Source organism: Tympanuchus pallidicinctus, unplaced genomic scaffold (genome assembly GCF_026119805.1).
Source record: "Tympanuchus pallidicinctus isolate F22 unplaced genomic scaffold, pur_lepc_1.0 scaffold4, whole genome shotgun sequence".
In the NCBI taxonomy this organism is placed as follows: Eukaryota; Metazoa; Chordata; class Aves; order Galliformes; family Phasianidae; genus Tympanuchus; species Tympanuchus pallidicinctus.
This window is the reverse complement of record NW_026294758.1, coordinates 40,549,978-40,685,137: the sequence shown is the minus strand read 5'-3', so window position 1 is coordinate 40,685,137 and position 135,160 is coordinate 40,549,978. Positions and strand designations below refer to the sequence as shown.

Sequence of the window (135,160 nt, the reverse complement as noted above, 5' to 3'; positions counted from 1 at the left end):
GAGTTAGATTTCTTCAATAGTGCTTACTAAATTATAATAATAAGATATTTTCAATATGGCTTGGGGAATTAGTGATTGCAAATATATGTACTGTTCATAATGACTGGAGACTTACTGCTTAATATTTTGTTTGAAAGAAAACTGTGATGTGAGGGCTCTAACCATCCTGCAGACAGCTGCTGTCTTCTGCCCTAGAGTCTGACTGCTTATAAAGAAATGATTTTATAATTTAAAAAATGTAGGGCAATCAGCTATTGCAGAGGTGAATAAATGCAGGTATAGTTCAGAATAATCTCAACTTTATTTATTAACTAACCTCTAACCCTCATACTTTTCATAAGAGATGCTGTGAACAAATATTACTATCCATTGTACGAAACTACACTGTAGATTGGGGGTATTCCAGGTATGAGGGCACTCCAGCATTTTCAGATGTAGCTATTGCACTTTACCTTAAATTATTATTAACTTCTATTCCAACAAAAACCACATTTATTTCAAAAATGAAAAGAAATGCATATTTTGCATATTCACAGCTTCCCAGCTTTACTTTGAACTAAGGCTCCAGTTTAGGATAACATCAGTACAGAAAGAAGTATGTAATTGGCACACCAAGTGGTTTGTACACTGCCCGTATCAAAAAGATGACTAGAAGTGTGCACAAATAGGCCTGTTATCCTGGAGTATGAAATGATGGTTTTAAAATCTTGGAATGCTTCCTTCCTTTGCTGGCAGGAAGTTGTTGGGTTTCTAGACTTCTCTTTCAATTAGCATTTTAGTTTAACTAGTGGAACACAATAGTGTGTTGAACATGATGTGGATTCTTCATAGATAGGTGTTGGTATGTGAGGTGCATCATTCTCTGAGTTAAACTTTAGGAATATTTAAGAAAGGATGTTTAGATCTGTCATGGCGAACGCTTGCCAAGTTCACAATCATTCAGTAAATAGCGTGTAAGGAATTGCTCTGTTTTGCATCTCATTTGAAGTCTGTATACTGAGTATTTGTGGAAAGCATGTAACACTTGGAACATTAAATTGCCTTCAGAATAAATACTGTTTGCCTTTTCATGCTTCATGTTTGTGGAGAGAAGTACAGCTGCCACTATAATGCTTTGAAGAAGAACAGTCTGTGATGAGGTTAATTTATCTCAGAAAGGTAAGAGCAGTTTTGAATCTTAGAGGAAGAGAGACACTGCATTAAGTACAAAACCTCCTGCTGTTTTTGTTTTTGGTTTTTGTTTTTTTTTACAATCTAAGTAGAACAAATACTTGATTCACTTGCAAGCATGTGAATAATGCAGACATGTAGCAAGAAACACCTGAAAACAAGTGGCCTCTATTTCCACAAATTCAGAAAACTGGTTCTGAGTGAGTATGTCTGGGAGAACGAAGAGCATGTCTTCTATATTCATTATCTTAGATTATGTTTCCACCTTAGGGAAATAATTGCTATAAATAGCTTTCTACCTACACCGCTCCTTGTTTGGTTTTATGACTGTTTCTCTCACTCCACAGAATGAATCTTAGAGCGGCTTAGGTTGGAAGAGACCTTAAAGATTGTCTAGTTCCAATCCCCCTCCCTTACTTGAAATATTTCTGGATTCCCATAAGCCAGTGTTGGACTTGAAACCATTAAGTAAGTAGAAAATATATCTATAATTCAAGATACTGTTTATTCAGAGTTAGTATTTCTAGTTGGCAAGATGTCACAAACAGATGGATTGTTCTGTCACTCAACATGCTTTGTCTGAAGATTACTGACTTTGTTTCCTCTGGAAAGAAGGGGAACGTGATTGTAATTGTAATACTGCATTTCTCTGATAAATTCAGAGATCCTTGCTCATTTTAACCGAATATGACAGAAACAAGAGGCTTAGAGATAATTTCCTACACACTGTAAAAAATTCTCGAGGATCCATGCCTAAGAGACAAGCTGCCACATGAAACTTTTTATTAAAAACCAGAAACCTACTGAGGGAGGAAACTAAAGAGATGCTCAAGTTCTTGATGGGCTCTAATTAATTGCAGCTCATACCAGCCACAGCATCTGAAACCAGTTGCACATGGACCAATGCTGTAGGAAGAAATTGTGCAGGCTAGTGTTCCAGGGATGACAGAATTACTACTTCATAAAATGTGGAAACTTGCTGTTTTCTCCAAACTTATAATGCATCATTAAGCATCTTCAGCACCTTTCCCAAAAAGGGGCAGTTGAAAGTCTCAGATCACCATGCACCCTTTTGGCTGTCAAACACAGTGCCACCTGAGAAAGGTGGAAATCTGGATGAGTTGACTTCTGTGCCAGCAGACTCAGGAATGATAAAAAAAAAAGTGTTTGCAAACTCCCAGCATATAGCAAAGAACTAAGTAGAAGTTTGTCAGGAGCAAATTGTGTCTTCATAATTTAGTTTTCTTCAGCAAGGGGAATATCTGCAGTCCCTGTGGCTATAGAAGAGATGGTATTGTGTTAGGTTTCTGAGACTGATGAGATTTCTTGCACTGCTTGACAGGACATTATTATAAAAGTGCTAGAAAACCTGAGTTTAATAAAAATTCTATGAATGAGTGTGAAATTGCTTGGATCACTGCTTCTGGGCTGTTCTCAGTGGTCTATTACCAAACTAGAAAAAGGTGTGAAGTGGAGTTCAGCAGGATCTCCTAGGTCAACTTTCATTTAGTTGTTCAGTGCTATGCCCAGGGAAGGTATCAATAAAGTAAAGTCAGGGAAGGTCCACAAATATCTTGAAAAACAGATCTAAAGTCCAAAGGCAGCTTGCTGTATCGTAGAAAATAGAACAAAATTGAGTGACAGCAAAGTATTATATAGGCATCTATTTTTGTTTATATACAGGTGCTGGACAAAAAAAAATTGTTGCAAACGTATCCCGAGATGAGGGTTTTAACTAATTTCTCTGAGAGAGAAATATCAGCTGTAAATAAGAGCATCTGTGCTCTCCATAGAGACTGGACTTTGTAATTTGTCAGTGCCTCTGCTCATTTCCCGTAAGCACAGCCATTGCTAGAGACCTCAGTGTGCCTGAACTCTCTTTTGCAGGAGAGTTCTCCTTTACAGTCCATATAAATCATGATGGAAATCAGTTAGCAGTAATGCTAATTGAGCTGACCATGGAGGGATAAAGGTGGAACCCAGAGGAAACTCTGTTGCTGTGTATCCCATAGAGCACATATTTAATTACCTTCCTCACCCAAGTTCTGTCTGGCCCGCTTTCTGATTACTGCTTCTGTCGTCTCCAATGTCCAGCAAGTTGCTTAGAAAGGCACGGTCCTGATGGGAATTGTTAGTTTAAGTAAAGCAAAGACCTACAGAGAGGGAACCCAGACTTAAAACACACAAAAAATATTGCATCTGCTTGTCCATACAAATCTTGCAAGCAAACCGTGTATTTTAAGGCTGAAGTTGCTATTTGTCAAATGTGCAAATGACATATAATGTATTTCTCTTAATAAGTTCAAGAAGACACTGACAGACATAGCATCAGACCCTATAGTATCTGGATGCAATCTGAACTTTAGCATTAACAAGCAGTTTGTCCCTGAGCACTTTTTTTTTCTAAGCTGCCAGGACTTACTCATGTTGAGAAGCTTTTGTCTACTTCAGGAGACATGACACAGGCCTTCATTCAGTATTCTATTTCAGGGCTCTTGAATGTTTCCTGGCACCTAGATCATGGTTTAGTTTGGAAAATGTGCCCCACATGCTGTGTGTAATGGCTTCTTATTGACTGTAGAATCGCAGAGCCACAGGACATTCTGAGTGGGAAGGGACCTGTAAGGATGATGGAGTCCAGCTCCTGGCTCTGCAGCATGACTCACTGGACTGCCAACGTAGAAGCTAGATTGTATCTGTCATGGTATCACATAGGTTATTTGGTTCAATCTCTGACATACCAGCATTTGTCTTTCTGAAGCACTCCTTGTCAGCTTCTAAAGTGTCAAAATCCTGACTCCTCTTTTAAATGTGTAACCTACTTCTCTGCATTGTTTTTAGAATTCTAAAACAAGCCTTGAAATCTGCAGTTTGTTTTACATAACTTAGTAACTAGTCATATATCTTCTTTGTATGATAAAATTCTTTGCATTCTTTAGTTGTTGTGTCTACTTCTGCCATGGTCAGAAATCGTGTTGAGAAATAATCCCAATTACCTTTGTAAAGTTTCCAAAGGTGTTGCTCCACCTCTTATCCGTAGCACCTTACAAAACACTGAGATACTGTGGCTCTGTCTGTCTTTCAGTTATCGTAAATAGCTTTGGTTTTGCCAGGATTCTTACCTCAATGCCAAAGTAAACATAGTGCCTTTAATTTTGTTGGATGGATTCTGTTAATTCAGTTAGTTATGTGATTTTTTTTTTTCTTGTGTGACACAGATTACATGAAACACTCTTACAGTTACAAAGTGATCAGCTTAATACATGCTAGAGAAGAAGAAAAATATCTGCAGCTTATAATAGCAAAAATATATATATAAATCTGATAAGTTGTATTAGTTCTCATGTTCAATATAACCTTTGTATCAGCAGGAAGGCTGGAGAATTCAGAGAACTTAGTGAGCCTGGAAGTTCTTTTTGAATTACTTTTATGGGATTGTATTGAATGGATCCTGAACAATGGATCCAGGGTCCTGAACAAACAGGTAACAGGATTTGTGTTGTACCATCCCAGCCTGCACAGTGTTCCACAGAGGAGTGGTGTGGTCCTACTGACCACAGTGTCTGGGCAATCTTTACTATTTGCTCTGTGATTTCCTTTGCTAAGAAGAGAGGAGTTGACCAAAATAATTTTTTTAAATAGTCATAGAAAAATAGAGCTAGAAAGGTTCTTCAGAAGGTGTCTAAGTCTCTACCAACATTTGGATAAAGAAAAAACTGCAATACAGACAGAGCATAGCAAACTGTTGATAAAAGAATGTAATCAGTAGATATTCAAGGACAGAATGAAAAAAAATGTGTAAAGAAAAGATAGACATTTCATGTAAAAAGATAAAAGTCATTCTAAAACATCTGTAGTGAGACAGTGCTTTCTGAACAACGTAAGACAGGCTGAACTTTATGCAGCAAACTTAATGACTGCTTTGGAAAGAAGTTCAGGACTGGAGGACTGCTATCTCTGTGCTAAAACTGTGTTTTAGTATTTCAGTAATTGTTAACAAAACTATCTTGATTTGTGTAAGGCAGTTGGATAGGGTGATATGAGGTGAAGTAATTAAATATGAATTTTAAGGCTATATCTCCTGGCATCAAGCTGGCTTTCGTGACATTGTGCTATTATCTCCATCTCATTTCTCTGGCACAACACAGTATCTGATTGGCCTCATCACTGCTGAACTGAAAAAAAAATAAAAATCCTGTATATGTGTTTCAGCCCTTTTCTCCTTCTATTCTATCCCAAGCTGTTATTTCATATAATCTCCTATGTCATTTTCTGCTAAATGTGCCTTGTGATCCCAGATCTCCATTATTTCTGGCATGGATATGGAATGAGGTCATCTCCACTCAGTTTGTTTGAGTTGTGCAGCTGTGTGGAGAAAACAAATGTGCTAATCTGAAGGGTGGGAGGAGACAGTGTGAGGAGGAGAAACCCAGAGCTGCAGGGAGCCAGTCTGGGTGCTCCTGTGTTCTGGGTCATAGACAGTCTTATTCCACAGGAGAGCCTTTGCAGGCAGTCTCCACATTGCCTGGTAGCTTTTCTGTCAGTGAGCTCCCAGAGGTCTCCAGGACGTGCCTGGGTGAGAAGAAACTGTGTAAAGGATATGTATTGTTTTTGCTCAGAAGTAATATCGATTATTGACATTAATGGCTGCTTGAAAAAAATCACTTAAAAGCTGGAATGCAAAGCAAGTACTTCGCTAGAAGTCTTCAGGAAAAAAAGGGAGGGCTCTGGAGGAAGGGACTGTCAGCTCATGGAAGATGTTTCACTGACAATGTGAAACTGCTAAGTGGCTTATGAAAGAGTGGAAAGGAGGCCGTGAATAATAGCCTTACTGGTAGGCAAGAGGGAACAAGTCATAAGCAGATAGCTGGCTTGGGACAGACTGTGAGGGCAAAAAAGCTCAGAGGAAAAATGGGAATTGTGAGAGGACTGCAGAGAATGGAACATGACCTACTTTGTAGTAGAAACCATCCAGCACTGCAATGCGATTTTCCACATAAGCATGTTGGATAAGCATGCCTACAGGGATGTGATCTGCTTAACTGACTGTGCAGAGAGCAGTGATCACAGGGTCCTGAACAAACAGATAACAGGATTTGTGTTGTACCATCCCAGCCTGCACAGTGTTCCACAGAGGAGTGGTGTGGTCCTACTGACCACAGTGTCTGGGCAATCTTTACTATTTGCTCTGTGATTTCCTTTGCTAAGAAGAGAGGAGTTGACCAAAATAATTTTTTTAAGTAGTCATAGAAAAATAGAGCTAGAAAGGTTCTTCAGAAGGTATCTAAGTCTCTACCAACTGAAAAGCAGCCTGGAAGATACTTTTCTAGCCTGTTCTTCAGAACTTCAAGGGCTCCAACTGTCCACAATTGGTTCACATCAGCAGAAGGGAGCACTGGACAAAGAGGCTGCATTTGTTTCACTATCAGCACATTTGTACTGCATGTTTAGTTTCCACAGGGAAAGGCCTCTCTGCTGGTCCTGCTCATGCACTCCTGGTTGTACCAGAACTTTGAAAGTACAGAAACACCCTGATTACTGTACCAGCTAATTTGCCTCCTCTGTAATTATAGTAAAATACATAAGTCAGGCAAAGTCTGAGAAGATTCCAATTTAGTCCCAAACTCTCTATCTTTTTTCCTGGAATTCTTGAAGCTGCAGTCTTATAAAGAACTGTTGAACTGAAAGTAGTGTACCACCCTTGTGAGGCAAAAAAAAAAAAAAAAAAAAAAAAAAAGTCCTGCCTCTGCTGGCATGATAGAGAGTTCCAGTGCCTTGAAAGCAAATGATCAATGGGATTGGTCTGCCACATTCATCTGTGTGTTTGTGGGAATCCTTTCAGCTGCTGTTGTATGCCTATCCCACACCTCCAGGGTCTTGCTGATTAATTACCACCTGATGAGGCTCTGGCTCACTACTATACGTCTTTAGGGAAATCTCCATGAAATTCAGTGATGCTGTTCGGTGTATCAGAAATCAGTGGGTCAGATATGAAGACAAGGCAGACAGCCTCCAGGTGTACGACTGTGAATTTTTCATTCATTTTGAAGGAACAAAATAGTTTTGTTGCTCCTTTAACCTGTAGGAAAGTGAGACTTCTAGTACTGGATCACACACAAACATGGATGGAATGTTTCAGACTCTCAGTCCCTCATACCAGAGCACTCTGAATGTTTCTGTTCATTACACTGAATCAAGGGCTACACCCTTGAGCTAGAAGGCATCAGGGATGTTTCTGTGGTTACAAATACCACTATCTATGCACAGAATTAGGGCAGATCATCAAGGATTTTGAGCGACCTTCCCTTCAGTTATTCAGAAGGACAAGGCTCTTGTCTCCTGGCTTCAGAACTGCAGCACGGTGTCAACTTCCAGACACTACAGGCTTCTCATGAAGCTGCAGGGATGTGACCTTGTCAAAATGAGGCTTGCGTATCACAGGTTCATAGATTATAATTACAGAAGCCTGTACCCAGTTTCCACCACAGGGTGTCTTCACTCAGCTGAGATCATGGGCAGCAGAGGGGGAGAGCAGCATATCTCCACAGGCACAAGTGAGAGGAACAGAGTTAATGACACAGAACAATGCCTCAGAGCACAGAGTGTGAGGCACCCAGCGATGGGGCGGCTACATCTGCCGTCTGTCAAACAAATGCGCGCTTTTGACTTCATGCTCTGTGTTCCTTTCCTGTCATTTCTTAAATTGTGATGGACAGCACTGTGTGTTTTTGCAGAGGGAAAGGGATGATTAGTCTGGGAAGAGAAAAAGCTTACTATGCGTTTTGCCAATACCAGTTTTTGCTTGTCTGCACAAAGAAAGAAATGCTGTGCAGAGCAAAGCATACAGAAAAGGGAAGAAAAAAGACAGTTTCATAACTGATGTTGTTGAGAGTGTTTATGGTGATTTGCAGAGATCATGGCACCCAACAGCCTAGTCCTCTGGCCTCGTTTTTCTGTGCTTTTTCCTCTAATCTTAACACGTTGTTCTGCTGCTACCCTGATGTGTGGTTTTCTGGTTTGATATTTCTTTGAATTACTTCAATTTTCCAAACTCTTTTTCTCTCTGCAGCAAATAAAACTGCCATGTCCTGGCTTTCGAGACAGTGCCTATGCCAGCAGTTAGTGAGACTTTAATTCTTTGCCTGTGCAACAACTGTCAGTGACTGCAGCAACAAAAAATATTACAGAGCAGGTCCAAGGAGTGATCTGCCTCTGCCTAAAGGAGCTGGACTTGTCTGTAAAACCAGAGAGGTGTAGTAAGCCTTACAAATTCAAAATACAGATGAGTGGATGAGACATTGCTTTCTAAATACTCCTCAGTATCTGAGTAAGAAAAGGCATGTGTTAGCTGATAAAGAAAGTGAAACATATTTGTATCATGTAACGTAGGTAGTTCCATTTTTCTCATGTCACAGGGATGTCTTTTTTTCTTTTTTCACGAAGCTGGGAGGCTGGGAGGAGTGGCTGATATATGGAATGGCTGTGCTGCCATTGAACAGACCGATGATGTTTAACAAGAGCAAGTGTAGAGTCCTGCACCTGGGAAGGAATTACCACATGCATCAGTACAGGTTAGGGACTGACCTACTGGAAAAGAGCTCTACGGAGAAGGACTTGGGGTCCAGATTGGCCGTGAGTCAGCAGTGTTCCTTTGTGGCCAAGAAGGCCAAAGATATCATGGAGTCCATTACAGAGTGTGAGGTTTGTGGGTCCAGAGCGATGATCTTCCCTTTCTCCTCTGCCCTAGTGAGGGCACATCTGCAATACTGTGTTCAGTTCTGGGCTCCTCATTTCAAAAAGGACAGGGAACTACTAGAGAGAGTCTAGTGGAGGGCAACAAAGGTGATTAAAGGCCTGGACCATCTCCTGTATGATGAAAGGCTGAGAGGGGATATCATCACTGTTTATAAATAAAGTGCAGGAACCAGGTTGATAGAGAGAGGCTCTTCTCGGAGGTGAACAGCAGTAGAACAGGGAGCAACACGTAGAAAATATAACACAGGAGGATCCACATGAATGTGAGGAGGATCTTTACTGTCAGAGTGATGGAGCACTGGAACAGGCTGCCCAGGGAGGTTGTGAAGTCTCCTCCTCTGGAGATATTGAAGACCTGCCTGGACATCTACCTGTGCTACCTGCTGTAGGGAACCTGATTTAGCAGAGGGTTAGACTCAGTGATCTCTAGAGGTCCTTTCCAACCCCCACAGTTTTGTGAGTCTGTAATTCTGTGAAAGCAGGCTGTGGAGCTGTAATGATTTCCGTTCCTGACTAAACAAATGGCAGATGACCAGAGGACAGTTAATGCTGTCCATTATTGTGTCTTTGCCTTTATTTTAGAACAAATGTAAATTTATCCACACTAGATTTACTATCAACCCCGTGACTGTCATTTGGATGCCACTGTTCTTTAAATAGTAAGATAGATGGGAAAAGATGCAATGTCTGACAGACTTTTTAATTCTGTCCAAACCATCCAAATATCCTGTCATTTGAGTCTCTGTTGTTTTCACATGAAACTTATCAGCACCAAATAGGATTTGCAGAAAGAATTTCTTCTTCTTATACCTCGATCAGTGAAGCAATTAAGTGAAGCAATTGACAAAAATAATTTTTCTGTCATGGTCAGGTTGGTATGGAATGCAAATGACTCAGCTGGCAGTATTAGTTCATGAAAACCATAGATCTAACAATACAATTATCATTACAAGACATTGGTGGTAATGTCCTGGTTTGGATGTGTAAGAAAGATCTTACTGGGCCTGCTTCTAGATAAAGAATGATAGACTGCTAAGATATGGTTTGTGAGGTCAGCTGGATCCAGCAATAATTTCTGGGGTACCACTTTGTTTTTTTAGAGATTGTTGTGATTTCTAATGGTTGGGGATGTATGGTTTTAAGCATTACTAGTGTTCTCTTCTTCATCACTCAGAGGTACTGCATCAGATATACAATTAGAGGAGTCATGGGAAAGAACCTGGCAATTCTCTTAAGATCTGCAGAGGAAAGCTGGGAAGTAGAAGTCTGTTAATTGGCGCTAAATTTGGTGTGTTTCTACTGTTGTCAGAAGCAGTTTTGTTGGGAAGGATTTATATAAGTCCAGATTTATGATGCAAACTCATGAGGACATTACTGTGTGATTGCTAGGGAGAACACTTCTTGCAAGGATCATCCTGTTCTGAATCAGCATTGGGGTGAGAGCTCAAGCTGCGATAAGCATCTTTTGAGACTAATCCTTTTGTCACTAGAAATCTGTAAGAAAACCAAGAATAATGACAGATAACCACACATTTCTGTGGAATCAGTGGAGAGAGAGAGAGCTCATCTGTTTTGTCCCTCAAAATGTGCTTCGCTGTGCTTTAGTCAGAAAACTGAGAATTAATCCAGTAGGCAGCCAGCCAAGTAAGGAAAGCAAATAAAACCCTGGGAACTGTTGAAGTCAGGTGTCTTGCAGTTCTGTCTCTTGCACACCGAACAGCAGACACTTGTCAGGTCTCTGATTCTCTCTTGCATGGTTTCTTTGTGTCTAACTATGCAGAAAGTGATTCACTTTGTTTTAAGCAGAAGCATGTGATGCTAACTCAGATGACTGTTCTCATGAAGCTCATGGTACATGAATTATCTTCAAGACCTTCGCCTTTCTCTCTGATCTTAGTGAAAACAACCAGTGAGTAAAATGTAAAATTGTGTGGAGGGGCACAGGCATCCCACCTTTCCTTATGAAATCATATGAGTATTTTCGAAGAAATGGAGAAGACAGAGAGATCTGTGTAATATGTTTGCTATTGATCTGGTATTGCTTTGACTGCATCAGAATTCATACTTTCAGAATATTTCCTCATTACACCTTGCAAGACAGAAATAATTTGTCTAAGCTGAACAGTTGGCTTTTTTTTTTTTTCCTGCAACCCTATAATGAATTTGAACTCCATGTACTATCTTCCCAGCCTCTTGCTTCATTAAGCACTGCACAAATTTTACTCGTGTGTGCTCTTAATCTTTTGTGTTCACTAGTAGATAGACTCGAAACTGTTTCTGAAATTAGCAGCTCAACAACACCTGACTTCTTTAAGGTGCAGCATGGCTCCTTTAGAGTCACTCATGGTAAATTACTACATCTCCCACTGTGAAGCTGACGGAGATTTTGCTGACCATACCTGTAGAGACTGAGCTGTGGGAAAGTCTAGCTGGATTTACTCAGGCTGTACTGTAACATTGAAGAGAATGCAAGCTTCAGAAGGAGTAATGCACAGTATTAAAAGGGGGGTAAAGAATTACAGTGATGAAGAAACAAAATGAGATGCTGTGTTACTCAGATGTTCCTGTCTCTGTTATATTTCCTACCTGCTTTTACGTTCTCCCCCTCACCTCTTATCTCTGTAACCGCAGGGTGATCATCCCTCATGTGGCAGAGCTGTGCTGTCTGCAGCTTTGACTCTAAGGATTTAGAGAGCCTGATCACTGAGTTCTCCTTTCTGAACATTTTGCCATTGTTCTTCATACAGAGGCACTGAAGGTAAAGTGAATAGATGCTTCTTCAGAGTTACTGAAGGAAAATTTATTTCACTAAGATTCCCAGTATTGCCCTTGGCACAGAAAGCATCCTACATTTGGGGAACACATAATACTTTTCCATCTTCAAGTTCTGATCATCCCTTACTCAGAAGAGGCTTCCTTCAGACACAGTGACATAAAAAGAAGCAGTTATGCAAATACACAACATAGTTTTTTAATAAGCATACTGGGGACAAGAGATAACCATTTGTCATGAGTTCTCACCAGCTGCTGTGAAAAGAAAGCTGAAAAGCATAATAGAGTATGTGGTATCTGATTAAAGAGAGCTTGTAGAAGGAATGCTATATTCAAGAGATACCACTTATCTCAAATGCTGTCACTTAGCGTATATTGCATTGAAAAATCAACGCTGCTTTTGAGCAGCATTTTATTTTTAAAGTGTAAAAGCTATTACAGCCTAATAACACAAACAGGAAATACATGCTCTGCTACATTTCCACCCTACATTAGCTACAGTGCCTCACTTAACAGAGTTTGAGGGCTGAAAGATGTTACTGGAGCCAGTCAGTGCAAAGATTTCATCTCCCATATGTGTAGGTATCTCTTCTTGCTGTAGCTCAGAGGAAGGTGCTGCCTTATGCCAGAGGAGACTCCTGCACTAAAGCAAGTTCTTACTAGCTTACAAAGATGAGTTTTTTGCAGGAGTTTGAGTACAACAAAAAAGTAATCAAGCATTTCACTGGCTGGAGCATAAACGCAGAAGAGGAGCTGTAACCTCAAGAACTCAGTACTCACAGGCTAAAAAAAATAGCATAACAAAAGCAAGACATTTACACCAGGAAAATATTTAGATCTTCAGCAGTCTGATGGATTTAATACACACTAAGCAACATACAGAAAATGGAGATAGAGTTGTGTACCTGTAAATTAAAAGGACATTGCTATCTGAAGTTTACTCCCAGTTAAGGACATTAAATGCAATAAATCACAGAAATTTTTTAATACCTGATTCTGATTAAAAAATATATATATATATATATATTTCACTGTTGAAAATACTTTGAATAGCTGAGATTCTTAGGCATTAGTTATGTTTGCAAATTTGATACCATGAAACAGATGGCATTTATCATATACCACTGAAAACACCTCTCCATCAGTGTGTGGAGTACCTTCCTAGCAAATAAATTCACACACCCAGGTGGTGGCTTCTACTTGCATAAGATTTCAGTTCAAAATCACTCACTTGATTTTTTCTAATTCTATTTATTCAGGCTTTTCAGGACACAAATAAAGGCAGAAGTTCTTGAGGCAAATTCTGCCCACTGTAAATGAAAATTCAGGGGAAAAAAAAAAAAAAAAAGTGGAGATGTGGCTAGAAAAATAACTTGTCCTAAGTTAACTTGGATTTTCTGGTTGCTAGTTCATTCAAACTACCTGCATTTTAACTGTCATTAAGAAGGATGCTAACTTATGGAAAGAGATTCACTAAGGACTCTCCCATTTGTATTTCCCTCTAAGTTCCAAATGATGATGTATTTCCCCGTCCTTTCTTCTGAAAGACTGCAAAGCCTTTTTCACTCTGCTGCTGACTCATTGGCTGTCATCAGGGAAAAGGCTATGTGGCCTGCATGCACCTCCAGATGCAACTGACCTGGACAAACCACTGCTTGCATCCTGCTGGTCAGTTGTGCATTGCATTGAGAGTTCATGCATCTGCTGATGATGGGCAGATGAACGTTTTCACTCAGGGCCTGCCTTCTTCTGAGGGCTCTTCCACCAGCTGTTTCTGAGGAAACAATGGAATGCAATTGTGTGTAGAACGAAAACAACTGCAGTCTTCCCAGGTATGTTGTGGGGCTGAGGAAATTCAGCCTACATGGCTCCAGTTGAGAAGCCACTTTCTGTGTGGCTAACGAAGACCAGCAGATTCATCACTGTCATGGTTTTATGATTTTTGGTTATCTGTATTCCACATCATAACATCATATAGTGCACTGGGAGTTAAAGTGTCAGTGCTCCAATTCCGGGTACCTGTTTGGAAGAGAAGAAGAACTACATTCCCCAGGGGGCTTTGTGGTCAGAGATGAGACCCTGGCAAGGTCACCTGATGCTCTCTTTGTTAGGCTCTCCTCCATGCTGCTCAACCTGTGCATCTCACCTCAGCTTTATGGTGAGGCCTATCCATCTTTTGGACACTCTCTCTCATTATATTTGATTTATTAGCTTCAATTACAATTATATTGTATTATAGTGTGTTATCTTGCATTCCGATACTGTATTTAGTAAATTAGTTTGTTTCTCCTCAGATTGTTGCCTCAGATTGTTTTAATTATTTTGGGGTCCCCTGTTTCCCTTTTCTGGTGGCGTGAATTTGTGAAATCCCTCCGCACTGCTAGTCAAGAGCTGGGCTGAACCAGACCATAAGCCATTGACCATCACTTAAGCCTGAGAAAGATATGCTTTCCACAGTGGCAATTTGGAGAAAGCCGGAATTTTGTGTAGGGACTTGCTCTTTATTGGCAGAGGTAGTCAGTGCTCTCTGCTAGTTCCCCGTTGCTGCCCTTATTGTGTGACATTCAGCCCAGAGGATGATGCTTTGGTTGCAAGGTTGCCAGCAGGGATTTTGGCTGGTGAGTAGAACAGCTGCCATAATGCTAAGGTAAGTATAAATTTGGAACAAGAACACATTGACTCCCTGCTTACTCTGTGTGTCTCTGCTATACATTGCTCTCTCCTGCATTAGGGGTTTTATTGTTGTCTCCTTGACAGCATGGATGGTTGCCTGTAAGTGTCCTCAAACACACCTGCTGCTGGACACTTTGGTATTGATGCAATTCCAAAAAAATGAGGGCTTTGGCAGCCATGTGTTGCCATTTATTAATCCAGATGAGACTGCTTGTGTGCACTGAGGACATGACCTTGTGCTGCAATCCACCTGCCTCTTTTGGCACTTCCTAGGAGCAATGCTTCTCTGGGAGATGAGTGTGCCAAGCTCTTCCTGATGCTGTTTGTGGTAGAACTGATGGCTGCTAGATATCTTTTTTGACCATTGCCACAGCCCTCTTCTTATTAGTCCTGCATCTTGAATTTTGTGTCTACAGCTGCTTCAGCCAATTTACAACAGATACCAGGGCACATTATGCCAATATATTTTTTTTCTATTTCCCTTCTGTAAGCCAGGACTGATGAGTTCACCAAGGCAGGTTAAATAATGAGTGCATGTAAATTAGTATCACCTTCCTCCTGGCACCCAGACTTTGGCACAAACCCATTGTGAAATGGATGAGGACATGAATAGAGTGATACTAATGTAAATTTCTCCCTTTTCCTTCCATGACACCAGGTGATGATTACAGAGCTAACCCTCGTCTCTGTACTTTCACTTGCTTACTTGTACCAAGGACAGCTAAAAGTAGCATGAATCATGCTGTCAGGTGGGCAAATTGGCCTTGTCTGAAGGACAGCAGTGCCTGGAGTGCACCTGGAGTGTTGTGTTGGCATCAATCCCCTACTCTGCTCTTTCCTACAGAAAGCAAGGCTACACTTCTCCTTGGTGTCCAATAGATTACATAAACACAGGTGGCCTGAGATATAATTAAACTGGAAAAGTTTGAAACTCTGAGGTTTAAATAAAACAAATGTTCAAGCTGAGAATCAGTTGCACTAAAGCTTTTTCACTCCCATTTGTCCAGGGCTCAGGGTTTAGCTCTTGGTGAGAGTCCTTCCCACTACCTGAATCTTAAAACAAGACCTCATGCTCTGGGCATTGCCTGCCTTTAATCATGGAGTACCCTTTTATGACAGCCTTTATTTCAAGGTCTGGGCAGTGTGGGGAGTGGAGATGGCAGAGGTGTGGAGAGGCCTAGAGCAGTAGAACAGTAGAAATGGTGCTGAAGACAGGGAAGATTTGGCCTCACTGTCTTGCCTTTACCAGGACAACAACCTAAGAGGTTTTTTCTTATTTTCTCCAATGAGAGTTTACTGATGCTTCTGATAGAGCCAGAAACACTGAACCCTGGATGAATACAAGTTTTCCAATACCAAAACTAACTCTTCTGAAGAATCTTGCATGTTGTGAGGTCCATAAGCTCATCAGAGTAAGTTCTGGCCGGCAACATCTCCTCACTGTAAAGGATCATGCTGCAATCCCTGAGACAAGAAAATGCAGAAGCCAAATTAGCGAGAGTTGGTCATTGCCATGGGAGCCCAAATCTAGCCTTGCAGTATGGCATGGTATCTAGGCAAGTAAATGAGAAGTGATGACACACGTAGGTATAGATGTTCATAGGGAGCTAGAAAATTCTTGAGCAATTTTCCTTTTCCCTCAACCTAGTTAGTAACCAAGAGTATGAGATAAGCATGTGAGGTCTGTGTTTTTTGCTGTCACCAAACTGATTACTGTTCTGTCATTTTACAATACAGTTATACCAGTCTGCAGGGAGACAGGAAGGAAAGCAGTCTAACAAGAGTAATTCTAGAAATGAATTATAACTGATAACTTTCTTATCAGTTTTCCTTGTACTTCCCCTCCCTGCCCACCCGTCCTGTTCTCTGCTCTGTTCCTGAACTAAATGTTCAGTGCTTGGCCTGCTGTCCCTGGCAATGCACCTCAAACTGCAAGACAGACCTCTTCCAAGGCTCAGACCCAGCTCTGCTGCAGGGACTCACCCATTAGTGAGGAACAAGCGTGTCCCATTTTTGTACATCTAATGCAGCTGTCTGGGGAAAGCTGTAGTGGAAGGCTTTTGTTTGCACACACTTACACACATCATTGCCTGTAGACTGGTGAAACATGGCTGCAGGTACTCCAGAGATCTGGAGTTAACTCTGGCTCATTCAAAGATTCTTCCCAGTCTGTCACTGAAATGCCTAACTTGGTGCCATGTAGCATTTGTATTTGAGGCTTCAGAGAGAATTGCTGTAGGTTTAAGGCCTAAGCACTGGCACCTCAAGGCCCCCAAAAAACCCTTGCCCACAAAAAGTGAATGTCATACAAAACAATGATAATGAAATTTGCCTAAACAGGAGATGACAGAATGATTCGAACATCCTGTAGAGCGATAATCTGTATCTGTGTGTCCTCTACAAGTGTTTGGCACAAATATTTATTTCTCTGAAAGAGGCGCTGACAGAATTCCCTTTTAAACAGAAGCTCTGAAGCCTTCCCAGAGAAGGGATCAAATACTCAGTTTTAACATCACAGCACTTTTCTCCCTGTCAGTGACCCCTCCAAAAAGTCCTTATCAATGAAACAGCAATAGTGAGTGCGCAGAGGTTTGTTTTTACCAGGCAGTGTGGATGAGGCAGTGAAGTACTTGCCTGCAGCAGAGGAAACATAAGGCAAGGAGACTTTCCATCATTCTCCTGGAGAGGACTGAGGAGGTGATTAAACATGTTTTTCTTCCTCCTTACACCATCAAGGCCTGCTGTGGTATGGAGGATTTCAAATCTGCTGCCTCCTTTAAGGAGTAGTGACAGCTGAGGCAGGAATCAGATGCTGGCACGGTTTGAGCATACCGCAGCTTTGTTTTCTTGTAGGATGTTTCACTTTCTTGTTTTTGTTTTTGGTTTTTTTTTCCCCATTTGGCAGGCATGAATATCTCAGGACACTGTTCTCAATGCGTACTGTACTTGTAAACTTCTTGTGCTTTTCCAATCAGGATTTTTAAACTTTTGGTTAAAGATGAATTAAAAACCTCTATGAGCCCTGGAACTTTCAGGACAGTAAGTAATAAGGTCTCTTTGGTCAAATAAAATTGCAGAGTGCCCTGCATAGCTTGTGGTGTCCTCTTTGCTGGAAAGTCAGCTTGATTATGGGAAATTATTAACATTACTGATTTTCTTTTGTTGTTATCTATTGAAGGCTATTTTGTTTAAAAGCATCATTCATCCAGCCACAAACTAAAAAAAAAAAAAAAAAAAAAAAAAACCAAATATCCTAGTTTGCAAGCATGTAAGACTGAGCAGTAAACAACAAGGTGTAAAACTAAAGAGCTGCTTTTAAAAGAACCTGCGAGGAAACGTCAGTGAAGAAATGCAGGGAAACTCAGCCCCAGTGCGGCTACAGGACAACAGACAACCTTCAGGAAGTTGTTGTCTGGTAGATTCATACTGGATTGTTAGTGAAAAATTCTCATTTAACTAGATTTTAAGCTCACTCAAACACAAATGTCCTTCTTGCTCTGTGTACGCACAGCAAGTAGGACAGTGACATGGCAAGAGGCAACTGAGAGGGGCTTTAACACTTACAATTAATAGTAGCCACACAGATCCTCATTCAGCAAGCAGTTAAAAAACTATTTTCACAGCCATGCTGGGTCCAAGAAAATTAAGACAGAAAATACTGAGCAAAGTGACAGGCTGTCAAATGTTTTTATATTATTATTTATTGTTGTTATTGTTATTCACACTTAAACAACTTAATTACTTAAAGTGATTTAGATGAAAAGCTGTATCAATATCATAAGTTTCACATATTTATGTGGAAAAAGTGTACACAACACAGTGAAACATTCTGTAGATGCAGTGAAGTAGGACCGTTGATAAAAGGGATTATTTCCCAGAGCCTATGTACAAATAAATATAACTTTCATACTATGTACAAACTTATAATCACGGAGAATACAATGATTCAGAAATAAGCGAATTTCATATAGTGAGTAATGATCCATACACATAAACATAAGAGAAAAACTGGAATTTTCTGGGGCTTGCTTGGACCATCTTCCATGGTGGTATTTTTTTATGTTTGAAACGAGTAAGATGGGGGATATCAGGTTTTTATCACAATAAGGTGAAAATGAGAGATGGAAAAGTATGAAAACTACAAATTGAAACAATCAAGCTAAAAAATCTGTATTACAAAAATAGCATTTGATTGTCAGTTATAGCATGCTACAGTTACTTTCACATGACAACACAGAGGCCTGATCTTGCCACCTCTAATGACAGAAATAATTCCCACTCACGGGAATCAATTCCCCAGAGTCAGGACTGCAAAATTAGGACTGCGTAACAGAGATCTTGGTAATGGAAATGAACACAAAGCCAAACAAATTCCTTTTGACACTACCTGATTTTGACAGGGGATTAAAAGAAGTGTTTGATTGGTGTTGGATAGCCCGACCATAAAATACTTACCTTTTTTTTTTCTTCTAGAAAAGATGTGACAGGAATTACCTGGATTATATGCACTTTCTAAATTATGGGGGCCTTCCTTTACAGTGGTCTTGGTGAGACAATGTGTTGGAGTAACAGGAGGATTTAATTGCGTCCTTGGGCCTGACTCTGCGAGCATTGTATTCCTTCTTCTGGGGTGAACACGCATGGCAGGACTGAGCTCCTGCTGCAAAGGCAGTGTGCAGCATTTTGTACAGTCTCACAGGGAATCTCAAGAGTATGAGCAAACGCCCTCTGACTTACTCACAGCTCCACTAAGGCAAAACCAGATCCTGCTTTACTGTACATTTGTTTGATGGTATTTTACATCATACCTTAAACAAAGATGCGAAATGGATTCTTCACTTTAAAATTCGTTATCCCCTTATTTAGAAACCCAAAGCTAGTCTTCTGGGCTCTTATGGCTTCTCTTTGCGTTAAGACAACTATGTGACATAAAATAAAAGTAAAAAAAATGTAGTAAAGTGCAAGATCTTTAAAAACGCATACAATTTTCACCGTTTAGGTTGGTTTTGTGTTTGATGAGGGGTGAATTTGCAATTAATCTACATGAATGTAAAGTTCACTTACCATTTTCTACTGACATCATTTCTTACTCAGTCTTGTCTTTGGCCACTTATGGCTCATTTGGGAATGAGTGCCCAGCTGCGCATCTCTTCTACACGTGCTGTAAATGGTTACATGGCTTCTAGGCTGGGGCTGACTCATATCTGGCTGACCAGGAACAAGGGCTCAGGTGACTACATGGCTTCTGGAGAAGAGATGGCTTATGTCCAGCCAGGCTGGCTCACCGGCGTGAGAAAGCATGAGCTGCCTGCACAAATCCAGGTGATGCCTGGATGAAATGAAAACCCACATCCACGAGCAACAGACAAGAGCCTGTGCCCTGTCCCTGACAATTAGCAACGCACAGCGGGTCCACATTACTCGTCTGGACTATGGGACTGTGATCCATATATGACTTCTTTATCTGATGGTGCAATAACTTCAGACTGGAAGTTAATCTACCCAGCCCAAAAAGAAATGACTAATATCTCAATAATGATATCCTCATGAATAGCAAGAGATTCAAGAAGTAATCTTGGCATCACCCAGGAGTGAAGCCCATATCCGCTGGACTCTGCTCCACACATCTCAGTGCAGACTATCACATTCGGAAACGTGGAAATCGCCTTCTGCTGATGTATCTTCTGCTACAATTTGATGCAAGAAGTGCATCAAACTTTTCAGGAAAACAAGAATAACCTGCTCAGAGGAACTAACCATGCCTCTTTCTCAGTTAGTTGTGTCATTGTTATTTAGAAGAGGTATATAATGGTTTCCAAGAACAAAGGGAACGCCTTTTTTTCTCCTTTAATACAGCTCCCAGGACAAATCAGTGTGTTGTAGGATGCATTTATGAAATGCAGGATCCTAGGATAAAAACCTGTCTGTAACTGGCAGAAATCGTCTGGATTTCAATGGGCTGATTGTTGGCCAAGGGATTATTTCTTTGTTATAGGTTAAATAAACCCCTTTGATACAGACTCATATTTGATTCAGAACACAAATTATATGGATCCTAAGATGCTATCTTCAGGAATTACTACTGAGAGGAGAATCATTAAAAAAATGTATTTCTGCTCTTTCCCAAAATATGTAAAGAAATGAAAGACAACCAGAGAAATAATCCCTTAAAAAACGCCCAAAAGGTACAAATATTTCTAAGTATCTATTTCTTATAGTACTTGGATTAACCACACATTTAATCTACCTCTTTATGGACCTTCATATCCACACACAATGGTACCATGAGTGACAATTATCGTAAACTACTTCAGAGTAGCATAAATGGAAATCACACGGCAGGTTCATTGCCAGTACAAACATCAAATGACAGTTAGATAAGTTTCTTTGTCACTCACTGTGCTTCATGTTTCATGAGGATTACTCAGACACCAGCATCTACTGAATAAATAGGCATAGGCATACAGGCACTGAGAGCCTGTCTGCACTACACAAAAGCACTACCTATCAGTAAAACTGACAACTAAAAAATGCCCAGGCATTTGCTGAAAGACTTTTCCATGCCTATATGTAGCTCTTAAGACACCATCTTCAGGTAACATTTCTTACCACACTTCTATAGTATCTACCCTAATGGTTCTAGAACAGTATCTTCTGCCAATGGAAGCTGGCTTTTTTTTTTTCTTTTTTTTTTTTTCTTTTTCTGCAGGTGTATGTAAAACAGCACATTCTCACAGGACTTTAATGGCATTTTGCATTCTCTTCTTTAATTCCAATGAAGTCAGTGCTAAAAATGCACACAACAGGTTATAATCGGATTCGTGACCTTACTTGAATGTTACTGGAAATCCCTTCCAAAAATAATGTCCAACACCAACTGTGTGCAAGTGTAATGATGGCATGGAGAATTGACTACTCAACCTGAAGCCTTATTGGGTATGCTTACCTTACTGTGCTGCCAATGTGGGGCTGGCCAGAAAACACTAAGAAATAACAAGATTTTTATTTTAATGCCAATTTTGATATTGATAATACTTTTATGCCTCAAAAGATTTTCAACATTGGCTGAATAAGCTCAGGCATATGAGTGCATGATCATCAGACTTCCATGTGTAGTAATGCAATGCAGGATTCAGGCAGTCTGAGGAACCAGTTCTCTAATAAAGTCTTTCAAGACCTTTTTCTGATTGAAAACAGCAATTTGATTTCTAGGTGTACAACGCTGAGAAATGTTCACACATCCAAGAGTGAAATGGTTATGGACAGTGGGAAACACCTTCTGTTGGGAAAACAGTGATGCCCGAGAGAAAAGGGAGAAGTTAAACTATCTGCTCTCACTATGAAACACGGGTGTCCTAGCAACTGGCATGCTCTGGGCATACAGTGACTGCTACAGCAGCTCTCAGCTTCTTGTTCAGCTCCTCACTTCCATAGCTTACAAATTCCTCCTGTATGGGAAGAGGGGTCTCCCTTCTCACTCTGTTTACCCTACCAGAACAGCTACTGCTTTATAACCAAAGATCACACAGTTATCCTGCAAGTTTGTTCCAGCAATTATACAAGTGTCTTTCAGAGCCAGACTCTCATGGAAGCATTGCAGACCTGAAATCCCCTCTATCCCTGGAGCTGAGCTGCCATGGCAGCAGTTATCCTGCTGCTTGAATAACGACCAGCCCAGCAGATGCAAGGCAGTGAGAGCTGTGAGCTGTCTCCTTCCCAAGGGGAAGAAAATTACTTCCAATACCTTCCAAGATAAATGTGTTGATAGGGGCAAGCAGACAAAGACAGTGTCCTCCAGGAAAGAAATAGGTCAGTTATTTTAACAGTGCATGAATGCCATTATAGAACAGCAGCCTTAGCCACACACAGTTATACCTCCAGTCTGTAATCATGCCATCTTTGGAATTATATGCTCGCAGTGCACAGGGCTTTCAAACCTTACTCCTTACTCCCTGCCTGCCCTTAGTGGGGCAGCACTCCGCTGTTGCTGCCTGAGTTTTGCAGAGCACATCAGTGTGCTCGTACAGCTCCCAGTAGGGGTTTTTCCTTTTCATTCCATGGATTACACTGCAATGCCCGTGTATGTGCAGAAGAAAAAAACAAACAAACAAAAAAACACAACAGAGTAATACACGGAACATAGATCAGACTCTTGGTCTTTCTTTGTTTCTTGCTTTAAAATGTAAACCACTGAATCTGAGTATTCTGTATATTGTAAGTGGCCACGTACACTGCACAGACCCATCTCAATCCTGCACACCCTCTCATAGGTCATACTGCCTTACTCTGCTCACCTGGTAAAGAATCACTTGCGTCACACAAAAGGCTGCCTTGAGCACGGTCATCAGAAACAGAAAGCATTTTGTGGTTCTCCTGGGGCAGGCTATACTGCAGTCAGCTTTGCTTCTTGGGACACTGGCTCCATTTGAGCTCAGAATTTGGGTCACAGATTTGCTTTTGCAGAACTGCTGCTCTTTTCAGCAGAGGACACTGTAAGGATGTCTGCACCAATCTTTCCCTTGCGTACACACATACACAGAAACAAATGTTAAGAGGACCGTAGCACTACGGTTAATATAGGTGAGGATTCTGGAGCAACATAGGATTTTAAATATAGTTCTTTGCTCCCAATGAGAGAAAAGCTTGCACCAAAGTGCACTAAGAAGCAAGAGATGTTGCAAGTGTATGCTAAAGATCCAATGCTGCTTCTGAATGCAATTCTTTAACTAGGACTTAATATCTTAGAATAAGACATGAGGAACAGACATTGTAATTCCTAGTTTTCTTGCTTTTGCTCAATAGTATTTCACTTTTTTTTCATAATATCTCACAATATTAATATTTCAATAGTTTTTAATGTGTATTTCTTACTGTTTTCTCCACCATTGTGTTCTCTCAAGTCCTTACTCTTGGACTTACTCAAGCCAGCTACTGTTATATACAAACACATGTAATAGGAATACAGTAACAACAAGGGGATGAGTGAAAAGCAAACAGCAAGGAAAACAGGCAGGAAAGCATGATGACAGCATCAGAAAAACAGACGAGACAAAATGTGCTGAGCCTTCTGTTACACAGCTGCGAGCATTACAATGTCATTGTGAGCACAATACGAATACAGAACAATGCTGAAACAGGTCACAGATATATACTGAAATTTCATGAACTCTAACTGCAAAGGAAGCCTTGAAGAAGCAAACGCTGATTATCTGAAATAATTTCTTAACACCTGTTCCAGTTCTCCCATTTTTTAATCATCCAGGAAACATGAACACTGCATAGCTTTCTCTCTCCCTATTGTTATTATGATTATATATTTTGTTCTAGCTTTGGACATTCTCCTCTCCTCTCAGGATTTCAGTAAAAGAATGTTGCATTTTCACTCCTTCCCAGGCTTCTTTGGACATTCACACTTTCAGCAATAATGAAGAATTTTCATGTAGGTTTCCTGCAGTTCCACTACATTTAAACTATTTTTTCATACCTAGTATAAGGATTTTATGAGCAAAATGAACTGCCTCAGCTCTGTACAGCAGCTGAGTATTTCTTCCAACAATGACTATCTGTAGCTGTGAAGGTCTTTATACTTCAAGTAATGGAAAAAGATAGCTTGTAAAGCATATATCCACCTCAGCAAGTAGGCTGCCATTTTATAACTATATTTTCTGTATGAAATACTACGCATAAGCAAATTAGCCTTTTACTTCTGGCAACAAAGGCAAACTCATCATGGTAACAGCATCTGAAAGCCATTGGTACTGTTGGTAGTATTGCTGCATTAGAAAAAAATGCTGTGTTCACATATCAGTTGTATCATCTCTTTGCATGCTGCATTGGTATCAGAGAAAACAACAAATCCCCAGACAGAAATCCCCGGACAGGCCTTGCCTGTGAGTAGAGTGAAAATCTGCATCAGTCACATATTGGCCAGCAAACACAGTCCCTTCAGCGCTAGCACTGGGGTTTCAGCAGTCTGAAGAGCTTTGCAAGATGTAATAAATCATCACTGACATCCTGCTGATGGCCGTTGTAGTCCCGTGATGCAGAGGATCAAATCACTGGTAACTCCCTGGCTCTGCTGAAATCACAACATGTTAGTCCACTTCAATGAAGAGACATGCAAGATCTTCCCTTCCTGCAACTCATGCACTCAGCAAACGCTTTCCACTCAGCAGCATCAGGAGATCAACAGATAAATCCCATACCATGATGTGTGGGAGGTGGTGCCTCCCCAAAGTCAGAATTAGCATTCCCCTTTAGAAGATTATAGCTTAAAGAAATGAGCACTCCGTATATCTGTGTGTTCTATGACAGAGAGAAAGAAGTCTGTGGACGTGTACCATAGGCATTAGAGAAAGAGTAGCTTTCACCCTCTCAGTGCGTGTGCAGCATCCCCAGTGCTGAGTGGCGAGGTTGCTCTGCAGCCAGCGAAGAACACCTCGGCACAGCTCCACGTGCGAGCGCACTGCTTTGCAGCAATCAGTCTTTACTCCAAGTTCCTCTCTTTCTATCATTTTCTTTCTTTCTCTCTTTTAAAACTGAAGGGTAGGAGGCTTACAGTTTTTTCCATCACGGCTTTTTTTTTTTTTTTTTTTTTTTTTTTCCTTTTTTTTTTTTTTTTTCCATTTCATTTTGATATATATATACTGAATAAATAAACATCTATAACTTTGTTTCTCAAGAATCAGCACTTTCCACTAGATGGAGACAGGACACTGGATCACTTTGTCCTCCAGGAGGACGCTGACAATCAGGAACACAAAATAAAGCCCAAACATGAGAAAGCCCAGGAACTTGTTCATCCTCCACTTGCAGAAAGCGATGGAGAGGATGACAAAGAGCAGCATGATGAAGAGGAGGACGATCGCACAGAACAGACCATTGCTGCTGACAGTCACCGGAGAAAAGTTGTTAATCACAGCATACAGGAGCCATGGGAGAGGAAGGCTGTAAAAAGAAAAAAAAATAATAATATGAAGAAAAATAGAGAAATTGGAAAAACAGCAGAGATCTAGAAAAGGGAAAGTTTCTGGAGGTACTTCAAAATTCAACCAGAAGCTTCATAAAATGAGACATGAAATTTTCTAATGTGTGCATATATCTGATTTAACAACATGCTTGTGGTAGCACGGGATTCAGGCTCTCCACTCTCCTTCCACCATGACATTGGTGGATGGTATTTCCCCTAGCTGACAGAAATCATTGAACGTGTGCCTGTGAGCAGGAAGACTCTTTTGTTTGCTTAGGACTTTGCACCATCTGCACAAGAACGTACTTCCAGTGCCTTTTCAAGAGCCCACCAGCAAAAGCGTGACTCACCTGATGTGTCCTTCCCATAAAGAACCAGCACTCCACAAAGCATTATCCAAAAAATTCATCCCTTCAAAGTCATGAAGTCATTTACTATAAAACCTGCACAAAAATGTGAACTTCTACTGAACCTTAGCTTAATTTCTATTTCTGTGTTTACTGTCATTACATTTCTCATCTTTGATGCCACAGAATGAGGCAACATCCCTCAGGAAGATGCCAAGCTGAAATAAATATTTAAGCCCCTGATCAGAGCTTAGCAGGCTTAGGATGCATGAAGAGAGCTGTCAGAAGCTCACAACATTCAAGCTTTGAATAAGCAGCTCAAGAGATAATAATTCTCTACAGCCTCAATGCTAACTAAACCAAACTGCAGCTACACTGTGCCATTTTATTTGTTCAGGGGCTAAGTCTACCAGACTGTGCTAGAGGACAACAACATTTCTGCTGCTAGGGAGACTAAAATATATATTACAGCAATAAAGTACTGCCAAAGAGAAAAGTTCTGCCATGCACCCTACACGCTCTAGATTGAAAGACTCCATAATGCATAAGGTTTTCAAAAGTCTTGCAGGTCTGTTGCTAAAATATTCAAACCCTTCCTAAAAATTTCAAACCCCTCCTGCTTCTGGATTAAGAGAAAAAAAAGATGGCCCATTTTTTATGCAGCATCCAAAGGTACCGCATTAGCTAAGAAATAGAGTAAAAAAGCTGTTTCCTTAAACTTTGGGATCTCATTTAGTACCAGCGCAGCTGCTGGTACATTTTTAGCAGCTCACACTTGTACTGTTCTTCTGACTGGACTCTAACTACAAAGAGGCCTGCTCTTGTGCAAAAAACAGCCAAAGGTAGAAAAACAGAGCATGGACATGATTCTCAATGCCTCTACCTATGCTGAAGATGGGAAGGAATAAAGACAGTTCTGTTTTTCCATCTCATGCACAATTTTGAAATACCGAGGCACAAATTATAACATGGGATGGACCAGGACTAGCTTGATTTCAGTGGATCAAACAGGACCTTGAATCCCAACTGCATGCCTTACATCCCTTCCCTAGGGCTGCTGTGAAACAGTAAACAGAGCATTTCCACAGAATTCTACATTGCTTCACATTGTTAGACCTATACAAAAACACCTGTGCGTTAAAGAGAAATTTTGCAATTGCTTTTAACTTGGAATTTGTCAGATATATTAAAATAACAATAAAAAATAAAGAACAACAGCTCATGAAAGCTACACAAGACACTGATGTCAACTTGTTTTTAACAATGCACTGAATACTGTAAAGGCAATGAATTATTTGTTGATCAGTGGTTATAAAGAAAGCCCTAGTAAAGTTCAATGCATAATAGCTCAAAAGAAAAAATATTAAAAAATTCAAATTTTTTTCAAAATTAAAAAATATCAAAAAATAATAGCTGACAAAAGCATAAACATATTCAAAAATTTCTTCTTGGAACAAAGCCTTTGAATTACTACAAGTGCAATTTACCTGCCTAGGAGGTTCTGCAATGAGTAAAAGAGTAAATCAGGCAACAAGTCTGTAGCAAGCCCATCATTCAAATGTCTATAGACTTCTGAACGCATAAAATTGTAACATCCATTGCTTATTTTCATCACTTTCTTTTTCAAACCTTTTCAAATCAAAAGCAGAAAACTGTTGGCAACGCCTTCACAAATCTAAGGCAACAATGCTAAGAACAAAAAAGTTTTTAAAACACAGCTTTCATGCTATAGGACTTACCCCACTGTGATGTCAAATATGTTGCTTCCAACAGAACTGGATACAGCCATGTCCCCCAGACCTTTGCGTGCTACAATAACACTGGTAATAAGGTCAGGAATGGATGTGCCAGCAGCTAAAATAGTCAGGCCCATGATTTCTTCACTAATACCAATGGTTTCTCCAACCTAAAAAGGTTTGAGCAAAAACAGAAAAAAAAACACACATGAGTTGCAGTCCTGTGGTGGAGACATGTTTTCTGCTATAAAGCTGCTTAATAAGGAATATTATCCTGGAGTTTCCTGTTTGTCTTTGAGAATACAATCAGGATTGGAGAATTACTGTTTTCACAGAAAATCAGTAGGCATTGACAAGTAGCTGCTGATGTTACCAGAGTGATCAAATCCTGTGGTCAGGACAATCACAGCTCTCTCAACTATTTTCCATTTACTGAGTACTGTTTTACTTCATCCACTGTTGCAGCTCCTGAAACAGAGGATTTCTCAGCATGAGAGGCACAATGGACCCTGATTCTGAATGGTTTATCAGAGCGCAGAACACAATGCAGAACCTGTATTTTGCACAAGCATCACCCTCTTACCTGATGTGCCCACCAGACCATCAAGTAAGAAAAAAATGCAATCCAACTGATTGAACCAAAAAACGTGATAGGAAAAAATTTTCTTGACCTCTGCAAAAGAAACAAAGACAAACAGTGAACACCTATGTTGAAGGCTGTTTTGCAGAATTCTTATTTATTCTCTAAGTGATCTCTTACTTCTTCTGATCACCTGTTCTATCTTTTCTGATCAGCATCATATCATCAAGATGAAAGTTAAGAGTGTTAAGAAATGATTTTCCTCACTGCTGTGTGTTTACCCGTGCCTCATTCTTGTACTGGCTTCTGCTATAAAGTAGTCTATGACAAGATTCATCTCTGAACAACAGCTTTCATAACAAATGGCAGGTTTTCTGTTGTCTATTTCTGTCATGTGCTGTTACACTACAACTTGCCAGTGTTGAGCTGAATGGAGATTTAGAATCTAAATTTATTAGTAACTTCACGCCTATTGGGAAAGAACGTTTTCAAGCATACAAGTATGCATACATTTCATTCACATATTAACAGCTTTCTGCAACATCACTTGCAGTCACTGTAACAGATGTTGTCATATGGTAGTTAGAAAAATATGTATCCAAAATTTATTGGGATATTAACACTTCTTGGGAAAACAGCCCATTTTTTCAATTAGAACAGAAAATACATTAAGAATACATTTGCAGCGCTTAGCTTTGTGGAGAAGTTTGTTGTAAAACATTATAAAACGCTCCCCCTGAGGTCCCTCACTGAATTCCATGATCTGTATCACACCAGAGAAACCTTATTTTCATTTTCTGTGTTTCCTTTGCTAATATCAAGCTTTGAATAAATAGTATAATTGCAGCCAACTAATAGGCTATATTCAGATAAATGATTTATTTTGGTTTTTGTTCTTTCCAGTCTTTTGCATCATTCATTTCCCACTGGCTTGCTAGATTTATGTAATGAAAAGTGATAACTACTATAAGAAGTAAACATGACTGTAGTTAAGCATATCATTGTATAAATCAAATTACTGTTTAAAATGAAATCTACACCGTGAATAAATGCTACCAATCTTGAAAGAAACCAACTCTTTATGGACATTCACCAGCTGAAGAAAGATCTTTACTGCAGAAGACCTCTGACGTGCTGTTAGCAGACTGCTACAGATTTACCTCAATAACTAGGGACTGCCAGACAAGGCCAATTATACCAACCTGACCACCTGTATGAGCTGCTTTTAGACCTATGCAACCTCCTCCCATTTTGCTCTCATTCCACTTCCTGCTGTGCATATGGGCCTTTATGGAAGTGCACCTTGCCTGCAGCTCTCTGCACTGAGAGATGTTCCCCTGCAGCACCACCAGGCCCTGATGCGCCCTATGGGCTCTTCCTGGCTGTTCTGGGATCAGACAGGACTGAAAAATTTTCCATCAACACAACTTCTGCGGGGAAAATGTGCTGTGAATCTCTGGCAGCTCAACTCTCTCAAACTGTGACAAAGCAAGGGATGCAATACACACCCAATGACAAAGGACAAGTAAGACATCTAGATCAGCTTTACAGCAGGTGCTCTTATGGGCTGTACTGTAAAGAACACTTCCTCACTCTCTGCAGTACTTCTCATAAAGCTAAATGTCCTCCTTAAAAGTGGGCTGCAAACACTGATTGGCACATCCAAAACAATCCTGTAATTGAATATTCACAGCAACATTAATGATGAAAATTTAACAATGCTTCCCAGAAACATGCAGAAATACATAAACAAGAAACTGAACTTCAGCTAGAGTAAGAAAATCATTCCAGCAAACTGTTTAAATTAACTGTTTAAATAAGGGATAAATAACCACAACAGCACCTGAAAACTTATTTTTAATATATATTTCCCTATTGTCACAAGCACCTTTTCTAATCCAAACAGCTTTGGTTGACTTGCTTCTTAACTCTTTATGGAGCAAACAGAGTGACTTTTTTGAAACAGAATTCTGAACTTCTATTAATTTAGAAAATCTGGAAATGAACTAAATTCCAATGTTTAAACTGACTCAGAAATCATATGCCCTTTTGATTCTAAAAATCAAATTTTTAAATGCACTGGGAGACTAAGAACCTTGGTCTGAGATTTATATTTAAAGGAAAAAGAGGATGGCCAAAAAGCAGCAATCTTACACCAGAAAAAGAAGAATCAAGTCCAGAAGGGATAAATAAATCTAAACAGCATTTTCATTTTTTAAATTTAAAGGCTAGTAGATCTATTTTCAGCACTGCTAGCAGTTAAGTCTTTCAACTTGCAACATTTTTTTATCTTCCATGTAAAAATGGGAATTTTTTTGCAGTATATGTGGTGAATGAGTAGGCAACCTTCTTGCAGCTGGTCACAAAATCTAAACAAGAGAACATCATAGCAGGGGAAATTCAGTGATCAATATACAGCACTCCAGAAATAAGCACACACACTGGCTTATGCAAATCCAATACAGCAGTAGCTGTACTGGCCAGTAATAGCTACTGGCCTAATGAGAGTATGGGATTATATATACCAAGCTCTTGCAAAATAACTGGGCATTGCAAGAATCACGTCTGCATAACGTGGAAAACTGGCTGCCTAAAGATTATCAGCCACTAACTTTGCAGCCTGTGTATTCCCAGTCTCAATCTTCCTCCAGTAAAATTAACTGATGGGCAGATGTTCAAGATTATGAGCATTTTGATAGACTTAGCAGTTTCATTACCTACTTTAAAAAGATGGATGTTTGAACTCAAAAGGGATAAAATTTGAAACCTGTGCATCCTTTAAGTAATGAAAACAAGGATGGATGCCATAAATGCTACTACATGATTAAAAAGAAGAAATAAGAATGCAACCTTCCTTTTTTTTTTTTTTTTTTTTTTTTTTAATGATAGATTTTTCTTCCAGAGTAAAGTAACAACCAAACTTGTTTTGTAACTACTGACAGTGTTCTTTTGAGATATATCTCTTTGTATATATCTCTTTGATATATCTCTTTACAATATACAGGGCTGCTAATTCCAAGTATTTTCCTAAAAGAATTAGTCAGAGAAAACAGAGAGGAACACTTTTATCCACTTTTTTCTGGTAGCATTGTGATGGTTGCCTTACAAAGAGAGAGAATCCTGATTATTACCAATTGGTTTTGTTGTGGTCATGGTAACAGACAAAGGAGAAGAGCCATGGTTGATTCAGTTTATATGCTATTTTCTTTTAACAAAAGAGAAAGAACTTCATAGCTTTGCTGTAAATTGGTTGGTTTGGTACTTTTCCTGTCTATAGTAACCTAAAGGACATTTTTCTTGTTATACTTCTGTATTGAATTCATGTTAGTCTCTGAAAAACAGGTTCTGAAAACAAGTGGAATGATGAAAGAATGATAAAAAGTGAAGATTTTTCATCTAAGAGTTTGATCCTAAAAGACAGTGAGTCCTTAGTAATTTGCAAAGTATCTGTCTTCATTTTAGACTACATTATTACTGATATCTTTACTTTAACCTGAATGAACTATGTGTTTACCTCAAGCATAAATTTATCCGTATTCAAGCTTTGATTTTCCTTCCATACTTGACAGTGCTTAAATCTGATTACTCAGAACCTGTTCCTGTAACTGGATCTGTAAAGGAACATCTTGTCCTTGTCCCCTTGGTAACAGTACATCTCTGTGTGGCAACGAGAGTTCATGTAAATTCTTGGCTGGTGATGGGAATTTGCAGAGATGAACCATATGGGTCAAGTGACAAGAGAACTGGACTACTGATAGCCTGTAACAGAATCATAGAATCACAGAATGGCTTGGGTTGGAAGGGACCTCAAGGATCCCACAGGCAGGGCCATTCTAACCTCCAGATCTGGCACTAGATAAGGTTGCTCAGGGTTCCATCTAACCTGGCCTTGAACATCTCCAGGGACAGAGCACCCACTCACAGAATCACAGAATCACAGAATGGCCAAGGTTGGAAGGGACCTCGAGGATCATGAATCTCCAACCCCTCTGCCACATGGGGGGCAGACTGCTGGGCAGACTGTTCCAGCACCTCACCACTCACTCTGTAAAGAACTTTCCTCCTGGCAGTCCCCCTGAAAGTTGATCTCCCTCCCATTTATAATCCTCTTTTAAATACTGAAAGGCTGCAATAAGGTTTCCTCACATCCTTCTCCAGGCTGAACAAGCCAAACTCCCTCATCTTGTTTTCATAAAGGAGGTGCTTCCAGACCTCTGATCATCTTCATGGCTCTCCTCTGGACCCTCTCCAACATCTCCACATCTTTCTTGTATTGGGAGCCCCAGATCTGGACACAGATCTGTGGGTCCAGATGGGGCCTCACGAGGGCAGAGCGGAGAGGGACAATCACCTCCCTGCCCCTGCTGGACACCCCACTTCTGGTACAGCCCAGGATACCATTGGTTTTCTGAACTGCAAGAGCACACTGCTGGCTCATGAAGGGGTAGCTAGCTCAGTATGAATATAACAAATGAGATGCTGTTCAATATCCACCACTGGACCTGTGGATCACCTTGGTCACGTCATCATCCTTTCAATGTTTTGATAGCCCTAACTGTACAAGCACTACACATACATTTAAGCAGGTCAGTTGAGGAGTTAGTTGAACTATTACATAATCCACTCTAGGTATATATATACATCTGCACATCTGCATGACAGAGCATAACAGGGCAGTGAGGATTTTGCAGACTTCATAACAGGAGTTCTTGGTAAATGAAACAATTTTTCTACAGATTCTGGATCTTAAGGAGAAAAGTACAGCTTGATTTAATACTAGTAAATGCAATCAACCCTTCTTCACCAAGTGGAGATAAAATATATTTTAACAAAGAAACTCTACGAGGAAAGAACTCACTTTTGAAAAGTGGACACCCACAGAGGATGTGCAAGGCTCCATATGGTCTCTCAAAGCAGTGTTTAGCAGACTAGTGCTCATTTTGTACAACCACATGCTAATTTGAGCATTCTGATGTAGAATTTGGATTTCTGACTAAAATAACCACACTTGCAAATTGAGCCCATGACAGTAGACCTACCTACAAAATCTATTTAAATATTGTTTTAGTGTTTTAACTTTGCCCCACAGGTTTCATGAAAACTTGTTTTCTGATGCACATGCTGAGCTGTGAAATTGTGTTTCCTTTTTGTTAGGAAGGGAGGAGAGGGGATGGCACACAGGCATCTGTGAGAATATTTTAGAGACAAACACTCTAATGAAGCATCCTTGTAAAGTTAGACAGCTGGGCACAGAGAGTTTATGCAACCATCTGGTTAATTCTTTGACAGTAATGTTCAAAGAATGCGGCTTTTTACTGAAGTAGCCTGCTACCTCTTTTGCTATTACAAAATGTAATTACAATCCACATTTGTCTTGCTTCTGTATAAAAGCCTGCACTTTTCATTGAATTAATTTTTAAAATGTTGTTGCTCACTGACATAGCTGGCATATAAACTGTACTTAATTTTTATGTTACAGGAGGTTATTTTAGTTGCGGAATGTCTGCTCTGCTGTGAGCAGTACAAGTGTGAATACTCACACATTACACACAAGTTGCACAAAAGTTCATAAGATATTTGCTTTCCAAAACTATTGTTGTAACAACTATCCTGATTTGTACTGTATAGAATAATAAATATGTCCACGTGTTCAAAGGGAAGAAACAAAATTCAAATAAAAGGTGGACATAAGGAAAGAAAGAAACAATCTAGAAATTCATGTAGTATGTTTTTCTGTGTTACCAAACAAAAATACTTTGCCAGAGTTATTTGAAAACTTGAAGAAAATAAAGCTTGAAGGCTGGAAGGGAAAAGGTCGCTTTGTATCCTTTGAGAAACTTTTATCTAAAAACAAATCAGACGTCCTCTTTTAGCTTTTTTTCTTGTACTGAATTGAAGTATTCGAGTGTGTGGGATGGCAAATATGATAAGGAAGAAAAAAGAATTCAGGGTGTTGATTTATAACCTTTTATGCTGTGTATCATTCTCTTGCAGCGCTTTAAAATCTATTTTTGATCCAGAAAGGAAGGGAGATTAAATCACTACAAAAAGACTTTTCCATCTATTTTTTTTCCTTTTCTTCTACTTTCTATGAGTCTTGGTATTATATGGATAGGAGAATGTAAGAGTGGTAAGACTTGTCAACTAGTAATTTTAAGTCTATTTCTATTAGGAAGCAGTCTCACATGACTTTAAGTCAGGTTGGGGATAAAACTAATAAGTGTTTTAAACATGGAAAGACTTTGGATCTTGTTCTAGATCGAAAATTAAAAGATGAGTAGAACACAGAGGTCTAGCATACATTTAGGAGAAATGCATATTTTGATATGAGAACTACAGAACTAAAATCTTTCCGGTGTCACTCTTTAGGACACTGAAGATAGACAGAATTCGTCAGTACTGATGTAATCTTCAGCAGAGATCTAGAAATGCATATGTGAAGGCCCTGAAGAAATTTTCAGAGCTTTCATTCTTTTTCATAAAATATCAATGATAAGAATAGCAATTTTTATGGAGCTATTACCAACCAGTTGCCCGTAAGCACTGATACGTAGATCTGAAGATTAATGATGTTGCCTCCTCAAAGAAATGTATAATAAGCCATCATTTTTATTAAAAACAAACAAACAAACAAACAAAAACGTCCTCACTTTCTTTCTGGAGTCCAGTTTCTTTCTGGAGACATTCACGCATTCAGCTTGAGAACCCCCAGCTATGCAGTACGCCCCAACTTGTAACAGCAGGTACTCACAGGATTTCTGACATCCGGGAGTGAAACCCACAAAGGGAAAACAATAGGCAGTACAAGAAGGTAGGTGAGCTGCTTGCGTGGGGTGTCAGGCCAGGCCAGGCTGAGTGGCTGGTCCTCGTCCTCTTCATTCTGTACAAAAAAATGCAGGGCGCAGATTATGTAAATAGCTAAATAAGGCTAAGGACTGCTTAAAGAGAGTCCATAGGATTGCACAGTATTTCAGTAAGAACCCATGGGAGCTGAAAACATCAAATCAGCACTACTCTTAACAACATCAGGTAGGACATAGTAGTTTTGGCCAGACTATATGGTACCCTCCAGAATAGGCTGCCCAAGGATGTCAAATTGTGGCTCAGCTGAAAGCGATGCTGGTCCCTTGGGATCCATGCAGTACTGTTGCACCTTCTCCCTGAAAGGGAATTTTACTCTTCCTGTGCCTCTGAAACACCTCTGTGATCCCACAGGATTCCTCTGGGATGTGGGCTTGTCTAACCAAGGATTAAAACTGGTCTGCACAGTCCCAAGCCTGGCCACATAGATTGATATATACATTAATATATGTGTCGTGGTATACAATCACAGATATACAAATAAATGCAAAGATATATGCATTATAAGCATGCAAATTAACTATATATATGTGCATATATATATATATGCATATATATTGCTTTTTAAGGTGCTATGAGCTCTTTCCCTAGTGTGCCTCTGCCAACAAAATAGAGTCCTTTAGACTGCCACAGAAAGAAAGCAAAGAAAGAATGATTGAGCCTTTTGGGTTTATGAAAAAAAATAATCTTTCAGCTTTTATCACAGGTAGACAAAATCTCCAGAATTGCACATGGATCTGTATTATTCCACAGAACAAGGCAGGAGGAAAAAAACATGGCCTAAACGGTTCTTTCAGACAGGTGCGCAGGTTCTGCTTAGACTGTGGAAACATTTTCTAAGAGTGTTCCATGACAACTAAAGAAGTCTGAAAAAGAGTAGCTTGAGGAATGAGCAAGAAGTTAAGAGATGTGCACACCTACAAGACTATAATCTTACTGGAGTCACAGAGCCATAATGGCTGGCTTCCATGGCTGGAGTGCTGTAAATTATTCAACAACTAACTGCTGAATACTCTTCAGCTCCTCAGTCGTTTTTTCATAGAGCAGTATGACTCTGTGACAGACCTGACACTGACAGACTGAGGTAAGCTCCTGTTTTTCTCTTGACACATCAACGGACTGCAGCTACTTTGTAGATTATGTACTGATATCAACAGAAGACTGTTTTGTTAACACCTACATTTTGTGAAACTTGATTTATGTGATTGTAAGACAACAGTAAAGTGACTAGGTTATAATTGCTATTGTCATCAAAAGATTAGAAAAAAACATGCAGACAAAATGTATGACGGTCCACATGGCACTAAAATGGCTCCTGAGCAGCTTAAGAGGCTAGCCTTTGCCTCCAGCTTTTAGCTTTTCACGAAAGCCAGCAGATGACTTTTACCTCACAGCCATAACTTACTGAATTCCGACCTCTGGAGGACTGTGTAAGTGCAAGAGTTTATAGGTTTACTACTCCATAAATTAAGCCATTCTTTTTCCATCCTGGTACATGCTGCTGAGATGGGAAAATCAAACTGAGCTAGATGCTCAGCATTAAATTTGATGACTGAAGTAAAATTTCGGCTTAAAAGGACCAACAAAGTGTTGCCTAGGTAACCTTTTCTGAGTGGCATGTATATAATGCAGTGAGCCGACTCAGCAGGAATAAAGCTCCATAACCAATTGCTTTATAAAAGAGTACTGAATGACAAAATACTTTCTGAATCGTTGTATTTATAAATTAGCCGTGATTAACAAGTATATTTAATCATAACAGTATCTTTACATTAGTTGGAGTTTGCACACAAGTCTGCACAATGTTCATGCAATGGTACTTCAGCACTTGTCCCACACAACGGTAATACAAACGACAGTCACAAAGCAGCACAAAGAATTATGTCTGGAGGTCTGTCAGATGTGTCCTAGGAAACCTTGCTCCATCTGTTTAAGACCCTTCACTTCCAGGTTGTACTCTTCCATTTTCCCAACGCAACTCAAAATCTAAGTCCAAATTCAAACTCAGAGTGGAGGAGGGCAAAAACATTTTCCCTGTTACTGTAACTGCAAGACATGTTACTGGTGTTAGAGACTGCATCTCCACTTCCTATTCCATAAAGCAGAGTCAACAATTCACAGAATCATAGAATCACAGAATTGATCAGGTTGGAAAAGATCTTAAAGATCATCAAGTCCAATCACAGCCTAACCATACTACCCTAACTCTAACAATCCTTTGCTAAATCACACAACCCTCCACTAAATTTGGTTTTCAAATGCTGATCTTCCAAAAATCAGTGGAATTATGTCAAACACAGATGAAAATATAGCTTGTATGGACTTCAAAACAATGCTGAGCCATCCAATGAAGCTGAAGAAATGTAAGAGAAATAATTTTCACAGCTACAAAGCTGTGCAAATGTGGATGTCTCTGGACTACGCAGCAGTGATACAGAATGACTTAGAATGGATTTATGGTAGAGATTGCTTGCACTACCTGTGGATTCAGTCTGTCGATAATATACATGAATATACTGAATATGCATAGACACAGTTTGCAGGAACTAATACTGAAACCACATTTTTATCACTTTTAGATGATATAAGAAAAACTCAACACTTAGAACATTATGTATCCCTTCTTCGATGCTAAGAGGACAAACATAATGATAATATGATATACATGGTGGAATCCAGCTATCTACATAATGGATATGCTGTCATTTTGGATGCCTTCTAGCATTCCACTTTACCTCCAGATGCTCAGTCAGAAGCTTAGAATATTCTGCTAGTTTACAACGTACCTGACACTGCTTTACAAGAATCTCTATTTGTCCAGGCCAGGTGATGTCTCTCAGGTGGTGTTAGCCATTTCTATGTAGGCAAACAAACCCTATCCTAAAACTCACTCCTTTGGTATTAATACTGCAGCTAAATAGGTTTAAAGATACTGCAGTGACTATGTGGGAAAATTGTATTAGTTGACCTTATGAACTGTGAAATTATTCAACTGGGTAGTCAAAGTTTCATTTTAACCGAAATGTAACTGCTGTCACAAAAGAACACAGATCATATTATAGTGAACTAAAACCTGAAGTACAATGAACAATCACAGTTCTCCCACTTTTCCAAGTTCATTCTGGTATCTGTAAGGATGGTCTGGAATATGCAAACAAACATGCAGTTTTACCCTTACATTTAAATATATGAATTTATTTGCATTACAAATTACAAGAATTCTAAGCGTTCTAGGTAGTCATTAAACATATTAATTCTTGCAGAAACAACTGGCAATAGTTTTAGTTTCTCTTCATCAGTATGATCACCTGAAACCCTTTCTCCAAGCTACACTTAATGGTTGATCTCTGGTAGATAGTATGTGCTGTGGAGGAAACAGAAGATAAAGTAATGCAACATTTCTGTTTTTTTGATGATATGTAACAGCAACTGGACTATGAGGACAGAAATCGCCAAGAGCCCATCGTGGTCAGCACCTTGCTTCTGGCAATAGCCACACATGGGCACTCAAAGAAGAAGTACTGGATTGTGTGGTATATCTTCATCTGCCACAAATTAAAAGCCTAGCCAAAAACTGCATCTGATCGTCATTTACAATAGTTACTAGTGTGCTTCCATGAAATTCTCATTAGCTGTCATAATTCTTTCCAGCTTCTGTTTATTGTATCCTAGTTTTTTCCTGCTGAGCTTGGGACTTCGTCACGTGTACAATTCTGTGCTTAATATTATATGCATACTCATGCCTAGATGGGATGGATATGGTACCCTAGTAAGAATTAATCAGTAATTACCAAATTAATTATCTAATGGGCAAACACTCCCCTTGCATATCCTACTACGGTTAGTGGAGCACATCTGTAAATAACCAAAAAATAAAGTTCTGACTCCCTGTTTTGAAGAAATGAAGCAAGAAGTGTGATTCTGTTAAATGTTATCTTTCAGTACCTGTAACAAACATTCTTTTAACATTTCCTTCTAAATGAACACGCACATATTCATGATCTTATTCTTGCTGCTTCAGTTTTAATTCTAACTCATAATAAACAGTGAAAAAGGCACCAAATCTCCTGAGCTTCCATCTTTCACACTTTCTTCAACCAACAACATAATCTAAAACTTGTTTGTAATCCCACAGATGAAATCTTATAGGTTCACTCAGGACTGATCTTATGACTTCTGCCAATCCCCCCAAAAATCTTTCCAAAGATAGGAAGATACGTTTCACTTTAAACAAGCAACACAGACATACGGAGACCTTTCACCAATAGCTATTTTGTTTGTAAACAACAGCTTGTAAGCAACCTCCAACTACTGAAGTCACAGTGTAAGGCACTGCTTCCTGCAAACATCAGAAAGTTGCTTTCTTGGATGCTCACACTCAAAATTAATCATCTTACTAAAAATAGTTGCTTATCTGGAACAACACCAAACTGCATTTTTATACATATTTTTAACTGGTTGTAGTAAAACATGGAAAACGAGTAAAACGAACCACCTCAAACTTATCTGAAATCCTAGATCTGCTGCTGTTTATCAGTTAGCCCATATGATACAAAAGATAGAGCATGTGAATTACAGACACAATATTCTGGGGGTTAGTTTGTTAAACCAACTCGGCTGAAGAGCTTAGCCGTAAATTCTCCTGGTTGTACATTTACTGCACATTTTGATATCTGATATCATTAAAACAAATAGCATCAGGAATGCAGCAGAAAGGAGACAAAGATTTCAACTTCCTTGGGCAAGTATAGGTGCAGTACCACCCAAACAAATGCAATTTATGTATTTGCCTGATAGCGATGTACTGTTGAACTACACCTTCTCTTGAGAGTGAGGAGTTCTGTACAATCAAACTCCTTACAGTTAGCAAATCAATAAACAATTATGTAGTCTCAAAATGTTTCAGGTGCAGTACTGACTTTCAGTACGAAAGCTGATGTTTTTTTGGTTTTTTTTTTTTTTTTTGTTTGTTTGTTTGGAATAGAAATTCTCATATTCATTTATTTCACCAGAAATGCAGAGGATAAAGGTTACTGGAGCCCTACTGTGAATTTTGCAACAGCCCTATGTCTCTGCTTCAAGCTTGCAGTGTTTTATTTGGATTGTGCATTTATTTTCTATTACATCTTGTTTGGAAAAACATATGAAGGAAAGTAAGATTCTAAGGTGGTATGGTCACATGCAATTTCTAATGAGTAGGTATGTCAAAAAACAATGGCTTTCATTTCACATTCTAGAGGAAAATTCAAGAAGAGAGTAAAATATGCTTTTAAAATATGCTCAGCTTTTAAAATATGTTTAGAATATATGGACTGACATCCTAGTGCAGTCAATTTTTATTAATCATTTCTGCACCGTGAACTGATGGAAAATAACCACACTTCAAGAGAAGCCTGTGGGAATGAACAAGGCACAAGTAGGTATTTGCTCCAGATTGTGTTATTGCAGCCTTTGCCCTCTCGGGCTCTGGTCCAGATAGCTTAAAGCACAATTCCCAGAGCTTATATGCAGTCTTCTATGCCCAGGTAACTACTGAAACTCTTTGGGAAAATGGAAAAGAAATAGACTATAATAGTCAAAAGCCAGCCCACCAGCTGAAGTAACAGCTATAATGCTATGGAGACACAGTTGAAGAATAAGCTTTTGTGTCGCTCCATTTTCCACTGCCCTAGTTTTCAGATAAGTCAAAATGGCATATAGCAGAAAAAAAAAAAAAAAAAAAAAAAGTGTAATATCCAACTACGTAGGCTTAGGAAATTAAAGAACAATCCATTTTGATGGCAGTGTAATGCAATGTTACAAAGAGTTTTATTGGCAAACAAGATGCTGGCATTTATTTTAGTCTGAATGCAGAAAAGAATTTCTGCACTAGAAAAACATATTTTTAATGATGATAAAAATGCCAGGCATGCTGGAATATATCACTGTCTTCCAACAAATGCTGCTCTCATCTTCTTTACCATCTCTCAGCTAAAAGGAAACGCTTAATATAGCCCAAGAACGATATCCTATGACAGAGAAGGCAATGCCACTTGGATTCAAATCATCTTAATTTGATGAGGTGTCCATGTTAGGGGAGAGTTGCCTCCTTCAGGGACTTTGTCCTGAAATACACCACACTGTGCTGCTGCTCTTTGATGGGGAAAGCAAAGCACACCTTACCATCCAGTTTCTCAGGTAGGTGTCATGGTTGGCATGTAAACATTTTCCAGTGGAGTTACCATGGAAACGGGTAAAAGTGTGCACAAATGTATGTGTGTGTTCATGTGTGTGTATGCACGTGGGTGGGAGGAAGAGGTGTTATCTCCAGCCAGGGAGCTATTTTTAGGAAAGCCACTGGCTAAAACAACTATGATTGAGCACACTTAATCAAATGCTTGTTAAGAAGGTGACAGTGGGTGGAGGGGAGGCAATTGGACTTCTCATTAGGATCACTTCTCTGAAGGACACCCTATAAAACATTTAACGAGACACTGCCAGTGTCCTTTTAGTCTTCTGTCATTTCATCACACACACTCAGTACTGCTCTATGAAGTTTCATATAACAGAGTTTTCTCCTTTGTGGCAACTGATAAAGGTTAAAAGGAGGAGTGCAGCAAGTAGAAAAAAATCCCCAAGGAAGATGGAATATCCAGCAGGAGGAAAGGCAATTTCTGGCAGCAAATGAAGCAGGAATGTACTGCAGATTTTACGATGGAAGGAGGTATTGTTCCCTGATGGGCTGGGAAAGAGACCACAAACTTCTGTCCCTCCTGCCCCCTGGTGTGATCCTGGTTTTATCAAAGTATAGGAGACCGGCTGTTGCTTTCAATGGGAGTGATATTTCATGAGTATGGTTGTCTGGACAAATGATTGAATGCCTGGGGACATTTTCTGAAAAGCCATTCTAAACTCCTGAAAGAAGCTGCAAAACAGAGTTCTCCTTGTTGAGCAAAAGCTTATGCTAGCAAGATCAGAAACGAATTTCCTGGAATCAGTGGATTTGGGCTGTGTTTGTTTGCAAGAGAGAAAAAGGATGATAACCATAACAGAACTTGACAGTAAGGGATAAATTATTAGAACCCTATATAAACCTTTTAGATCCCTCAGTACAAACATGTTTCAGGAATACTCAATGACATACTGTGTGGAAACACCCATAGCGTAGCCCACAGTTTTCAGGACAGTATTTTTTCCCCCGACACATATTTGCAGACTGGTTCTTCTAGAAGGACAGCACATCTAATCTCTTTAGTTCTAAATGAACATCTCTGGAACATGGAGTTACTAATGTTTTCAGTGATTCAGAAGCCTGTCTAAACAAACAAACACTTATGAACCATGTATTTGGGTATACACAAAAAGCAGACTGCAGAGAAGTAAATCTTATATTGCATTTCCAAATTCTGAAACCACAGAATTTCTTTTGCTTCAAAAAATTCATGCCATCAGAATTAATTGTACTACCAAACCAGAAGAAAATGACATTCTCAGGGTAAAATAGTGAATGTTTGTACAAAAAGATCAAAATTCAAGAGTATTTGTTAGTCAAGACTGAGCTGTAATAAGCTAGTTCTTGAGGAAGACAGAAAATAAACTATTGTCAGGGTCTAGCTGGCACACTATCCCATGCCTTCAGTATTATTTCCCTGATAAAAGGTGCTTTCAGCATTAATACCATTGTCTTTGAAGATATGCCACTTCCTAGGGTTACGCAGTTTCTGCATAAAGTTTGGAAAAGGTAGAAAAAAGTCCCAGCAGTGTAATGACCCATTTCCCCTCCTTTAATTCTAATCTTCATCAAATAACAAGGTCTTTTGAATGCTGCTTTATGTGATTCCGTTGTTGTCTATAACTCTATAACTCTATAACCAGTACTAATCCTTTTAGACTCTATGAGGTCAATATACTAAATAGAAAGAAGGGGAAGAGTACCGAGTTTGTACTTTTTTTTTTTTTTTTTTCCTACCTGCTTCCTGAAGTGATGAACACCTATAAAAGCAGCCAGAGGATGAAATGTATCAGGAACATTCAGACTTCACATTTCACCAAGCTTTGGTTGAATGTTCTTCCTCTACAGGAAGCACACTTCCTTTAGATGTCAGTGGAAGTAGATGAGGATCTTGTTTTTCTTTGCTTTGTGTCTCCTGACCTTTACTTTTGTATTGTCTTTTTTTTTTTCTTTTTCTTTTCTCTCTCCCTTTCTGTTCTTAAACTGCTTGCTTAAGATCCGCTGCATTTTATTAACTTCAAGTATCTCAATGATTCATAAGTGGTTCATAAGTTTGTTTAGACAGACTTCTGAAACACTGAAAACATTAGTGACGCCATGTTCCAGAGTTGTTCATTTAGAAATAAAGAAATTAGATATACTGTTCATCGAAAAAAAGCAAGTGTTAGCTTCAGGGTGAAGCCACATTCCTGGCGTACCAGGAAACTGTGCACAAAAACCTAGGCAATGAATTGAGGAAAGCTCTCTGTACAGGAGGGATTAGCCAGGGAGCCTCTCAGTGAAGCAGGGACCTAAGTATCACAGAGATCAATATTTGTTTGTTACACACATAGCATGAATGAGTAGACTATTTTTATTACAACTTTTTCAGAATTCCATTGCATATACTCAAATTATAAAATAAGTTCCAACATATCAGTTAGAGAAGCAGACTGAGATAGAAGCAACTGTCAGGTTATCACTGGAAGAGGACAAAATTAGAAAGGCCACTTGGGAGGGATCCAGCATGAGCCATCTCAGAATGTTATTAGGAGACTGCTATTTTCTTCTGCAATAGCAGATACTTTAAATCCTTTCTTTCAGATTGATGGAGCTAAAAATGCAGAATCACTCCTCCATCAGTTACAAGCTTCACCACTTGCTCCATCTTGTCATTTTAACAGTGATAAACAATGTATCCCACCTCTGATACAGCACAGTGCATTTTCAGAGCAACCTAATACTTACTTGCTGAAATTAACAAAAAAATTCAAAAGCCTCCCTCATCAAAATTTTAAAATATCTAAATGGAGATGGGAGGAAAAGGAAGAAAGCATTGCTGAGTAATGTACTCCTACAATAATTTTCCCTCCTTATCCTGAAGTTGTTTGAGATTGAAAACTTTATCTTGAAGGACAAGGCTGCCTGACCTTGCTGATTTCTGAACAAGCTCAGGAACCACTTCATTACAATGCCAAACGATAGCATAAGGACACTGCTGTGAAATATGATTGCTTAAGATTACTCTTCCTTCTTTGTTTTCACTGAGCGGTTTCAGTACAAAAAATGTGGCAGAGCAAGATCAATTTCCTTGTTAAGCTACTGAGCACTCTTAGAGTCTATCAGAGTTACCATATATCGCACAGACTATTTTTCCAAACAGGTTACACCAGGCTATGCTATCCTTTACTGGCATTTGTGAACAGAACTTGGAAAACCACACTGCTTTAGATTTTATTATGTATTTTGCTGAAGTTAAATGACCTAATTTACCCTAAAATGATGACTGTTAATGAGGAATATAAGTGGACTGCTGAGATTCTTTATGCCACAGATTTTACCCAACTCTTTTACTTATGAGTAATGTTCTATTAGAATAATACGGATCTTTTAAGCGGTATGTCAGTCTGTACACCTTGTATCAACAAAAATGTAATTTAATGTTCTACTAAGTTCTATCTATGGCAGACTCATTATCATTACTCAATTACTCAGGAAATAAAAAACCATCCATCTCTATGGACAGATCCTGGTTCTCCATTTCTGTTCTCAAAGACCAAAATTATCTTCAAACAGTAAAGAATTAAAAAGCCTTCTTGCCTGATGCAGTGCACTAACCCCTCTTGTTGGCCATAGCCATCATGTCATTACTCCACCTCTAGCTTTGTAAAGAAAACACTTTTCAAGAAGACTCATTCTTTTTTTTTCAGCGTCTTGCAGACAGAGGCACAAAGGTGGACACCATGGATGTGGATAACATAATCCAGATATATTTATGTTCCAGTTAAATTATACCATTTGTAAAGGATAACAGTGTTTAGAAAGTTGCCAACAGAAATAAACAAACACTGTTATTTGGACATCATTTTTCTTTTTTTTTTTTTTTTCCCTATGTCTTGCAGAACCTTTCTAGGAAAGAATTTTATCCACAGTGATATTCTAGCCATGAACAAGGCAGAATGATCTCTAATTTGGACAAAAATTTTTGTCAAACATAAAGCAAGAGAAAACAGCTAAAATATTGAATCCTAAGCCTTGCACGATCCAAAACAAAACAGAGGCCTTGCATTTTTTGCAAGATTTTTCTGTTTGTAAATGCAAGACAGTTCACTTCATTAGTATTATGGGGAAGATCATACTATGGCATAAACCTCTTTTCAGCACCTTTAAAGCAACTTTCTTATGTCAGTACATATAAACAAAATCATTATACCAAATTCTATGTCACAGACTATTTTTAATAAGACTTTCTTTCTCTGTATAGGTTTGGCTGGTTCAGCCTAAAAGCAGTGTTCAAGTTTAGCAAAATCAATTCACCACTTTTTTCTACTTGTTTCCCTACTTGGGTTGTAGGTCAGACTAGTGACATTTTAAAAAATTAAGTCATTATGAAAGACCACGGGAAGGCCTATTTTGTCAGTCAGCTACACCTGAAAATTAAATCTGACTTTAGAGAGAAACCAGCTCATTCATACAGCCATTTCAGTCACAGTGTGAGTTACACAGAATTGCAGAGTTACTTATAAATTTACATGCTAAAAGAACTCAATTTAAATGTTTCATTTCTTCCTACCTAGATTTTAACCATATACAAGAAGAGTCACAGAAACACTACGATACCATATTAAAACTTAATTTTGTATGCCTCAAGATAACAGAAGGCAGAGTGGAAAAGTTTGCACACTTGCATTCAGCTCCTAGTTTTCACCTACTTTTGAAGTATCCTATGAAGCACAGTGTGACAAGCTCCCTTCGTAAGAGAACAGGTTCTGTGCAATATCATGATAATCAGACAAGCTATTTCCACTCGCTATGATGTGAACATGCTATCTGATGAGCACAAACACATTTCCTAAAAGAATACATTTTAGACTGCTATCTTATCTGACATGGAAGGGCACTGGGCACAAGAGATACATGTGCAAACAGACTTCAGTTCTTACATATAGCAAACCACAATGTAATATATTGTGTTCAGTAATAAATGAAGGTTATATTTATCGTAGACTTCCTATTTGCAACTTTTTGCTCCTAAGAGGCATCTTTTCAGTGAAAAGCAGAATCAAGCATGCAATATATTTACTGATATAAAAACAAAAATCAGAATTAAAAAAGCACCAACCTCCTCATCAACATTATGGGCAATTCCATTCTGCACTGGTCCTGAATCGCTTGGTGGTGTTACTGCAACTTCCACTTTTGCACCTTTCTCTGTGGTATTATCAGTAAATAAGAGCAAGAAAACAACACAGTATTAAAAACCAAATCTATTAGTGAAACTGCAGTCACGTATTTAGCCTGTTGAAATCATCAAATACTGATGGTGGACAAACCTTAAAAAGAGAGAGACCAAAATCCTGGCTTTTGTTTGACTACACTTTGAATCAATTTCTTGTAAGTAGCAAACTTGTGTTTGAAGAAGCCATCGTAGTGGGAACTGTGTTCTAGAAAAATGTACATTCTTTGCAATACTGCACGCTCCTTATGCTAAACTGAGCATAACATTTCAGGTAACTACAATATATAATGTTCTACACATTGAAGAATGCAAGTAAGGGGTTGCTTTCAAGAAGAAATAACTTCTGTAACACACTAACCTCTGCAGTTTCGAAAGTTACTTCCAAACTGTAATAAAGTTCCTTCTTCTTCAAAAATACAGGATAAGAATGAATGGATGACCTTTAAAACAGAATCCTATTGCCCTTGTGCAAAACTGTACAAGGGATTAAAGGAATAAAACTGGGCCTTCAGTTTCTGACAGAACATTTATTCAAATTTTTTCTGACTTAGTCTATCTTGGAATTCTCCAAACAGCTATCACCGCTTTCGGTATGTGCCAGATGAAAATGTCAATGGCCAAAAATCCCTTGGACAATTTGAAGTAATGGGGAATAGCAATAAGAAATGTCTTATACAAGTTCATCGTGCATTATGGTATGCTCTTATGAACGTAAGTAAATACAGCTGTCAAGTTACATTACTGCTACCCAGAGATTCCTCTAAATTAAAAATCCGAGATCACAGCCAAAGCTGAGTGCCAAGACTATCTTTAATTATTTCAGTATTTCTTAACCCCACACTCAGCATTATGGTTTATCAACTGTGTCCCATTCAGTTGCTCGACTGAGGAAGTAAATTTTGTCTAAACATAGCACGAGGTCAGGAAAAGTATCATTTGAGAAAATGATTCAGCTTTTATCAGACACATTTGCATACGGTTTTCTAATGCAGAGAATATGCCATGGTAGACAAAGGATAATATGGATTTCCTTTTGGTATAGGAACTTTTGAAGTAGAAGACAAATTCTTGCCCTCAGTGAAAAGCCACTGTGAGCTAATTCTGTACAATTAATACAGATGGGCTTAAATGACTTTCAACAACTAGCAGACTCACAAATAAAATCTTAAATAGGAAGGTTGTTTCTCTTTGAGGCAGGGGGTGTACTACATAGAACACATATAATCCTAGAGCAGTGGTTCTTGTTCTACAGAGACTATACCCATCACTCTGTAACGTAGAAGCTACTTGTGTGAAATTCCTGACAGGTTTCACTTACTCTCTAGAAAACTTTTAGAGCTCCATAAAATTAGAACTGGTGAACATTGTTTCCTCTGAATAGGTAAAATATGCATGTATGGCTGGATTCAGTACATGGAACAACAGGGCAAAGCACCACTAAGAAACGAGCTGGTAATGCTATAAATCACCTGAGACTACCTCAGTTATCTGTTCGGATTGTGGGGATGGTGTTTATTTTGCAGAACTGATTAACAAAACTTTTCCTTTAACAACACTGCACTGGGGCTGAGCTAACTGTAATTGTGTTGCTGTCCTCTACTTGTGCAAGTGGTTCAGTATCGCAGACATGGAGAAACCACAGAGCTTAGTCATACTGGTCAATACTCTCTTTAGACCTATGGGTTGAACAAGCAGATTACAGAGAACAACAACAGCAGCAATCTGCCCCTGCATCAACCTTTCACAACTCAATAAACTCACTGAATTTTGACAGGTAAGTTTTGCATCTTTATTTCTGCAAGTTCCTCACTTGTCCAAAATCATTGTACTGCATTTATCTCTTCAGTCCTCCTAGGAGGCTTTCTACCTGCAAATCAGACCTTCTCATCTTGCACTTAACTCCTGTACTATCTTCAGATTTCATTCTCTTTTCTATAGGAAATCAGAATATGTTTAGCAAGACAGTAAAAACGAAGCAATAGAGGAATTAACCTCTAAGGATTTACAAGCAAAATGAAACAGTGAAAAACAGTCTCAAGAACACACAACAGATCTGCATGGCTGCACTCACCATGATTAGCAGCTCCATTCTGCCTTTCACTGTCTTCTACCTGGCACTTCTTTTTGGCGATCTTATGCAGAATTGAGGCCCTCTCCTTGAATTTTCCTAAAAGAAAGCATTATTATTATTCAGATGCAGATATTTTGAGAGGCAAAGTTTGTTTGTCATAGCTTAGGATCCAAAAATCACTGCTAATAATCCATTTCCATCCCTCCCCAAAAGCAAACTCTATTAAACACTATCTGATGTTCTTACTAACGCTTTTTTGTTTGTTGTTTTTTTTTCTTCCCGTTTTGCGAACTCTGCAAGAAGTAGAACAAAAAATGGAATCCAACGTTTCTTCTGAAGCAGTCAGTAAAGTTCCACCTAAAAAACTACTGATGTAGGATCTGAGGCTAAAGAGAAGATGAATACAGATGAATATGGATATTACGAACAAATACACACAGTTTCAGGTCTCAGCTAGTAGCACAGTACAACAGAATTTATGATGAGCCCATACACCACATTATTGTGGGTGTGGTCAATCTTGTCACTTTGCACTCAGTATGCCCCCATAAATTCTACTGATACTTCAGATAGGAATGATGAAATCTTCAGAACAAATTATTTCCATGCCAGCTTCTCAAAGGAAAACTTCCATCTCACCATGTTGTCTCCCATGAGGTTAACTATACAGCTGCCTTCAGGACAACTCATCTCCTCCTAAGAGAAAGTCCCAAGTCCTATTGCTCTTCACTGATCAGTGTTTCCAAATGATACATTCATACTAGGCAATGTCAAAGTAGGCAAACTTAAGCAAAACAAATTCACTCCTTTCTCCAGTTTAGTTGATTTGGCTATGTAAGAGCTCTTTGGATAGCTTATCATAGCACATGTGTTGTAGACAGATGCTGTATGCCCTTCTCTATTGCATCCTCATTGGTTTTGCTTTGTAGGACTTCTTTTCTCTTTTTTAAAGTATAAGTTGTTGACTAAAGTATATAGCATTATTAGATAGAGGTTTTGCAGTTTTTAGCTATTCATCTCCAGTTTAAAATTCCACTGAAAATAGTTGAAACACTGAAAATCAACACTAAAAGTTGAAACACTAAAATCAACAAAAAACACTGAAATAAAAAAGACAGCAGGCTTAAGGTCAAAATATATTTCAGTGGAATCACATAATTGATTAGCAATGCAAAATACTACTGGTCATGGATGAACACAGGTAGCTGGATAACAGAAACAGATCACTGTTTCCAGGTTAAAATAAAAGACATACAAGAAACAATCGTTGGTTAAGAAAGAAATCCTCTCTTCCCTTCTCACAAATCAAAGATTATCAGAAACTACACCATCACAAGAAATAGGTTCAAATGCATGTATTAAAGCCTTTATATGTGCAGAAACTTATGCACAGTACATAGGGACTAGCAGTTACCATTCACTTGGAAGTGGAATTCTCACATCAATAACAAATCACTTGGAAAGAATTAAAACATCACCAAGTCCTAACAAGCAGTATTATCCTTCCAGCAGCCCCTATCTTTTCATTAGCATATCATGCTCAGTGTAGGTAACTAAACAGTGGGGAGGAAATGATTAAAAGACATAAAATCAAGTACCGAAAGCTCCTGAACTGAAGCTTCATTGCTGTAAAAAAAGTACCACCAGTCTGTCTGAAGACAGAGCAAAGTAAAAGAACACAGGCCTATGACTCCCCTTTCCATTTGCCTTCCCTTTTTGTCTATAAGTTTCAAACAAACCAAATCAGACCTTGTTCAGCAAAGGGGAAGGACAGACCCACATGGACAGAGAACCACCCCAGGAAATTTCAGAAAGCCCCACAAATTTTGACTTAGGCACAGATCTTGCATGTCTTTTTTCTCTCAACTCCTGGTGTCATTAAAATAACCCACAGGAATTCAATGCTATCATTATTGTTCTAGGAGAAGCTAGAAGTGTGTATTTCCTATATGCTGTAGGTTTTTATACCCAAGCATAGTTTTCACAGCAATTGGTTTCACGAGTGTTTAGATTGATGAAAATATTTGACAGCACAGACCTGAAATATGATATTCGTTCCAGAAAATACTTATTTAATCTAGATTTGCTGAGCTCTGACAAATGTTGCAGTTCATTTTAGTTTAGAAAGAATAGCTCTGAAAGAACAAGAGATCAAGGCCAGATGATTAGCAAAGAAGGTAGCTTAAAACTAAATTGGTTATATTTGAATATATGCAAACAAATCAGTATTGTGTAATACATACACCTTGATCTGCATGAGTAACTCCAGCTGGCATCAGAAGGAAGAGATTTTCTTGCTGATCATGAATATATTAAAAAAATGCAATCCTTGGACTACAATCTAAATTACAGACTACAGATTCCTTGCATGAGAAGCCTCTGATTTTACAGAAAAGTAATTTATCTTCAGAAATTCACTTGTCTAAAAATTTAAGACTTTACAATTTGTCTACTTCTCAGTCTCAGATCAAACACAATCTACTACATCTATGCACAACCAGCACCACAGCTAAGCTTTCATGTATCAGAAGACACCAAATCTGTGGCTGCTGAGCAGTCAGAACTGTGCATTCCAGTCCTGCTGGTGCCCAGTTGTGGAACACATCTGAGGGGTGGCAATTGATCAGTTGTGGAAATTCATCTCATGTGATTTCAGCTTGAACTGTAAATTGCTGCAGAAGTGCCACCTGAAAATAGATGTAGTTTTGTCAAGTCCTAGGCTGTTGGTTGAGGTTACTTGACAGCACAGGACTACTGCAAGGGTTTTTTCCCATCCGGTAGGGTCTATCACTTCTTTAAGTTGGGCAATTGATTAATCAGCAATTAATATAAATTTCTGACCAAACAGAAGCAAATAAAATGGAGATCAGTTTCAAAAACATGGAGCCCAGAGGCCCTCTGGCTGTATCTGCTATTGCCACCTGCCACTTTTGCCTACAAAAATAGATGTGCCTGTGCTTCTCCACCAGAGGACGAAAAATCTGCTGCCTCTCTCCACTCAGGGCTTGGAGGTCCCGGGGTAAGGTTGTATGACATTAGAAAAAACTAGAAATCTGCAACTGGTTTTACATGTTTCTGTGGCTAACTTATTGCAGAAGATGTATAAAAACCTAATTCAAGGAGAAAAAAAAAAGAAAAAAAAGCGTGAAAGGGATGATGAAAATAAGTGTGATGTGAAGTGTGTAGGGATTATACTTCTGAATATTCAAATAGAGAACTGAAAATATAACGCACGTTGATCTAATTGCAACTTCTAAGGTATTCTGTTCATTATTGCTTTATGAAAGACATGAAAATGATGGTGACAGTTGTGTTTAAGCTAAATTGTATCATAGGCTCTTGTCAGTGTTAATACTTCTTCAGACAAAGAGCTTCCTTCCTTCTTTTTGTTACTGGAAGATTTTTGCTACTGGATTTTAGCTACTGCTACAGCATGCTCTTTGATTGTTTATTCATGAGGAGGGCTTTCTGAGGTGACATTGAATATTAATAGCATTACTTCAGTGTAGGCACAGTAATAATAAGTACATATATTATACATAGCATACTTGCAAGGATATTTTCCCACAAGTAACTATATTTAACTAACATAATAGGATTTATAAAAAACCGAAGACAACTTATGCAGAAATTGCTTTTGAAATGGCAGGCTTAGTACTACGGAATAAAATATTAGAACTTTAACACATCCAACTCTGAGGCTAGAACAAGAAATGACATTCACAGCTCAACTGGAGATGAGACATACTGCAAAAGCTTTATTTCTGGTGGCTCTATCTTAATTGATTCTGCTGACTACTCATTTCAGACACTTTAGGGTCCTTCAGAAGTGTTCTTACACAACACAGAGACTGATGTTTGCCAGGTAAAATCTCCTGTCAAGAATTATCTCTTATATTGGAACCAACCCTGTGAATCAGACAGTGAATCTGTGCAATTAAGGGTGGTGCTACTGGGCTGCCCTACAAGTTGATGGTCATGCCTGCTCCAGAAGAAACCAGCATTTGTCAATGATAGAAGGAACCATCTTTCGTAGATGGCCCCAGAATAATATGGACTTATTTGAGCAGCAGCAGTACATACAGAAAATGAGAAGCAGTCAAAAGTTACCAATCGCAACCAAGAGTAAGTCTGTAATGAAGGTTTTCTATAAACCTTTTTAATATCAAGATCAACCTAAACTATAATCTAAACTTGAATATGACTGTGTTTATAAATACAGAGAAAATAAGCTCTTCACCTTTTATGTTCAGCATTAAAAATAAGTAGGGATAGTTAGTTAACCTTTCAACAGATCTCAACCTTATTTCTCTCCTCAGATAGGCCACTAACTACTTATCTGAGCACTCACAACATCTGCCAGGCATCCTAGTCAAAGAGTTGGACAACAGCCTCGATCTTATAGAACTCAGGACTCAGGCCTGGAAAATTTTGAATTACAGAAATGCTGATGAATTCGGACTGAAAATGTGGGAGAAACTAAGGAACTGCACTCCTGAATAAATATAGTAAACTGTAATGCTTTTTATTAGCCGAAGAACTCCCCAAGATTTCAGTGAGCCCTGATTTAGACCCTAATTACTTCCTTCCTGTATTGTTAGAATCAGGATTTTAAGTTGAATACCTTCTGCGTTGCAATTAAGCATGCAATTAGTTTTCCACAAATACTCATGCCTACTTTTTAGAATTCATTCATTACTTTTGAGTAATACAGTAAACTGAAGTCAGTACATAATTTTTCTCAAGCCAAGAGGTTTAGCCAAGTGATTTCAATATCCATAAACAATCTTCCTAAATGCACTGTAAAATATTACAAAATGAGCATTTATAATTCATACTATACTGCAATATGTAACTTATCAGTGTGGTTTTGCATGTACATTCTTTTTTAGCTGTATTTCCTTATCTGAAAGTAGCAAAACTGAAAAGTTGAAAACAAAAACCAGAAAAAAAGAACCAAAGCTTATTGCACTGTCAATGAGGTCATGCAAAAAGGAATCATTCAAAAATGGAGAAACTGAAAACAGAACAATGAAAAATGAAATAAAAAGTAAACACAGAAAAGCCTTCGAAAGAAGCTGATACAAACAATTCTAAAGTATTTCTTACCTTCTTCAGTCATTGTGTCATAATATTTTAGGTTTCCATATGATCCAAGCTCTACAACATCACAGTAAAAGACACAAAGATAAGGAACCAGCAGACAGTCAAGAAATGTACATGTTTTTGCATGTGCTTCATATCAACAGTGATTAATGAGAAAAATTCTGCAGGACAGTGACACATAGATTACAGAAATGGAAGTGCCTTTCCTCCCCCCTGAAATTTCACTTTTAGGTGAATGAAATGAAATTTCCATTTTAGAAGAGCAACTTGTGAGAGCGTGTTAGAAGAAGCGCAGAAATCTACAATTCAACCTTGTCAAGGTGATTACCAACTTGTCCCTATATTATTATTGTCCCTACATATTATATTATTGTCCCTATACTATATTATTGTCCCTATATATTACCAAGGTGTCCCTATATTTGGGAGTACATAATAATCCTTGACAGGACTAGATCAGCAGGATCTTTGAAAACTAAACTATTTAACAGGTCTCAGGCCGTACACACAAATACTTACATGTCCAAAACATACAAAAAACATAATGTCAGAAGTTGTGTGTAATACCATCTCACACACACTGTTCTGACTTGATGGCTTGTTACAAAGGGGTTGCTTAACTTGACCATTCTTGTCATTCGTGAAGTCAGAAAAGATGTATTTACTCACTTTACTGGGGATTATGAGACCTAAATTCATTAAACCATTAACTCGATTTTAATAGAATGAATTATTATACACTCTCAGGGCAGAGCAAAAGCAATGCAGAGAGCTCTAGATCTTTAGGGCTGTGTTTATTTTTCTGTGTGATACAGTCTTTTTTTTTTTTTTTTTAATTACAGATTTTGCTTTACACCTCATTTCTGAGTGAAAATGTCATTTTTTTCTTTAAGTTTTGCATACATATAAATTCAACAGTTAGTATTGGTGTCAACTTTCTGCAAAAAGGACAGGAATAATAAGCACAAAGAAAAATTTTTAAGCAATCTGTTGAGGAATTTATGGATGATTTCGGTTGCTAATTTCATGAAAAATTTTACAATTTAGATTCTGAACATCCAACCTTTTGATAGAGTGTAATCATACAAAATGGATACTAAACAGCTCAATAGCGAAGTTTTCTTTGGAAACACTCCCTCTTCATGTTTATGAAACTGCTTAAGAAATTAACTACAAAATGCTGGCCATTTATTTTGCTTTTAGCTGATGCATCTCACGATCTCTCAGTATTTTTCCACATAAGTGAATTCACTGGAGGTCTGGCCATTACTTCTTAACTGTAAAATAACGTGATGATGCATAAGGTTGATACTTTGAAAGACCCTAATTTTTAATCTATTCTTGGATACCTAAATTTTCCAAAAAAACATTTAACTCAGTGCAAAGACAAAAGCTGTGTAACTGGATAATACAGTGCTACATTTTTAAATGAACTGTGATTTATTGTAAGGATTGCTTCATGGACATACTTTAATAAAACCAATTACAAATATTGGCACACTCCTGCTTGTACAATGCTGTCTGTTATCTGCACATAAGTATGACCACTGAATTTACTTTAAGTCTTTGTTAAGGGAAAAAAAAAGTCATTAAATAAATAATTTAATATACTGTTTTATAATAGTATACAATACATACATTGCTTTGTAACACTGTTCTTATTCTTGAAACACATTCTTTGTAACTACAATTACATAAAGGAATCAATTCTCCAATCGTCTTGATTTTAGCCCTAAAGATTTGAGTTCTTTACCCTGGGAGAGCTCCCAATATCTTCAATATGGACTTTCCTGCACAGAACATTTGGGACCACGTGTGCTGTTTAATTGAGGCTCCATGTCCACTGACTGCAGGGACAGCACTTCTGTTTAAACTTATTTTCATTGATCTTTGCCCTGTCATGTCTGTGATCAGGCTTGCTAAGACCTTGGGTAAGGTGTCTGCTGGGGAAGAATGAGAGTGGAAGACAGATGCCAAAAGGAGCCTAAGAGTAATCAGAGAAATGGGAGTACATGCAGGAGACAACACTGCCAGAGAGAGAGCGCAGAAACTCATGGAGAAATGAAAAGTAAGAATGCAGATGACGGACAAAGTTGAGAAGAAAGTTGTACCATGGTAACAAACTGAAGAACAAACAGAAAGAGAATGCGAGGCCTCTGATTTCATGGCTGAAGCAGAAGAGGTTTCAGACAATGGTGACAATAACAGTGATTTGTGCTACACTTTCAGAAGGAATAAAAGCAGCAGAAGAAGGGCAGGGCACCTGAGACACTTGCAATCTGGTTTAGATCAGTCTGATTCCCATCTGAATTGAGAAATACAAGGCAAATAAGAAAGTAAAACAGAGACTCTGACGTTACAAAACCAAAGAAAAGGAATAGAGAGGCATGAGTACATGATGCTGACAATAATTATGTTCCAGGCAATACTCAACACAACAAGGATTAAACTAGGCTAATTCTTGCAGTTATGAAAATTATTTCCAGGAAAAATTTAATCTTGCTGGTGAGATTATGCTCTTTAGAGCTTTTTAGTCCTGTGTGCAGAAAAGAACGTTTTATATGATCAATGGTCCACTGACTGCAATGCACACAGTAATGATGCTGCAAACTGTAGCTGCATATTTGCATGAATTATTTTCTGGATTTCAAGACTGCTTGAAATCCACAGAATCAGTGCTGCTTAACAACACCAGACATCTGCCTTTACAAGTCAGCCTCTAACGTATCAGCTACTGCTATAAAGCAAATTTCGCTGCTGTAATAAGATTCTGTTCAGTATGGCTGTAAGTAAGCTCAAACTCAATTGAAGTACTTTAAAAATACTGGAAGTGGGAAAGTTTTCTGCTTTTAAAGTAAACTTATTTTAAATGGTCCTGAAAATCTGAAATGTCAAGATAAAAAGTGCTTGAAAAGATAAATCCAACATTACTACAATTGGAGAAGTCCAGCTTCATGAACATGCTATGTAGTTCCCATAGGGAGAGCACAGCAGAAAGACTGGCTGCCAGCCAGTACAAGCATTCCCGCTGGCTGCATAAAACGAAAAGGATGCAGGGATGCAGATTAACAACTGATTCTCAACATTGACAGAATCAATGAATTAATTCATTCCTTTCTGCATATTTTTACACTGGGAGAAAACAGGAGGCTTCTAGTAATCCTGTTTGACATTCCTGTGTCAACGCTTACTATGACAACACTTACCTTATTACCTATTGTTCCCTATTGAATATAGTACAACTACTACTAAGTGGTTCTACTGTAGTTGCCACACAGTACCAAAGTAAACAGAAGAATATTGTTACTCAGCGGTAGCACACTGCTTGCAATTCCAAACAATATACCTAATTATTTTCAATGCTCATAAGTACCATCTGTGGTGAAATACTTATTTCTGCTACTGTAGTGCAGTGCCACGGGCTCCCATGGAAGGAAAACCAGTGTTCCAGATCTCTTTGATCTCCTGCCACAAAAATCTCAGATATTGCAGGTGTCCCTAGTTATATCTGAAATCAGCCCCGCCTAGAGATTCTAAGAATACTCAGAGAACACACAGCTACTCTAAAGATAGCAACCTATAGGTGTGTACCTCTTCATGAAAAATATGAATTCAGATTCTCAGAACAAAGTAACGCATTGTGAGTTTCTTAACCAAGCGTAAGACTTGCACTTCCCATAAAAATACACATTTGCATAAAGATTCATTTCACACATCTTCAAGGTAATTACAATGATTCAAAATTGACATTTCTTTTATTCTAAGCAGAAGTGCTAAGGGGAAAGCACTGATGATAATCCCCTCAATGTTTAGTACAGTTTCACTGTTGTATCTGGCTTTTCAAAACATAAAGGCATCAAGGCTTAATACTTAATCGACATCAGTGGCAACTTTGTCTGACAGGGAACTGTTAGGCTTCAGGAACAAACACATGAAAAGCACAGATCTTTTCAGTTGTTTCAAACACAAACTCATAAATTCAATAGGCTGAATACAAAAGATAGAGTGAGAAGTGAAATGAGAGAGTAAGGGCTCAAAGCTGATGACATCAAGAACGAGCTTGCGGCCAAGAACTGCAACTTAAAAACAGGCAAATGATTATCTAAAATATTGTAAACACAAAGCCTAACCAAGTATTGGAGGCAGAAGTACATTTTTGTGCAAGAGTTGCACATCTGCCTCTGAAGATGAGCCAGTAAGTTCACGAGAGCCCACCTGAGGATGTAACAAGGACTTCACTTTGGTCATCCACCCTTACCCTCATTCTTCTGTGTTCTACTGTGTACAAGTGGGCATATGGAAAAGGGAAATTGTATATGAACTCAATATGCCACTAGTCGGACCAGGCCAGATTTTCATCCTATGTACTCAAAATATACTCATTAGGATAAAGGGGTGATGTCTGCACCAAAAAAAAAATATAAAAAAATAAAAAAACAATAAAAAAAATCAATATTTACTCATCTCTTTCATTGAGACAAATCTCATGTGGGATTGTCTTCTCTTTCTGAGTGGGACAGAATGAGCAAGAAAGAAAACCACAGAACCAGCGTCCCAGCAAGAGAGACTACAGAGGATTCACAACTAGTGACTACTGCTCCCTGCACTCTCAGCACTGCAGGTTCTGAATACTACAGACTGACGGGCTTCATGGTCTATAAGCAGATGGTTTTTGTTTAATTTCATGTTTAGAAGCGATTTTAAGGTTGTCTTTTTTGCCTGCTTTACTGTTCTTTATGAAGTCTTCAACATTTAACATGATGATTTTTTCCTTAGTTACATTCTGGATGGCTTTTTGTGAACAGCCATCTTAGAAATTTCCTTTTGGAAGGATAGTTAAGCCTTTCTTAAACCCTTTAAACCTCTCTAATAAGACTTCTGATTTGTGCCTACTGTTGCCACGTTTTACAGCATCTTCTTTTATTACATACTTTTTTTCAAAGAAAGCTGAGGAGTTAGGCCAGAGGGCTAAGAGAAATTCACGTTATTACATCAAGGAGGTTGTCTTTTCCTGACCTTTTCTATTGCTTTTCCTAGCTGTCATGGACCTGAAAATTCAATCTAGGAAATTCAATTAGATAACCAGAGCCAGCTCTAAACATAAAAAGGCCACTTCTGAAGTTTTGCTAAATACATTGCAATGGCTATGCAATCTAAATTTAAATCAATATCTCATTTTTTTCATCAGTGATATTGGACTAGGAACAAAGGAGTCCTGATACTAGAAGCATGTAAAGCATCTAGCCGAGATTAATGTTACATGTTTATAAAGACAATTTAAGGTAAAATACAACAATCCACCAATTACATGGTATAACACATTGCGATTTTTGAAAAGGAAGATTTCCTTTAAAAAAAACTACTTTAACTGAATCTCAATTTTAATTTGACTCCAATCTTTTATGTACTACATAAACCTCTTAGCTTCCTTACTGGCTACTTTATCTTCTATATAGGATAGACTGGAACTGCTGTAGGTGTTAGCATGTATTGCCACTAGAGAAAGCAGATGTTATAAATGGTTAAAAAATATTTCCTACTGCCTCCAGATAATCTAAACTATGCCATTTATAATTCAGTGCTATAGCCTACGTTTTCACTTGTAGACTTTCAAGCTGGAAGTTCTTGCAAAAAGAGGGCATGCCGTTGAGATGGTGTAATGTTAAATATAAATGGATCTCTTCTGGATCTGAGTAATACAGTAAATAATAATAATTGCACACATTTTAGAATTATATCTAATAGTTGTTTTATTAACACTCCTAAGCAAATAAATATTTTAAATGAAGATGATAAGGCAAAATCTTATGTTGATACCTCTAGCTGATGTTCGGTTTCTTGAGTAGTAGACATCATACTGCGTAATAACAAAATAATGTAACACTGTCTCTAGCCTCTATAAAGAAATGTGATCAACCTTCATCTTGTCTTCTGATTACAAGTCTCTATTCCTGTTTTTTCTCCTTACGTGTCCTTACCTTGTTTTTTACTGTAGGTGATTTTGTCCTGAAAATAATCTTGTTAGAGATGTCTGGTTTTATTACAATTAGTTTACTGCAATTGTATGTAATTGCAATGTGAGTAGAAACATAAATAAAAATGTATACAATCTTATCAGTAGAGCTCTGGGCAGCTCAGAAGCATGGCCAAAAGCAAAATCTGTCTGTTACTTTGCTCCTAGTGCAGCATTTAAAATGAAGGCTGAAATCCCAGAGCTCTTAACACACCACACTATCCAGCAGATCTTATGGTGCCAGAAAGAAGTTTGTCAGAGGACCAAAGGAGTTTTAACTGACAGAAGTTAAAATGAGAAAATATTTTTGAAGAGGTGATCAGTGGCTTCTAATTAACATTTAAAAGTAACAGAAAGTTATTTCAATGACTATTGTGTGTCAGAAAGTGCTTCTGATACTTTTAGGTGAGGGTTGTTTTTTTTTTTTTTTAATTTAAGAAAGGCATCAAGTGGCTTGCTCCTGATGGCTTTGTTTCCTTTCCAATCTTCTTTCTTTCATTCATGTGTTGCCTTTGTGGCATCTGCCAACAAACTCAATGAAGACAGGTGCCATACCTTCTGGAGAACATAGTAACGATCTAAGGACAACCAGTACACTGACAGAGCTGCCCCTGCCTGGGCCAAATATAACTGCCCAATATTTCCTTTGAAAGAATTTTCTAATATAATATTGATTCAAATGCACTTCTCAAATGCAAACATGAAGACTTGCTCATGAAGACTAATAATATTGGTGGTTTTGCCACTGATTCTAAAGGTGAGAGGGTTTTATCTCTTGTCTTTGAGACGTGGTGTGCTGGACACATTTGACTCCAGCTGCAATGAATTGTGCTTCTGGTTTTCACGTTTTCAGATGAGGTGAATAATGCATGGGCAGTGTACACTTCTCTCACAGTCTCGTTAAAAAATCCAGATCTTTTTTTGTTGTTGTTGTTGAGGATGTAGTAATCTACCATAAGCTAACTGAAGTAAAGGAAAACTTCCACCTTCCCACTAAAGAGAAATTCCCTTTTAACTACTATTACACCCTGATCTATATAGGCTTATAAATGAATACAAATTCATGTTCTTTGTTGTTAATATTTTTAACAAGAAAATTCAGATTCAGGAAGAAACTTAAAATGAAGCTAATGCTATTAAGCATGGAATTGCATAGACAGGACAGCTGTACCCTGCCCAGGGATAATGCCTGCACTTAAATATTCATGCCTTCTTTTCACGCTCTGTAGGGACTCCCATGAAGAATATGCTTTCTGAAGAACAGAGCCTCACTGGAAAACACCATGGGATGTGAGACAAGAATTTTGCTTGCAGCAAGCAGCTTGAGTGGGTTCTAGTTAAAAGAATAAAACATGACATATAGAAATAAGTTGTTGAGAAATCTAGCATTTACCACAAAACAAGGGATATATTTCAAATCAAAAATAAATTATAAGAAGGCACTAGAAAACTTCCATTATTCAGACTTTGCTACCATCACAGAAGAATATGGATTTTAAATGTGACCTATGCTTCTTATGTCAGAAAGTCAGGACGTTTAATACCTTTACCTGTGGGAATGGTAAATTAATAAAAGTAGGGAAAAGAGAGCTATCAGAAAGGAAAGACATTTTCATCTAAAGTAAAATCTTGTGATTTCCAAGGGGAAACAGCTACTTTCAACATTCTGACAAGGGATTAACAAGGCTATCTAATATACCATATATCGCACCTTTGTTTATTGACATAGACCTGCCCTTAGCTATCCATAATTCATGATTTCAGCTTTACCTATGTGGTTACTTGCACTAGCTGTATGGGGAGTTTTACCTATAGCTTTTGATATCAGTTTGATGATGGAAATATCTGTAAAAATACTAATCTCGTCTACATTTACCATGTAACCTCATCACGTACCTAAATTTCTATGGTCTCTGTCATAGCTGAAAAGTAAAGAAAAAGGAAAGAAGGCCTCACTAGGGAGAGATGTTTCTCTAATGGCTGTGCCAAGAACCATATCACTGAAAGCCAAGCTAGCAATGTGCTAGCAACAAAGAAGACTAATATTATGCTGGGCTGCATTTGTTTGAGAACCACAGAAGGACGAGGGAAGGACCTTTCCCCTCCACTCAGCACTGGTGAGGTGCATCTGTGCACAGGGTCCCAAGCTGGGTTCCCCAATGCAGAAGGGTGACTAGAGTGAGTCCACTAATTGTCTGCAGAGATGATGAAGTACTTTGATGCCTAGCCTGGAGGTGGCAAGTCTCAGAGATCTTATCCATAAACCTAAGTACTAGGTGGGAGGGAAAGAATGGAGCAGGAGAGTCTTCTTGGAAGAACCCACTGACAGAGAAAGAGTGAACTGGCACAAAATAAACATGAGAAAATTCCATTTGAACGCAAGATTTGGTGGTGGTCAAACACTGCAATATGTAACCCAGAATGAATGTGGGGTATCCATCTGTGCAGACAGTCCTTTACAGGACTCAGTCCTGGGCAATCCTATCTAAGCAGAGTAGTGGTGAATTAAAGAACTTCCCTCCAATCAAAATGAAATCTAAAAAAAGATTTTTTGAAAGATATCTGCACAAAGGGCATTGGTATCTGCCTGTGTAAGATATTAAACTCTACTCCGAAGGTGAGCCTCATTGCCCTATACATTGTTTTCCTTTTTTCAAATCAGACTGAGGTTCCACAAGATGAGATAAACTCAACTCTAACTAAGTACTATCAATTTGTGTGTGAGCCTGGCTGAGAGCCCCCATCTTCTTTGGCAGAAATCCCTTGCAAACACTTCACTCTTCAGCAGAAGGGGAAGCCAGAAAGCTCATGTTTTTCTGCTCAGAAGGCTGTTTTTCTATGGCATGCTATAGGAAGCAAGAACTTTTCCAAGCTGGGTGAGAACAAGTGCGCAGGAAGGATACTGAGCTCCTTTTGAAGCCCACAGCTATGACTAAAGGACACTCAAGAACGATGAAGGATCTAAACTAGAGAATCATACATGGTAATTTTTGTTAATTTTGCCCATATTTGCACTTTTTTTTTAATGTTATCTAAAGTGCTGTTGAGGTTAGAAGCCACAAAAAAATAATTCTTTCATTTTTGCCATAGTGCTGAGAAATGCGCTGCAATCCTGCAACATTTACATGCTAGAACTGAGGAGACTGGAAGTACTCAGGTTACTTCAAAAAGTTGAGAAGAGCCCACAAGCAGGTGGAAAATGTGCTGCCTGGCCTTTTTTCTTCTGAAGACATAACAAATAAACAGCTTTAGCTATTAAAGTGACATACCCAGTTGGGTACCAAGAACAATGGAAGAACTACAGCACAAGGTTTTTGCAAAAGGAGACAAATCTGGAATTCTACTGGGTGATAGTCAAGTGAAAAGCTACCCAACCTCTGACAACCTGTGACATTTTCCATCATGTCTCAGAAAAGAACACAGATAACAGAAGCAAATTAAGCAAAATAGCTTAAGGTGAAAGGAAAAGCTGAGAAATTATTAAGACCACTATTTAGGAACACAACAGGATATAGAGCGTAATTAGTAATAATTCACTACTGCATCAAAAATTCTGATAATTGTTTTCATTATTTTCCTGAGAAGCATGAATTCAGGTTGCTGCTTTTCCTTTGTCAGAGCAGAAAGTGACAGTAGACTGTTTTTCTGCATTCACTGACGGAATTGACAGAAATGTCAGATTTATGTAACAGAAGGTTACTTCCCTCACCAGAAACTTGCATCATATTTATGTTTAAAAAAGCAAAGCATATAAGACAAACAAGAACTTTTCTGCAGAAGTACATCCTGTAGTTTTCCATTTTGGAATTATGTCCAAAGAAAGGAATAGGAGAGAATTGCCAAAGTTATGTATCTATGACTGGGGACTGAGCTATGGCAGAGATTTATATCACACTCATTTTCATACAGAGAATGTAACTTGCATATGAGTTATATCCTTGTCACACAATAGCAAGGGAGTCAGTATCTAGCTAAATCCTCCCTTGCCAAGGAAGACATTTTGTTGGTCTGTGGCAGCCTATCAGAAGACTGAAAAGTGGCATGGTAAGCTTGTCACTTGCTAACTCAGTGCAAGAAAAGCAACATAGCCTCAGGCTGCAGCTGCTTTCTGAATCCCCACTTCACCAGCTGTACGCTCCCTTTTTAACAGACCACCTATAGCAGCTTCCAAGGTCCTGAAGGTATAGGTCTTTAAAGCAACAGCAATAAGAACCAGTGGTTCCACAAATGCAGAGAGATCCCTGTCTTCCCTCTAACCTTTCTGTGTTGAGCAAGTTGTGTAGGATACAGACTGTAGGGAAATGTAGGGAGATAGTAGGCTTTCTATTCATAGTAGAATAACATGGTAGACACTTCACAGAAAAATCATAGAATCATAGAATGGTTTGGGTTGGAATGGACCATAAAAACCCTCAGTCTCAACCCCACTGCTGTGGGCAGAGCTGCCACCCATCAGATCAGGCTACCCACGGCACCATCCAACCTGGTCTTGAATGTCTTCATGAATGAGACACACACAGCTTCTCTGGGCAGCCTTTGCCAGTGCCTCACTACTCTCTGAATAAAAGATTCCCTCCTAATATCAAACTTAAATCTCCTCTCTTTTAATTTAATCCACAAGAATCCCAAAGTTCTCTGTAGGGCTACTCTCAATGAGTTCTTCCCCAAAACTGCACACAAGTCCATGATTTTCCCATCACAAGTGCAGCACCTTGCACTTGGCCTTCTTGAACCTCATTTGCTTCATGTGGGCCCAAATCTCAAGTTTGTCAAGGCTCCTTTGGATGGCATCCTTTCCTTTTGTCATATCAAATGCACTGCTTAGCTTGGTATCATCTTTCTGATTGTGCACTCTTCTATCTAAGTCATTGATAAATATGTTGAAGAGCACTGGTCCCAAGACTAATCCCTTGGGGCACTGCTCTGCACCTTGACATAGAGCCACTGACCATAAAATACTTTCCAGGATTTTCCTCCATGCAAAACTAAAGCTGTCTCCCAATAAAAAAAAAAAAAAAAAATTGAAAAAAAAAGAAAAAAAAAGTTGTTAGTAAATCCTACCCGTACATAACCCAAGAAACCAATCATAACCCATCTCAATACCAAGACTCAGACAGAGGTACCTCCACAAATGATAAAGGAATGTTACAGTTTATGTTTGAGTTGCTTGGGTTTTGGATTGGGGTTTGATCAGAACAGCTGATCTGATGATGCAGTCCTTATTCAAATGAGTAATGCTGTTATGAACAGTCCAGGTTGCTACTGGGTGAATAAACGACTGCCAGAGCAGCACTTAAGCAGAAACAAATTTGGCACAGGATTTCCTGGGGATTATTGACTGGCTGGGAGTAGATGATAGCCTGATGCAAAGGCAATCATTAATCTTAATCTCCAGGAAATGATCTCTACCAAGGTCATTATACCTTTAACAAGACAAAAGCAAACAGAAATGAATGTCACATGGATATTTATATTTGTAATGAACAATGAGGTTTAAAGCTGATATATAGCTAACGAATAACCTACCCATGCACCTGTTAAAGAACCTGATCTCTTATCTTCTTAGAAGCTTTAAACTGAGACCAAGGAGAAGCCTCTCTTGTCTTAGGTTGTTATATCTGCAGCATGTCTGCACATCTGCCTGAATGCAATGTTCCAAATATCCAGTGACTCCCACTGATCTCAGATCTTATTCATCTGTTAGAGGTGGGCTGAATAATTTGCAATTCTCTGCTCTCCAAGTTTTAATATTGGCTTCAACAAGACATGCACAAGTCATGGTAAAAGCACACCTGATGGAAACAGGGTGAAAAACTAGTCCACAAGTGTAGAATTTTATATCCTGATCACTGTTCATCTGTATCTTATAGAAAGTAAAAACTTCTTAAACTCATTTATCTATCTTTTAATATTCTCCAGCTTACAACCATTTTCCAGAGGCTCTCTGCTAAAGCAGAATTTGGTTGTGAATATACAAATGAATTACTCAGAAGTAAAGAGCATGAATTGGTTTTCTATATTACATCACATGATAATGTAAAAATAACACTGTGTAGGCCAAGCTGACCTTAAATAATCATGTCATCTGTTTATACATCCTATAACACGCTACCACTAAGAGGGCTTAGAAGGTACTTCTGCTCTGTCAGCCTTACCAAGCCCATAGAAGCCAAAATGACAAAGCATTTTCTCCTTGTAGTTATTAAAGAGAAAGTAACAATTAATTTTATTAATGACTGAAAGGAAAGCTGGATATTCCAGCAGCATGGTGACAAGAAGTTTTAGCTCTGATGGCAACATTAGACCTAGAGGTTGTGAAGGGTGAAACATGTTGGTGACAGACTTCACAAAAGCTTTTCTGGAGACTAAATATCTGGTTTGTTTGGCTGGACCTGCTGAAGTGCTGCCAGTGTCCACTTGGAAAGTGCTTCTATTAAAGCAAACAGCAGGACAGAAGGAACGCAATTACTGAGGAAGCCATCCTAATGGAAAAGAGTGAAAGGAAGCAGGTGCAGATGAGAGAAAATAGTATGAGGAAAATAAGAGAAAAAAGAAAGGACGCAAATGGTAGCAAAATGGAGAAAGAGAAAGCAAGGAAGAAGAAGAGAGTAATAATGAATGACAGAAGAAATGAGACAGGAAGGATGATAGGAGAATGCCCAAATGCTGTGATTGCTGGTGTGCTCACATATGTGCTTTCATTTAGAACTTTCATACTTTCTTCCTCTGAGAATGGCATTTCAAAACATTTTCATATACTTCTCTTTGTTTCAGATCCAAAACAGGTATTTCATCCACCAATTTAGTCAAGGCCTTATACAGTGGTCTCCCTCAATTCTTTCATCATGCAGTCAGTACTGACATTTGGGACTGCCCAGACCCAGGAACAGAACCTTTCACTTGATCTTGTTGAATGTCATGAATTTTGCATAGGCCCACCTACGAAGCCTGTCAAGGCCGCTCTATATCACATCCCTTCCTTCTATTGTATCAACAGCACCAGCCTTGGTGTCATCTGCAAGCTTGCTGAGTGTGTACTCAATCCCTCTGTCTATACCAGTAATGAAAATATTAGAGAGCACCAGGCCCAAGATTGACCCTTGAAGACATCACTTGTCACCTGCACATTGAATCATTGACAGCAACTCTTCAGACACAGCCAATTCCTTATCCACTGAATAGTTCATCCATCAAATTCAAAGTCTCTCCTGTTCAGAGATAAGAATGCTGTGTGGAACCATATTAAAAGCTTTGGATGAGTCAAAGTAGATAACATCAGTTACTCTTTACTTGACCACGAGTACTGTCACTCTGCTGTAGAACACCAGCCAGTTGGTCAGGCATGATTTGCTCTTCATGAAGACCTATTGGCTGTCCATAATCATTCCCTGACTTATATCACCTTGACACAGTTTCTTGGAGGATCTCCACCATGATCTTAATGAGCATAGAGGTGAGCTGAAACCTGACTGGTGTCTTCCAAACCACCTGCAAAACTAAACATTTTGAAAGCCAGGCCTCCCCACAAAAGAAGTGGTGCCTCAGAAAGCGTTAATGAACATAAGGTCTGGCAGAATACAACAGTTAATACATCTGGACATAAAACAGTTAATATATCAATACAACAGTTAATATGTTAATACAACAGTTAATATATCTGGACATAAAAAAAATAAAACCAAAAGGTAAAAAAAATAAAACCAAAGCTGCAAATGCAAAAGTGTTTACTGAATTGCACACTGGGCTTTCATTAACTCAAATTTAATTTTGTGTACTGGGTGAATATTTGAAAGTTTAGTTCCTTTGATGTCAATACCACATCCAATGTCTGCACCGCATTTTCCATGTTTCCATACTTCTTGGACATTTTCTGATAATTGTACATAACAACACCATGATTACTGCAAATGTTTTTATTATTTTGTTTTATTTTGTAAATTCAAACTCATCATGTCAGTTTTAGTGAAAGATACAGGTTTCATATCAGTGCCCAGTACTCATATAAGGACCACCAACTTTACATTCTGATTTTTGAAGAACGTGAGCTCTAAGACAAATTTCAGAGTTTGGACACACGTTAAAAAAAAAAAAAAAAAGCTATTGTGAGCAAGCAAACCACGACTATATTTTTTCTGTAAGTCAAATTTATCCTTTGCAGTCATTTCTATCAATCCATATTGATCTCAAAAGTTTTACTGACACAATGAGTAGTTGCACAGAGTTACTTGATATACTTAATTACAGTAATTGGTTTTCAAAAAACTCAGGACAGATTTCACGTCTTGAAAACCTTTTTTCCTGTGCTGTCCCAAACAGGGAAGACTGTACACTGCGTGGTACAGTGCTGCTAGAGGGGAAAAGCACTGGAATAAAATCTGAATGCTAAACAACCTATGTTTAGGGGAACAACCTTAAACAGTGGAGAAATACATATTAGGTGAGAACTGATTTTAAACGTGGAACCTTTGTTAAGTCCAAATTGAACTCCAGTAAGCATTTCCAGTTTTCAGCCTAGGTCCTCAATCTGTCTCTGCTAAAAGGTTCTTCCCAGCCCACTTCTATTCTATCTGTTGGAAATGATTTGATGATTTCTGTTCATCGTTTTTGTCACCACTTAGTGCTACTTAACATATCTGGCATATCTTCAACCCAGAAGCATTGCTTTCAGGGAAAAGAGGAGTGAGAGGGACTGTCAGAATTTTTTTTCTTTTGCATGTTCTGAGTGGATGTCTGTTCTCATAGCAGAAGACAAAGCTCGACTAACAGATGGGTAAAGAAGAGATTTGAAAGGAAAGTTTGCAGCAGTAAGAAAACCAACTCACCTGCTACAGTGATGGAAATAAAGGAAGCTAAATGTTTATCTACAATAAATTACATAGTCCTTTTTCAGCATTTATGAGAACAGAGCATAGTCTGTTGATGGCTCCGCCCTAACACGCAACAGGCTTTGGCAGCAAACAGCACAAACCAAAGCAAAAACATTTTCTTGTGGCAATGGATCATAATCAGAGTGAAAATAATGGTGTAGAGAATGCACGAGCTAAAATTGCCCTTGTATTGACAATATGAACATCAGCTTCATCTGTTGGAGAGGGAAATGGAAAAGTATATTTGCCTTGTCCTGACATGAAAAGCAGCTTAAAAAGCTGTATGTAATGTTGAAATGAGAAACATAAATGGAACCTAAATGAAAGAAAATGCTGTATGTACTTCATGATTGGCAGCATTCGGAATTTATAACTGTCAGTAACATGCCTATTTAGTACCTCATACAATTTTTGCAATTGCTATTTCTCAAGACAGTTGTTACTCCAGCAAGAAGTGTTATAGACACATATATACATATACATCTAATGTATGTCTGGCCTTGAATTTGTTTGGAAGTCTACCAAAAGTGCAGATTCAAATCACCCCAAAACTGCAAAGCAATTATAGTTTTCCTGACACCTTCTGATACCAAAGCAATCATGGTTTCCCTGCTAGCTTCTCACAGATCAAAAATTACACCAAACTTGGACAAAGCAAGCAAATTGATAACATGCGTGTTACATTGAGGGATGTTTGGCTCATTTTCTTTAATTTCACTGTTAATGTACCCAAAGTCAGACCAGTAGAGACTCATCCCTTTCTATAATTCCAGGACATATTACTCATTGGTTTGGCCTTTTTCTCTTTTTTATTATTTTTATTTAATTTTAACCTGATATAATAAGATCAAGAGTGGGAAAAAAACAAAAGCAAACAAAAAACTCTACAGAAGTACAAGATGATTGAAGTTTTGTGACTTTCAAGTTGCTGCTGAAAACAGAGGTGTAAGAAAGCAGTAATCATGATAGGTATCAATCAAGAGATCAGTTTTAGTTACCACTGCAATGAACAAATTTCCTAAGTTGCAAGTTTTGGTGGAAGTAAGCATTCAAATACAAAACAGAAAATTTACACACATTCAGAAAATATGGGTGAAAAGCAAAAAAAAAAAAAAAAAGAAAAAGAAAAAAGTGGAAAATAGCTTAACAAGGAGAAAAAAAAGAAAATTAATAGGCATACCTTCTGCAAGTGGGTCAAGTGTGTGAATCATGAGCTGGAAGATGCTGTTCCTCATCAGACTGTTGTGGAGAGATGCAGAGCTTCCTCCCCGCTGGAGCCGTGGCTTGGTCTAAGTTGAGAAATAAGGGACAGAAGTTATGTTCTGTTTGAAGTTATGTTTCATATAGAAGTTGGCCTGAAACACTATGAATTAAACTCACATCTTGCCATATAGTGAAACATTTTCCAACATTATGTGCAGCATATTATATTAGACCACACACTCTATTAAACATTGTCATATATATAGCCAATTTATCTGGAGGAGACAGTTCATCAAATAAATTGTTAATCTCACAAGGCTTAGGAAAAGAGAGGTGAAAAAAAATCCTTCCCTGTGAAAATTCTTCAAACATTAAGAAAATCATCGCCTTACAATGTCATCCACAGGAATTAATAATTTACTTCTCTGCAGAACCTTGTGGTCAAGTCTCAAAAGTAAATTTTAATTTTAAATGCCTCTAGTGCATTGCAAATACGCAGTCTTGATACCATTTTTTTGAGTGTAACATCCTGAAGTTCAGTCAAAAGTATGCCTCACTTTGGTTCAGTTCAGTAAATAATGATTACATAAACAGATTGTTAGAGTGGTAAGGCAGTGAATGCACCACACAGCCTATATTCAAGCATCTTTTGCATAATTTTAAGGAACTTATAAACATATAGGTTCTTTTCCCCAAGGTTCTTTTCCCCAAGCCATTGTCTTATACCAAAAATGATGCATTTAGCATACCATGTTGACTAAGACTGCTTTGTGGAGAGCAGTTTTCTCGTTCAGATAAAGACAATAATCAGAACCAATGGACTGCTGGATTAGAAAGTCCAGGAACCCAATTACAGGAAGAAAAAAACTCAAACTTGACTAAAATAAGGCAGTGTTTGTTTTGTAATAAAAGCAGAATATGTGCATTAATCTTTGGTATCCTACAAATTCTAAATGCAAAATGATAGAAAATGAACACGGGAATTCAGTTTTATAACAGGAAATTAAATATTTAAATTTTACATTTGCATAGGAGGGGAGAAAGAAAGCCCAATGATACACACAAATGCTGATGTGTGCCAAAATAAAGAAATGTTTGCCTTACCACTCTCTTGAGAAATAAATGCTCATGCAACTACTAATTGCTGCCTACCGTCAGTGTTTGGTCATCCTTGTCGCCAGAAGTAGGTGACTGCATGAATGGGAGAAAGAACAGAAAGAAGTGTCAGATGGAGCATGCATAAAGTGGAAAGGCAGTACAACAGCACAGGTGTCTGATTATCTGCACTCTGTTGTGGTAGGTTTTTTTGAATTAAAGCAGGTAAATCACAGTCAATTCACAGTGCAGCGCTGCAGGAGTCTTTTGTTCTTGCCAGCTGCTTGTTTAGGAGCTACCACAGTTTCAAGGCTGGCACACAGCAGCTGTGCTGCCAATGATGGTGTTCATTTCATACAAAATACACAGGGAGGCAAACTCCCAGTGTACCAACCGCTATGAAAGAGTGAGGAATAAAAAACTAAATGTGGTAAGACACTTGAAGCTGACCAAGGAACTGTTCAATAAAACCTAGAGAAGGAATAGCATTACACTGGTGTTTTGCAGGAAGGGATTGCACGAGGAAGTGAAAGCTTGATCTCTAACTCCCTGCAAATGGCCATGTATGCTAAGCTGGCAGCAACAGTTAAGGGGAAACAAGATAGCACACAGTGCTCTACCATGAAGGCAAAGGAGACAGTGGCTGATTTTAAGGGCAGCGAATGCTGCTAGGTAAATGCTGTATCCTGGTGATGATTTGTGATTCCTACATCTCATCCCTCATATAATAGTAGCAAAACACAGACATACTTGTATTAAAAACACATAGATCTAATTTGCAGGCCTGAGTTTTGGTTGCACCTTTAATGAAATTAACACTTGCATTTAATGGGGACCCAGAACTTTTTTCACCAAGTTAACTTTCAGCAATGTACTGTGACAAAGCAATGCATTAAGGAACTCCAGTTGTTAAGTACTAACTAAAAAAGGACGTAATGCCAAATCCAGCTGTCTCACAGTCATCCCTATCTGATCATAGCTCCTTCCCCAGAAGCTGACATGTAAGTCATTTCCTCCATACCAAGATTCATGGTTGGTGCATCACAGAGAAAACAAATTATGTTGCAACAGTTCTGCGTTACATTTCCCTGTGCAGTGAAACTCTCTTTTTGACACATATAAATTTTAACTGGCAGAACATGCCTTCTGAGTTAGTGAATTAACCCTGAAGGTTGGTGGAAGACAAGCAATTATGTGCAAACACTGAAAACAGAACAGGTCTCTTCTGCTCCATAATGAGGGAAAGAATAACTGAACCCTTTGTGTCAAAAACATTTCACCAGCTGTCAATATTAACTTGTACACAATGAACCACAGAAAAGAGATCTCTGTTCTGATAAAGGAACTATCTGTCACCTCTGAAATTAGACTGCCTTTCTCTGAGAAATAGTGAGAAAAAAAAGATATGTTTTATGCATCTACTGATGACAATCATCAGGGAAAAAACTTTTAATGGAGTGGAAAGAAAAGGAAAGAAGAAGTGCAAAATCTGTGCTCTAAAATGTCAACAAAAGAATTAAGGCACAATTTTTTGACATAATGCATATATGTATTTTGACAAATACACATACTCCTTCAGAAATAAATTGATATGTGTTGCTTGGTTAAACTTTGAGGGACCTCTATGGGAGGAAAACATATTCTTGCAGTGAAATTAACAAAAGCAAAAATATTTGGACACAGGAAATTTTGGAGATGACAGTGGAGGCACTGGCACAGCCCAGAGAAGCTGTGGGTGCCCCATACCCAGAGACACTAAAAGCCAGGTTGTATGGGGTCCTGGGCAGCCTGAGATGGTGGGGCTCAGCCCTGCCCATGGCAGGGGGATGGTACTGGGTAGTCTTTAAGGTGCCTTCCAAACCAAGCCATTCTGTAATTCTATGGAGTTTGTTTCTTGATTGTAATAGTGAAAGATACAAGAATATTATGTATTATCATGCATTTCAGATTATGCCTGAAAAGGGCTGAAGAGTGCCACTATCTTTAAGGCCAACAGACACTGAGAATGGTCTCAAAAATCCTACAGATTTTTGATAGAATATAGGTAGATAGATAGATAGATAGATAGATAGATAGATAGATAGATAGATAAATAGATAGAAGACTAAGCTTGAGATGAAAGTACTCCTGAAGAAAAGCACTGAATTTACAAGGAACACTGCCACTTACTTGAAATGAAACTGGCTGAAGCTGCGTAAGTGTATAAAATCTAAATGCTAATTTGTAACACATAATTTAATTTGTATAAGACAATTATGTTATAAAGAAAAAGAATAACAAATTACTTTTTGCCTATCTGTTAAGGAAATAAACTAGAAGTGAAAAATATATCTGAAACAATTTAATTCGCTCTCACAGTACATAGCGGGTTACAATACCGTGAAACAAATCTTTTAAATTGTTTTTTTCCACATGATTAGTAATGTAATTGTATTTGAGCTTAACTTGCCAGTCAAGTTACACCCTGGAAGAAATGTTCAAGACTAGAATAAAAACAGCTTTAAGGCAGAAATTTCTCCACATTTTTAAAAATGAAATGTAAATAATGCTTGAAATTTCAGTAGCACTAAGTGCTTGTCAAGTTTGGATTATCTCCTGGATTAGTAAAAACAACTTAAAATAGAGTTAACTATTTCATTAAGTGGTGAAAAATTAATTTGTGGTGTGTTTACATGAATTTTTGATGACATTCTTTCTCTACTAGGAGGAAGCAAATGAAATTGTTTTCACATTGATAACAGTGAATTTTGCATTTACAAAATCAGTGCTATGTAATTTGGATATCAGACACCGCATGACTAATTATTTTAAAGCATCATTTTTCTTTTGCAGAAACATGTATCAGACATTTTATTCAACTTTTTCATTTAAGGTCACACTGAAAAAGCTGGTCCAAGGTTGAATTTCTTAACCTTTTATATTCTTATACCGAAAGTGAAAAATACATGTTTTTAATATATTGGATCATATCTCTTTAAAGACACATCTTCAGTGAAGGTAAGTTTGCTCTTAAATCTTGGCATCTACTGCACTTAGGATAAGGAAGCAATGGAAATTGAATGTCATCTGTCCATTATGTGTTTTCCTGATCAGATTAGTAGCAGAAAAATTCACAAATTCATGTTACAATTTCTGCAGAATTGTCCATTTATTATAGCGATGTAAAATGAAAACAATTTATTTTATCATGGCTTTTTTTGGAAAAGTATTTGAGGCACAACTCTGTGCCATGCTTGTATGAGAATTATAGAAAGATTAATCATGAGACAGTTTAATATTTTCTTAGAGAATTTACCAAAACATTTGTGGGTTCTCCTATATGCCATAGCAGCACATAAGATTTTGCCCATTCTCCTATCTAAGACATCACTGATTCCTCATTCCACCTGTGCTAACAGGCTTAAAACATTTTATCTCAGAAAGAACACACACACAAAGAAACCTGCTAAGAAAAAATGATCTTTGGTTTCTTTTCACATACCTCTTTTTCTCATTGATACAGGTCTATTAGAGATTAACCCGGCATCTTCTTTGCCAATGTCTTTATCTTCTGACCTCTAAACAGTTAAATACTATTGCTCAAAAGTGCTACAAATATATTTAATGCACTACAACATTCAACAGTATTTGATATGACAGTGCTCAGTACAGACACCATATGTGATCACTGTTCAAGTAACTGTTGAATAACTGTTGGAATGACAATACATCATCACACAATGGTGATATCAAAGAAATTGGTTCAGATTTAATTAATAATAGGTTATATTTCTGCAGAAATATAGGATAACATCCTTCCCACAGCTAGAGAGAATGTAGCTCTAATTGAGATCCCATCTCAGCATTGAAGTCCATGTAATTCTTCACAGTCCTCTTAACAGCAGCAAGCATAAGGAAGACATTTTTGCTTTTCTTCTAACAAGGTCATTTCTTTTCCATGAGTTGTATGACGATCTCCAATTTATGAAAGAAAGAGCTCATTACACTTAAACAAGGTACTTCTCCCTGAAAATTTTCAGGGCCAATGTTTTAAAAAATGGTAAAGAACATCTATACCTCTGTAAGACAAATGCAACTCTAGAAATATTACCTAAGGGTTAAGAGGATGATTATATTACAGGATCTATCAGACGGTTCTGTCTGATCTTGGAAAGTGTTTAATGTTTGGCAATGGTCTGGGAATTCATGTTATTGAAAAACAGGTCCCTAATTCTGCAAGAGATGATGCTTTATTATGTGGCAAGTGTCCTCCCACTTTCCTTTAAAATAAAGGGCTACTGAACACTTCCTAATAAAAAAAGGCTAGTGACTTCTAACTATATTAGACTGTATGACCGGGTATTGCAAAATCTGAGAAATGACTACTTGCAGCTTTAGGGGTTCCTGCACTCCTTAAATAGTCGCCATTTCACAGGTCCAATAGTCTGAGACAGTCAGCAAACCCTGCTCCTATTATGGGAAAGCATGCATTTGACTTCAGCTCCACCAGCATCAGAAAACAGTGTCAAAAAACAGCAGGTAAACATAAACAGATTTCAGTACCCAACTACGGTGTGGGTTGACATCTCTTTCCTGTTTGTTAAATATTTTCTCACAATAATAATTAAAAAAGCTATTTCTATTTATTTATCTAGTAATTTTTATCAGCTTTTATGGGAATAGTGAAAGTCCATGACGCTCAGTGGCTGCCAAATACAATATAGTTTCTCTTATTACTGTAGAATATGGGTTCAAATAGAGTTTGGTAAAATGACTCAAACATGTACTACAGTGAAGGACATCTGCTGATCTCTCTTACATCTGTTCTCAAAAGCAGTATCTGAACTCTGCGATTTTGTACATATCAGTGAGGCACTGCTTGACAGTCCTAAAAAAAATCACAGGTAGTAGCTTTCTTTGTGTGAACAGGGCTCTCTAATCTTTGCAAGACACTTCTAAGGTTTATGGATGTCTCTAGTTTTATTTGCTAGGCTGAAATGCAAAGAAATTAAATGCATTTCACAGGTAGACACTGAAGTCAATCTAGTTGACTTAACAGGGCCTGGATCCTTTTTAAATATCTGTATCTACAGAGTGCTATCAATGTACCTGAAACAGAGACGTTATACATTTATTGGTAAATATGTTAAGATAGGCTAATGCATTAAGTAGAATCCAAAGAAAAAAACTCAGATAGATTAAACCTAATGAGCTTTTTGAAGGAAAACAAAATAACGAAGAAAGTTATAATTTTATCTAATTGTCTTACTAAGTAAATCTTTGAGTTTTATTCAATTAGAATCTCTTAGTCCTCCTTCCTATGTAAATCCCAACACAATTTGATGTTATAACCTTTGTCTCGGAACAGAGTGCCCAGAGAGGTAGTGGATTCTCTGTCCTTGGAGAAATTTAAGGTCAGGTTGGGCAGGACTCTGAGCAACCTGACTGAGTTGTAGGTGTCCATCCCTGTTCATTGCAGGGGAGTTGGAATAGATGGCTATTAAGGGTCCCTTTCAACTCAAACAAGTCTATGATTCTATGGTTCTACTCAATAGGTAGGATTTATTTGGTTAGCAGGAAACTGAAAACTGCAACTACCAGTAGTCTGAGTAATCTTAAACCAAAATTCTTCTAGACATCCATAGAAATAAACAGACACCATGATTCGTGGAAGCTCTGTAAGGCATTGCAATGGTGCCAGTATAGCTTACTCACTAAAGGTGATACATCTCCTTACCCCACTCTTTTTCTCTCTTATGTAGAAAGGTTGTGAGTGACTAAAAGTGCATATTTCCATATTTAATTATGGTAAACTGATGATGGAGATTTTAGCTTACATAGTACTGCTTAGTAGATCATTACCTGAATGCAGCCTGTGACTCAAACTGTATAAATAACCTCAGATCTTATTTAAACAAAGTACACTGTAGAAAAAAAATTTTCACTATGCCTGACTTCCTCCTTTTACCATTTTATTTCCAAAAACAAAATAGTTGCATATTGTTGAGTAAGATAATTATGATTCACAAGAATCATATCAAAAATTAAATTGAGGTTGTAAGCTTGCTGTTTTCCTTTTAATTAAAATGAAACATTTATTAACTTATGCTTGAACTTTAACAGAAATTGAGCTGGAGCATCAAACTGAAATACCTGGATACTTTTACAACTGCTTTTATACGAACAAGTATTGTGAAAGGCATAGCTCTGAGCAAACCAGAATAGTTGTCTTTATTCAGTTGCCTTTTTTTATGTCGTTCTTTCTGTTCATACAATTGCATAATGTGCCTGCATATAGTGAATTCTCATACATGTTCAGAAGAGTTGCTCCTTAGCTGATTCACCACAAATGATGGGTTAAGCAACCAGCTGTAAAATTACATATTAATGCTAGGCCAGCTGATTTTAATCCAGATTTTTATGTGTAGTATTATGTGAAGAAACATATGCTCTTATATGTATATACGTATATGACTCTTATGGTCAGCCAGCAGGATCAATCACGTGTTATGTGCCAGAAAGTCAGAGTCTGCCCTATGTCTCTTACCTTCTCTGAACTTACTTAAAAGCAGGTACCTCTGGCTTAGGATGGCAATGTAATAGCTCAAGATTAAAGTCTTGATGAGTTTTTAATCATCTTAGTGTCAGAAGTAATCATGCAGGTTTAAGTTGTCCTCTTATCCTCGTTTCAACATTTGGCAATGAAGTCACCTTTTCCTATTTTTTTTTTTTTAATTATATAAATTACTACGATAGTTCTGTAACTTCAGGGGAGACAAAATAATCTTTTGGAAAAAGAAACAAAACTAACATAAGGTACCCACAGCTGCCCCTGGGCACTCATGCATGCAAAACATTTGTTCACAAGTGACAGTTTAAGTAAATGAACATGGCTTTATATAGCAAGCTTTAAAATATCTGAACTTAAAATTCTTAATATGCTAGGATTTCATTAATAATATTATATGGAAGCATTAGTGAATGTTCTGAGATTAAATTCACAAAACTCACAGAATGCCGGAATCCACAGAATAAACTGCAGGTTTTGGTCGAGGAGATGGGAGGGTTTTCAGCCAAACTCCAACCATGCTATAAAAGCTACCGACCGCTTTTCATTCCTTACAATTCAATCAAACCTGCATGGCTTAGCAAGAAGACAGCAGAAAAACATTTCCTAGGGCTCCTGATTACCCAAATATACAAAGGATATGCTACAGACTGTGGGTGTTTTAGAGTTTGCTCTAAAAATAGACACAATAATTCTCAGAGAGGAAAGTGTCTGACAGACTTCAGTGCATGTTGCTGCTATGATGATTTGCAGCAACCAAACAAATCTCACTGCTGTGAGTGGGCAATGCAGAGGGCTCACCATAAGGATGGCAGGGCTGCAACTTCACTGCCTCTCCTACTGACACCCTGGAGACCCTGCAGGAATGACAACCCAGCCTGCGGAAGGAAAATGCTGAGTCAGTACATCCTCAGCTTCCCTGGTCGTGCCCCCTTCCTGCCAGCTTTGCTCACTTCTCTCTTTTATTTCACAGCCACCATGATCCCTCAGGGGACTCTTCGTCACTAGGATCTCAGCCGAATTCATTATCAGCTGGCAGGAGTGCAAGCCACATCCAGCTTTCAGAGCAGTGACTGCAGGAGGAATGTACCCAAATGTGAGATGGGCAAATAAAATGATGAGGGATACTGAGTAAGCCAGCTGAGCTGTTTGCTGTACTGCTAGGAAGGGACAGAGAGCAAAAGGCAAAGCGCTGGCACTTCAGAAGAAAAAAAGGAAAAGTTTGTGCTGTTTTCTGTGGGACTGCCTGTTCCATGAAACATTAATGACATTTTTCAAGTATCATACAGCACACATTTTAAAAAAGAGAGAGCATAGAGGAAGAAAAGCAGCTCGGAAGATCCTTAAGATATCAACATTTCAAATGAAAGGGCTTCCAAAAGTAAAATTCTCATTCAGTAGGAGCACATCACCAGTTCTGATCTGCAGGACCCTGGATATCAGTCTTACATGAGACTAACGGGCAAAATCCAACAGATGGTTTTGCTTCTGCTCCTCCATTTCCCCATCTGTAAGTTAGAGACAGCAACAATGTCGGTAAGGACCTTGTTCTGATGAAAAGGTCTGACTGCTTTAGGGGCAGCTTGCTAGGAAGGATGCCCTCTCTTCATCAGTTTGCTGTGCTTTTTATCCCTGCCTTCAGGTTTTGCATCTTCTGCCGAGCACAATATGTTCCCATGTAATATGCCACAAAGCATCACTTTTCTGACAGCAGCATCTACAATAGGTGTACGTAAAACATCAAAATGTACCTCTACAAATGCTATATTACCTAACAAGCACCTTTTATTTTTGCACTACTTGGTTCGAAAGTTTGGAGATTACAGGCTTAAGGTTCTATACATCAATCGATGTAATCAAAGTACATAAAATATTTGTACTTTTCTTCAACATTGTAAGAGGAAAGCAGATGAAATAAAGTTTATTTAATTCACTCACTAGTTGAAGTTTATTGCACTTTCTCAGTTTTAAAATAGGAAACTAGGTGTTAAATTTGAGATATAATGAAAAATTGCAGACAGTAAAACTTTAATTTTGCATCTTTGACTCAGCAGCATTTCAGGCTCTTTGTCTTTAATTGATATTGAATGCATTCTGCCTCCAAATTTGTCCTTCAGAAAATCATTTTCATGTACTTTCACCACTGTCGACTAAGTATTTTCTATCACATGAAACATGCTAATGCCATCCAAGGATTTCTCTTGTACTTGGGGAAGGTCTAAGAAACGGTAAGGAGAAAGATTTTGACAGGAAATAGAAATTTTACCCAATAGTTTGAAGGTAAGACATCACCACTGCACCATTGGCAAGTCTGATAAAACTGTGGACAGAAATGCAAATCTAAAATTCCTAATATGACCTACAGCTAAAAATTCACACCAGTTCTTGTTTTCTTCACGCTAAATGAAGAAAAATGGAAGACATCAACTTCTGTCTTATCTGGATTCCTTCTACCTTCTAACTACATTTTCTAAAGTGCTTCTGCTTTGCATTAAAATGAAATCAGGAATATCTGTGTAAACTTGGCTTCTGGAGACTATAGACATGCTATGGAGAATGAGCAGCATGCACGAGCCAACTTACTTACAACCTCTTTGGAAGTGAAACTGAGGCAGAAAATAACTGAATATACTGTTTCTAAATTCAGGGCTACAATGTTAAAAAAAAAAAAAAAAACATTTTGTCTGGTAGCGTTTTGCACACCTCAGTCGGGAATTTTTGTGTAGAGTGATGCAGCAAAGGACAGAAAACAAATCTCTTTGTGCTCATCTTCCCTCATCAATCTGCTACACCACACTGCTTGTTACACTATTGATTTGTCTCTGCAGCTATGAAGCAGATACCTGCAGGCAACCCACTGACACAAAACCAAGGAGCAGAGGCTCTGTTGGTTTCCTCTGTTAACTAAAACTTTTAGTTCTCCTAAACCAAAATTTCTAAAATTTAAGGTAGCCCTGCAGCTCTGAGCACAGCTCCTGTTGTGAATTTAGGAATACCATAAGTCTTTAGAGGAGTTAGGGAAGACTGAATCACGGCAAGGAACTGCAGGAGAGCAGAGGTATAAGAAGGCTCCTGAGGAGGTTTGTGGCGAAGTAGTGAGGGTGATACCCATGCAAGTAGCAGACCCAGTTCAGGCTGAGACTTGTCTTCGACTTTTCTTTCCCACTTTCAGAATCAAGACAAAAGCATTTCTTTACCTCTAAGCTGCAAGGTGAGCTTCATTGCAAATCATGCAATTTCTCACAGACTTTTGTTTTGGACACTATCCAAACTTACAGTCTACAAGGTGTTCCAATTAGAGAAGCTCCAGACAACCTATCCATCTTTTATGTAATCCAATCCTATCACTCATAGTCTTAGAATCTGTTTTCTCTAGGCACTGCAGGAATCTGTGTGCTTTCTCCCAGCTGTAAGCCTCCTTTTAGTCAGTTGCTCCACAAACACTCAGTCTCTGATTTTTTTCTCTCTTTTTTTTTTTTTTTTTTGACTTTCCAGAACCTGTCCTTTGTCATCTCCTGGATTTTTTGCTGCCTGTTGTCCTCCTGTCTCTTCAGGAAGTGCAACACTCAGCACCCATGGAAACCTGGACCACCATACACACCTTTCCTCCTGGGGCTGGAAAACCCTTTTATCTGAGAGAGACATTCCTATTGTTTCAGCTATCTGCCTCCAGAATAAGAACAACCATGTTTATCCAAATTTACCAATGAGAAGGCTGTTACACTCCACCAATTTCCATCCTGTCTAAGTCTGCACAGGCTGTTTTCAGAATAAGAAATGGAAGGATTAAAGAAACCTTTAACACAAAAAAAGCCCTTGCACTAAGTGCAGTCACCACAGAGAAGAAGAACTGGACTTGTGAAATTTTCTGGGAGTGAATTACATTAAAATAAAAATGAATGCTTTTGTTTCCTCCATAGAAGTATGCAAAGTATTTACCAATTATTTTAATATCTCCTTCCAGATACTGTGACTAGGTTTCAGGTTGGCATGTATTTGGCTTTAATGACATCTCAATGTAAATCTCTGTTTCCAAGTAATGCTGTCCCAATATACAATAATCTTGTTTGTTCCAAGATTAAAGGATACATCTCTAATACAATCAAATTAACCATATAATGGAAACTGTAAGATAAGTAGTAAGAAATCATCATATTCTATGTAGCTGTAATTAGTCTGGAAGTAATCCATAAAATGATTTTTGATTTTAAAGGAAATTCCACTGCCATGGATTTACACGTTTCTCTTTCTACATGACTGCAATCATTCTGCCAGCATGTAAAAACTCCAACAAGCAATGAACCCACGCCCAAGAGAACAAATTCACTTGAACTTTGGGAAATCACAGTTTTTGTCAAGCTGAACTGTCAGGAACATAGCTCCTTCATGTTGGAGGCTGTGAGGCATCAAATCAAGATTTGATGAAAAGCAACCACTTTTTTATACGGTGTTTCTGTATGTGATGTTTTATGCTAACTTTTGTGCAAGGAAGGAAGGAAGGAAGGAAGGAAAGGAAGGAAGGAAAGGAAGGGAAGGAAGGAAGGGAAGGAAGGGAAGGGAAGGAAGGGAAGGGAGGGAGGGAGGAAGGAAAGGAGGGAGGGAGGGAGGTTGGGAGGGAGGGAGGGAGGGAGGGAGGGAGGGAGGGAGGGAGGGAGGAAGGAAGGAAGGAAGGAAGGAAGGAAGGAAGGAAGGAAGGAAGGAAGGAAGGAAGGAAGGAAGGAAGGAAGGAAGGAAGGAAGGAAGGAAGGAAGGAAGGAAGGAAGGAAGGAAGGAAGGAAGGAAGGAAGGAAGGAAGGAAGGAAGGAAGGAAGGAAGGAAGGAAGGAAGGAAGGAAGGAAGGAAGGAAGGAAGGAAGGAAGGAAGGAAGGAAGGAAGGAAGGAAGTTAAATCAAGATCTTAAAACAAATGAAAACATAACAAAGGGAACATTGGTATGGAAAATGTCAAACAAATCTGTCTCCAAGTCTGATTTCACACACCATGGGGTTAGATTAAAATAAAGGAAATAAGAAGAGGATACAGTTGAGACTGCAGTAGAAGAGGTGATATTTATTCCATAGCACTTTTAAGTGAGGTGTCAGTCAGAACTAGTTACACATAAAGCAAAATGCACTGAAAAATGTGCTCTACAAGATAGATGAACACTTTCTACCCTCAGGGGCCTAGCAACAGATCATGCTGCATTTGCATCTGGAAGAATGCTAAAGCACTAGCTATCGTATGCTACTAAATAAAAACTCTCTGGATGTTACTGACTGCTGATTAAACTGTTGTTTTATTTACATTCATCTTTACAAGGTGCTCCTATTTCACATCTTCTCCCAGACCTTCGCAAGGTCTTTGTCAGTCACACGGGCCGGCTCTCTCCACCCTGCTGGTTGTTAAGAATTTGCTGGCTCATCCTGGAGCCTGAGCCAGCAGGTAACAGATGGAAAAACTTTGAGACCTTGACATAATTTAAAGTCACATATCCCATCTGTGCAGTACTGCAACAACCAGAGCTGAGAAAACAGAAGACTCTAGATCTAGCTGCTTTCTCTGATGAGCCAGATCAGACTAATGTATGGGTCAGAAGTCAACCACATTATCAAGTTCAACTGCTAGAATATTTTTGGAAAAATTAACTTCTAGAGTTGGTTATTTATGATAGCCAACTCTGACAGAAATAACACACACAAAAAATGAATACCCAATGAAAATGGCTTTCATAGTGGTATGGTGGCCTATGGTGAGCTGTCTCTCTGATTTTCCCAGCAAAGTAATGTCCAGCCATTTCGTCACCCACACACAGTGCCAGGCAGGCACACTGGGGCTCAGCCACCCTCTGCACTCCTGGCCTCTGCCGCTGCCATCAAAGGCAAATAGAGACAGTGTTATAAACCAGTCCCTGAGTTCATTACTGGAAGGCAAAGAAGGAACTGTAACACGATGCTAACCCTTCATGTCTCACTTCAGGCTGAAAGCTTGTTCGGGTTGGTGACAAACATGAGCTGCTCCAATCTGCTGAATTAATAGTGCCATCTGTGAAACAAGGACTGTAGAATCAATCTGAGTGACAGCAGATTTCAGTGCATTAACAAAATTTACAGCCACATCGTCAATGCCTAGCGTCCTCCTGGGCACAGCCACAGAAAAGCAACATACAGATTTGTGTGGATTTGTCAGAGGTGTTGCAAAGCCTTTGGAAAAAATGCTCTCCAGGTTCTACATGTCTGTAGGAGAATCCCGTATATAAATTTTCAAAAGGAATAAGGTTACATAACATGACTGTACAAGTCTTATTTACAATTATGTTAATATGTAAAAGGATCATCCTCTAGTTTAGACCACTGAGAATGACCCGAAATGCTGGATGAGAACAAGTCAAGAGTCAAAAGAAAACTAAAATAATACAAAAATGCTCCACAGGAAGCACAGAATGTACACATTTCTGCAAGCAGAGGGAAAACAAGTGTCCTATCCACAGAGGCAGATGTGCATTTTTTATATATCCTGCTATTAAATAAGGACATGCTCTGCTAACAGCCAGAAAATTCTATTTTAAAAAGTTTTTACTTTCTGCTCAAGAATAAATGGACACAGCTGTACATTGAATTCTAATCATTATTTTTGGGGGGGAAGTCAACAAATTTTTATGTTATAGCTGTTTGAAACATGGGATGGAAATCTTCCAGAAAAATGTTGACATGTTGGCTTAATCTTTCCAACCATGACTAAGCAGGGTGAATTAATCCTGGCATTTACAACTACTATTTTTTTGTCTGAAAATGCTAGTGATGGTGAAATAATTGTGGAGCAAGCTAACTATGCCTTCCTCAACTATGAAAAAATAGCCAAGAAATGGACCATCATAGCTCTCCATTAAGAAAGTGCTGTGAAAACGCTAATGAACAGAAATACATTGCACCCTCTGTATCTAAACACAGCACAATAAATCAATAGCACAAACAGCCATAAGTAGTAATGTCCCAAACAAAAAAAGCCCACTCACTTGCACTGCAAGAGGAAACCTGCCATTCTGCCAAAATTAGCTGGGTTATATACAGGGTTGTAAAAGATTCTGATGTGGCAATTTGGATTCCACTTACATACAATTTATTTAGACAGAAATATTTATTTATTATTAACACTACCCTATGATTTTACTATAATAATACACTGCTTGCTACTGAATTGAAATAGAATATTTTAAAGCCCTTGCAACATCTTTTTATTATCAATTTTCATTTAATTCATCCTACTGGAAATTGCTGTACAGCTTTGTTTAATTATTCCAGGCATTTTATTTCCCATAATCTTAACATCCAAACAGAAAGGAGGAATTAGCCTTGTCTTTGCTTTATTTTATGCCATCTAGAAACTCAAAGCCCATAGTGATATGTGTGTGACCACCTTCTATAGAAAAATATATTCTCTTTTTCTTAAATCATATGTTATCTTCTTATACATGATCACAGAATCACAGAATCCCAAGAATTGGAATGGACCTTTAAGGGTCATGTACTTGAGCTTCCATGAAATGAACAGGGCATACACAGCTACATCAGGTTGCCCAGGGCCTGATCCAGCCTCAGCTTGAAAGTCTCCAGGTATGGAACATCAACCACGTCCCTAGGCAAGCTGTTCCAGTGCTTCACAATATCATTATACAGCATATTCTTTTACATCATATCTAATGTGTTTTGTATTGCCTCTTGGAAGAAAATTCTCCCCTAATCATCTGTCTTCCTGCTAGGACCAGCAACAATTTTCAGGACTGTTTTTTTTTAAAAAAGAAATCAAAACAACAAAGGCAGTTGGTACCAGACCAACTTTATAGCTGCTGCTTCTTACATTCCTCTCAGTGAAAGCTTTAAGAAGCAGGTTACTCACTTTTGTGAGGAATTCTGAACAACAACAGAGAACTTTTCCTACGCCTTTAAAAAATCTTTTCTAGCTAATTACAGTTTCAGGACCTTAAGCAGAAATGATCCTACTCCACCTATTTAATGATAGAGGTTTCAAAGTCCTCTGCAGAAAAGATTCAATGCAGCTTGCTTTCAGTCTTGTCTTCAACATTCTCAAAAAAAAGACTGTTTGATTTTCTATTCTTTTTTTTTTCTTCTCAGTATTTTCTGAATTAGAATTTCTCTTTTGGTTTGATGTGGTTGTTTACTTTCTTTTGATAATGTCTACTAGCATATTCACTTTTTGTCTTGAGTTTTTCTCCAGAACTGCCTGTAAGGGCTATAAGCATTGTAAGGGACTTAAGGACTAAAAGTTACATACTTGCAATGTGAGAAACAATCCTTGCAATGGTGAGAAACATCTGACAGAATTTTTAATATTAAATGGAAAATTCAATGCAAATTTCACATATTCACAGAGATCAACTGAAGTATTAAAAAGAAAAAAAAAACATGCCCCGATAGTAATTAATTCATTTACTGCAGATTAAACAGATTCATTTTTGATTAAATGTCATGGAGAGATGCAATTATGATTCTTGCCTGTTCAATCCAAATGTACACATTCGTTCTACTCAAGCGAGAAAAGTTTGCAGCAATATTCAATAATATTCCCTTCACTGGACTACACAACTGAGGGCAAGAAACATCAGGAGGAAAAGTCTGTGGAAATATCCAAATGACAGCTATTTGTCAGTGTTAAAACAAATAAACAAACAAAAAAACACAACAAAGCTTTTCAACTGGAGAGTTCTAGACCTAAGGACTCATCAAGTTGTGTATTTTTTTCGTAAGTAACCCTTCATTACATCTTTTCAAATAACTCCACAGATGGTTGGTTTCAGGGAACAGCTATAGTAGTTCTAATCAGAAATGCAGATAAAAGGCAAATCTCCCATCAGCATTAATTTTCAACAATGGATGAGGAGATATAAAGACACATAATGATCAGCTCAAGGAGCTCAGCTCCTCAGGTCAAGGAGACTTAGTCTAACATGGTAAAGGTCATCACCAAGGGGCAAAACAAACAGCCAGGATAGAAGACATTGTGTTACCCAAAGACATCTTCATCCAGAAATTCAGAGAGAGGCAGACCAGTTTGATCTCTGGGAAAGCCATAGCAAACTACTAAGAGGTTGCCTCGTCATGGATTCATGACCACTCTTGAGGGACTTTTTATCATTTCCAATTTAGCTGAACAGCCCAACACCTGAGAACAAACTCCTGAGCTGTACCTGCTCTAAGTGCAAGGACTACTTTTTATCTTCAATGCTATCCATGATCAAGGATTTTAAATATAGAGATTTGATTAACATCTAGCACAAACAATCCATCTGCATTTTGATTAGCTACAGCATGAATGCAGTAGGACAAATATCCTTGGGAAGAGACTGAATGGAGTGGGACATGATAGTTTTATAGAGTATTTGGCTCCCCTTGCAAATTTCTTGCACTTTCCAGTTCTCTGTAGTGTTTTTGCAAGTCCAAGATGGTGATCATGCAGATCCTTAATGTTCAACAGCATAAAATCAGACAATTCATTGAGGGTCTCATGGAAGTAAGAGTTTTTGGGACTGAGCTCATGATTTCTAAAAGCAAATACATTGGGATTTTGTAAGCTCATAAAGGCTTGTGAAACTAATAATCCTTAAAGCTTATTAAGCTATTAAGGTAACCAAATAAAGCATCTGCATTTTGATCTGTCTCCGGTTTAAATACTCAGCACGCAGCTTTCTTGGTGATACAAAGAAGGAAGAAGAAATCACTCTCCATAAGGCAATTTTCAGTATTTCAGTTTCAGTTAGGAGAGGGTATAAATCCCATGACCTTCTTCCACTTTTTCAAGATCTTTTATCAGTGCTATGCTTTCAGTGTCTTAAAAGTCTTCTACATCTTCTACATTCAAATGATTTCTCATTACTTAAGAAAAATTATAAAATGCATAGGTTCTTACAACCTACATATATTTTTACTTATTTGCAAAGCCATACATGCAGCAAAATCTATCAGGGCAGGGCTTATTTCTTAGGTTGTCACATTACTCCCAACGTCAGTACAGTTTCATTTATTACTTGTTATTATTGGGTAATGGTTAATATTGGGTAGGTGATCTCCACAAGCACTTGTTTGTTTTTCAATTTTATCACTTTTACTTGGAATCTGCTGCTCTGATAGTAACAAGTAAGTTTGTGATCTAAAAAATCTTGAAATAGCTGTAACGAAATGTGAGCAAAAAATTAATAGATCACAGAGTCACAGCATGGTTGAGGTAGAAAGGAACCTCTGGGTCCATCTGCTCCAATCCCATTGCTCAAGCAGGACACTCAGAGCAGGCCACCCAGGCCCAGGTGCAAGCAGCTTTTGGAGATCTCCACGGAAGAGACTCCATAGTCTCACTGGGCAGCCTGCATCAGTGCTCTGTCACCTGCACAGCACAGAAGTGTTTTCTGGTGCTCAGACAGCATCTCCTGCGTTTGGTCACTGCGCACCACTGGAAATAGCACGGATCTATCCTCTCTGCACCCTCCTTTCAGGTATTTATTCCTGATCAGATCTCTCATGAGACTGCTCCAGGCTGAGCGGCCCCAGGTCTCCCAGACTTGCCTCAGAAGAGAGGTGCTCCAGTACCTTGAGAATCTTTCCAGACCTTCATTTGTAATGCAAGGCCCAAAACTGGACAGAGCACGCCAGGTGTAGCTGCACCAATGCTGAGTAGAGGATAGGGATCACCTCTCTTAACCTTCTGCTCATACTTGGCCTAATGTATCCAAGAATACTGTTAGCCTTCTTAAGCAGCAAGGACACACTGCTGATTTGCAGCCAACACAGTGTCCACCAGGATTCCCAGGTGCTTTTCTGCAAGGCTGCTTTCCAGCTGAGTGGCCTCCAGCACATACTGGTGCTTGGGATTGTTTCTCCCCAGGTGTAGGCCTTTGCACTTCCAATTCATTGATGAGGCAACAGCATTTGCCACTTCATCTAATGCCAGCTGGAGAAATACACTTAGTGTTTACCACATCCAAAAATGTACTACTCCAGAGCTGCAGAGACGTTACCTTCATGTCTTCCTGGTAAATGTGGTTTAACTGAAGCCAATCAATCACAACATAATGTATGATTTCTCCCTTAACTGCAAAGATAGACATGGCACTACAACAGTAAAGTCAACCTTCTGCCTGAGGCCAATACAAGGACACAGCTCATCTACACTAATGCTAATTTTCTTATTTTTCAACTTTTTTTTTTTTTTTCTACATGCCTGGTGATATTTAATTACCACGCATATCAAATGAATATATGTGTAAGGACATCTTGTATTATAAGACTGAAAAGTTTATTTGGAGGATGAATTGAGAGGACGGAGAAATATTGCCTTCACCGTGTTGACTATTTCTACTCTCTCAGTATAGTGCTCATCATGACAGTAACTGGATACTGTTAAAAATGACCAAGTGTGGCAAGTTTTTATTTCTAAGAATATATAAGTATTTGTTAGGGGTATATTTAGGGGCTTTCCACATTTTTTTCCCACTTTATTTAGACGTACATCTTCCAAATTCAATCCCAGTAACACAAAATTACTAATAAGATTTTTACAGTGTAAGCTAAAAAAATGTATCCTTATCCCAACACCAAGCCCTAGCTTTGTTCATTTAGATGGCTTGCTGAAGGAAAGATTATAACATGAAATGTAAGTAATTTCATTTACTCTAAGTTTCATACTAATAAGTATAACTGTGCAATTACCTTACAAAGGGTTTTCCAAAAAGTAAAAGTAGACTGAAAACCACTAGGCCTGCTATGTAAGTGTTTAAAACAAACTTCAACTGACTTTAATACCTGTAATTCTCTCTGTCCATCAAAGAAAATCAGTTTACCATTGAAATATCTCTGGCTGAGAGGCAGCTACAATTCACTGCAAAACTACACAGTAATTTTAGACAGGGAGAGGCCAAGTAAAAACTTGGGAAAACTGGGTGATAGGGGCTATGTGGTCTGTATTAAATATTTACTTAACAATGTATTATTTTTCTTCATTTATTTTAGTAGTGTTGCTGCATACCTGCTGTATTGGACAGGTCAAGTATATCCTGTCATACTTATCTCACAGCACTCTTCATCCAGAATCTTTTTCTGAGTAATATCCAAAAGCAGCTCCTTCTTCAGATATTTTATTATTAGATGACTTTTTGTTTAAATCCCAGACAGACTAAGCCATATCTCAGTGACAGACCAACACTTCCCCCCTGTGATTAGAGAAGTTTCTTTCTTTCCTTGCTCTGCACTGCTTCCTCACAGCTGTACCATCCCAACGTATGTCCAAAGGCAGGGGTTACATCTCTCCTGGGGAATTTTTATTCTTACATCTTATCCTGGGGAATCTCTGAGAAATTATTTTCTCCAATTCCATGTGTTTGCATCACAAAACGATTATACAAGACAGCAGGTTAGACTATGTATTAAAAATTTGGTTAGGCTCTTGTACTGCAGACGACTAAAAATCACTGAAGCGAGCACAAGAGCAGTGCACTGGGTAACTAGCACTGAAAAGGAATAGCAGCAAAAAGACTGTCCCTCCAGTCCTGGGAAGGATACAGAGAAACACTGATGAAATTTTACTTCCATCTCTTCAGAATTTGCAGTATCAGACAAGTCAGTCAATAAATTCTAAATCATTTTGCATAAATATTTTTGCTTCAAGCAGTACAAAATTAGTTGCAGACATAAGTTGTATTAAATGGAAAATTGTGAGGCTACCCAAATCACCCTTATGAGAAGTGTTTTACAGTCAGCTTAGAGCAGCTGTGCTATCACTGTGCAAACGGAAAAGATAAGCAGGATCTGATATTTGATCAGACTAATTTCTGACATCTCATTCTTCTCTATGAGCATCTGAAATACAGCTGTGACAACTCTCCCCGGGAGAAGAGAGGGAACAAGACCTTGATAGTGTTCCCACTACAAGAACAAGCATTTGATTCATCCCTGGACACTTCCTGCTTGCATCACAGTACCTTTCTGGGTATGCTGTCAATTTTCTCTTAAAAGCCTCAAAATCTTCCTTTAGTGGAAGACCATCTGTTACAGACTCACAGATCTAGATCTCTACCATGACGGAATACAGGTAGCCTAATCCTAGCTCAACTGTAAGAAAGGTCCCCTCAATAAATCTACATATTTGTTTCATGTTTTTCAGGTTTATTTAGATGTCTGAAAATTGGACACTCAGATGAATTCCACCTCAGAAATATGGCTCCAGATTTCCTATGTGATTGTTAGGAATACAGTTTGCCTCAGTACTCCGTATCCTACTAAAATTTTCTTTAGCAAGGGTTTACTTACTTGCCAATGTATATACTTTGTTCAAAACTGTTTCTGAGTGAAGGCTCAGTTCCAGATTTATAACACAGGGGGGTCAAAGCAAAGCCTTACGGAGACTGCAAGGTGCACAGCAAGAAGCAGTTCCTACCAGTTCATACATTTGCAAGCAGCAGTTCCTACCAGTTCATACATCTGCTCATACAAACAGTTCTACAGGACAGAATCTTTGACATTCTTAGTGTCCATTTTCTTTCAGCTAGTTAGGTGATCTGAGTGATGAGCTAAAGGGAGGAGCTAAAGATTACACAAGACCAAAGAAGGAAGATAAATTCCTGAGTCCACTTTTCCTTTTTCCTGATAGAAAAGGGAACTATATGCTTTATAATAACGCTGAATTTTTGGTTTAAACACCAATATAGACCACACTTCTCCTCTAGACTTTGATCATGGAAGAGGTTGCCAGAGACTTCATTTATAAAGTTAAGGATAGGAAATAATCTTGCAAGCTCTGAAATCTCCTATCTTTAGATTTGGAAGTGGACACTTAATGGGGAATTTGCAGACTAATTAATTCTTTAAAAAAAATTATAAAAGATTAAAGGTACAATTATATTGTTATGTGTACTAACGCTTACATTTCTATATAATGATTTAATCAGAAGAAGCTGATCTAACTCCTTCTTTATTTTCCAGTAAGGCAAGTTAAATATTGTTTTGAAGATTCTAGTCCCTTCAAGGATAACAGCAACTTAAAGTAGGAGAATCTTGTCTTTATTGAGAGCTTTATTGTTTATCAAGACAGATAAGTTTTGGATGACCCTGGCAACCCCAGCAGAGATTGAGAAAGAAAGAGTGCAGATGCTTGCACGCAATTCTTATGAAATATCCAGCAAAAGCCGGTAAAATATTAAGGTTGAGGAAATAATGCTAATGTGGCTTGAAGCTAAGAACAAATCCACTTTCTGCAGATTCTGCTTTTTTGTTTCTGCCTATGTTTGCTCTGCTCTAGTTGCTGAAAACTGCAGAGTCTATTCTGAAATTGAAAATCTGAATTGTATCTTTCATCCGACTAAAATGTGTGTGCTTAAGAATCTTCATGAAGCAGTTCCTTAGTCCTGTGCATTTTGATTAGCCACACAAAATACAAAAGAGTAAGAGCAACATGCCAGGACTTAAATTTACATTTTCTATGATCTTCTCCCTTCCAAGAAAGTACATTTACAACAAGCCTCACAGTTTTAAAATCCTACAAATAAGCACTATTTCCTCCAACCAAAAAGTTTTGACTTTCGAGGTTAAGATATACTCCTGGTTTCCTCTTTGATGTATTGCATCTCTGTTCATTTCTCCATCTGCAAAAGTAAGATAATGATGCAGACTTTCTGTAAAGTTCTTTGACAGTCACACATGGGAAATTCAAAGAATGAACTAAATATATGGCTCAATCATGCAACACCTTCAGTATTCCCTTGTCAACTGATATTTCTATTTCCATCTGTTTCTAGTTAAATCCCATGCATTTTGGGCAGTATTTTTTGTCAGTGATGAAAACAAACACCTGAAGAGCTACTTCTTCTAGCAGATGCTCAAAATGCTTTTTATTGTAGAAATGCACATACGAATTCAAACGTAGGATTCAAAGTACATCTTAGTCTGACCCTAATGCCCAAATAATAGAAATATCCATCTACCAATTGCAGCAGGTGCCCAATTTTGAGTTGATATTGCTCTGTAACCTTTTGAGAGTCCTGTGGAAAAGCACAAGCCTGCCTTTGGCTGCGTACTTGCGAGTGCTGTCTCAGTCATCTTGTAATGAAACAAAAATTAATTCCAAATTAAATCTTGCCAATAAAGTATAACAATGAGTTCTGAATTTTAATAGCTTATGAGGACTGATTAGCATTTTATAAGTTTGTATATTCAGATTTAGCATAAGTCTCACATCAATTCCTTTAAAATTCTTGATCTTAGTTGCTTATGCTATTAATAGTTATCAGTGAAATTACACCAGAGTAAATATCCTGGCTTAGCTCATCTACCACAATTATTGGAACTGTGTAGCATCCTCTGATTTCCTCTGATTGCTCTTATTTAAGGTACCTTGAGTCACTGCAATAATAGCGTAATCAACACAAAAGCAGTTTTGTGTGGACCCATCTTTTTTCAGAGGATGAGGTTTGCAGTAGGAATGTGAATGCTGCATTGACCTTGGCACAGATGGCATAAATTAGCTGTAAATTTATGGGCCAACCATTAAAAGAGCAGGTTCTACTGATTTCAGTCAAAGATCAGCTCTGCTATTCCTTAAGTTAAATACTTCCCCTAGATCTGATATTGTTCAGATCTTTTTATGATTATTATTAAACATTTAAAATGCATGTACATTGCCAAAGACACTTTTTGCTCTACAGAAAATGGGTATACTGACAGATGTATATGTAGTGCATCTTCTGATTGTGGTGCTCAGATTTATTCATACAAGGAGGCTCAAAAATATGGTTCCAGAAAAAAAGCGAAACCTGAATGTAGGCACGCCTCAAATTTTTTTTAATTCCTATCAAATCAACAGGGAAGGATTCATTCAAAAAAGTCACCTTCTTGTCATTTTTGTGTAGCCTACTCACCCACTGTTTTTTTCTCCTTGTTTTCAGTCCCACTTGGTGGAATTTTAATTGATGCAATGGTTTCCATATTCAAATGAGAAATAATGGGGACTGAGGGTCATTGATTTTTTTTTAATTGTTTTGTTTCTGTATATATATATATTGTCTCCTCAACTAATATAAAGCTGGGTGGTTTCCAGCCTTTTCACCTGTCTCCTACCATCTGGTGATTTGCTGAATGTAATAAAAAACACTGAGGCTTAAATACTACAGTTAGCAATAGCGGTCATTTAACTGAGGAGCTCTTTGTACAAACGAGGCACTGGAAATCAGCCCATGTCCTTCTCTGCATGTGTCATAGTATAGCTCTTACTGTGCAGATAAGGCAGCCAGCCTGACAACACTGACTGCAGTCTGTTCTCACTTGATGAAAACAGTGCAGATGTTCCCCACTGGACATGAAAAGGTCAAAGAAAGAATTTCAACTTTAAAAAGGCATACTCAAGTGTTTTTTTTTTTACTTTATTTATTTTGTGACATAAAGAAAAAGGGAATGAATGAGTTAACAGATGGATTAAGGTTTTGTTTTGTTTCTTTTTTCCTTCTCATTTTTAAAGTTCCTGAAGTATTTCACAGGATCTAATTTACAACCTCATATAAAATGCCTGTGAATTAATATATAAGAAATATACATTACCAACAGCAGAAGACAATGAAAAAAATATGCCATTCTTTGCAAGTCATCTGCCTTTATTCACTTACTGGGACAGAAATCTGTAAATCAGAGCATATTGTCCCTTTTTCACTTCCTAAGCATTTTTACTTCCTTCCCTTCAGTACTGATCAAGATAAACATGATGGCTGTTCAAATCTGTGAACTCAATATTGTTTTGCTAATACATGATTCAAATTTAAGAAGATAGTAGAATACCATGATTTCTGGTGAGTTTTTCATCAGTGGATGAATTTCCTTGCTTTTACCATCTTATTCTTAAAACAAGGACATCCATCAATCCTCAGAAGTTGCCTTTTCTACAGTAACAGTATCACCAAAACTACATTGTTCTGTACATAATATAGCATGTGTATTTTGAATGCTTATCTGCAACTTTGACTGTATACAGGAGGGCATTTTATAAAGACATTCTATTACCTCCATGACATTGGAATTTCACAAAACCTAGAGAATCAAATTTCAGTAAGCAACAGTTTTCCACAGCTTCTTCTGGCAGCAAAGAGCTTATCAGTAAGAAATGCTGGAAAAAGTGAAAGGTCATATTCTGTCACAGGAGGAGGATGAGTCATCTACATGTTTTCATTATGGAAAAGCTAAATGCCAGGATATAAAAAGTTTTTCCAATAGAGATTGGCACCTATTTGAAAAGGTACTGAAGAAAGCTCACCTGCAAGATGAACAGCTCTAGTCCTACGTCAGAAGGAAATACGGGTTCTGACTATCACACTGCAGGGAAGGACACACAGATAAAGTGGAGACAAGAGGAGATTGTAAGCCTGATTCCTCTGTTAATCCTTGCAGCCCAGAAGGCCGACAGTATTTTGGGCTGCATCAAAAAAAGGGTGTACAGCAGGTCCCACCTGGAGTTCTGTGTCAAGGCCTGGAGCACCCAGCACAAGAAAGATGTGGAACTGATGGAGCAGTCCAGAGAAGGGCCATTAAGGTGATCAAAGGGCTGGAACACCTCTGTTATGAAGAAAGGCTGAGGCTTGTCTCGCCTGGAGAAGAGAAATGTCTGGAGAGACCTCATTGTGGAGTACTTGAAAAAAGCTCATGAACAGGAAGGGAACTGACTTTTTACATGGTATAGTAGTGATATTACAAAGGGGAATGGTTTAAAATCAAAAAAGGGAAAATTTAGAATAGAGGTTAGGAGGAAATTCTTTACTCGGAAGGCGCTGAGGCACTGTCACAGGCTGCCCAGAGAAGCTGTGGTGCCCCATCCCTGAAGGTGTTCAAGGCCAGGTTGGATGGGACTGGGCAGCCTGAGCTGGTGGGCATCACCCTTGCCCATGGCCGGGGGATGGGAGTGGGTGGTCTTTAGGGTGCCTTCCAATCTAAGCCATTACATGATTCTATACAGAAAAGAAACGGCAAGAGATGCATATTCAAAATGTATGGGTGGAATACACACAGAACAAACTGATACAAGCTGTTCTCAGAAACGATTAGACTAGAAATGGAAAAGGTTTCCATATGTGGAAATGCTGGGATTCTGAGAACTGAGTGCTTCAGTCTGCCTTCCTCTTGGATCTTGAAAAGTGTGTATGAAAGATGACAGAATGTCATTATCTCCGATTATAAACAAGACACAATAGCCCAGCCCAGCGCAACACTGTCATATTTTGCTCTGAGTATTTGCAGCATATCCAGATGAAAATCTAGAATAAGATTCTAATTTTAGTGGGATTCTTAGAAGAGATTCATCCATTCAGTGATTATACAAAAGGAAACAAATTCTCCTTTATTATAAAATGGAAAGTTCAAAACAGTCCCAAGAAAATACTTCATAATGAAGGAGAATTTGTTTTTATTTACTCAGTCATTTTATTTTAATAAGCAATATGTACTTTTTTTTTTTTTTTTTCTGACTTGGCTTCCAGTCAGCATAATTCAGTAGTGATTCAGCACTTCAGCAGTTGCTGATAAACTTCTACAGAGTCATGGCAGGACAAGTTCTCAGCTCTGTTCCCCCCTTAGAATGTGGGAGTGTATTCATCACAGAAATTAAATATCTGGGCCGAATGGTTCCCCCGGAACTCCGAGCAGAAAGGATGCTCTGAAGTTTTTTATAGTCATCTACAAGTGTCAATGCTGAATCACAAAAAATGAAGAAATTTTTGTACTTCAGTGATATATGTATGTCACCCTGTGAAATCTGTTTATTTTCAGGATTGAATAGCAAGCAGATTCATACTGTTTTGTTCTTTCTGTACACTAAGTCCAAATTTCAAAACAAGCACTTCTGCCTGATATAGGCTTTGACCACAGTCAGAACTATTACAAGTGAACTAGAGTAGCACATGGAGTGATAATCACAGAGAATTAAAGTTATACTCCATTTTATAACTACACTAAAATCTTGTTCATTCTTCTAGTTCCTAGATTGGATATTTTATCCATAAACCACTGATGACAAAAGCAATTTTGTAGGACTCATTAGGGAACTATTTTTAAATCACCAATTACCTTTGGAACCCTCCTATCCTAGCAATTGCAAAAGGCTATCTTTATTGTGCTATGATTGCACTTAAAATTGAGGACAGTATACATATTCCGAGATACAAAAGCATTAATTCCCTTGGAAATCACATGGCCAATAAAGTCCAAGATGTAAATGTAATACTATATTTAATTTATCAGAAACTATAACCGTTGCAGTATTTAGCCATATTAATAAAATATTAAAGACTCACATGAGAAATTAAAGGAGAAATCTGCTTTACTATAAAATGATAGTTTGACGGCATAGTACTGAATTATCATATTCATATAATAAACTTACTCCATACTCTTCACAAAATAAGCTGATGTGGCAGAACTAAAAGTTACGTGACAGGAAACAAGAACAAACGTTGCTCTAAGGCTTGTTTTTAATGCCAAGTTATTCAATTTGTATTTCCTAACAGAATTTACTCTGTGTAATACCGAACTGGATGCAAAATTAATATGCTGATGTAGAATAATACCTTCAAATGCAAATTAACACTAAAATAACAGGAGAGGACGCTGCCTTGAATATGCATTTGTACAAGAACATTTTTGTAATAGCCTCTGGAGTTGGATGTAGCACTCCTGTCCCACTCCTCTCCCACAGATTAACACGTGCACGCACATGAGTGCAAACGCACATGTACCACGTCCACACGTGCACACACAGCTGTCATAGAATCACAGAATCATAGAATCACAAGGTTGGAAAGGATCTACAAGATCATCCAGTCCAACCGTCCTCCCATCACCAATGCTACCACAAGCACTACACCATATCTTGTAGCTCCTCATCCAGACGCCTCTTGAACACTGCCAGGGACGGCGACTCCACCGCCTCCCTGGGCAGCCATTCCAGTGCCTGACCACTCTCTGAGAGAAAAAGTTCTTCCTCATGTCTAACATAAACCTCCTCTGGCACAACTTGTGGCTATTTCCTCAGGTCCTGTTTGTTGCCTGGGAGAACTGGCCAAACCCCTCCTCATCACAGCCTCCCTTCAGGAAGTTGTAGAGTGCAATGAGGTCTCCCCTGAGCCTCCTCTTCTCCAGGCTAAACAATCCCAGCTCCCTCAGCTGCTCCTCATAAGCCTTGTGCTCCAGACCCCTCACCAGTTTCGTTGCCCTTGTCTGGACACGCTCCAGGACCTCAACATCTTTCCTGTAGTGAGGAGCCCAAAACTGAACACAGTACTCAAGGTGCGGCCTCACCAGTGCTGAGTAGAGGTGGATGATCACCTCCCTGCTGCTGCTGGCCACACTATTTCTAATGCAGGCCAGGATGCTGTTGGCCCTCTTGGCCACCTGGGCACACTGTGGGCTCATGTTCAGCCGAGCATCAACCAACACCCCCAGGTCCCTTTCCTCTTCACAGTCATCCAGCCACTCAGCCTCAAGCCTATAACATGCATGGGGTTATTGTGCAGGAGCCAGCACTTGGCCTTGTGGAAACTCATCCCATTCACCTCAGTTCAGAGATCCAGCTCATCCAGATCCCTCAGAAGGGCTTCCCTAACCTCCTAAGAGGCACCACCTCCTAACTTGGTGTCATCTGCAAACTTCCTGAGGTTGCACTCAATCCCCCTCATCTAAGTCATCAATAATGATATTAAACAAGATGGGCCCCAGTACCAATCCCTGGGGGACAGTGAAGTGATGTTTAAACCTTTGAAAGTTAAGGCAGATGCAGTTTTGTGAAGAATTGAGTATGTAATAATAAATAACAGAATATTCTCTTCACCATTGGCCAAATTATCTTTTCTCCTGTTTTCCCCATTCCTCTTCTGCAGAAGCTGTTCTCTTAGGTCTCATCTCTCAGAGAAAAAAATTAGGGGTGAAGTTTTACCAGGAAAACCTTTAAGACTAAAACTTCATTTTATTTATTTATTTTTTCTCTCCTTCCTCTCTTCCTTTCAGAAGGGAGGAAGAGTTCAGCCCCTGCAGCTCAGTCATTATGTGATGGAAAGCTCCACTCTGTAGTGCTGTCTGTCTCTTTTCTTCCAGTTTTTGTGTTTTTCAAATGAAGGGGGCTACTTGCTAAAGAAATATCTTTTTGTGGATGCTGGAATCCAGTCATTTGTTCGTCATATTCCAATGGAGTCATTCCAATATATTATTAATTCTTTTTTATCCTTTATCTGAAAATTACATTAAGCAAGAATAGGAGCTTAATCTCTCAGAATTTGCAGTCTTGGGAGAGAAGCATAGTGAATTTACTTTTTACATTATTTCTGCCTTGAAATCCTGATTTCACATTTTTTGAGTTTAGATACAAGTACATTCCAGTATTGTACAATGGCAGCTTTCTGATCATGTTTGCCCTGCTGCTTTCCATGGACCCGCCATGGAAGCAGGCAAACAGCCACTCTGCTGACTCAATCCCATCTGTAACGACCTCCTAATATGGTTATTCTGCAGAAACCACAAGAACGTTTCATCACTGGAACAAATTGTTCATTAGCGTTACTTCACAAAAGGGATATAACATGCACTAATGAAATCTCTTGCATACTGATGAATCTGAATGTAGGAAAGCATGAACTGAGTTAAAATATGATCATTTTGAAGATCTAACTGCACAGACTCGGCTAAATCACATAGGAAATCATCTCCTCTTCTACAGCACCAGGATTTTCCTGTAAAGCCCAAGGCTTCAAATAATCCTCAGCACGAATGCCTGAGTGCTAAAAAAGACATATAATGTGAGCAGAAAGTGAACAGATCCTTTTATGTGGATCTTCAAAAATTATCTCAGCTTGTTGGCAAAAACAAGAGAAAGCAAATCAGTGCATCAGGAGAGCTGCCAACAATGCACTCTGCAATGAATGGCCGCTCACTATGTCCACTGGGTGCTCGGTGGTCCCAAAGAGAGCTCCATCACAAGGGGATGCACCGTGTCAGGCAGTCCTGTCTTTCCCTGTGGAATGGTACTCTTCCTTTGACAAATGGCCCTGTGCAGCAGCTTGTTTTACTAGGAATACTCAGTAACTTAAAAATGAGGGAATAAATCATTTCAAAATGTACTCTGGTCACTTGACAATTGCAGCATAGTGTTAATTATTTATGGTAACATCTCAGAAAGCATTAACTGTATATAGGAGACATTATAAACAATAATGGCTTGGGAAGCCTGGCTACAGAAATCTTCTGTTAACTCTTTCCTGGGAAGAGGGGAGACTCATCCAGTGTTTTGGGCAGATTTGCAATGCGTGGATTATTGCAGGTCTGCTGTATTCTCACTTTGAAATCACATTATCAATTTTAATTCTTTTTAAACTAATTCCTCTGGTAAACAATTAATTTAGGAAAAAAAAAAAAAAAAAAAAAAAAAAAAAGATCACAAATTCATTTTCAAAAATCAAATAGCTTACCCAGTATGAGCAGCTGACTCATTTAGAATCAATTTTCTGTTATGACATAAAAAAGCTTCATTAAGAATGCAGTTAAAAAAGAAGTCAAACCCTAATCAGCTGTATTGTTGCAGCATGTTGTCTAGTATAATAGACTGTAATCTTATTAATAGAAGAATATTTTATGGAAAGCGTTTCAATAGCAGGACTAAATTCATTACTGGAAAAAAATCTACCAGACACAATAGAAGTAAATTGGAAGATCATATGAAGTATTCTCTGTGAGTTATGGCAAAGTGTTTTACCTCAAATAAACTGTTTGATCTAACATCTAGAATATTCTGTAGATAAAAAATATGTACAGGCAAAATATCATTAGATAACTGAAAACTTTTCATTTGCAGAGTTCAGGAAAGACAGGTGGTACTTAAAAGACCCAGGAAGTAAAATAAAAATCATAAAAATACATACATGTTAAAAATAAATGCAATACAAGCCCAGCTTTTTCTTGCCTTACAATAAATTCCGCTCAAACTGGTCCATGAATTACTCATAAATAAATTTATTGCTAATTCTTTTCATAATTTGAGAAATCTTCAGTTAAAAGAGTACTCCACTGGTGATACAAGAGCTTTTGGAGTTAAGTATGTCAGCCTGCTCTTTTCTTAGTATAGGAATATTAATCTTACCTATCCTGTGCTGAATTGCTAGCAGCTGTGTGGCAGAAAATACCATTGTGAACTATTCGAGGCATGATTCAACCAATTTATTGCATTTAATGAGGAATTAAAAAAAAATAAATAAAAAATGGTTCATTTGGCTCCTCTTCTGCCTGTTTATTAGCTACAGAAAGTCCCATTACAAAACTAACTTCTGTTTTTACATCTTCCCTGCAGTCACATAGTTGTTAGCAAGACAGCATTTGCATAGCAAGAAAGCTGTATTCTAACATACACTGAGCAAAAACATAGCAAAGACTACAGGTACTTGAGGAGAGCTCCAGCAAAGGCCATAGAATGCATAGATACCTGAACCTGGAGCAAATTCTAAACAAGGCCCATAGCTTCCCATTCAGTGCATCAGTGCCTCTAAAAGGTATCCTGCTCACTCCAGGATCTCGAGAGTTTGAGCCTACAGGCTGATGGTCCCAATGCTCTCCTGGCAGCCAAGTGAAACAACTTTGATCTGTCTGTCTGGACTGAAATTAAATCCCCAATTTGCTTGTTGAGGACACAGAATTGTAAAGGTGTTATAGAATGATTCAGGCTGAGAAGAGGTCTAGGGAGGCCTCTAGACCAAGCCATGCTTGGTCACGGTCATGCGCCTATGGTACTCCAGCAATGTTGCTGGATCTTGAAAATTTCTGAGGTGCTTTATTTTGTGAGTTCTCCTGTGTTGTGTGTGTTATCTAACTGATAAGACACTCCTTTAAGGACATACTTCAGGTCCTATGTCACAGGGTGGCTAATTTTCTGCACTGTATCTATGCATATGCACTAACAGCTCAGTCATGAACACTACCAAGACAGCAGCTACAGATTTGTGCAGAACCACAGTTCAATAACACTGCTACTAGCTACTTCCAAGATTAACAAACACTTTAAAAATTGCCAAATTCTAGACTTAGGCACCTAAGCTCCACTCAGTGAAATGCAGCCATTTCTACCTAATTAATTCTCTTCACAACAGACTCTACTATTCAAACATTCATGCTTGTCTAGAGCTACATACTAAATACGACCAGAAAGATCAACTTATAAAGGAATCATCGTGTTCTTGTTGATTTACAACTCAGAGTATCTAAAACCACTGTGGGATCCAAGTGAGATACTAATAATTTCAACTGTAATGGAGCAATGTAATAATTTAGAACTTCACTGTTTCTATTGAGAGGCTTGATAGCAATTCAATAGTTGATTGACTTTGTAAAAAAATCATCCTTGCCAAACACAGGCTTTCATCTAAAACAAAAGAACTCTTCCTCTTGGGGCAACAATTCCATTCCAAGTTATAATGATACAATGCCATCATTGCGAGCATTAAGACAACTGGAAACGTGGCTTCAAGTTGTGTAACCAAGCCCCACTCAGCTAAATGGGTGTAACACAGTTTACGTAACAGCACTGCTGAATGTTAAGTCTGTGTGAGATCACAGTCACTGCTTCAAGTGAAGAAAAGATAATACAAAACCAAGTATTGATGTTTCCCTCTGATGGCTGAAAGAAGTGGTGTTTCTACAGGAAATTCTTTGAAAGGCATCATAGTCCTGAATTACCAAGACTAGGTGATCTGCTCAGAACTGAGCACTTCATGAAATGTGATTTTCTCTCCCTTCACAGGTGCTGAACTAAACATGTTGTTTTCTAAACAAGCAGGTACCTGATAGATATGTAGATACTTGCTGGTTAATATAACAACACAGCTCTAAGTTTCCAGCTGGCATGCATACAGTGCAAGCAATGATGAGGCTTTCTAAAATTTTAATGCAACAGAAGAAGCATTATCAATGGTGGCTAGCATCCTTATTTATCCACTATGCATCAAGTTTCTTAATTTTTTCAATGGAATAAGATAATATTACATCTGAGAACTCATTAAAATATTGGTGGCTGGGCTGAATCCCCAGCCTGTGAGCAAAGGCACTGTGGAAGAACTACCCTCCATTCAGTAAAATTTTAAAGATAAGTATCTTCGAATCAGGAATAGGTTTATTCCATTTTTTCCTTACTTCAAAGGATTCATGGAATACAACAACATCCAGTGCTATTCTTGAGTTCAGAGGTTCCAGTTCCCTTGTCTAGCCTTCTTTCTCAAAAAACAGCCTTCGTGATGTGCTTTACAGAACAACTCCTTATGAAAACTAACCTTCTAAATTCCCACACAATAACTGGCATTCTGAGAATAATAAGCAATGCTTTTAATAAGCAATGGAAGTCAAGCTTCATTTAATATCTTGTTTATGACAGAATATGACTCTGGGGAAGTTCATGCACTCCCACCCTGACTGTTTATACAGTCTTGATTTCAGGATTCAAATACATTCTCTTTGGAATTTTTTTAAATTTTTTTTTATCTTTTCTATTAACCTTGAAAAATAAAGTTGGACTTGCTCCTTTTACACTTTCCTTCAGGTTGAGCCTTAGCTATCATATACAAGTCTTAGTAGCTTACAATAAGAACAAGAAAAGATTAAAGTTTAAGAGGGACAGTGAGTGATAGGGTCATACATGAAAGGTTTTGCAGTATTGCTTTGAATTTCTCTGTTTTCTTATCACCTCTCAATATGCAGCATGAAACACCTCTCTCTGCCTTCAGGACAGAAGGATTACCTGTCACTTGAAGAATCATCAGATAGTCAGTGGAGTCTGTAAGAGCCTTCTTCACAGATTCTTTGAATGCTTTCATGAAAGAAGAAGTAAACTCCTAAAACATCAATATTTAGTTCTTGTCAAGAACGCATTTCTCCTAAATATTTTCAATCAGATGTTACTTAGACACTGCTCACCGAAGAAGCTCACTGAAGAAGCATTCTTCTACAGCAGAAATGACTCCATCTAACAACCCAATGCTACCTATCAGTGTGAAGCAACCTGCCTTTGAGTGTACAATCCAGCAAAGCAGAAAGGATTGGTCTTAGAAACATCAAGCAGGCTTAGTTGCAAAGTGCCCTTTCTCCACAGTCTGTTATGTAACAGTGTGCGGTAGAAAAGCTCTCTGTGTTTCCCTGCTGTTGTTGAATAAGAACCCCACAACCTCCTAACTAGTCCCACTATACTTTAAGCAGAGTGCCTAGTAATTGCTCTTCAGTGAGGACTTCCACACAGATCAATCTCCTGACAAGAAAAAATGAAATCTCAGCACATTTAAATTAGCCACTACTTTAAAACTTCCCCTTGATTACAGAAAGCAAACAATACTTCTCTGCCCCAGCAGCTCCTGCAGATCCTTAACACAACCACAGCACATCGTACGTTGTTGCGACAGACATGAGCTAACTACAGCTTTCTCTGCCCCCTGTGCTATTTCCTAAAGGTGAGAGAGCTTGCTGTGACTCCTAAGGAAGTTTTAGTGTTGCTGTATCTTAAGAAGATTTATCATAAATACTTCCATGTTTAGCACATGGGCATAAAACAGGAAGTAGAAAAAGCAACAAGTAGAATAAGTAAACTGTAGTGTGTCCATTCTAGTCAAGCCCACAGTAGCCACTGCCTGTTTCTGCCTATTCCTGTGCAACCCACTGAAAACTGTAATTAACTCTTCTGTTTGGCAATAGCAATTCACCTTGTTTAACTCTTTGGCAAACTATTCCTATTTTTTTTAAGGATTTAGAATGTTTTTCTATCAGTTCATTGTAGATAGAAAACTGCAGTACTACATTGTCCACCAACTCTTTTCTACTTCCTCTCCTTCCTCTTTTGATCATTTACAGTACATTTGGCAGTCACTCATTACAGTTTAGTTGTTCTAATCTCTTCTGCTCCTGATGTGGTGGTGTGCTTTCTGTTGGAGAATGGAGGAAGTAGCAACTGAAGTGCTTGTTAGTCTGAAAGTTGGATACTGAAGATATTCACCAGTTCCTTAGAATAGTGGGAATTCAGCCTGTTCTAAGGCTTCATAGAATCATAGAATCATAGAACGGCTTTGGTTGAAAAGGACCACAATGATCACTTAGTTTCAACCCCCCTGCTATGTGCAGGGTCTCCAAACACCAGACCAGGCTGCCCAGAACCACATCCAGCCTGGCCCTGAATGCCTCCATTGATGGAGCATCCACAACCTCCTTGGGCAACCTGTTCCAGTGCGTCACCACCCTCTGTGTAAAAACTTCCTTGTAATATCTAATCTAAATCTTGCCTGTCTCAGTTTAAGACCATTCCCCCTCGTCCTATCACTATCCACCCATGTAAATATGGTTCCCCCTCCTGTATATACGCTCCCTTCAAGTACTGGAAGGCCACTATAAGGTCTCCCTGCAGCCTTCTCTTTTCCAAGCTAAACAACGTTCATAGCAATATCTTCCTTACTTGCCATACAGGGTAGAAAATTACCTTTTACCTTTCCAAACTATTTGCTAACTAAAGGCTTACAGACACAGGTCAATCTCATATTAGTAAATTATAATTCTTCTGAGGACTATTAGTACTGCCACATGCAATGAGTCTCAATGGAACAGTGAACAAACTAAAAAATGTGGGTTGCTGCACAGGGAATTAGTGGAGTCATCATTCCTGGAGGTATATACATCTAGAGATGTAGATATGGTATGAACAGAAAAAGTTTATTGATGGAGTCAAGAGGCTGTGTTGGTTGTTGGACCTGACAATAATCAGGAAGATATTTTCCAAACTCAATGGCTCTATGACTCTAAAAGCTCTTTTTGTTTATAAACTAAGTCATACATAGCCTAATAATTGAAAGGAAAGCATTTGATGCTGAGGCTGCTGATTACTTTGCATTAGCCAATTCCTGGTGAATTCGTTCTTAAATTAGCAGAAATTGATTAAGAGCTCGTTCTTTACAGGAACTAAAGTTTTTCAAAGACCTCCGATCATTTCACAAAGAGGGGCTGCATTTGCCCACGTGCAGCAATTTGCCTCTGATCTAATTCTACAGTTTTTTCCTGCACATAGTAGGGAAAAAAAGCATTTCCAGGGTGCAAAGCAGAATTTTTGATCTTAGACATCCACAGTAAATTTACCCATTTCTCTCCTTGGACTATACAATCTGATGACAATACTCACAGTGTAGGGATCTTAATTCAGAAAAATCTCACATCATTCTAAGTGCAAGCATGCTGATGTGACTTTTCAAGAACTCATTGACTACCTCCCATACATTCCATAAATTAAAATTCTACTGTAATCGTAGGCAAATGCAAGGGGTGCTGTTTTTGTTGTTTTAGTTTATTTTTTTTTCCATTCTGAGAGAAAAAAAATTAAAAACCTATGAGCTACGCAAGATATGTTGAGGAAGAAAGAGTTGACAAAGGTGATAATAAATGTGTTTTCATTTCATAAGAAAAAAAAAAAAAGTACCAGAAAAAAGCTCAAAAACAGGCTTTTTTACTAGTAATTCCAGAAAAAATAAAAAATAAAAAAAAATAGAGGAGGCAACTGGATTTTAATGCTGTTGAGAGTTCTTTGAAAATTCAAGTTATCCGTGAGACTTGTGGTAAACATATCCATTTGTATACTCCTACTTCATACTTCAAAGATTGCTCTTTTAATACTTTTGACTGTGGTGACACTTTTAACTCATGTCTGTAGTGACAAGTTAGTATCATCAGCTCATTATGGCAATGCAAAACAATTAAAAATATATATATCATTTTAATTTTCTTTATGTTGTGCCTGAACAGAAGCTCAGCAGAGATTGGTGTGTTTCTGTTTAAGAATCCAGAGCAGGAAGAACAATTGGTAGAAGTAATTCCTGGAATCTTAACACATCACTCTTCCATCTGTTTTCTTCTACAGCTGATCAGGTAACATGGTACATTCTACAAGCAACACAACCTGTTTGCATTGGGTATAAATATCTCTCAAGTGGTTTTAAGTTTTTCTCATAAAATCTTCATTTGCTCATGTTTCATCAGAATAATTGATTTACTGTATGCAATAAAAATGTTGTACAGTTTGCTTTTCACGATGTAATCAAGAACCTTCGTAGAAATAAAGCCACAGCAAAAACAATATGCCAAATCTACACACACCTACTGCAAAAATCAAGTTCTTAATATTAAAACAGATGACTGAGTAAAGCTGTCTGTTTCTGCTGACAGATTAAAAGCTCTTACTGCGATGTACTTGTCCTGCTAACTAATACATACTAAAATTCCTCAAAAGACTTTCCATTTATGCCAGCAGCCTTTAAAAAATGAGTCTATAATTAAGAAAGAAAAATGTCAGGAATATTGTTGGGTTTTAAACACAATCATGTATAAAATAAAAGTAGCTTTTGTCCTTATTAACCTTGTTTCTTTATAATCCCAAGGACACTTAATATCAGGTTCGTGCACCGAAAGAAATCAGAGATTAAAGGATTTCTATAATGTATGCAACCTCTCCAGAACTGGGCATTAGTGCTGCTTAAGAACACCTTGCTTACTGCTATCTTGGACAAAATATTTTCTGGCAGCTCTGCATTACTGACAGTCTCTCCAGCAAGAGGAAGACACAAGCTCTCTTGAGGAGTCTGATGTGTTTCATGAAAAAGTGATACATTTTAAGTATTTTCAACAAACTTCATCTACTTTGTGGCCCATTAAGGAAAGCACCCTATTCCACACTCACTCTAATTTTATGTGTACCAGAAGGAGATTTTGTTCCCCTCTGGTTTATACCATGCTGTTCATGGAAATCAGCAAATTAGTTCTTTATCTACTCTCCATATGGCCTTTTTATGTGTTTTCTCTTAAGTATTATAAATAGGCAGCTGGGACTCCAGAAGTCCAACATTAAAGCATCTCTACGTGTAATTCTCTTAAACCTAGTGCTGTAAAAAGTAAGCTTTTTCTTTGTGAACAGTTATTTAAGCTGAAATGCATAAGAAATTTAATCTACAAATTCCAAAACATTCTTCTGAGACAAGAACATTGATAACATGTAATATACAGAAAAAAGTACTCATTATGATCATAGAATGGCTTGGTTGGAAGGGACCTTAGAGACTATCCAGTTCCAACCCCCTGCCATGGGCAGCGCTCCCCTCCACTAGCTCAGGCTGCCCAGCCTAGCTTTGAACACCTCCAGGGATGGAACACCCACAGGTGCTCTGAGCAGCCTAAGCCAGTGCCTCACTGCCCTCTGAGTAAACAATTTCATCCTAACATTTAAGCCAAATCTTCTCTCTTTTAGTTTAAAGCCATTCATCCTTGTCCTATCGCTATCTGCCCCTGTAAAGAGTTGGTCTCCCTCTGTCTATAAACTCCCCTTAAGTACTAAAAAGAAGAAAGAAGGAAAAGAAGAAAGGCAGAAGAGCAGTTAAAAACTGTATTCTGAGATAACCAACATGAAATTTGCCATCTTGCCTGAGGAACTCTTTGTGTGACTCTGCTTAATTTTATTTTGTGCTTCCTTTTCATTTGATGAGTGAAAAAAATGTGGCAGTTTTTTAACAAGCCCTACTAAACAGGCACAGGACAGTTGGGTTCTCAGCCCACAGAAAATTCATAATATGATAAAGTCACCAATAGTGACTTAATATAATGAGTGTTATCAGTCTCAGGAAAGAGACTTAATTCCTGAATTCATTAACAGGAAAAAAAAAAAAAAAAAAAAGAACAAAAGAAAAAAAAAGCAGCAGCAAAAGCAGCAGCAAGTGCATAGATTGAAATACAACACATTTCTCCTAAGCTTTTTTATTATTTTTAATGCGAGGATGGTCAGACAGTGGAACAGTATGGAGTCCTGCCCTTTGGAGATATTCAAATCCTGCCAGGCATGATCCTGCTCATCCTGTATTATATGACTCCTACTGAAGCAGACACTCAAGAGGAGCCATAGCTTGACTGTAGATGCACAGACTCATTTGAGGTATTTTAATTAAACCTCTTTATTTAAGTAAGATTCATTATGTTGTTCAGGCTCAGAGGGACAATATACATGAAGACCCAAATAGATACAGATGATACTAAAGATATCAAATACGAATGAAAACTAAAACCTGAAACTACAACAGTCTTGTCTGTCAAGCTCCCAGGATGTAGCTGACACACTTGACTTCCAGAATTTAAACTCTTAAAGTTCAAAACAATATTTTATAGCTTTATGCCTGCACTATATGTTTTTAGTATCGCTGGAAACCAAAATACTAACACGATTATAGTCTGCTTCTTAAAATTGGCAATTTATTCTTTTATGTGTGTATGTATCTGAAATTTTTTTAACTTACTGAGGATCATCCCACTTACATCTGGGCCTTTGCATTGACTTATTCATTGTACATGATGTACAAGATAACTTCACTGGTCTCTGCTGGCATTTATTACCTTCTTGCCCAAAGTCTGAATAACTATTAATCTACACAGTCCGGTGAAGTAATCACATTTCCTTTTTTCAAGTGGATATAACTACAGAAAATGTAGTAAGAAATGCAATACCATATTCTGCCATAACAACAGTGCATGGCAAAACAACCGTACTTCCCTTTCTCCATCTTTAAAAATGAGAAGGTGGAAAAAATGGAAAATTTATCTGGAGAAAATGTTTAAGATCTTTATTTATCCTATCTGCTGTTGATGAAGATATATTAGCAGGTTTCTCATCTGTCCTTTGAGTAGGCATAACCAGGACACCAAGACAGACTTCCAAATTCTTCTTGTGCAAGGCTAGGAACATGGATTTGCATTTCATTGTTCTTTTCAGCAGAGATTCTGAACAGGACCTTTAGCCCAGCTAGTTAAGGATTAAGCAAGTGACTGTGTGCTAAGGCTTGTAGTAGTGTGGAAAATCTGCTGCTCCCAAAGAGATCAAGCCCTGCCACAAGTGCCATGACAAGACAGCTCTCATCAACAGAAGCAAGGCCAGACTGCTAAAGCACGTGTCAGCACACTGATTGGATATAGTGTTTTAATAATATCTAATTTCACTGTGGAATGGTCTGGGTAGTGCTATTCTAGTTAAAGTGAGAAGCTGTATATGCCTACCATGATATGTAAAAACTGCTCTATTTTTCTCCAACGTATCATCAGGGAACCAAATACCCTTCAGCATTTTACGTTGGCTCTGGAAGAGCATATCCACTGCCATCACAAATGGGTTTAAACCATATTATTTCTTAACAGATCTAAACTTTGAGGGAACTTGCATCTAAAAAAAAAAAAAAGATAAAATAGGTTTTTCATATTTCTAAGCAAAATGTCTTTTGAATCACATATTTTTACTCCCTGTTCTGAAAGAAGGTCACCAGATGGCACTATTACACATTGTCTTTCTGATTTCAGTCTCTTAATACACACAAAAAAAGTTTTTAATCGTGGGAGAACTGGAAGTATTGTAACTGACATAGCATTATATTTATTTGGGGGCAAGCATGATAAGTAATATCTTTTGTAGTCTCCCTAACCCTATTAAATTCTTCTAGAGTAGCCATCCTCTAAAAACCTCTTTCATAGATTCAAATACATGTTAAATATAAAGACAAGGGACTCTTTTGTGTTTATAGCTCTCTCTGCTCAAGAACTGGCATGTACCTGTGATTAAAAAATCACAGCAGGAGCGTACACAGATTTGACTAATTAGTGATCCAGTGCTAAATCCACAAATTTGTGATAAAACAGTCACAATTAATTCCATAAACTGTTAGAAGAGTAATTTATAGCTGTAATTTAGACTTCCTAAACCTTTAAGCTTGCAGTGTTTTGGTTTCTTTTGTTTTTTGGTGTTTTTTTTGTTTCTCTGTTCAAATATAATATCCCTGTGAACTATATTTTATACACCAGCACACTCAGAAATGGTGACTGGCGAGGAAAATAAAGCCATGAAATTTTAAGAATGTGGCAAGAATAGTTAATGGCCACAGAAAGTCCCCAGATGATTGGAACTGCCTCCAGCGAATCACAGACCTGCTCCTGAGTCACCACTGGCATTTACATGATATTGCAGCACTATTATAAGCATACTTTATCACAAACGTATCATCAGCACACACACTGTGCAGGAGATGCTAGAAACCTTTTCAAAGAAAAAGACTGGAAAACACCAGAAAGATGCCTGTTTCTGTGGATAAGAAAGCCTAAGTACTGTACCTAATCTCACTTTCTGATCTCAGTTAAACATTTTGGCCATAACTACAGTTTGGAGACTTCATGCTGCTCTGGATATAGAATGCCAGTGTGGCACTAAGCAGAGCCACGAGAGCAACACTGTCAGCACACAGTGCAGTTGTATTTTTTCCTATATTTCTTAACATTGTTATGCATTTCACAAGCAACAAAATCATACATTGGGCATACATCTCTGTCTGTACTAGTGCCATATTTTAGATGCACACTGAATAAACAGAATTTCTCTAAAAAAAAAGAAGTGCTACTTTTTATTGAAGACATGGATATTTTCTGCATGTCTATCTGTTCACTGAGCAATTTGCCTCAACACAGAGGCTTAAACTCACTCCATAGCTTTTCAAAGTTAAGTAAGTTTCTTGTATCAAGAGCATAGACCACTATCCTACAGCAGTATTTTTGTTTTCAGGTCTAGAATAAAACATGTTCCCAGCAGAATTCCATCTGCTAGCTTGTTGATATGGGGCAGTACAAGTAATCAGCAAGATACAGGATGTCATCAAAAGCAATAAAGTTCTGCTTCTATTTTCACCATGCTCAGAACAAAGCAATATCTTAATGATGACCATTTTCTGCATGGAGAATGCTGTGACTAAAGTTGTTTTAGCACTCTCAACCTATCTCAACACTCATCAACAATGACGATACACAACTATTGCAAATAAAACCAGCCCCATACAGTTGGTCAGCTCTATGCAACATAAAGTCCTTAGCTAATGATTGCAGCTGACAGAACAGATTCCTTCTTGCTCTTGGTGTCAGATAGTGATTTTCTGTGTGGTCACAGACCACAGGCTGCCAGAAAGTTTCTTGGATCCCACCGTGGGAAACAGTGACACAATAGTTTCAATTACCGACAAGTGAACTACATCAGAACTAAAATGTTAAGATGTTAGGAAACAGTTTAGTTATGAGTTCTAGTACACAGTCTGCTAGTTTGACTTATTCTGTGTTTGCTGCCAAGGATTTGCTAACCAAACTGCAGCCAGTGACAACCCTCAAAGAGGTGGAGAGCACTGAGGCTCAGGCAGTTCTTGTTCCTCTGCACATCAACACTCTCTCTACTCAGGGAGACTATTTGCATCTTGGATGAGTGCCCAGCAGTAAATTTCATGGCAAATGAATAGACGTATGTATGGTACAAAATTTGTAGTCATGCATAAAGATAACTATACGGAAAAGAATGAGATATACTGTCAAATCCTTTATGCAAAGGGAAGAATTTTGACTTCTAAAAATACCTGTTCACTCATTACCTACTTCTTACCCTTACGCCTTACTCCTATACCCTTACACTGATATATGATGGCCCTACAATCACCACTTTAACAAGTCCGTGCATTAAAAAAAGGAATGGGCAGCAGGGAGATGGAGGTGATTGTCCTCCTTTACTTAGCTCTTGTGAGGCCCCATCCACACCTGGGGCCCCCACTACAGGAAGGACGTGGGGTTCTTGGAGCAGGTCCAGAGGAGGGCCACTAAGGTTGTCAAAGGACTGGAGCACCTCTCCTATGAGAAAAGGTTGAGAGAATTGGGATTGTTTGGCTTTGAGAAGAGAAGCTTCAGGGAGACTTCATTGTGGCCTTCCAGTACTTGAAGGGAGTGTATGAACAGGAGGGGGAACAGCTGTTTACATGTGCGGAAAGTGAGAGGAAAAGAGGGAATACTTTTAAACTCAGAGAGACGAGATTTAGGTTAGACATTAGGAAGAAGTTTTTCACACGGAGGGTGGTGATGTACTGGAACAGGCTGCCAAAGGAGGCTGTGGATGCCCCATCCCTGGAGGCATTCAAGACCAGGCTGGATATGGCTCTGGGCAGTCTGGTCTGGTGTTTGGAGACCCTGCACATAGCAGGGGGGTTGAAATTAGATGATCATTATGGTCCCTTTCAATCCAGGACATTCTATGATCCTATGAAAAAGCTGGTGTTCAAGACACTACGTTAACACAGAGATAATGCACTGATATCATAACACTGATGATTTCAATGGTTATTACACCCAAAGACATTCAGGTGATTATTCCAGAAACAAAGATGACAGGCCTAAAATTCTACAAATCTGTTAGGTTAGTAAATCTGAGCCATAGTGAATAAAACAACCTCCTCATGCTCAACCAGCAAGTCTGAAATTGTAATGAATGCAGTGCTGTTTCCCTTTGTTAAAGGACTATTTGCATGTGTGTTTCTTTATGGGACTCTAATCCCTCACTATATTGTAACATTTGAAAAGAACAATTAGCAATTAATTGTGAAAAACAAATTTCCAAAAGCAATGAAAAGCAGACGGAGCAAGAACAATGTAATCAAAATTTTCATAATTAACACTCTTTTTCCCTTTGGAGGCAGGAGTTGCAGAATCCTGCTAACAAGGAGTTCCTTGTCACTTTAGGAGCCGTGTACAATTTAATTCATTCATTGTAAATGTTCAGTCATCCATGTTAAATTCTAATGCAAAGCAACAAAAGTGAATTCAACCAATATTGCAATACTCCAAAAGCTAGCATTATATCACATATTATCGAGAAGACGATCCAGAAAAAACTGGTATGAATCATACATGTTAACAGTCTCTGTGGCTGCAGTGCCAGTGACTTTTCTATAAATAACAGTAAGACTCACTTAATAGCTTATGTGCCACGTGCACCGTACAGGGACCACATGTGACACCTACATAGAAGCCATTGTCCAAGGGAGCAAATGAAACAGTCACAGAATTAATTAACACCTGTTCAAGCATCTTTTTTGCTTAGTGGCAGAGAAAAACAGTATTTCTGCATAACTTCTATCTTAAAGGTGACCCTGTTCAAAATGATATCGTGCTGTCACCCTCATCAGAAACAGGTGCAAATTCAGGTGTTAAAAAAGGGGACAGTGTGTTATGTATTCAGGCACTTGCTATAAAATCAGAGGAGATGGCTTTTCAGACTTTACTGACTTACTGCTGTATGCAATGTTGCAGATTCATTTACTTAATCTCAGGTCAACAAAGGATTAATCCTAGTAATTAAGATCCAAGTCACACTTGTAAAATGCCCAGTTCTCTGCCCTGATGACAGAAGTAACCTGAGAAGTCTGTATTTGTAAGAATAAGCAGGATGAATCTGAGACCAATAGTTGGACTCCACCAGTGTCTACTCCCTTGAAATTCTTACTGGCAGTTTTGAATGCAGATCAGTAAATCTAAAAATTAGTCTGCATTTTTGTTTTTTTACGTACTATTTCTCCATAGTTTAGAGAACCATTCCCTTCCAGCGTCCAATTCACAAAAAATGAGCTCTATGCATTATAAAGGCAGAACAGAAAGTTTCCATTCATTTCAAAAAATAATTAACTGATTTGTTGTATACCCAGTCTTCTCACTGAACAAATAACTCTAAAAATGATGTTTTTTAGAAACAGTGGTTTCTAAACCTGAGGTGTTTGAGAAAAGTCTGCAAGTAGGCATATCTGAGCTGCTGTGAAGACTTCAGATGCAGAGCCTTGCAAGCCCCAAATTTGTCAGACACTCTGCATTTAGATACTTATGTAAAGCTAAGCTTTCTCTAATAATATGGATTTATTAAGAAATCAAAGCACTTAAGCATTTGCAAGTATAGTTAGGAGATTTCATTTTATTTTTAGACCTACCAGTAGATAGGCATTCTCATAAAAGCACTATTCAAAAATGTAGATATTTGAGGCTAAATATGAATAGCAATTAAGTCACGATTATCTAGAGATACAGTTCAAAATAAATTTTTCTTTAGTATTTTATACCTTTAGCATCATCATAGCAACTTATAAATGTAAGGCAGAAAGACTACAAGAAGCCTATCCTTTGTACTGTATCCAGAATTATAAAGTTATTTTTCATGTCATTATTCTAGAAAGCAATTTAAATGTATAACTTCTTCTGACACCGTAATGAAACAGTATACAGAAAGCATGCATATTCACTTTAAATTGATGCAGAATTGAAACACAAGGATTTTTCCAAATTTTTAGGAAACAATGGTTACTCAGAACAGTATTTTTGTACCTCAGAATGTATCTTCATCTTTCAGAATACCATTCCTGACTGCTAATAAACATATGCTTTAAAAACTGGCTTTTTCGGGTTGTGTTTCTGCCCCACTTCAAAATAGATGAAGGAGAAATGAGATGAAGAAAACAGCTCCAGATCTTAAGGTACTGCCATTTAACAATTAGACTATCACGGCCCAACAGCAATGTAATAATTGCTTTGAAATCTATCAATAATCCAATAATTCCCATGTGATGGGACACATCAGACTTGCAAACACTGAATGCCCTTTTTCAGTCTAAGTCCCAGGGCACAGAAAGCTGATACAGCTTGTTTTGCTTGCTCTGAGCCCAAAAGATATTATTTGTTAGGGGTGATTTAATATTGAAGAAAGCAGCTCAGCGGCTTGAAATTATGCAGTGGCACACAGGGATCAGAGAAGCTGTAGGATCATAATTCCTCACATCCTGACTTTTGGGCTTAATTTTACATCCATAAAAATCAACAGCAAAACTCACCATTGACTTCAAAAGTATTTTGTATTCAGCATGGCCCTTCCCTTTCCAGAAAGGAAGAACCCTCCATATCTAGTAACCATAAAGATCTATATTTACATGTTTGTTCCAGAGCAATTTCACTTTTTTGCCTTAATATTTATTTTAACATTTTTGAGGGGAGACTGCAATGTTAACAGTGAGGATTCTCAAGTAAGCAATCAATTATCTTTAAAACGTTGGAAAAAAAAAAAGGCTGCTACTAATTTTATCAACTCTTCAAAAATGGTGCACCATAAAAGAAGAGCCTTATATATTGTTACCTGGTTTGTTTGCTAGCTCGCACCCCTACCCTAAATCGTACATGTTCCACCACACCTCAAGACCATTTTGTAGTCAATACACTGACCACTGTTTTTGTTGTACCCTGTAATCCAATCTAGCATGCAGAGTTCTACAGCTCGCTGCAAAATGTTCTACAAGGCTTGAATGCTACAGGTTTCTAAGATTAAATGAAAGAAAGATCCACATCTCCACCCTTAAAGCCAAGAGAAAAACATGAGTTTGCAATTCATGCCTCTCACCGAGTCCCTTGCTTTTACTCTGAGATAGGAGCCTGTGTTTGTTTATGCATATCTGCATGTGAGGTTAAAAATTTCTCATGGCCTTTACTGTGAAGAAAGAGGTTGCATGATTTTGGAGACTAAGTAATATAATTAGGAAAATATTTACTAATATATTTGCAGTGTATAAATTAATATATTGATGAATAATTACTGAATGAGCCTGTCTACTTTTCAGTTACTTTCTTTAAAAAGATTTATGCTTTCTGGCTATAGTTTACAGTACTGTTTCTTGCTTACATATTGAAATTTTACTTACAGGAATTCAGTTGGAACTGTTACAGGAATTAACAGGAACTGCTGGCATTTCTTTTGGAGAAGAAATTTCTTTTGGTGACCTTTTCTCTACGTGAAATGTAAGGAAACAATAGTGTCCTGGGCCATTCCCATGCTAGAATCAAGTCCTGATTACCTCACTGGAAAGCGAGAATCCATTCCTCTCCACTGAAACTAGCCTCCTGTTTTTATCCCTATAGATGCACATGATAATATAAATTACTAACATTATATAAGGTATAATAAAATAAGTTAAATGTTCAGTATGCCACAAGGCACTAGCACAGGCTGTCCAGAGGAGCTATGGCTGCCCATCCCTGGAGGTGTCCAAAGCCAGGCTTACATGGGGCCCTGGGCAGCCTGAGCTGGTGGGTGGCAGAGGATTGGAACTGGATGGAAATTTAAGGTCTCTTCCAACTCAAACCACTCTGTATTTCTATATCTTCAGCCTTAGGCAGGAATGACTTGCTGCTTGGAAGGAGTCCAAATTTAAGAAGTAAGACATATTTCTCTGGACAGCTAATCTGGGGAAGAAAAACGAGAAATGTCTTCCTCAGAAATTTTTAATATCTGAGTTAAGTATTATGGAAATGGGATATCAGGCAGAGAACTAGCGAAATGATGTAAGAAGGATGCAAAACACCATCCTATAAATCTGCATTGTTTATCACTGACCTTTAATATGGTCTACATGGCATTTCTCAGAGAAATCATTACGTGATTTGGAAATCAGAGGAAAGAAACTAACTGTGCCGGTTTGAAAGTTGCATATGTGTCAAAAGTTCATCCTGAAGGGGAGTACTTAATATCATGGTAATCAATAAGGAGAGGAAATAACTTCTTTCTAATCCATACTTTTCAGAGTACTTTCATAATTATTTACATCATTGTGGTATTCAAACATCCAGCCAAGGAGAAGCCTTTCAACAGGACAAGTGTCTAACTTAAAATAAAAGTGTAACAGATGAATAAAACAAGTATTATGAATAAAGCAGCACCAAAGGAATACTGAACTAGTAATATAAAATCATACAAACATTAGGTTCTATATAATTGCGTGCTCAGGTGACTGGTTTAGAAATAGCAATAATGATATGGAATATTTCTAACTTTTTTTCTCTACCCATAGACAAAGCAGATTCTAGAGTTTTGGTCTTTTAACCAAGCAATAGCTTGGTGATTGTGCTGGAATCAGCCTTGTAGAAAGAAACAAGATATGGTAATTTGATAGAAGTTTGCACCACAAATTAATTAAACAACAAAATTAATACTCTATTAATCCCAAAAGAGGCGCTTATCCTCTATCCTTAAAAACCCCCCAGACTTCATCCTCCTCCCTCAGGAAAAAGCCTGTGTAAGTGGACAGGTCTCAAACCATGCCCTGCAGGTCACAAAGCACAGGCTGTGACAGTGGACACGCCTCCCCATTAGTACTCCATATCTGCTGGGGCAGTTTTACTGCAATGTGAGAGGGTGAAAAGTTAACGCTGGCTGGTTATGCAATAAATGCCACTGGTAATACCACTGACTTTGGACTAGACTCCCAGCAGTAAGTAGTTAAGAGGTGATAAAGTAGGATTAATCACTGAGCAAAATTTATGATTCTCAGCAGAGGATGCAGTATGACTTCCCTGCAATTTTCATTTTTCCTTGAAAAAGAAATTATTTTGCAACAATCTGTCCTTCCTTTCTGTAGCACATTGTAGGGGAGTTAATGCCATTATGCATACACCTCTAAGCCTATTCTCACACACTTCCCCTAAAACAAGTCATGCAAGGCCATTGCTATTTATGGCTATTCATGTAAATGAATACAACTCCACTGGTGCTGAGAATAATGAAATAGTAATGAAATACTGAAAAAAAAAATACAAACAAACAAACAGTAACTACTCTTTAGGCTGACCTGATAAAATTGCCTCTACCAGTGAATTGCCCAAAATGACGCACTGCTCACAGAGGCAGAAGAGTAGTTAGTCAAGTAAAACCACTTTGGATGCAGCGTGAGCTCTGAACCTTCACTTGCTGTTGAAATGAATACATGATCATGTATTAAAACTCTCATTGCCCTCCCAGGTTGTGGAGCGCAACGATACTTCCAGTCAGACAATGACTGGTTTTCCAAGATTGCATTTTTTCATTTCTTCTTTTTGGATAGGAAAACACATAAATCAACAAAAAAAAAACAAAAACATTAGTGAAGGCAAAAAATAACTGTTTCCTCAAAATGATGGAGGCTGTGTACAAAGTGACAAAATATGTGATAATGTACTGTGATTTCTTTTTTCTGTGAAAGGTAATCTTTTTTTACCAAAAGTATCCCATAATGCTGCTCTAACTTAGGACTTTCAATTTGTCAGTGACTGTGACAATGGAAGAGTTTAATGCACAAGTTCTCACAAACAGAAGGTTAACCCAAAATGTCTGTTCTCCCAAAAATGAAAACAGAACACGAAACCCACAGTTTTGACTTAGGTCCCAATATACAAAAGATGCTGCCTTTAATTAGATGCAAATTTGACTGAAATTTGCTAAGATCTATTTCTAGGTCATATAGAATAATAAATTATTTCTTTAAATTGTCCCCTGGACAGGTATATGGAATAAATAGTCAGCAACTCAGTGACAGTTTTGATGATGGGAAAAAGACTGCCAGAATGCTAATTATATAGAAAGGGTAAGCATATATCAGTGTACATAAAATTATGTACATGATGAATCATACCCTTCTTCCCAGGCACTTTGAATGGCATTTATCTTTTTCCACCATCAGCTACAGAGGAGAGAAGCCGTGATTTCATGCAGAAGTTTAAGCACCCAGTGTGATGGAGGACTGATTATCATCTCAGCACTTTGATAAATTCCACAGCAGTTGAAACGTTTTGTGTCTTTGCAAGGACAATACAGAGTCAAAGCATTCTGTAATGAGAGTTCTCAGGAAAGTACGCTCGACTTTGTACTGATAAAGGGAAAATTTTGAAGAGAAGAATTTAACGAGAGGTTTTAGACTGATATCACAAACACATACACCCTTCCTCTTTTAGACCTACACTTACTTTGTGACACAGAACAGCTGATGCATGCTTAATCACTTCATGACAACTACCTGATTTTTCTCTGTCATATCATTTTAGGTTCTAAAAACCCACCAGTTCTAAGAATGACTTAGAATCTCAAACTTGTGTCCTTTGCACTTTTATTTCTGCATGGCTTAATGAATCCAGATGTTAACTTAAGCTGTATGTAAATAAGAACTGCCTCAAATACAATGGAATGTGACTAATCTGGGCTAAGGCTAAGGAAATTCACTCTTTACTCTGCATAATTACTAACACCGCACTATTGAATAGCTTGTAGTTTAACTGTAGATGACCATGGAGAAATTAAGAAGTCTTATTCATTACGTTGTACAAAACACAATATTCATTCAGCTCATATGATCTTTTCAACTGTAAGCTTTCAAACTTTGCTTCCGTATTTCTCTGCCTTCTTGACTAAAATTAAATTTTTAACTTCTGAAAGCATCACCAGAAGTCTTTTTAAAATATTTCATATTTTGTGTTTTGAAAAAGTACACAATTGATTACTATTCACCAGAAAACACTCACTTGTTTTATGTGTGCTGCTTGTAGTTAAAGGTTAAAAGTTTAGGAAATGTCCAGCTCCCCCATTGCCTTACATCATCTTCAATAAAATATTCAAGTATCCAGCCTGAAGTAACAAAGAACAGGAACCCAAACTGTTCAATTTTGGTTGAAGCTGTCAAAAGCTTTCTGTTTTTTCACCTCTAATTTTTATAATCATAAAACCTGACTTTCAACAAGCACCAGACAAAGAGCGCACATATCTGATCCTTGCACTTTTCTGCTTTCACATCATCTTTGTTTTACAGCTTTCTTCAATACAAACATATTTGGTATTATACAGTAACAAAGTTAGTTATAATCTAAAGCAAAATGCTTTAGTTCTTAGAAAAAAACTCAGAAAGAGAAGGGACTCAAAAAGGTGCTGTTCCCATATCTTTAAAGTTAAGAGTGAAATATTAACTCATGATAAAACAAACAAACAAACAAACAAAAAAATCAACAACAAAATCCCAGGAAATCACAAGAACAGAAGCACTTCATCGAACTTCATTTTTTGGCATCTAGTCCTGGCCATGTACTGCTGGCTAGTGGGGAGTATTACCACTGAGAAAGACTAAGGCCACTGTAAAGTCACCTGTGTTCAGAAACTTATTTGTTGCCAGCAGCCTCAGTCTTGCTAACAATCTCTGCTCTTGGGACACCTTCCACCACATACATTTTAGAAAAGACAGGTACCTACATCCTCTCTGAAAACATGGTGCTTAATACTGCTTTTTCATGGAATCAGAAGGTTGGAAAAGACCTTCAACTTCATCAAATCTAAATATCAACCTGACCTACCAAGTCCCATCACAAAACCATGCCACTCAGATACACATCCAAATGTCTCTAGGGATGATCGGGGATGGAAACTTCACCATTTCGCTGCCCAGCTCATTTCAATGTTTGTATCTGAGGAGGTTCAGACTGAATATTAGGAACAGATTCTTCACTGAGACTGTAGTTGGGTACTGGAATAGGCTTCCCAAAGGCAGTGATCACAGTACAGAGCCTGCTGAAGATGAAGAAGTGTTTGAGCAACACTCTCAGAAATATGGTTTCATTTTGAGGTGGTCCTGTACGGAGCCAGGAGCTGGACTCAATGATCCTATGCACTTCTTTCAACTCAGGATATTCAGTGATTTGATGATTTCAGATCTCCCTGAGCACAACTTGAGACCATTTCCTTGTGTCTTAGCAGCTGCTACCTGAGAAGGGAGACTGATGACCACCTCACTGCAACCTTTTCAAGTAGTTGTAAAAACCAATAAGATCTCCCTCCACTCAGCCTCCTCCAGATTAAACAGCCCCAGTTCTTTTGACTGCACCTCATAAATGCCTGATTTATTTGCCCTTCACCAGCTTTGATGCTCTTCTCTGCACACACTCAAGCAATTCAACATCCTTCTTGTTGCGAGTGGCCAAAGACTGAAAAAACATCTGAGGTGTGGTCTCACATGTACAACAGGAAGACCATTTCTCTAGTCCTGCTGGCCATACCATTTCCATTGCAGGACAGGATACCATCAACTTTCTTGGCCACCTGGGCACACTGATTAAAATAGTGCCAGAAAAACAGGAAAATGAGCTGTGCCTTGTCAACCATGATACAGTGAATGGACCACATTAAGTGAGTAGTGAATGCAAGAGATTTGAACATAACTGAATTCAATTTATGGGTTCTCACAACCAAAGTTTGAATAACCTCTAAGAAACACTAGATTTGTAGCTTGAAATCTTAGCCTGATATGTAAATTTGGGAATCAATTTGGGAAACGTAAGTAGAGGAACACAAGTTACATAACAAAGAAGTACCATAGTGCTCTATCTGGGTCTGGTATTTCTGAGCAAGCCTGGAAGCAAAACTCGTCTCAGAAGATGACCTCTACTGAAAAAAAAGAGGTTCCTTCAGACTTCAAGTATCCTCAAGAAGGCAGATATCCTAAGGATTACTGTTCTGATATGACGGTTAAAATTCTATATACAAACTCCTGAAGTTCTGGCATCCTCTTGAAGATCTGGACAAAAGCAACCAAGACTGAGATGGCAAAAGGAAAAGCATTTATAAACTTTTCTGAGTTTAAGATTGAAAATTCTGTCTCTTTGTTCCTCTTTTTAGGACAGCAGATTTAGGTTTAACGCTCTATGGTGAAAGTTTGCCAACACAGTTGCTTTTATGCAGCCTCTAAGAAGTACAATTTGACTTCTTTTTAATTGCACATGCTTTTTTTTAATTTATTTTAAACTATATTGATACTTTCTTCCCTTACTATTAAAAATGGCAAGGTTTTGTTCTTTCCAGTATGATAAAAAAATTGTTGTTCAATCAACCATAGTGGATCACCATAATTTAAAAGCATTTAACCTGTACTGCATTTCCACACTGTCATTTTCTGCTCTTCACCAGGACGCATACATACAAAACCAAGAGATTCAAGTGGTGAAAATCACCACAGTCATTGCTTTGTCTTCAGTAAGTTATTGAGAGGTGTTAAGATAAACTGAAAACAGCACCAGTTTCACTGTACTAAAGGTTGCATATAAGGTATATCAAGTTCTGAGAATGCCAGTAATAACACTAAATTGCTTCAACTGCTGAATGCTCAAAGCAAGTTAACTAACAGCTACTACTAGCAAACTAACATTCAGTTACCACAGAACAAACTTCACAGTTTTTAAGACGTAGCACTCAACTACACTTCTGTCAGAATAAAACAGGTAAAAACCTCTGACGATGTTTCATGTACATAAAACAATTCAACTTTCTTTCAAGCATATGTGAGATGCAGATGCTCATAACCCTATATTCATGTACGTGCTTGCAGTAGATCAGTAGATAACTGAGAAATACCTGTAGAATAAAACTCCCATCTGCCTATGAAACATCACTTTAAGACGTAGTTTGCTGGTGGTCAGGGAAGAAAGGGTATTCTACAGATAGATTAACAACTAACGGAGTCTGAGAATTCAAAAAGAAGTCCCAAAAAAAGCAACAACATCAACAAAACTGACCTCTTCAGGTGTTCACATCAACTACGATGAACTTGGATCTTTTGCAGACTCCAGATTTTCCTGCACACATGCAGGCATTAATACAGCCAACAAGTAGAGAATTGCCTAAAAATAGCTCTAGCAGCCTTTCCTCTAGAATGCAAACACTGCCGTTAAATACAACATGGCAACACTTGGGATCAGTGTGGATTTTGAAATACCACATGCAAGCTATTCAGGTTTCTTTAAACAACAAAAATAGCAATAAAAATAATGTCAAACTTTGTCTTGCTGGTAAAAATATCTCATTTTCCAAATGTAAATGTTAAAAAAAAAAAAAAACCTGTAATGGTTTTTACATACCATAGATTGCTTAAGTGGTACACTCAGTGAAACAGATGTCATTGCACAATATCTCTGTTCCACCCACATTCTGTTCTCCTAGTTGCCAAACAGAACTGTTTTGAGTTATTTACTGAGTGATCAGATTGAAGTATTTCTGCAAGGATCTCCACGCTACATGAAAGAAAAAAAAAACAAACAACAGTACTTAAAAAACCAAAATGGAACTGCACATGATGTTCTATTGTGACTTAATTTGGTCAACATGCCTTTGCTAGTAGAGACTACCAAGGAAGACCAAAACCTCAAAAAAATCTTATCTTTACAACTTGATTTTTTTTTTCTTTCTTCCTGACCCTTACATTGTTTCAACTTTGTGTTTTTAGACAACTTCGCTCAACCAAGGAAAACAAAGAATTATCACTAAATCTTCTGTCTCAGTACCCAGAATTATTTTTTCTTGAGTAGAATATCTACATGCAACCCTAAATCCATGCCATAATATTACTTAGGTTGGAAGGGACTTTTGGAGGTGTCTGGCAGTGGGACTGTAATTTCAATTATTGGCCCAATTCACCCCACAGCACTCAGTGAAGCTTTTCAGCAATACACTACGCGTGCCATTCTCCACTGTAGAACATAGCTATCTGATTTTTGTTCTGTTCTTCCACGGTGTCTTGTTTTTGAACCTTTCCTCCTTCCTTCTCCCAACCTTGTCACAGTGATCTTCGGTTGATTACAGACTGCAGTTAGGCTTCCTCAGTGAGATGGGGAAGGAGACTAACCTTGCCAGCTGAACGCTGCACAGAAAGACCAAAACAACACTAAATCAAAAACAAAACAAAACAAACTAAAACATACCTACTCTGTTCTCATCAGTGTCAAACTGTCACCAGAAATCGAGTTGTAAGATTTCTCTAAACCTGTAATCTTTTAAGAACCCAAACTGCATTTGGTTAAAAGTTAGTGAAGGAAAATAGAGAACAAAATAAAATCCATATATTCTGCATTCACATTCACAGTGAACTGATATACAGGGCAAAAGAACTTTAGGGAAATTTGCTAAGCTTGAATACTTGCAGAATTCGGGGTGGGGGGAAGAAACAAACAATGAACAAACAACAAACAAATGAAAATAAACCCACAAGCACTTCAATTCTCAAACATAAGAAAGAGGCATCTAAAACATGCCTAGAGATACGCGTGCATTCTGCAGCAGAGTGAATACATATCTAGCCAGTGATGGCTAAGCAGAAAAACCTTATCTATGACCTTATCTCATAGTAAGTACTGTCCTTGTTAAAAATGTGAAACTTTCTTCAACCTCTCAAGAAAAGTGGCACTAAAACTACTAATGTTAACATCAAAATACATTTTAGTATTCCAAAGGTTTCTCTTCTCATCAGATTTTCACTCGTCAGTACTTGTTTGCTATTAAGCCACCTAACCCTTCAACTTTCCAGCTTTATGTTGCCTTATTTAGAACTCTGGACTTTGCTGAGCTGCTTTCAGATTACAACATAAAGTCTTAAGGATAAATAAAGCAAGCACGTTTCTTAGCAGACCACTTGCCACTTTAGCAACAGCAGAATCAATAACGGATAAGGAGGAGTATAGTTCCCAAATTTTTCATTCCCATCTAATTTCTCTGCATCTGTAATATGAATACGCTTCGAGAAAAAGCGGTGGGTACATCAAACTATGAGAGTGCTTCAGGAGTGAATGAACTTGACTTTTTTTTTGAACATCAGTGTACTTAAAGCATTTATTCAGTGCCCAACGTGGATCTATTTTTCCATCCAGTTGAAAATAACTGAGCACTTACCATGTTATTCTAGCTATTCTATGCAACCCTGTAGCAGAGAGTCCAATGCAATCGATTCGCATACTGACTAGAGTTTCAGGCCAAGTATGTATTCACGTGTCCTGCAAAGCTAGTTTCTGAGCAGATGATAGTGCTCTAGTTGTTGATAGCTTTTTGATATCCATAGTCCCTTCCTATTATTGCTCACATCTAACACTGACTGTGGAAGTATTTACAACACACTGTGAAAGAACACATTTATCTGGAACCAAACGAATGCAGTAAAAGAAGCACTTCATTCATTAGCGCAAATTGTTGGTGATCACTCTTCATTTTCTTTTAAAAAACCCAAAAGATGCATTTTGAGAAAGATAAAGACAAGCATGCTGATTTTCAAAAAAATTCGAACGAAGAGGAAAGTATGAAATTACAAGAAAGTGTATATGTTAGATTTGGTAAGAAAAAATAAATATTTATTTCTTTGCTTATTTAAGAGAGAAAGTCATGTCTTTATTTGGATCAACTTTTCTGTGGTTTCAGTTCCTAAAACTAAAAACACCTGTTTGTACTGCTCAGATATCAGTATTGTTCTTCAAAGTTCGGCATACAGAATCATCAGTATTCTGTCAGCCACAGGCAGGTAGCCTGTCTCATTATAGGAGCCCAGTCTCTCAGTCATTCTGTTATCTGCTTGTACACTGTTATGGGGTTGTGTCTCTGCTAAAGTACTAATATGCCATTGTGAAATGAAAGAAATGAGTGAGGTGTTCCCTGACACTGAATAATTACTGGATAATAAAACCTTATCTGATGAGTAATTCTATTGTCAAATAAAACTAGACAGTTTGATTTCATTATCAAGTATTCAGTTAAGATAGTGTCTACATACATAAGTACGTACGGGTTCCACTTCAAGAGTCCTTTAAATTCAGTCTGCTTTAAGAAAAGATCTTTTTAAGAGATTATGACAGTTTCTGAACATTCGCTGATCACAGACTTTTTTTTTTTTTTTTTTTTTTTTTTAACATGGCAAATTCTGAAGACAACCCTGCTTAGTTGAAATACTGTGAAAGGAAAACCACCCAACTAAACAGAGTACCTCTGGGTTTTGCCATTATGATCACTGCTTTTCCAGATAATTCTTTTTCATAGAATGTCAATAATTAGAATAGGATGTTGGCATACCATATGAACACCAGTAAATGAAAAACATCTCCAGAAAACATCTATAAAAATGACATTATGTATTGCTTTGAGTGCAATTGCTTTTTTTGAAGAAGGAAGTGCATTAACAGCCTTTAAAAAGCCAAATCTTGTCATGAGATTCCCCACAGCTATTGTTACTGCTGAACTGAAAGGCTCAGGGAAAACAAAAACTATTATATCTCAGACCTCATCAATGTTGCAAAATGCTGAACAAAGGTTTATGTCATTCCAATGGCATTTTGTTCTGCTCTCTGTGCAATTTGGATCATTCTGGAGCTAAAAGCTATTGATTTACTAGAAAGCAGCTTCATGTTTTGTATTTTCAATCCTATTGGTCTGATTAAACAAAAAGACCTTTCAGCAAAACACAGAACTTTTTATATTGCTAACTGGACTGCACTCAAGTCTGTTACAATAAAGAAGGAGTCAGCACTGATAGCAGCAGTATTACACTTATGCTCATTAAAAATCAACAAACCTTTCCTTCAGCGTCTCCTGTTGTAGCCTTCTCAACCTTGTTCCTGTTTAAAATTTTTTTCACCCATTCTTCCACTTGAACATTGAACTTCATGAAAGTCACATAGCAAAAGTATGCTGTCAGGAGCGTTAAGCTTTCCCACCACATGATTAAGTTATCCAGAAAAAAGATGATTAGCAAGATCAAGTCAACGATGTAAAAGGACACATCTCGAAAGAGTGGCCACCAAGTAAGATTCAAGATTTCTCTAGAAAATAAAGCACACATTCCAATCACGAACAGGATATTAAACACAGCAGATCCCACTATTGTCCCAATGCCGACATTGCTGTGGGATATAAACACTCCTATTAAAGAAGTGAAGAGTTCTGGGGCCGAGCCACCAGCTGCCATGAAGGTTGCCCCTGCCACATCATCGGATATGCTCAGCTTTTCAGTGATGACAGTCAAGGAAGGAACAAAGAACTCATCACAGACTATGGCTAAGGCTATGAACATGTAAATCATTCCAATAATATGCAGTATCACTGCACCCTTTCTTCGTTCTTCGAGAGAGAAAAGGTCCTCTGGGTACTCTCCCTTGGAATGCTCTTCTGTTGCATTGTCATGTTCAGCTTCATGTTTCATAGACGTAGGTGAATCTGGAGTGCCACCTTCATTCTGTTCCATGAAATCCAACAGAGTTCTTTGGTGACCATGCACCAGCTTTTGGCTAGCTAGGCTGCTATCCAACACCTTGCTATGTGTTTCCATCTTGAAAAAGGCACTAATTGAAAGAGAGAAAGTACTAATGGCCACTACACTGACAAGAAGCCCTATTATCCTTATCAGTCTCAGTTTTTTCCTAACATTCTGGTGCCGTTTGCAACCAAACAGTGGTTCCTTCAAACACCACTCCTCCAAGACACTACCAACAGTTTTTTTGCAAAGAGCCATTGTGAGTCCTGTGTGAGATGCTGAGGGAGTCAGATGGATTGTTCCTTCATAATTTTCTTCTGCTTAGAAGGTAAAGGTGCTTTAAGGGTTCTTCCATCAAGTTCTTTTATTCTTCATAGGAAGTATTTTCTTCGTTCGTACTAAAAGGGGCAAATAGGTGTTATTAACATTTGTAAAAGAATACATGAATAAAAGCTTTTATAGACTTGGCTAAATTTAGAATTTAAAGCAGAATATTACTGACTGCAACACAGTACCCTGCCTCATACCCTCAGGCACAGCAACAGTGTGTCTGCTTCAGCATTAACCCTGCGGATAAAAGTCTATCAGTACTCAAATCACTTTATGCCACGGCTCAGCATTAGGACTCAGCTGATGACAAAAAATCCTTGCAGAAAGGAAGAACTGTTCCCAGATGCACAACAAATGAAGAAGCTACTATTTTAATTGCTGCACCAAAGGTTATCATCTTCTGTAATTACTTTCTTCCACAATCACGTAATGCCCAATTCCCAAACGCAGAGGCAGTAATGTATGAAAAAAGCAATCAAAGTGTAACAAGCATCTCATCAGGCTTCTATGCAGCTGAGGTAGTATTAATTGAAATGTTACACGCATGTAGAGCAAGTCATTATAATGTGTAGGTAACACACTGAGCTGCTGGAGTAGGATCGAAATGAAGATCTGAGATACACACACCTTCTTTTACTCCTCTGCAAAATCAGCTCAAGTTTGCACAAAGAATTCAATTTGCTTCTGACCAGATCTAGGACATTAGTTTAAGCTAGATAGCACAAGAGTTTCATTCACCTTTGATTTTATCTCACACATTCAGCTATAAAAGTAGGAAGCCAAACACTTTTTGGCATTTATTTTTTAAAAGCACCCAACTTACAGACTGTGTTAAAGAAAACAATTTAAGCTCATGCCTTAAACTTAAAGGCGATGCTGAAACTTTGAGAATATGAAAAAGACTATTCATATCAGCGCAGAGTGGTGGAAGGACAATACTTTCAATACAGGAAAGAAAAAATTAAGTAATTATTATATAACAGGGACTGTGATTACCTAATTCAAAGACGACAACATAGAAATGAATTACATACATGTTATGCATAGCAAGCCACATTTTCTACAGCATGAAATATAAAATTGACTATCAATAACTTCCGATTACAATGTAAAACCAATGTGTTACACCACGTACTCAAGGCGCTTGCAGTAAAAGCTGAATTTTGAAGACCACATGAAATGCTGATTTTGTACTCTCAAAGAGAGAATTACAACTACATAAAAGTTCCTAAGTCACGTGCAACATTTCCTCGTTTTACAAACGGCACCCGCGCTAAGATGTCATAGAAACACGCTCCATCCCCAAAATACAGCACCACAGTGGAGATTTTCTATTTTCCACCTGAGAGTTGCACTCACCAGCCTGCCACACAAACACCACACAGGAAAGGCGGCAGAACGACAACATCGCTTCGTGCAACACACGTGCCACACGGGCCGATCCCCCGACCCAGCTCCCCCCAGTCCAGCCTGTCCCCGGCACCCCGCCAGCCGCTGCCCGCGCCCCGCGGAGATGCCGCACCGCCGCTCCGAACTCAGCCCAAGTTCGCCCCTCCCCGCACCGCTCCGCACCGCACAAACTTTTCTCCTCTCCTTCCGGCAAGCCGGCCCAGCCACGGTCCCCGTGCCGCAGCCGCCGAGGCACTGACCTGCCCGTCCGCGCGCGGCTGCCGGGGGCACGAGGCGCCCCGCAGCAGCCGGGTACCACCCACATGGGCGGGCGGCCCCGCCCGGGTAAGGCAGCCGCGCTCAGCCGCAGCCCAAGCCCCGCCCGCCCGAGCCCGGCGTCGCTCACTCGCGGTGCGCTGCTCGGCTCCGACGCCCGCAGGGGCTCGGGCACCCGCGGCCGCCGCTACTGCCCCTTGCCGCGCTGACTGCGGCGGGCGGCGGCTGCGGGTCCGCACCGCCCCGCACAGGCGGGGCAGGAGGCGGCCCGCTCCCGCCCAGGGCCGCCGGGGGCTTCTGAGAGCCCCGTCGCCCCCCTGACGGGTACGGGAGTGCGGGTAGCGGTAAGGGAGCGGCGGCAGGGTTTCCTTACGCCTCGGGTTGCCGGTTAACGGAGTTAAGTAATATTTGCTGCCTCCATAGGCAGTGATGAGCTTCGAGGAGAGGGGTAATTTTAAAAAGGAAATGTCTTCTCATCAGCGTGTCCTTTGTTCCAAATGTCTTCTGAAGGGAAATCAGGAAATGAAAGAAAAGAACATAGCGTTTTTGTTCTGACTTTAAGGAAGGAGACATGCCCACCGATAGTTATTAATCATCAGTAATTTACTTAGAAACACACTTGTCTTTAAACAGCTCTTCAGAACTGGCACAGAGACCGATGAACTGCGCTCCCTAGAAAACAGGGGAAGTTCAGATCCAGACCTTTCCTTCATCTTTCAATAAGGGTATATACTCGGTAAACTCCGGTTTGTTAAGCAATAAATTCAAGATTCAAATACAGTGGAACTGCTGCAGTGCCTCAGCATCGCTACCTTCATGTGCTAAGTGCTGCAGATCCACTAGGGCATAGAGGTGCTGCTCTGCTGAAATACCACTTGTGGTCCTACTTGATGTCTTTGTTACAGAAAGCCACGAAGCAATCTGCGGGTACAGTGAGGTAACCTAATGTGGGTAGGCCAGCCCCACAGGAAGCTGTTCACTGAATGAGCAGAGCTGGGAAATACTTCCATGTGGACATATCTGACAAGTGCAGAGATTAGGTGAGAGCATGCAGAAGCAGTCTGCTTGCATGGGGGTGGGCAGTACAGTCTTGAAGTTGAGATCTAGGAAATGCTTGGTTGCAAGCTCACTAACATTATTCTGTTTTCAGTGATGCCCTTTTCAAGTTCTGAAGAAGTCTGCTGCAAGCAGCAAGCAGATAGTACTCTTGGCCACTTTGGGCTACAGAATAACTTTGATTTTTCCAGCCTCTACTGCCTTCGTTTCTGAGCTGTGATTTCACCAGTTGGTAAACAACATAACTCTATTTGTGGGGAATACAAAGATGTGTTTTGATTAAGTGGGGGGAGGGAGGAGCAATGACTGACATTTGAAGTATCCTTACAGCTATTCTTGGGATATTGTATGAAAGATATTGGTTGTCCAAAAAAGTCTGAAGCATGTCATCTTTTTTCATCTCCATACCTGCAGTTTTCAATGCTTGGGTCTTTTAGATTACTTCAGCAATGATGGGAAACTGAAAAATTCTAGAGAGCTGTGAGATGGTGAAAACTTGTTCACAGAAAGCGAATAGATATCCAAGGGACAACATGGACTTGCAAGAGATACAAAACAAAACAAGGTATTTCCAGAATTTCAAAAGTTTCAAGCGACGGCAATGTCTTTTAAGTTGCCTCAGAAGACAGTTGTTGGCACAGGTGGTTTAGTTGCATTTCACGCTGGAAGGTTCTCATTTTAGAGGCTGACAGGTAGTGGAGGATGCCTATTGATTACTCACATCATTGCATCATCCTGCACCTGAAATATAAAAGAACATGTGGAAACTGCTTTGACTATCCACTTAGGGACATGACATACACAATAATTCATTAAAATGCATTTATTTTATTAATAAAAACCTGCATTTTATGTATGTATGTATATTTTATGTATATATATGGTCGGTGTCTATATATGCAGAACACAGATGAAATGCATCAACTGTGCTCCTACTCAGCCACGCCAAGGCTAGAGGTAAGTGTGCTTATGTGAGTTCTTGTGGTTGGTGCATTGTGGCTTGCAGTTTGTTAAAAAAAAAAAAAAAAAAAAAAAAAAAAAAGGCCTTGAAAAAAGATGTCCAGATGTTCTTGCAGCTTTGTAGATGTCAAAAGACAGGTTAGGATATGTGTGTAGTGCCCCAGTATCCATCAGCTTCTGAAATATTAGTGAAAGCAGCTGAATCTTGTGAATGACCACAGTGAGAGAAGAACTGCTGTAATAACATTATTTATATTATTATGAAAAGACTTGAATTGCAGTATCCATACATTTTTCTGTAGTTGTGGCAGTTGTGTTCCCAGTAGCAAACATTTATTGCAGTCCAAGGAAAATAAAAGCCATAACAAAAATGATGTAGTACCTAGATAGGTATCTCTTCATTAACCTGACCTTTTCTTGCCTACATTTTGCATAATAAAGATGACAGAAACAAAAAAGCGCTGTTCAATTAGTGTTAGGAACATAACTAACAATAAAACAGTTTCTATATTATGCTCTCAAAATTAAATGTCAGGGCATATCCTGGCTAAATGCAGTATAATTGGGTTAGCTGAATGAACCTATCTTTGGGCTACATCTGGCTTTATGTTTCTCTTAAGTAAGAAGAGAAAAGACATCTACTTGCTAAATGCATTCTGCAGTTATGCATTTGTGCCCATGACTAGGTGTTCATTTTTATATAAGCAGGACACATTAACCGTTTTTAATTTGCTATGTGGGATGCACTCTCTGAAACAGTAAAGCATTCTTCTTTATTCTTTTGCAGTATTTCTTTGCTGTTTTACATCCTAGACTTGTTATGAGCAAGCACAGATGTGTCTTTTGTCCACAGGAGAGGAAAGGAAGAGAGAGCCAAATGAAAAATCCTGAATGACAACATCTCCAAGTATCACAGCAGTACCTTCTAAAGCTGGAAGATAAAGCTGATGAGGTGGTTACCATGGCTACAGAAGCGGCATATTTGAATGAAAATTGATTTTAAGCTTTTAAATGCTAATTGCATCTGTGAAAAGGTGACATTTGAAATATCTTTTTCTTCTCCCCCTTCCCTCTCCTGCTTTGCATTGTACAACGAGTGAAAGAAGAGGGTGACAAAGGTGACAACACAGAGTTAAGTTAAAACACTGACGCAGTCTTCAACACTAAAGTATGTCGCACCATTTGCTTGTGTAATAAAAGTAATAAGCGAACACATATATAGATCACAGTATCTGAGGAGCAAAAACTGTATCTATAACCCAAGCAATACATTTTTCATCACATTGTGAAAAATTAAACAGCCTTATTTAAATTAATCATCAGACCAATTTGTTTCTGGTAGTTCATAAGAAAGAGGCTATTAAAACTTAGCATTCAGAAACTATTATAAATTCTCAGTGATGAGGAAATTTCGCAAATGCCTGAAATTAGAAGCATTTCTTATTTCATTTCATACATCAGGAAGTAAACTTGAACTTCTACACAGCAGTAGACTCAGGCCGGAGGGCAAAGGTGCTGTACAGACCAGTGTCACTGTGCAGCTACTGCTAATTGCTGCCACACCACCGTCTGGCCATGCTTAGGCTTTAGTTGTAGAAGACATAGAAGGTGTAATTTACCTAGCTGTAAGCATAGGTTTAATATGATCTCAAAGCTTTTTAACTTGCAGTGGGTTGTTACATCCCACTTGTTAACGCTTGCTGTTTGAAACACTCCTGATAGGATTACTGTGTGAAACATGATCAGTTGTAATTCAAATTTATATTTTGTTACAAATATATATATATATATTGTAATTCTTTGAGGGGTTTCAGATTACTTCAGGTGTTTTTTTTTCTTTTTTCATTTTTGTTTTTTAATATGCAGTATGAGAAATCTAGTGGTTTTGTCTATGTTCTGCTTAGTTGTAATACACACTGTAACAACTTACGGTAAGGAGGCTAAATTTTTGATTCAGTTATTGCTAATGAACACTATGAAAAAAATGTAGAAATACATCAAAGGACAAAGGCTTTTTTTTGTGCTGTATTTATAGAATACTAAATAAAGTTCTTTTCTTATAACGTCCAAAACAATGAGTAGGCAATCATGAATGTGTATGTTAGTCTCCATAAGGGGCAGCCTTCATAGAATCATAGTTGAAAGGGATGTGTAAGAGTCCCTTCAAGTCCATCTCCTAGGCCTGATACATCCATATCAGAGCAGAACCATAACATGACATCGAGTGACATGACAGAAAATATACTGCATCCTTCTTGAAATCCACTTACCTAGATATATAATGCCCAGGTGATTGTTTTTACTTAAACAGTCATAGAAATTCCCAGTGAGCAGGGAATGAGGCTCTATGACTCTCTCCTTCAGATTCCTTTCCCTTTCAGACATGCTAATTTTCTCCTATGACATTCCATGTATGTTAGTGCCATTATTTAACCTCAGCAAGGAGGTGTGGAGTCAAAGGGAAAGCTTATTTCATTACAACCTGTGGCCTACCGGGCTCATTCGTGAGAAAAAACCCCTGTGCGCTGGCAATTCAAGCAGCCTTAGGATTGCTTGCTGGTTTGGTGGATGAGCTCCAGTATTGCTCCCAGCTTCTCAGTAATGTCATGAATCTTGCTGCCTCAGCATGAGATCTCCTGCTCCTTGTGTTTTGAAAGACACAGGAGTGCCTCAGCACCTTCCCAGAAGGATGGGAAAGAAAACTGGGGAAAAAAACAAAGCAGGACTCACGGGTTGAAATGAAAACTATTTAGTAAGACAAAAAATAATAGAAAAATAATAGTAATTGTAATAGATATATACAAAACAAGTGACGTACATTGCAATTGCACGTCACCCACTGACTTATGCTCAGCCACTGTCCAAGCAGCATCTCTCTGCCAGGTGAACTCCCTCCAGTTTTACTGTTCAGAATGTTAAATGTGGCATGGAATATCCTTTCAGTCAGTGGAGTCAGCTTGCTGGTTCTGTCCTTTCCTTGCTCCTTGTGCCTCCTCAGTCCTAGAAGCTGAAAAACTGAAACGCCCTTGGCTCTGTGCTGCACTACTCAGGCAACAGCTGAAGCATTGCTGTGTTATCAACATTGTTATTCTCCTAAAGCCAAAACATAGCATCATACCACACACTATGAAGAGAATCAACTCTGTTGCAGCTGAAACCAGGACAAGGTCAAGCTTGATATAAGCTATAACTGATTACTTACCCAATCTATTTTTGCCCAGATCATCATCAAGGCAGAGCTGGAGGCAAATGTCTCCCACTGGCCATACAATTCTCACAAATTAAACTATCTTCTCTGCTATGCCATCATGCTGTAATTACTCTTTTCTTTCTTTTCTTCTATTCACATGTTCAACATGCTCAGATTTCTTGCATTTGATGAGTTACAGACTATTTTTCTGCATCTTTGCAGTAATCTGATTTTTATGTAAACTCAGACCTTGTGGAATATTTCAGGGAAATAAATCTAAGTTTAAAATTGTCCTTGAATAGTAAGATGTGAAATGGTGAGCATTTATGAGATAATCTACTGACTAACCCACTACACGTGTGCAAAAAAAAAATCAAAAACCAAACACAAAAACCAAAAGCAAAACAACAACAACAAAAAAAACCACCACCAAAAACAACAACAAAACAGAAATAAAAATAAAATAAAATGGTAGAACAGCATCTTAAGACTGAAGTCAGTGCTAGCTCCCAGATCATAAAATCAATCATAGAATCGTAGAATGATCTGTATGAAAATGACCTCAAAGATCATCTGGTTTCTACCCCTGTGCCATGGCCAAGGTCACCAACCACTAGATACTTCTGAGGAGGAGGGGAAGAGAAAGGGAAAGGGAAAGAGAAAGGGAAAGAGAAAGGGAAAGGCAAAAGGAAAAGGAAAAGGAAAAGGAAAGGAAAAGGAAAAGGAAAGGAAAAGGCAAAATGAAAAGGAAAAGGAAAAGGAAAAGCAAAAGGAAAGGAAAAGGAAAAGCAAAAGCAAAAGGAAAGGAAAAGGAAATGGAAAAGGAAAAGGAAAAGGAAAAGGAAAAGGAAAAGGGAAAAGGAAATATGTCAATTCCCTTACACACTATTTGGTCCTTCTATACACAGTACCAACTAACACTTCTTGTTTAATAGTCCAGCATGTGTGAACTCAAAACTGGATGTTCATATACAACAGGCAATAACATGCTGAGGCCAGAAGAACAAAGACTGCACCT

The 135,160-nt window shown here is 38.4% G+C and overlaps 1 protein-coding gene and 1 long non-coding RNA gene across 7 annotated transcripts; one reads left to right on the top strand and one right to left on the bottom strand.

Moving 5' to 3' along the window:
• Positions 1-18,053: 18,053 nt before the first annotated feature.
• On the bottom strand, positions 18,054-129,185 carry SLC24A2 (solute carrier family 24 member 2). Of its 5 annotated transcripts, none has more exons than XM_052700495.1 (11): positions 129,067-129,185; positions 126,264-127,339; positions 70,705-70,743; positions 69,530-69,638; positions 53,473-53,523; positions 48,364-48,459; positions 46,176-46,264; positions 34,754-34,882; positions 28,006-28,095; positions 27,426-27,592; positions 18,054-25,317 (listed from the first exon to the last, which is right to left on the bottom strand). In XM_052700495.1, the coding sequence occupies exons 2-11, from the start codon at positions 127,197-127,199 to the stop codon at positions 25,068-25,070; spliced, it is 1,956 nt and encodes a 651-aa protein (XP_052556455.1). In that variant the 5' UTR covers positions 127,200-127,339; positions 129,067-129,185; the 3' UTR covers positions 18,054-25,067. The 5 variants fall into 5 exon arrangements, with proteins under 5 accessions (XP_052556455.1, XP_052556457.1, XP_052556456.1 ...); XM_052700497.1 differs by lacking the exon at positions 129,067-129,185 and adding an exon at positions 128,921-128,996; XM_052700496.1 differs by lacking the exon at positions 129,067-129,185 and adding an exon at positions 128,844-128,939.
• Positions 129,186-129,264: 79 nt separating this feature from the next.
• Positions 129,265-132,950, top strand: LOC128089270 (uncharacterized). Of its 2 annotated transcripts, XR_008210475.1 has the most exons (5): positions 129,265-129,976; positions 130,087-130,224; positions 130,407-130,557; positions 130,896-130,949; positions 131,806-132,950. It is a non-coding gene; the product is annotated as an uncharacterized LOC128089270 (long non-coding RNA). The 2 variants fall into 2 exon arrangements; XR_008210476.1 differs by lacking the exon at positions 130,896-130,949.
• Positions 132,951-135,160: the final 2,210 nt, after the last annotated feature.

Coding starts and splice junctions, on each gene's coding strand:
- SLC24A2 (XM_052700495.1), bottom strand. CDS start 127,199: ATGGCTCTTTGCAAAAAAACTGTTGGTAGTGTCTTGGAGGAGTGGTGT. Junction 70,744..126,263: donor CAGGAGACGCTGAAGGAAAG/GTTTGTTGATTT, acceptor CCATTCATGCAG/TCACCTACTTCTGGCGACAA. Junction 34,883..46,175: donor CCCATAATGTTGATGAGGAG/GTTGGTGCTTTT, acceptor TTTTTTGTACAG/AATGAAGAGGACGAGGACCA.